The 144,179-nt window shown below is 40.2% G+C and overlaps 3 protein-coding genes across 6 annotated transcripts in view; all 3 read left to right on the top strand.

The window, feature by feature from the left end:
* CD59 (CD59 molecule (CD59 blood group)) overlaps nucleotides 1-3,981 on the top strand; it is a 7,765-nt gene extending 3,784 nt beyond the window's left edge. The window contains exons 2-4 of the mRNA XM_077818516.1: nucleotides 1,575-1,658; nucleotides 2,086-2,187; nucleotides 3,166-3,981. Coding sequence (XP_077674642.1) covers nucleotides 1,577-1,658; nucleotides 2,086-2,187; nucleotides 3,166-3,362 — 381 coding nt within the window. The 5' untranslated portion in view covers nucleotides 1,575-1,576 and the 3' untranslated portion in view covers nucleotides 3,363-3,981. The remainder of the gene's footprint in view (nucleotides 1-1,574; nucleotides 1,659-2,085; nucleotides 2,188-3,165) is intronic.
* Nucleotides 3,982-58,381: 54,400 nt separating this feature from the next.
* LOC144265677 (uncharacterized) lies at nucleotides 58,382-117,294 on the top strand. The gene is made up of 28 exons (XM_077818515.1): nucleotides 58,382-58,439; nucleotides 59,873-60,016; nucleotides 61,298-61,447; nucleotides 64,620-64,742; nucleotides 65,364-65,531; nucleotides 65,963-66,148; nucleotides 67,778-67,900; nucleotides 68,124-68,237; nucleotides 71,272-71,593; nucleotides 71,979-72,088; nucleotides 72,488-72,605; nucleotides 73,387-73,478; nucleotides 74,537-74,687; nucleotides 79,274-79,383; nucleotides 80,101-80,191; nucleotides 83,745-83,875; nucleotides 86,857-86,966; nucleotides 88,368-88,536; nucleotides 90,114-90,218; nucleotides 90,534-101,363; nucleotides 101,778-101,929; nucleotides 104,603-104,762; nucleotides 107,603-107,755; nucleotides 108,493-108,660; nucleotides 112,190-112,287; nucleotides 114,530-114,664; nucleotides 115,521-115,632; nucleotides 116,636-117,294. The coding sequence occupies exons 1-28, from the start codon at nucleotides 58,395-58,397 to the stop codon at nucleotides 116,792-116,794; spliced, it is 14,529 nt and encodes a 4,842-aa protein (XP_077674641.1). The 5' UTR covers nucleotides 58,382-58,394; the 3' UTR covers nucleotides 116,795-117,294.
* Nucleotides 117,295-127,991: 10,697 nt separating this feature from the next.
* Nucleotides 127,992-143,729, top strand: LOC144266696 (actin, aortic smooth muscle-like). 4 transcript variants are annotated; one of them, XM_077820174.1, is made up of 8 exons: nucleotides 127,992-128,120; nucleotides 130,132-130,260; nucleotides 131,793-131,903; nucleotides 135,917-136,001; nucleotides 137,947-138,108; nucleotides 138,798-138,989; nucleotides 140,511-140,692; nucleotides 143,586-143,729. In XM_077820174.1, the coding sequence occupies exons 1-8, from the start codon at nucleotides 127,992-127,994 to the stop codon at nucleotides 143,727-143,729; spliced, it is 1,134 nt and encodes a 377-aa protein (XP_077676300.1). The 4 variants fall into 4 exon arrangements, with proteins under 4 accessions (XP_077676300.1, XP_077676301.1, XP_077676302.1 ...); XM_077820175.1 differs by lacking the exon at nucleotides 130,132-130,260; XM_077820176.1 differs by lacking the exon at nucleotides 131,793-131,903.
* The last annotated feature ends 450 nt before the right edge of the window (nucleotides 143,730-144,179 follow it).

The following is a 144,179-nucleotide window of genomic DNA, read 5'->3' as shown; positions in this document are numbered from 1 at the left end:
AGGTTAGGAAGAATAATTATCTCCACTACACTAATTACTGAGTAAAATTCTGTAGCTTGTGTTATGCACTAGATGATCAAAATGGCCCATTCTGTCCTTAGAGGATCCATCATCTTTTCATAGACTTTAATGTGACATTACGAAGGCTAAAGTGATAGAAGTCCAAAGGTTACTGCTGTATAAATGCTGCTGTTCTTAGTGTATAAGAACTTGGAGGTCTGCTGGCAGGCAGGAATGTGCTGCAAGTCTTTTATTTTTGATTTCAGTGCCTCACAAAGGACAGAGAAGTCAGTAAAATGTGGCCTGTCCCATAGCAACAGACTGATCTGTGTTCATTTCCTAGTTACCTGCTGTATGCCAGTTGTCAAATAAAATAATATATAGGAAGTAAAGCTCCTTAGTAACTGTTTGTTAGCCCCAAAAACATCCCTCCCCTGAGTGGTAGAGATTGTCCCCATTTTACAGTTGGTGAAGCTGAGACACAGAGTAGTTAAGTGATGTCCAATACAAAAGTAAAGGGAATCAATGTTGAAGGTTAAGTTAATAAAGCAGAACCCAAGAAGGGATGGAAATGGATAAAGTGTGTTTGAGTATATTAAAGGGAAAAAGAAAAAACAAAAGCAGAGCGCCGCAGACTGACTCTAAGGCCACCAGAGGATGCTCAGGGAAGCAGCTAGGCCTACTACAGTAGGATATGGCTCTTGTGTAGTAGCTAACTTTCTAGTTACTATATTTTACTGTTTAAGTGCCTTATTGCTGCCTCACAACTGAGCGATGGCAAACATGCTGCCCTTGAGGACCACTGCTGTTTCTATCTTTACATTATTTTTATTCCTTCTCCATCTTCTCCTTTCTTCAGCCTCCTTTCCCTTCTGCAACTTCCAGTCTTCCCCTGTGAGCTTTGCGCCTATCCACTTGCACTTCTGCTAAAATGATCAGCAGTGAAATACTTTAAGTATCAATGTTAACTATCATCATTAGGCTTTAGAATTCAGTGAAATGAATGGAGATGGAAAACTTGCCATGACAGGCTGCCTGCAGTCCTTAGTAGACTTAATTGCTTTGGTTTGCACTTGGTTCACATTTTGAATGTTTTCTTCACAGCCTGATAGCAAGTGTAAAAAATCAGGAATGGAGGGGGGGGAGGAATAGGGTCCTATGTAAGATACCCCTAATATCAGGACAGTCCCTATAAAATCAGGACATCTGGTCATCCTAGGATAAACTAACTTTTTATTAGTGAGAGCTGGGATTCTGTAGAATCTGTATCTGTCATGGGGGGCCACATAATTAGAACAAACATTCAGGACCCTTGACAATACTATCATAGGTATTTTGTATAGCCCACATCACTGTAATATCCAATGCCTCGCACACATTATTGAATTTATTTCCCCAACATCTCAGTGAGGTATGGGAGCATCACTGTCTCCACTTTGGCACCTTGGTCCCCATCTCGAATCTCCAAGTCCTATTGCCGTTATAACGGATGGTTTTGTAGATTTTTTTCCTGACATTAAATATTTCGAGCTAAGGAGTGTAGTCCTAACTCATGATTGTTCTCTTGCTTCCAGATATGGGAAGAAACATGAATCGGAACAAAACAAACTGTGTCCTGCTCACTGTCTTCATTATTATGGCTGTGTTTTGCAGTTCTGGTAGGTATCCTGGAGTGCCTACATTAAAGGGAAAATTATGAGCCTAGCATCAGACCCAAGTAGCTATGCTGCTGCTGTGCAAATATGCAGGTATAGATGGTCCTGAGGAAAGTCCCTGCCAACTGGTGCAACTCAGGCTGTTTGGAGCAGGAAGCAGTACAGTTATGTAAATCTATCTCCCTGGACTCTTGTGGATGCATTAGGAGCTGAGTTTGACTTCCCCTGTGGGGATCAGAATCAGAATACTAAAGCATTAGGTGGTTTGACCTAAAAGTTGCAGTACTTAAACCAGATTATCATGGATATATGGTTCAGGGATTTATAACTGTTTTGACCTAACAATAATCTTGAAAAGTTACTTATTTCAGAACATCAGATGTACAAGAAGAAAGTTTATTACTTAGTAACTGGCTTCTCTCTCTCTCAGGATATATGCTGAAGTGTTATGACTGTCCACTTACTGCTGTGCCATGTAAGACCAATATTACCTGCAGAAATGGCTTAGATTCTTGCCTATGGCTTAAAACTGGTATGTTTACGATCCCAAATGTTGTAGACTTAAAATAAATATAGTAAATCTATATTCATTCAATTTTAATTATTCCAGTGTAATCAAATAGGTTTTATTTCCACAGTCTGTATGAATGTCCATCTGAAGTACTCTTACTGAAGTCCTTGTTGGCGCCTTCAGCTTTATGTAGGATTGTGTGCATTAATACAGTTTGAACTGTTACAACTATGGATGTTCCAACACAACTGTGGGGACATAGTTTTATAGTTTAAAAAGAGATCCTATTGTGCAGTTAGGCAGCCAACAAACTGCTCTGTTGCCTGACTGGTGGGTGTGTGGGGAAACTTGTAAAAGGAGGAAATCGCACTGCCAGCTGGGAGGCCAACAGTCTCCAGTTCACTGACTTAGGGTTGGGGTATACGTTGCTTCTTTATGCCATGACTGAGAAGTACGCAGCACTTTCATTTTCAGTACAGTCCAATTTGGAAACTGAATTTAGGCTTCTACTCTATGCCTGCCAGCATTGTCCCCTGCTTTGCATTCCAGGTAGAGATGAGTGCAAACCAGCATTCCAGGAACTAGGACCTAAATTTCATAGCTGATCCCATTTGGCCAGGTTGGGCACTGGTGCTGGTTTTATATTGTAATATATAAGAGCCGTTTGCCTGCAGATTGCAGTGCTTGGGATGAGAAATGAGCCAGAGCTACAAAACTCAGGGAAGTGTGTGTGTGTGTGTGTGTGTGTGTGTTAGTTAGTTATGGCCATCTATTGAAATGAGTCCAGCTGTGAAATTCAGATTCTTATATAAGTTCTGATTTGGATTCAGCTCTACCTGCTATGTCCCAAACAGCTCACAAGAGCATTCTATTATAACAAAAACCAAGGTGGGGAAATCCCTGTGAATATCTAATGTATCTTTGAATACCCTTGTGAAACGGTTTTCTCTACAGGGAAGCTAGTAATTTTGCATAACTTTTTTAATTTTTTTTTTTAAGGTGAAAAGACACTGTCTCATTGCTATACATATTCCAACTGCAACATGAACCAAATTAAAGAGGATTACAAGATTGACAGCTTTAATTTCAGATGTTGCCAAAAAGACCTGTGTAACAGGAGTCCAACCACAATGATTAGTACAGCAGGCTTCAGCATCGCTACCATAATGACCATGATCTGGATACTCGGCGCTTAAGATGGAGGGGAAAAAGGACAATTTTGTTTTCCTAAATACCTACTGATTTAGAAATCATTCATATAAACATGCTGTCTATTGTAGACAATTTTTGCGCCTAGCACAGTTGTGTTGTTTGAGAAAGCAGACTTAGAAAAAAAACCTGTTTTTTTTTGGAAAAGCTATATGTTAAAATGTAGGGAAAGTACATCTACAGTGGTAGATAACTGCAGGTTCTTAACAGAAGTTATACTTCTCTGTGTTATCTGGAGTAAATTCTTTCTCTTGCTTAGTGAGTTTCACATCTCTGATCTGATTTGAGTTTGTCCTTTACGCTCCAGTTGTGGCAATGTTACCTAGCCCTTCAAAGGTGTAAGCCACTTTTTTAAGTCAGTAAGACTATTGTTGGTATTGATCAGCAGCTTTTCCTTTATTTTCTTATGTAATTGTTTCTGCTTGAAAATATGTTTAACAAATAGACCTAACTCACCATATTAGAAGTTATGGTTGCTTTTTTGTATTACACTTATAACTGCCAAAATTGTATTTGTACTGCTTTGTCGCTAATGCACTGTATGCTTATACATGCAATGACTCTTGACGGTCTGTTTTGTTGTAAAGCGTAGTGACTCAGACTGGGGTGATATTTGCAGTCCCTCTCTTATTCCTGCAGAACTTCTGTAGTGTCTACTCTTCTCCTTTCTTAGAAGTACTGTAAATACACTTAGAGAAGGGGTGAAGTGAACTACCAATGTCCTTTTTTTGGATCCTTGAGATCTTTAATATGTGCCATCTAGAGTTTCCTATGCTGCCCACTACCCTTCATCTTGGCTACTGTGTCTTTGAACAGATTGTAAAGGCACCATGATTTTCCTTATTGATCACAAGTTTTTTTTTTTCCCTTCCAAATGATTTCTACACTTAAACCATTCTGTAACTTCTGTCATCATTCAGATTCAGCAGTAATGTGTGGTGATAAAATATGAGCTGTGGCTGGTTTATTTACCAAATGGGAGAATTGTAGTGCCCTACAGAAATGTCAAGACTTGTGCAGGGGGCTTATATAAAGGAAGGGATCTTTCTCAACCCAAGGTAATACACGGGCCACCTGCACAATTTTCCTTATCACTACCACAGTCCCTGTTACAACTTGCATACCAGTCCACAATGCTAGGTTTTTAGCCTGTAGATAAGATGATTCATAGACTTAATGACTGCAGCTATACTACATTTCCCCTCCCTAGCCCACTGTCCTGAGTAGCTAGCCAGCAGAAGGTGGGTGTTTTCCTTGTGTGGTAGGCCTCCTGCATCATTTCATTCATAAAGAGCTCTTGCTACAATGAAATGCATCATCTTGTAATACTGTTGCAAAAAAACCGAAACCAATTTTGAGTTGCATTAACAGAGGCCTAGGGTGATAGTACTGCTCTACTCCTGTTCAAGCCAGCAGGGCTTCATGTATTCACCCCAGGCTGCTGGAGGAATTAGCTGAAGAAATGTTGGCACCATGGGCAATATTTGCAAATTCATGGATGACAGGAGGGGTCCTGGAGGACTGGGGAAGGGCTAACGTGCCCATCTTTAAAGATAGGAAAAAGGAGGAGTTGGTGAACGACAGCTCCCTCAGCCTGACCTCAATACCTGGGAAGCTACCGGAGCAGTGTAGCAGATCCGTGGAGGATGAAGGGGTGATCACGAGGCGCCAGCATGCATTTACTAAGAACAAATCTCGCCAAACCAGTTTGATTTCCTTCTTTGACATAAGAAGAAAAGGAGTACTTGTGGCACCTTAGAGATGAACAAATTCACTTCACTGGATGCATTCCGATGAAGTGAGCTGTAGCTCACGAAAGCTTATGCTCAAATAAATTTGTTCGTCTCTAAGGTGCCACAAGTACTCCTTTTTGCAAATACAGACTAACACGGCTGCTACACTGAAACCATTCTTTGACATAGTAACTGGTTTAGTGGATAGGGGGAATATGACAGACATAATATACCTTGAATTTAGCAAGGCTTTTACCATAGTCCTATGTGACATTCTGATAAGTAAGCTGGAGAAATACAGTCTCAGTGGAGCTACTATTAAATGGATACATAATTGGTTAAACAACCACAAACAATGAGTCACTATGAATGGAAGGATGTCAGATTGGTCAGAGGTCTCAAGTGGGGTTCCACAGGGATCTGTTCTGGGTCTGGTATTATTTTCACATCTTTATTAATTACCTGGATGTAGGAATAGAGAGCATCCTGATCAAATTTGCAGATGACACAAAGCTGCGGGAGGGGGGAAGACAGGTTTGCAAACACTTTGGAGGATAGAACTCAAATTCAAAGGAATCTTGATAAACTGGGGAACTGGACTATAGACAACCAAATGAAATTCAGTGAAGACAAATGTAAGGTGCAACATGGAGGGAAGAAAAACCAAATGCTCTTTAATGTTTTTAATGAAATAAATACTACTGGGAATTATGTGATTTTTGTGAGACTTTTAACTTCACAGATGTAGATTGGTGGACAAATGCTACTCATAAAGGGCCATTTTAGATTTGGTATTGGTGAGTAATGAGGACCTCAGAGAAGAACTGGCTGTAGAGAACAACTTTGGTTTGAGTGATCATGAGTTAATTCAGTTTAAATGGAAGGATAAACAAAAATAGATCTGCAACAAGGGTCCTTGATTTCAAAAGAGCTAACTTTTTAATAAATGAAGGGAATTAGGGAAGTGGACTGGACCAAAGAACTCAAGATCTAAATGTGGAGGAGGCTTGGAATTACTTAGTCAAAGTTGCAGAAGCTATCTGAAGCCTTCATCCCAAGCAAGGGGAAAAAATTCATAGGGAAGGGTAGCAGACCAAGCTGGATGAGCAAAGCATCTCAAACAGGTGATTAAGCAAAAGCAGAAACCCTACAAGGAATGGGAGATGGAAGGGATCAGCAGGGAGGTCAGAAAGTGTAGGGATAAAGTGAGAACTGCCAAAAGCCAAGCAGAGTTGGACATTGCAAAGGGAATTAAACCCATAGTAAAGGTTCTATATCTGTATAAATAAGAAGAAAATAAGTGGGACCACTAAGCTCTGATGATGGGGTGGAGATTAAAAATTATGTAGGCATGGCCCAACACCTAAACAAATAATTTGCCTCCGTTTTTAATGAGGCTAATCAAGAGCTTATAGGTAGTGGCAGGGTGGCTAATAGTAGCAAGGGTACGGAGGTAGAAATTCCCACATCTGAGGTAGAAGTCAAATTCAAACAGTTTAATGGGATTAAATGGGGGGTGGGGGGGCTGGATAATCCTCATCCAAGAATATTAAAGGAACTGGCACATGGAATTGCAAGAACATAAGAATGGCCAAACTGGGTCAGACCAAAGGTTTATCTAGCCCAGTATCCTGTCTTCCGACAGTGGCCGCTGCCAGGTACCCCAGAAGGACTGAACAAAACAGGTAAGTGATCTATCACCCATTCCCAGCTTCTGACAAACAGAGGCTAGGGACACCATCCCTGTTCATTCTGGCTAATAGCCATTGATGGACCTATCCTCCATGAATTTATCTAGTTCCTTTTTGAACCCTACTTGTCTTGGCCTTCACAACATCCTCTGGCAAAGAGTTCCACAGCTTGACTGTGCATAGGGTGAAGAAATACTGTCTTTTTGTTTGTTTTAAATTGTACTGGAAGAATACAAATAGCAAGAATTTTTAATGAATCTGTAAACTTGGGAGGTCATACCCTATGACTGGAGAATTGCTAATATAGTTTTTATTTTTAAGAAAGGGAACAAAAAGTGATCTAGGAAACTACAGGCCTGTTAGTTTGACCTCAAGTCTATGCAAGGTCTTGGAACAAATTTTGAAGAGAAAGTAGTTAAGGACACAGAGGTGAATGGTAATTGGGATAAAATACAACAAGATTTTACAAAAGGTAGATTTTGCCAGACCAACCTGATCTCCTTTGAGACGATAACTGATTTTTTAGACAAAGGAAATGCAATAGATGTAATCTACCTGGATTTCAGTAAGGCATTCAATACAGTTCCATATGGGAAATTATTAGTTAAATTGGTGAAGATGGAGATTAATATAAGAATTGAAAGGTGGATAAAGAACTGGTTACTGACTACAATGGATCATACTGAAAGCTGAACTATCAGGCTGGAGGGAGCTTATTAGTGGAATTCCTCAGGGATCGGTCTTGGGACCAATGTTATTTAACTGACCTTGGCACAAAAAGTGAGAGTGTGCTAATAAAATTTGCGGATGACACAACATTGGGAGGTATAGCCAGTATGGACGAGGACTGGAATCTCATAAAAGAAGATCTGGATGACCTTGTAAACTGGAGTAATAGAAAGGGGATTGTGACATTATCTGATTAAAATATTACCATGTAGATCATTGTTGTTCCCACAGTTATATAATTGCAACAAATCTTGTACAAAGTATATCAAGTAAGGTGTCTATGGAAAAGTTATAATTTGCTGAATATGATTATGCTATTTGAATGCATGCATCATTTTTGTATCTGAAGTTATGAATATTAACTCTGTACCTGTATTTCAAATGATTGCTCCTGTGGTAGCACCCACAAGGTATTTAGCCAGGACATTGTGAAGGAACTATTCAAGTTGAATGGCCCATCAAAGAACACTTAAGTCACAATGGAGCATGGGAGACACCTATCTACACTTAATGGTCTTTCCTGTGAATATGGAATATGGCCTCTGCTACAACTAAGCATGCATGGACATGTGACTTGCCCATGTGACTCCAAACACCATCTTGTTACTTGTAATTTTCCACAGTGAGAACAATGGGTTTCCCTTCACTTGGCAGAAGCTATAAAAAGGCCTTGGAAACATCTCCATTTTGCCTCTTTCCTGCTCAATCCTCTGGACTATGAACTTATAATAATGGGAGCATTCTAACCAAAGGACTGGGGACTTACCAATGATTTGGAAGCAACCAGAGAATTAACAAGCCAGCAGTTTATTCCATCACTGCTACAAGCCTGATCCAAGAACTTTGCAATTGTTTTATGTATTTGATTCCTTTAACCAGTTTTAACCCTCACCTACCTACCTTTCTTTCTTTCTTTTTCTTTTTTCTTTTTCTTTTAATAAATAAACCTTTAGATATTAGATACTGAAGGATTGGCAACAGTGTGATTATTGGGTAAGATCTGAGTTATATATTGATGTGGGTATGTGGCTGGTCCTTTGGGATCAGAAGAACCCTTTTATTTGATGAAATTGGTTTTAAATAACCACTTATCTTTAAGTCTAGTGTCTGGGTGTTGAATCCAGGACTGGAATGCCTAAGGAGACTGCTTTTCTGACTTCTTGTTAGCCAGTGTGGTGAAAGAGAAGTTTACTTTTGTTGCTGGTCTGGTGTATCTTATGGGAGAATAACCAGTTTTGGGGTGTGTCCTATTTCTCTGCCCTATTTCTCAGGAGTTTGCCCTGAATTTGGTATTCTCAGTTGTGACCCATGGAGGCACGGTGACAGGGATGAAATTTAATAGTGCAAAGTGCAGGGTCATGCATTTAGGCTCTAACAATAGGAATTTTTGCTATCAGCTGGGGACTTACCAATTGGAAGTGACAAGAGAAGGAGAAAGACCTGGGTGTATTGGTTGATCACAGGATGACTATGAGCCATCAGTGTGATGCGGCCATGAAAAAGGCTAATGCAGTCCTAGGCAGCATCAGGTGAGGTATTTCTAGTAGAGACAAGAAAGTGTTAGTACCATTATACAAGGCACTGGTGAGACCTCACCTGGAATACTGTGTGGAATTCTGGTCTCCTATGTTTAAGAAAGATGAATTCAAACTGGAACAGGTGCAGAGAAGAGCTACTAGGATGATCCGAGGAATGGAAAACTTACCTTATGAGAGGAGACTTAATGATTTTAGCTTGTTTAGCCTAACCAAAAGAAGGATGAGGGGAGATATGATTGCTCTCTATAAATACTTCAGCGGGATAAATACCAGGGAGGGAGAGGAGTTATTTAAGTGCCAATGCAGACACAAGAAAAAATGGCTATAAACTAGCCATCAACAAGTTTAGGTTCAAAATTAGGCAAAGGTTTCTAGCCATCACAGGAATGAAGTTCCACAGGAAGCAGTAGGGGCAAAAAACGTAACTGGCTTCAAGACTGAGATTGATAAGTTTATGGACTAGATAGTATGACAGGAGTGCCTACAATGGTATGGGGCCCATCAGCAACCGCCAGTAGCAAAAATCCCCAGCTACTGAAGACGGGACACTAGATGGGGAGGGCTCTGAGTTACTACAGAGAATTATTTCCCAGGAGATCCCTGGTGAGTCATGCGCACATGTTCAGGGTCTAAGTAATCACCATATCTGAGGTTGGGAAGGAATTTCTCCCTCGGTCAGATTGGCTGAGACCCTGGGAGTGGCGTTCGCCTTCCTCTGCAGCATCACACATATAATTCTCACAGGAAATAAGTTAATAACTTAGTGCAAGTTGATAACTTAATTGGTTAGTAACATAGTAAAAGCTTCTTGATTGGTTAATAACTTAGATTGGTTAATAATTAAATCACACAGTGTTTTAATATCATGTGCTTCAAAGAGCCCAGGAGACTCATTAAAGAGCCCCATGTGGATCACGAGCTTTAGTCTGAGTATCACTGGTCTAAATCACAGCTCATGTAATAGGAATCTTTGCTTAGTCAGATTGGTCTGATATAAATTCCTTTCCTGTGAGGAGTCCCTGTAACTAAGTGTCTAGCCCACACATTCTCACATTAACATTTCATTACTTCATTATTTGGTCTAACTCCATTGAAACCCTTGTGAAGAAAATGATTCCATTGATATTATTTATCAAAGCAGAAAAGTGGTGGTTAAGCTCCACAACTCAACCAGTCAGGTTACATCGGGTTTTTTGTTACACTTTGCTTTACTTTGGCTGTTGCTTTCTCGTACAGTATCTTTGCTCTTGACACACCATTAGGAATATGAGGAAATCATCTGGACACAGCTGAGCACCAAATGATAGCATTTACTACCTCATATGATCATACAGACTGTCCTACCTGCCTGTATGCACAGCTACTCAGCTAGGATTCTGTTGGTTTTAGCAATAGATAGTGGGGATGCCTACAAGAAGGCACCCAAACTATTTAATGGGATATTACTTAATTTCTATTCATTACCATGTACAAAGTCTAGTTCTTCCTCAGTACTTTTCCATCTGGGTGGCAATTTAACACTGGGTCATATCTTACCGTAGAGCAGCAGATGGAATTCCCTTCTATTTTTCCGTAGAAAACAATGGTAGAATATGGTCTTCTTGTTCATGCTTTGCAGAGGCACAGTTTCCTGCCTATGATCCTGCACAATCTTGGCAACAGCAAGAGAAAATGGAAATAGATGACTAAATACATTGCTGCTATGCTGCAAAATAGCTGCAGTGGGACTGTCCATGTAAGCATTGCTTACTCTGTGCTGAATTAAAAAAAAAAAAAAAGAGCAATTTCTGAGAAATCAGGTCAAATGCTGTTCTCAGTTATGCCTTTGCTACCCCATTAATAGGGTAAAACTGGAATAACAGAGAAAAATGTCTCACTGATACTAATGAATACAGAGCCAGATGTTCATGTGACTTTTTTTTAATTATAGACATTGCAGGTACTGCCATCTATAGTTAAAGCTGCCCAATACTTCCCATTATAAAAACCTATTTTCACGTGCATGCATCTTTGCCAAACTTTAAGCATTTGGGCTGAAATTTTCCATGCGGGGGTATCTGCCTCAGGCTGAAAGTTTCTTTTGAATATTTCAGCAAAAAATGGTTCAGCCATTTCCCAGAATGAGATTAGGGAAAAGATGGTGTTTTGTCCATGTACATTTTTTTTTTTTACAACTGTTTGATTGAGAAGCTGTAGTTCCTCCATGCTTTGGAGTAAGGACTTCAAATTTGAATGGGGCAGTTGCCCTATTGCCAGGGTGTGACGTTCCCCTCTGGTGTTATCTGGACTGGTGATCTGCTAGGTCACTCCAATCCTTCACGCTGGGAGCCAGCCTTACCCTGCTCTGCTGTGAGAACCCTCACTCTTGGGCTGTTCACCCCCCTTGAGAGTCAGGTGAGCATTACCTCATCGCAGTCCCAAACTGACCAAAGCAAGGGGGGCGACTCACTCGACAGTCCAACAGATCCTTTGTTGCTGCCTGTGCCTGTGTCCTTTGTTCCTGTGAGGCTGGGCTAGGTTTGTCCCATACATGCCCTGATCAGGTGTGAATTGCCCCTCTGCTCTTGGAGAGTTTTTGTCTGGACTTCTCTTAAGCCGTGAGGACACATTTTCAGCCTCATAACTATATACATGAAATTACAACCTATAACATTTCTATAACAATAATACTCAGTGCATTGTGAGCTTTCTGAAGACACCTGACATAACAAACTTTGCATTGGATACCACACAATCATATTATAAGGCTGAATATGGGGGTGCAGGGTATTCCGCTGAGGTACAGAACATCACATAGGGATGTGCCCTTTGCTAGCCCTCTGAAAATTTTATCCAAATTTGGCCATTATGGGTCTCTGAAAAATCTCCATTTGCACATGCTCACTAAAGGTTTGCAAGACTTTTACAAATAAAAGTTTCCAAAGATTCTGCCTGTACTGGAGCATGCACCATCACCCCCATCATAGCTTCTATTTTCCAACTCAACCACACATGTGCCACTTCCACAGAATGATTGAACATGCTCCAGTTCCCACCTGCTGGAAGGAGCCACACTGGAATGCACTGGGTTGAGGAGCCGAGACGTGAGTATAAAGAATGGGATGTGGAACTGAGGGATGGGGTAGGGGCAGACGGTCCTGTAATCACTAGTGTAGACTGCCCTCAGACATGGAATACAACCCAAGACTATCATTCCTCTGCTGTCACAAAAGAGTTGAGAAACCCAATGGCAAACTATCATAGAATCATCGAAGATTCGGGTTGGAAGAGACCTCAGGAGGTCATCTAGTCAACCCCCCTGCTCAAAGCAGGATCAACCCCAAGTAAATCATCCCAGCCAGAGCTTTGTCAAGCTGGGCCTTAAAAACCTCTAAGGATAGAGATTCCACCACCTCCTAGGTAACCCATTCCAGTGCATCACCACCTTCCTAGTGAAATAGTTTTTTGTAATATTCAACGTAGACCTCCGCCACTGCAACTTGAGATCATCACTCCTTGTTCTGTCATCTGCCACCACTGAAAACATCCTCTTTGGAACTCCCCTTCAGGCAGTTGAAGACTGCTATCAAATTCCCCCTCACTCTTCTCTTCTGCAGACTAAATAAGCCCAGTTCCCTCAGCCTCTCCTCATAAGTCATGTGCCCTAGCACCCTAATCATTTTCTTTGCCCTCCGCTGGACTCTTTCCAATTTTTCCACATCCTTCTGCAGTGGGGGGCCCAAAACTGGACACAATACTCCAGATGTGGCCTCACTAGTACCAAATAGAGGGGAATAATCACTTCCCTCTATCTGTGGCAATGCTCCTACTAATTCATCCCAATATGTTGTTAGCCTTCTTGGCAACAAGGGCACACTGTTGACTCATATCCAGCTTTTTGTCCACTGTAATCCCCAAGTACTTTTCTGAAGAATTGCCGCTTAGCCAGTAGGTCCTCAGCCTGTAGCAGTGCATAGGATTCTTCTGTCCTAACTACAGGACTCTGCATTTGTCCTTGTTGAAGCTCCTCAGATTTCTTTTGGCCCAATCCTCCAATTTGTCTAGGTCACTCTGGACCCTATCCCTACCCTCCAGCATATCTACTTCTCCCTCCAGTTTAGTGTAATCTGCAAACATGCTGAGGGTGCAATCCATCCCATCATCCAGCTCATTAATGAAGATGTTGAACAAAACCAGCCGCAGGACAGACCCCTGGGGCACTCCGCTTGATACTGGCTGCCAACTAGACATCGAGCTGTTGATCACTACCCGTTGAGCCCGACGATCTAGCCAGCTTTCTATCCACCTTATAGTCCATTCATCCAATCTATACTTCTTTAACTTGCTGGCAAGAATACTGTGGGAGACCATATCAAAAGCTTTGCTAAAGTCAAGGTATGTCATGTCCACCCCTTTCCCCTCAACCACAGAGCCAGTTATTTCATCATAGAAGGGAATCAGGTTGGTCAGGCATGACTTGCCCTTGGTGAATCCATGTTGACTGTTCCTGATCACCTTTCTCTCCTCCAAGTGCTTCAAAATGGATTCCTTGAGGACCTGCTCCATGATTTTGCGGGGGACTGAAGTGAGGCTGACTGGTCTGTAGTTCCCCAGATTATTCTTCTTCCCTTTTTAAAAGATGGGCACTATATTTGCCTTTTTCCAATCGTGCGGGACCTCCCCTGATCACCACGAGTTTTCAAAGATAATAGCCAATGGCTCTGCAATCACATCAGCCAACTCCCTCAGCACCCTCGGATGCATTGCATCCTGCCCCATGGACTTGTGCATGTCCAAGTTTTCTAAATAGTCCTTAACCTGTTCTTTCACCACTGTGGGCTGCTCACCTCCTCCCCATACTGTGCAGCCCAGTGCAGCAGTCTGGGAGCTGACCTTGTCTGTGAAGACCAAGGCAAAAAAAGCATTGAGTACTTCAGCTTTTTCCACATCATCTGTCACTAGGTTTCCTCCCCCATTCAGTAAGGGTCCCACACTTTCCATGACCTTCTTCTTATTACTAACACACCTGTAGAAACCTTTCTTGTTACCCTTCACATCCCTTGCTAGCTGCAACTCCAATTGTGCTTTGGCCTTCCTGATTACACGCTTGCATGCTTGAGCAATATTTTTATACTCCTCCCTAGTCATCTGTCCAAGTTTCCACTTCTTGTAAGCTTCCTTTTTGTGTTTAAGCTCACCGAAGATTTCTCTGTTAAGCCAAGATGATTGCCTGCCATTTTTGCTATTCTTTCTGCACATCGGGATGGTTTGTTCCTGTGCCCTCAATAAGGCTTCTTTAAAACACAGCCAGCTCTCCTGGACTCCTTTCCCCCTATGTGCCTTGGTTCCCTCTGGTGGTTAGCCCATGTAAAGCATAACAATCTTCTACTGCTGCCTGTAGTACCAGAAGTCTGTCTGGTAGATATAAAGGTTCTCAACCTGCTGATGAACCATATAGGAATCAATATGATTCCACATGATGGAATTTCTGGGGTGTTTTTTTTAGTTTGCTTTTTAATAATCTAGGGAATTGCACACAAAAAGCTACATTAAAACAATGCTAAGGGTACAAAGTCAAGTATTTAAAAGCTAGGAAATGACAGAATTAAGGTTGTCCATGTAACAGTTAAAATTTGGCAAAGTTATGCACAACTGAAAACAGACTTTTTGAATGGACAGTGTCAGGGGACTGTAACTATAGGCAATATTACGTGCTCTGCCTATAACAATCTATGCAGTTGGTGGGTATAAAATACACTTGGTTTGTTGTAGAAAAAAATAATGTAGGCAAATATGATAAACATTTTCCTTGTACTGTACTGCAATTACAGTTGGTGGAATGAGCAGCACCTTTCACTCAAGGGGTAAGCAAATCTAGGTTTCTTGGATAACAAAGTTCTGCCCAGTTCTGAGCCATTGGCTTTGCTGAGCATAGTAAGTAATAGGAGTTTGTTGCCATGGTAAGTCTATTCAGAAATGCAGAGAGCTATAAAGTATAATTTGGGTTTGCAACCCACACATATTCCAAGAATAGGATGAACTTTAAATCTGAAATCAGCTGTGTGTTTGTGGATGTTTTTTGGCTAAAACTCTAGAGACTAGCAAATTGGCCTGCCATTCAAGTACACTAAATTGCTAGCATCAGCCCAGAGTGTGTGGGATTTAACTAAGGGGATTTGACTGGATTTTTTTTTCTTCTTTAAAAAGATTCTTCAGAGTAAATGTGCAGTCCCAAATGTTGTAACTCATTGTCTTGCTCTGCATAACAAAACTGCATATACAAGGCAATACACATTCCAAAAATTACTTAAGCAATTGATGGGATATGACAATAAGGGTCCAGACACCCCAACAGGAGAGGACAGGGGCTGAACCCCAAAGAGTAAGCAGTTGAATCAACTTGTTGTATACACTGTTATTGTGTATAAAAATACTGAATAAGGTCTTTTATGAAAGCATGTAATGTTCGGAACTTGAAGGTCATTATGAGATATGTATACAGATTGTGGTAATGAATCTGTGTATTTATGAATACAGATTGTTATGCTCATGTGCTGTACTACAATTTCAAATACACCTCACAGCAGGGAGTGGCTCCTCCCAAGCCTCGTGTTTACACAAACAAGATGCAAGTAATGATTTATGGCAGTGGTTCTCAAACTTTTTTTTTCACGGACCACTTGAAAATTCCTGAGGAACTCGGCAGACCACTTAATGATCTTTCCAAATGTTGTTTGTACCATTAGCTAACTATTGTAAAGTGCTTGGATAAAAGCGCTGTATACAACAACCTTAATAATAATTAATGTTTTTTGGTTCTACAAATAAAAGCACACAACTCATATTTTAATATCAGTAGTCTTACCTTTCTAATGCAATGGATGTGCCCTCTCTCCCCTGCCACGGCAGCCCCCAAACTGGGGCTGGGAAGGAGAGGAGTTTCTCCCCCGCTACAGCAGCCCCCAAGCTAGGGCTGGGAAGGAGGGCCATCTCTCCCCGGCAGCCGCAGCCCTGGAGCTGGGGAAAGTCTCCTCTTTCTCTGGCTGCCACAGCCCTGCTCATCCCAAATTCCCCCCACCCCCTCTTCTCACCCCACAGCCCCCTCTCACCTACACCCTATTCCTCCCAAGGCCACCACCTCACCTTACATATGCGTCTTCTCCAGGGTCCAGGCACCTAATTAGTGGAGCCACGCCTGCGTGGCTCCACTAATTAGGTGGGTGGCCTTTCGTGCTCTTGTGTGAGGCCGCCCAGGCGCGCACTTGAGAGGGAACTATCCACGGACCACCTGAATGGAGCTTGTGGACCACTGGTGGTCCACAGATCACAGTTTGAGAACCTCTGATCTATGGTGCAACCTGGGAAAAGATAAATGATGGACAATTACAGTTTATAGGAAGAGATTGAGATATCCCAGCTGCCAAGTCAAGAGGGAATTTTGTCCTCTCTGAGTAGTGATGAATCACCATAGTATAAGAGTAAGAAAAAGACCTGCAAACCCCTAAAAGAGAAGGGATTTGAAATGAAGTGAACTAGACACTGAGGGGCAGCCTCTAAGTGGGAAGCTGTCAGTAAAATGCTGGATCCCCTCTATGACACGGGGCACACTGGGAAACTGTTTAAGGGCAATAGATAACTTGTTTTAGAAAAGGGAATTTATATAATATAGAATTGTAAAGCTTGAAGTTGCATCTTTACTTTTATTTTCTGCATAACTTGTATGTGTTTGCATTCCCTTATTATTTAATCTTTAAATCTGTTATGTTTCTATTAAATAAACTTCTTGTTTCTTTTCATCCACAAGCAGGTTTCTGTTGTGCACACTATGTGGAGTATTTGTGCCAAAGTGAACTGATAACTTGGGGCTGGTTTCACACCTTTGAGGGGTGATGAACCAGAGGGGAAAAGTCTGAGTGCTTCAGAATTAAGAGCTTGGGAAGGTCGGATTTGGGGAGATACAGGACCGGATGTGGTGTCACCCTATAAGGAATGTAGCAAGGCAGTGTGGCCTTCCTCAGAGGTAGATGGGGCGGGATGGTCACAGCACACCACCTGGTGCGTGGAACCAGGTAGCCCTTGCCCCACCTGCTGGAAGCAGAGGAGTGGGACCTGAAGGGGAAGTATAAAACCCAGACCCTGCAGCTCAGTTGGGAGGGAGCTGCTACTGGAGACAGATGCATCTTGCTGGCTGTTTGAGCCTGAAGCTGACCCCAGCCATTCTGAGGACACACCCAAGTGGTTGGTGCTGCTGGTTGACCATGATGCTGAGGAGCTGCTGCTGGCCATCTACCCTGGGGAGATACTGGACACCCACCACACTGAGGTACCTGCCGGGGAAGAGTAGGAAGTAGCCCACAGGAGGCAGATGATCATCTGGCTGTAGTGCTATCCCAAACACAGTTAGTGTGTTGTGGCTGGAATCCCTGCTAACTCAGTGGCAGACCACTCTGCCACTGTTAGAGCCTTGGGCTGGGACATAGTGGAGTTGGGTGGGCCTGTGTCCCCTGAGCCCTGCCACCTCACCACCTCCTTAGGGTGCTCACCCCCAGGGCTGGCTCTAGGTTTTTTGATACCCCAAGCAAAAAATTTGCTACCGCAAGTTCCAAGAGTGCAACTGCCCAAGCAAAAAAAAGAAAAAAAAAAAGGGGTGGCTGGAACGCTGCCCCTGGAATTGTGCCGCCCCAAGCACATGCTTGCTTTGCTGGTGCCTAGAGCCGGTCCTGCTCACCCCTGCCTGTGCCCCTAGACTGCTTTGGGATTAAAGACCACTACTGCTCTGCTTGACTACAGGCCAGAGCAATCCCTCCCTCGCTTGAGGATCTGATCTTATAGACTCCCACAGCTCTGTCTTGTTTACAGGCCAGAACCCTGTTTGCTGCCCTGCCCTGCTTGAGGGTTGAGACTGCCAAAAATTCCCTCTCCCCCCCACTTTTGAGATCACCCCGCAGATCAGACTGCAAGGAGGTGTGGCCTCCTCAGAGGCAGACGCAGAGGGATGGCCATGCCATTTTACAGGAATAACTAGGCTGGTGGATGCTCAGGTGAGATCTTTATGTTTGTGGGCTGGCTACTGGTGTCAAGGCTCTGAGCCATAGCAACATAGCATGAAGGCATCCACAGTTACAAGGCAGGCAGTGACAGAACCCCTTATCAGCCTGGGTGATCCCTGAAACATCAGTGGTGTAGTTACAGGAGTTGCACCCCAGCATCAGTAAACCGAGGGTCACACTCCAATCACTTATAAAACAGACCTTAATGGATTCAAAAAGGTGGAAGCAAAGTACAAAATTACAGTTTATTATTTTCTGTTTGTTTAGTTTGGGTAAAGGAAATAGAACAAAAGAGAGTATCAGATGAAGAAAGCAGCAGAAAAGGCAGTTGAGCAAAGAAACGTAAGCTCACCAAGAAGCAGTTAGAGTTGTGTGCTCACTGAGATCTATAAGCAGCTGAGCAGAAGAAATTGGAGCCGGTGGCCATGCTGCACTCAACCGTGGCACTTGCCCTAAACCAGGAGCCAGAAGGAGGCCAAGCGGACGGTTCCCCAGACCATCTCACAGAGGTAGTGGCAATGGTGAGAGGCCCAGAGCTATGGTGGCTTGAGTGGAAAAGGGTGCTAGGAATGGAGAGAAGGATTGAGCTGGAGGCCAGGTGGCAGAGTGAGGTGGCAGAGCAGGAGCAAGAGAAGCATGCTGACCAAGATAAACACAGGCAGCTTGAACAGGCAAAGAGAGTCAAGTAAATCATGCCTATGGGACCCAGGAGGAAAGACATAAGGGTGTGCCCACGCAGTGGGCTAGCAAGCAAACCAATGTGGGTGTGAGGGACCCCAACACTCTGCCAGTAGCCTGAGTCATTATGCACATTAGTGGGATTCTGACTGCATGAAGTTATTTTTCTTTATGTGTTATTTTCTATAATGATGTAACAGGATAAAAGCCTGAGGGCTCAGGTACAATCGCACTATGGTCAGACTCAGCTGTACCACTGATACACACAGTACTGACTCAGTTTCCCTGGTGAGGGTATACAGAGAGCTCATCCTTAAACCACTAAGAGGTGCTGTGGCCCAGAATCTGCTGGGAGAAGGGAAGACTGGTGGTACAGCTAGGAAATGCTGGGGGCTAGAAAGCCATTGAAAGCAGGGAAACTGAGGCACAAATAAAAGCTCTGTAGCCCAGGATCTGCTAGGAGTGGTGAGTCTCTGGTACAGCTAGGAAATAGCTGTGGTATAGGACTCCACTGGGAAGAGAGGAAAACTGCTGGATACAGTGAGACACTGGCACTTCTAGTACTTGTCAGTTAGAAGGGAGAGCAGACACCCCAAATGATCTCTCCCTTCCTCTCTGCCCATGGCATCAATAACACATGAAGAACAAAGGAAGCAGGATTGGACTGGGGGAGGGTTCCTGACTGAAAGAGGTTCAGCCAGTAACATTGCTGAAACATGTGGTGAGAGAGATATTTGTTTTGAATTAACTTACCTTGTTAACTTAGGCATTAGTTGCATTTTACTTTTGTTACTTGTAACCAGTTCTGACTTTTATGCCTCGTTACTTATAATCACTTAAAATCTATCTTTCTGGAACTCATAATTTTTGTTTTTGTTTTTATTTAATCCAGTGTGTTGGACTGAAGTATTTTGGAAACACCATCTGAGATAACAGGATTTGTGCATGTCGTTTTCGATTAATAAAATGATAGACTTTATATGAGCTTGTATTGTCCAGGAGAGAGCTGGGCAGTACAATATGTACATTTCTGGGAAAATCTGGGACTGGGAATTACCTGGTGTTACTCTGCAGTGTAATTCAAGAGTGGCTGGCTGCAGCACTCATATAACTGGGAGTAATTTACATGCCGGAGGCTGTGTGAGAGCAGACCAGGAGTGGTTGCTCTCACAGCGAAGCACTGTAAAAGGAACCCCAGGTTAGAGAACTGAGGGGACACGGCTGTTCAACTGTCCTGATTGTACCGTGGGTAGTGTCACAGCCACTCCTACTGACTTTTACAAAATTAGGCCTATTTCTGAAGTTGATGATAAGTCTTGTTGAATTTCTTTGATGCACTTTGTTTGCTGAAAAGTTGACATTGTCGACGATAATTTGCTTGATATTTTTAAAACTATATTTTAGCTACTTGTATTCAGAAATGGGTGGGGGAGGGGGGCTCCCAGACAGGGGCCCAGGCCAGGACCCTCTTGCAGGCTACTACTTTGGACTAGTCCAGACCTCCCAGGCTAGCTTCCTCTTCCTGGCTGAGTCTATGTAACAGAAAAGAGTTGAGGAGTGGGGGCAGGTGGGCAGTGCAGGTCCATAGCTCAAGCCCAGGGAAGATTGCTTGGAAAAGGAAAGGATCCATACACAGTATCCCTCTGCACATGGGGAGACTAGATTATCTTTTCAGGATAATATAAACTACTTTTTGGAGTAGGTAGAAGTCTTAAATATAAATATGTCTGTCACCCCTCCCCCCACGGGGTTCCCTGGGAAGGCAGATCAGCACTGCATGTTGCTAACGCTGTTGCAAGCATGGCAAAGCATGTTGGGGTGGGTCAAAGGTGTGAGTGAGGAATGGAAGATTCCTTTGCCAGCTGCGAGAGGCCAAAGTGAGAGGGAGGAAGAGAGCAAAGAACGGGTTAACTCAATACTTCAGCTAGCTCAGTCCGAAGATAAGATGCTGGCCCCAGTCCAAGGTCACGGAGCCCGACGAGAAGGCTGAAGCTGTATTCATATCTTAGCCAACCCCAGCCAGACATAAGAAAAGGAGAACTAAGCTGAGCAGGACTGCAGAGATTGCAAAAACGAACAAGACGGCGAAGACCAGCAGAAGGGGGGAAACAAAGTTTCATGTCCCTGGAGCCGATGTGTTTTGGGAAAGCTGAGGAGGCCACAGAGACCCGGTTTGGACTGGTACAAAGAGCACAGGGAACAGAGGTCGCTGAATGAAATGCCTCCAAAAGAACCCAGGACTTAAAAACCCTTCTGAGAGCCGAGGCAAATCGGAAATCAACAGCGGACCCTGGACAATCTGTGCACACAGGACAGAACTCCCATCCACACCTTCCACTCTTCTTCTTACGTTACACCCAGGCCTGGTCAGACCTGGGTAGTGTGTGTGTAAGTATGAAAGTGGGTTAGGGCTTGGGGCACCAATGCTTTCTTCCTTCCTCTGAGTGACGTGGGGAATCCCCCCCCGCCCAGCACTCTCCGTTGTTATTTTATTATTTTATCAATAAAGCTTTAAAACTCAGTTAGGTGGTATGCTCCGTCATCTCCTCCCTAAAGATCCTGCTGCCTCAGTCTGATCACCTGATGCCCCAGGCAGCTTGGTAACATAAATCTGTCACAGTTGTGGTGGAGAATTGAGAAAGGGGGGAGCCCTGAGGAATTCACCAATCAACTGTTTTGCCCTTGGCATTTCATGTTTGCTCTGTCCGGCACTGTTGTTATTTCATATTGAGAATTTTATAATTAAAGGTAAGCCTCACCCTCAGTCGTAGCATGACAGAGAACTGGAGGGAGGTTTAGCATTCCTCTTTCTACCCTGGTCGGCGGGGAAAGGGTGCAGGTGGGTCTAACCCTGGTTGTAAAAGTACCGGGGAATAGAAGAAGGGCTTAAAGCCCCTCGCTCCGCACGACAGGTATCCTCGGTGCATACACCCTCAGTCGTAGTATAACTAAGTTAAAAAGAAAAACATAGGGTGTCTCACTCTGCCCGGGAAGGGCTTTGGTGTATGAACCCTCGGTAGGATTGGACCAAGTAATACAGAGGGAGGCTTAGCATCTCTCCCTCCAGCCCCGAAGATGGGGTGAGCATTGTCAGCCCCAGTGCCAATGTGGGCTACTTAAACTCAAGTAATTAAAAGATCTTAAGAGTTGTACTAAGGGATTGTAACAACATGTTCAGGAAACAGAAGGGTACAGCTGCAGACTCGGGAGTCCTGCAGTCGTGGGCAATGGCATCAACGATGGGTTCAAGGCTGGACGTATGGGCATTAGGAAGAGTGGACATGGTAGTCTGGCTGCCTGGACAGCTGGTGTAGAAGAGGTACATGGACTGATGCCCGAGCCACGGAGGAGGCAGGAAAGAGGGACAGGACCCTGCTGCCTTTTTCAAAGTGGGGTGAGGACCTCTCCCGGCTGGAAAGGGCTCTCACCAAAGTAAACTACTATCCCTGGGGTTCCATGGTGGAGCTTCAAAGGGGCGTGCATACTTGGCAGGATTTACTAGACTTGTATGCTAAATATAAAAAGCAAAAGGAAAAAAACCTAGGGGCAGCTGTGGGATTAATTTGAATTGCAGCAGCCATGTGGTATCAAACGTTTTTGGGACAGAAAGAGGAGTTGGGGAAAAAGGAAGAGGTGTGTACCTGACAGCTGGTGGAAATTGAGCAACTAAAGGTGAAAATCACTAATCAGGCAGCAACCCAAGCCTACATCCAAGAAAAGTTGCAAGCCTTAAAACTGGACTTCCAGGCAAAAAAAGTGGAACATACCTGCCTGAAAGCACTGGCTAAGCAAATACTGGTCCTTCAGGAGCTCATCAAAAATTTGACCATTCGTGCTTAGCATACGCTGCAACGGCAGTGTGCCCACCATAAAAACGAGATTGAACAGGTAAAATGTCAGTTAGCTGTATGTTCAGTCCAGGTAGTGAGCCTTATGGGGGATAAATCGGGTAACCCTTGTAAGGGCTTTGATCTCTCCCTTTGTGAGGATCCTCAATTTTGGGTGGAACCTTGTTGCACCCCTATAGTGGCCCTCATTAAGACCGAGAAAAAGTCCAGCGGGTGAAAGGGGAGAAGGCACCCCCAACTATGAGAAGAGCACCCTGTGGGGTGATTATAAAGGAAAAAGGGATCAGGAGGGGTGGGGGCTAGTTAAGAAGACCACGCCCCTTGCTAAATTGGTAGTAAAACAAAGCCTGTGCCCATGGAAAGGGACAGTGCAGCAAGAAAAAAAGGATTGGGCCCAGACAAGCAGGCAGACAACAAATAAAAAAGTTGAAAAACAGGTTAAAAACCCTAAGGGCATAGTGGAAGGAGTAAGGAAAGAAGTAAGTGCCAACATGGCAAATTCAAACCCCTAAAATAGTATTTAAAATGGTAAAATCTAAGTTAATTAAGGTGTCATTTAAAAAAATAAGCAAGTAATTAAAAAAAAAAAGTAAAAAGTTAACTCTGCAGAGGCTGGAGGGAATTAAGCAGTTAAACGTTGTAACAAATGCATCCGATGAAGTGAGCTGTAGCTCACGAAAGCTTATGCTCAAATAAATTAGTTAGTCTCCAAGGTGCCACAAGTCCTCCTTTTCTTTTTCTTAAAAGAAAAAGTGTTATAAAAAAAATTCTTGGTTTCTTTGCAGCCATTCTGAAGGAAAAATGGGACCTTTCCAAAAAAAAGTCTGTAAATAACCCAGGCAAAAAAACTATCTAATTAAAATCATTTGACTATAAACAATTTAGTCAAATTTGCTAAAAAAATATAAGGGGGTTCTATTAAAACTTAACTTCCCCAAATGTATAAAGGAAATGTAATTTATATACAGCTATGTAAAAACAGAGCAGTGTATATTGTGAAAGGGGTAAAAAAAATGCAAACATACCATGCTACTTAATTAAAATCCTATTAGGGCTCCAAAGGGAGCCACAATAGGTTGTGTTTTCTTTTTCAAATTTTTGTATGTTTTAAAAGCAGAAGTTAAAAGTAAACAGTAATCAAAACTCTGGTAAAAGTTAATTGTATCCCTTGTAAAACAAAGTCTCTAAGCTGCTAATGGCTTTGAATCCAAAAGCAAGCCAGAAAGTGTCTGTGTTAATGCAAATTAGCTAACTAAAAAAGGGAAAAGCCATTAAAACCTGGCCTGCCTATAAAACAAACACAGAAAAATATGGGGATAATTCCTCTGTTTTGCTTGCAACCAGCAAGGGTATGTGTAAAAAAAAAAAAAAATTTTTTTTAAGCAATAAACTTCCACCCCCAATGGGGTAGAAATATGGGGGTTTTTTTGTCTTTCAAAACAACAGCAAAAGCTAATACCAGCTAAAAAGCAACCCAAAATATCATAAATCTACTGTCACAATAAAAATTGTGTTTTGTGTTCTATGCTTTGTCTTGTGTTGTTTGTCTTGTTGCTAGCACTGTTTGTCTTGTTGCTAGCAGCAAATGCTGCAGAAAAACCTCCTCAGGTAGCAAACATCATATTAAAAAAAATTGGTTTTAAAGCAGAAATTATAAATATTGTAAACCTGAAGGTAATTAAAAATAAATTAAGCTCTCTGTCCCAGCTACAGAACAGCCTAATACAAAAACAAATAAAAAATCATACTGTTATTGCACATGGGGTGTACTGAAATGCAAATACTTGCTTTGTCCACCTTAAAACACAAAATATTTTAGGTAATATAAAAAAACACTAAGGTGTTAATACACTTGCTAAAGCAAAGCAAAAAATCACTATTTAATACTTATCAGTACGAATAAATGCAGTATGTTTCTGGCATAGTAAGGCCAAACCTTTTAATTGGGAAAATTAAAAACGCACACCAAGAAGTTCTGGAAGCAAAAATATAAAAAGTTAGCCTACTCCTCATATGGCACATGGAATCATTCTGGCTACCCCAGACCTTGAGCCAGTGGGCTGAGGAAGGAGAAAAGCTATTGCACACCAGGGGCTGAACCGAGAGGACTCCTCAAAAGTGGGTGTGCTTGTCCTTGCCTGTTGCTCCAAAGCCCTGTAGTAAAAACATATTACTAGAATCCTGTATGTAAAATAAATTAAATAATAAAACCAAAGTACTGTTAATAGGCAACGTGTACGTGCTAATTCCTAAAAAAAGGTGTTTTTAAAAAAATAAAAGTGTTAGCAACCTGTTAGTAAACAAATGTAAATGTAATGTAAGTACGGTGTTTACCAAGTGTGGCGAAAGGCGGGAGGGGAGGCACCTTAAAGACAGTGCATAGTCCAAACAGACACAGCAGGGCCACAGCAAAATATCTGGTGGGTGGCCCCGAACCTCCCCTGGTCCCATGGGAACAAACCCTGTTCCTCCTGCGGTGGCCTAAAGTAAAAGTAAAATAAAAAGCCCTTTGGCAAGCAATAGCAATTACTAATCTCAAAATGTAATATTGTTGTTGTAACCTCCTAAACCAGGCAAACAACATCCATAACGAAATCCAGGGAGGGCTGTAGCAGAACAACTAATAATTTAGAAAGTTTTTCATCCGTGCCTCATCAGTTTCCCCAATAGGCGCATTTGTGTTGTTCTCTTTCTTTCCCTCTTGCTTTGTTAAGAGGACAAGGCAGTAATAGCAAAAGCCCAGGGACACCCCAAACAGAAGTGGTGGAACTCTATGGCAGATATCTATAAAAATCCTGGGGTGTCCAATGCTTTTGTCTTCCTTTGTTAATTTTACCATTGTTCAAAATTGACCGTGGTTAAAAAAAAAGTCAATTATTCATTGGCAGGGGTGGGCGTAATTGTGACTTAGCATCCTAAAAATGTGCTATCACGTATTATTGGGGATTGGGTGGTCCATCGCGATGTGTGGGAAGTGCTCCCCGCAATAACATGGCTAAGCGGTATGTGCTGATTACATCTTCCGACTATCAGCATATATGAATTGTAAAGGGCAACACTTGGCAGCTGTGGCCTATGAAGTCCCCTCAAATAATGTGTAAAAAAAAAAAAAAAGGTAATGCTAGGCCACTTTTATGAGGTGGGTCTGTTGGATCATATTAAAGAAGTTCTGTATTAAAATCACAAATGGGTTTGATTCCCCATAGTTTAAATTCCAGGGTATTACTAATTAAGAGGTCTCTTGGTTTTTGGTACTGTTTCTCTCCCTCTATGTGTGAAACTTGCAAGCTGCTAATTGTGTTAGTACATTCTAAGACAGAGTCTGTTCTCAAAGCAATTCACACAGAGAGAGACTCAAAGCAATACTCTAACAACAGAAACAGCACCCAGAGACTCCCCACCCTTTTGTTGTATTAACAATTGTGATTAAAATAGAGATAGAGGATGTATGTGGATGGATGCTTGGTGTGGATAATAACTGAATGATCAGGGAGGTGCCAGCCTAAGAATCCAGTGTCCATCGGCTGAAGAAGGCGTCAAGTGGAAATAACCAGAGGACCCCCCGGAGAGCAGACTGGAATCCACCCAACAGCCTCAAGAATGGGAGAACCAAAGAACAAGATAACATCTTGGAGCCGTCAGGAATGTGCTATCTGCTGATTGATTCAGCAACAGCATGAAGCAGCAATTCCCATAGACTGGCATAGGAAGAAATTCCTATAAAAATAGACTCTAAAAAATGAGAACTTTGGGGGGTCTGATTCTGCAAACCAACTTCCAGAAGCATCAGATGAGCATCTGACAAGGCCCTGCTCCCTCCTCATGTCCAGGCCACCTTGCCAGTGGCTTGGCATGAGCAACTCTAAGGCTGGTAACTATGATAACAACCTTGCAGAACCTGTGTGTGTGTGTGTGTGTATGTGTGTATGAATGAATGAATGTGTGAATAAATATGAGATTGAATGGAATGTTATAACTATAACTAACTGCTTACTAGGATTCTTTCTGTATTCACAATAAATGTGGTATTTTGCCTTTTTCCCTTTAATAAGATCCTGCTGGTTTTTATTTTATTGGTACAACAGGTCAACACATCTGCTGGGAAGGGGAGGCATTGGAATATGCCTCCACTAAGGTCCATGTGTTTACCAATTCCTCTGCGTGTGTTTGAAGAACCACCTATCTCAGGGTGCCTCTTAATTTGCTGTTACACTCTCAGGCACAAAATTTTTCGGGGCATTGGCCCGCAGTTATGCAAAGCATGGTCAATATCTCTAAATATGTTGTGTTTAATTTTTCATGGATTACACCTAATGTTTTCTTGCCCCCTTGACGGACACCCGGGAACAACTAACCATATTCCAGACAGATCCCTCATCCTTTACCATGTTGCAGCTCACGTTTAATCTGAAAAAAGCTGCCTTTGCCACAGCCATCCAGATGGGGCATCTATGCCAACAGGGGAATGTGTTATGCTATGTTACTAATAAAGCCAAAAGCCACTACTGGCTAGTGTATGCAATTGTTGCTGCCCTAACCATTTTGTCTGTGCTATATTGCCGTTTATATAGAAGATCAACAGTAACCACAGCCACCATGTCAGAGGGAGGGTGGACACCTAAGTGGTGACCCCTCACAACAAAATGTTGATACGGGGACAAGGGGGGGAATGTCACATCCCCACGGCCCCCACCTCAGGGCGTTCCCTGGGAAGGCAGATCAGCACTTGATATTGCTAATGCTATTGCAAGCCTCGCAAAGCATGTTGGGGAGGGTCAAAGGTGTGAGTAAGGAGTGGAAGATTCCTTTGCAGACTGTGAGAGGCCAAAGGGGGAAGGAGGAAGAGAGAAGAGAACTGGGTTAACTCAATACTTCAGCTAGCTCAGTCTGAAGATAAGACACTGGCCCCAGTCCAAGGTCACGGAGCCCGATGAGAAGTCTGCAGCTGTATTCATATCTTAGCCAACCCCAGCCAGCCGTAAGAAAAGAAGAACTAAGCTGAGCAGGACTGCAGAGATTGCAAAAACAAACAAGATGGTGAAGACCAGCAGAAGTGGTGTGGGAAAACAAAGTTTTGTGTCCCTGGAGCCGATGTGTTTTGGAAAAGCTGAGAAGGCCACGGAGACCCGGTTTGGACTGGTACAAAGAACATGGGGAACAGAGGTCACTGAACGAAATGCCCCCAAAAGAACCCAGGACTTAAAAACCCTTCTGAGAGCCGAGGCAAATCAGAAATCAACAGTGGACCCTGGACAACCTGTGCACACAGGACAGAACTCCCGTCCACCCTTCCCCATCTTCTTCTTACATTTCACCCAGGCCTGGCCCGCCTCGGGTAGTGCGTGTGTAAGTATGAAAGTAGTTTAGGGCTTGGGGCACTAATGCTTTCTTTCTTCCTCTCAGTGACATGGGGACCCCCCAGCACTCTCCACTGTTACTTTATTATTGTATCAATAAAGCTTTAAAACTCAGGTATGTGGTGTGCGCTGTCATTTCCCCCTTAAAAATCCTGTGGCCTCAGCTGGATCACCTGACCCCCCCAGGCAGATTGTAACATAAATCTGTCACATGTCCCTGGCCAGGCAGCTTGGGGATCTGGCCTGGCTGGGAGCCACCTCCCTCTCACATACCTTCTCTGGCTCCTGCTTGGTGGGGGGGATGTAGGGGAGAGGGGCTGTGAGAGTGCAGGAAAGTGAGAGAGAGTGTGTGTGACTGTCTGTGAATTGCAACCACATAGCCTTCAGGAATATTTCCCAAGCAAGCAGGGACACAGGATGGTCATTGGTATGAATCACACTTCCATTGGTGTGTGTCCTGTAGGGAGTGCATTTCAGCAGCAATCTCCCTGCTCTTTGAGGTAAGGAACTACCTGCTTGTATTTACTAATCACTCCTATACCACAATAGGGGAAGAAACCATCTCTGCTGGTATTCTTCTCTGGTCAGGTGGGGTAGTGGATGGGATAGCAGGATATATTTTGAGGAGGCACCCGCTACCCCCTCCCACCGTTTGGTGTCATCCCTGGTAGCTAGACTAGCTCTCCCCACCCTTGCATCTCTTTAGATATCACAGGCGATATTACTGTGCCAGGGAGAAGGGCCAGATTGCTGATGATATTTATATTGACCTTTCCAAGGTATTTGATAGCTTATTAGTAGTATAAGGCCCTACCGTCAATCAAACCCTAACCCCGCCCCTTGACCCCTTAAACCATGCCCCTTGACCCCTTAAACCCTGTCCACCTGTCACCAGAAGTCCCACCCCATGGGGGTATTACTTTCGAGGTCAAAGCGGACACATGACTGGAAGCAAGGTGTGTTATGTGACCCCTCTAAGAACTCCTCCCACTGCCCTCTACCAATCAGGACTGGTTTTGCACCTGTAGGACTGCCCCAAGAGGAGATTTGACCCATCCGGAAGTGGTTCATGTGACCCCTCTAACAATTCCTCCCACCCCCCTGTACAAATCACTATGGGTTTCGGCCGCATAGGACCATCCCGAGGGAAGATTTGACCAAAATAGGGCAAGTTCTGGGATGGGGTGAACTGCGCAGAAGAGGATTGTGTGACCCCCTCTAAGAACTCCTCCCAGCGCCCTCTGTCAATCACAGCGCAGCACCGTCACCCAATAAGTCCCAGCGCCAGGCAGAAGAGGCCATTTTTTACCAAGAACATGTGTTTTAGAAATCGTGGAAACATGGACTCCTTCACCACCCCTGTGAGAACTTCGGACTTTGTTTTAGCCCCGAGGGTCTTTGACCATACGTGGAGAAAGCACTACATCAGCGATGGTTCCGAGGAGGAGGAGGGAACGACTGACGGCAGCCCTTTGGCCAAGCCGTTGATGGATACACCAGAACCTGAACCCAAAACCCAACTACTTGTGAGACACTCCAATAGCATGGTGGCCTCTTGTCGTCCACCCCCCAAGAGGAGGAAGGCGAATGCAGCTAGGGGGAGTCACCGGTGGACAAGGTCAATGGAAAAGACATCGCTCAGGTAAATTAATTATTAAGAAGTGACAGACGATGATGGGGTGTAATGGGGTTAGGAGCCGGGGGCTGTGTAAATCTAAAAACAAGAGTTGGGAACTTACACTTGTTTCTTGTCTGAAAATCTCTCGACAGCTCGACAATGCCTTTCTAGAGGACCCGGATGCCCTAGACAGCATTGCATCAAGCAGCGAAGATGACCCGGGCCCACCTTGTTTTTGCTCAACACCATTACAAATTGTTGAAGAGGACTCTGAGGATGACAGCTATGAGGAGTTTAGGAGGAGGCTTGGCATGGAACTAACTGAGCCAGTGCCACATCATAAACGTAAAAAAGTCATGCGGACTATTGTATGTGTTGCTGTTTATGCTGTCCTTAATCTCTGCCTTAGGGAAAAGCTTTTTGAAGATTGTGAGGGCTGCGTCATAGATGTGCCAGCCCAATGGCACCATGACTGTGTGGCTTGCACTTCAGTGGTTATAAACTGCAAGCTCCGGGGCCTGTGTGCAATGTCTGTGCCTAACCCAAGAACATTTAGCGAAAGGGATGACCTTGATAAATGCTGTGCAATTCAGTGGAGACCCTGACTGTGTTTTAAAGAAAATGACCAAACTGGAAGATGCCTGCTTACAGCGTTATATTGACCATCTAGTCCGCACAAAAAGTTACAGAACCCTGCTTAAGAAAAAGACTATTTGTAAGAAATCTAAAAGGATTAAGTTAGAGAATGCTGAGGGGACAAACATGCAATATAAAACTTGGTAGCTGTAAATAAATAAAAAAAAACTATTGAAAAGGGCTTTGTGACTATCTGTGTTTCTGTTAGAAGGTCTCTGGTCCTTAAGTGAGCTAAAAGTTTTAATGACAGGTTTCAGAGTAACAGCCGTGTTAGTCTGTATTCGCAAAAAGAAAAGGAGTCCTTGTGGCACCTTAGAGACTAACCAATTTATTTGAGCATGAGCTCATGCTCAAATAAATTGGTTAGTCTCTAAGGTGCCACAAGGACTCCTTTTCTTTTTGCAAAAGTTTTAATGAAGCATCTTGGTTTGTTTTCAAGGAGCTGTATGTCTTTTAAATAAAAAATAAATCGTTTGTGAGAACGTAGCTCTTGTGTTTTTGTGTAAAAGAGACCCAATTACAGCAAAAAGCTGAAATGTATGTTGTGGGAGGGAAAAAAATTCTAAAAATGTATTTACAATAAAACATAAACAAACAAGGTTCAGACATGTGTTTGAGTACAATAGAGCTGACTTATCCAGTTGTACTGAATGGTTTTAACCACACCCCCACTGAATAGCCAGGGCGACTGTGATTACTCACCCTTGTTGCCATAGGGTTAAATTCGATGGTCGTGCATCAACAGTAAGGGAGGTGGTTGGGTGAGGATGGTGAATTCTGATTAATATGAAATGAAATAAAACCTCAGGAATTCACAGATGCTATTGGACAGTTTAAATATGACCCCAGGAGTTGGTTGAATGCTATGGGTCACTCTTTCTAGAAAACACCCCACCCCAAACTTTAAGCATGAAAGAAACATGTTTAAAAAAAACAAGCCTCAAGACAGTCATTGATATCTGCAAAGGGCCCCCACCCCCACCCCCACCCCCTGGAAATGGGTACTGTTTAATACTGTAAGAAGGCCCTACAGAAAAATATATTTTAACTAAAAGAAAAAAAGCAAAAAAAAAAAAAAAAAAAGAAAAGAAAAAGCAGCCCAGTTGTGCAGACAATGTGATTCCCCCACCCCAGATCACAAAAGGGAATGCTAGGGGAGGGGTGCCTAAAGTCCTTAAGTAACTATTATTTCCGAGCTGTGGTGATCGAATCAACCTGCTAACTACTATTTTGAAGTCTGTTTGAAACAAAGAGTTAGGATGGTATAAAAACCTCAGATATTTTGGTGACTGTCTTTTTCAACAGAAACTCTCTTGAATTGCTGCTGGACTGCAAGAAGAAGTATGCTCCCTGTTTTTAACTCTGAAAATATATATTATATAATGCCACTCTTTGGCCATGCTGTCTTAGTTAATAATGGTGCCTATCTTTATTGTAGTGTGATCTGTTTAGCATGGAACCAGTAACTTTAAGCTGCATTTCACCACCAGGCCAAGGTAAAAACCATTTTTAACTATAGTTGTGCTTAATATTGTTAAATTTAAAAACAAAAACAAACAACCAAAAAAACCTTTAGGTATTATACAGATTGTATAGGGATTTGGGATAACTAGCATTTTTGCTTGTTGTTTAACCTGAAGGGCCAAACACACATGGTGGGGCGGGGGGAGGGGGGGAGAGAACAGAACAACATGTGCCTTTTAAATGCATGTGGGTTTATTGAAAAGTATTTGGTTGAAAACTGTTGGTGCTTTAAACTGCTGGTATGTATGTGTGTGTGTGTCTGAGTTTGTGTAAAACATAGGTGGGTTTTTTAAAAGTATTTGGTTGCAAACTTGGTTTGGTGTGTTTTTAAAGCTGCTGTTTGTGTGTGTGTGACTTTGTGTGTGTGTGTGTGAGAGAGAGAGAGAGATAGATAGGGGTCTGTGCAAGACATAGGTGTGGGTTTTTAAAAAGTATTTGGTTGCAAACTGTTTGTTTTAAACTAATAGGATTTTTTACTGTGCAAATGTGCTGTGTTTTTAAAATGGGTTGTTTGTTTATAGGGGTTTGATGCATTTGGGGGTAATACTAACTAACATTTTTGCTTGTTCCTTAACCTGAAGGCCCAAACACACGGTGGGGGGAGGGAACAGAACAACCATGTGTCTTTTAAATACATGTGGGTTTATTGAAAAGTATTTGGTTGCAAACTGTTGGTGTTTTAAACTGCTGGTACGTGTGTTTTAAAGTACATTGCTGGGTTGTTGTTTTTTTAAAGTATATGGTTGAAAACTGATGGTAATGGTGTGGTTCAAACTAACAAGGGTTTCTGTGCAAAATGTGTTTTAAAATGGATTTTCAAAGCAGTTTGGTTTTTATTCTGCAAAATGAGATGTATTTTTAAAAAATGTTTGTGGGTTTTTTTGTTTTGTTTTGTTTTTCTAAGTGGTAGAAATAAATTCAAAATCTATGTTTGTTGTACAGTCTGAAATGGATTATTTTGTTTTAAAGCTGTGACTTTTTAAATAGAAAAACACCCTAATGAATATTTTATTTTTTAAGTTTACAAGACAGTTTCATGTGTTTTATAATAATGTTGTTTGCTCCACAGTACAGTCAAAACATGAGAGATCCTTAGACCAGAGGGTAAACAAGCTCAAAAGAAAAAGAAAAGAGATAGCTGAAAAGGAAAATTCACCAGCATCAGTGACTGATGGATGGATGAAGCCAAGTAAATATATTTTGCTTATTGGTTTGGTTGTTTTATGAGGTTTTGTATTTTATGTAAATACATAGGTGTGGGTGAGAAAGATGGTAAAGTTCAGTTTTGTAAAATGTTTCCCCCCCCCCCCCATAGGTATGGGCAGCTTTCCTGACAATGCTGTAGTCAGAGCTACAAGGACACCTCCACCAGAACCACCAAAGAACCAGGAATCTGCTTTGAGACCTTTAACAACGCTAACGCAAAGCAGCACAAGAGTGCAGATGAAGCATCAGGGCAGTCCAAACCTCATATACGTCAAACCCAGGGACAAAACAAAAGACTCCGGTAAAAACCAACCAGACAAACACAACTCCAGTTCCTCAGCAGCCACCACTGCCCCAAGCCCTGAGAAAACTCTGAGCAAAAATGCCCACATTCACAAACCCGGAGCACGCGCTCTAGGGTTGTGAATAAAAAACCAAGGACTGACAAACTATTCTCCCAACACAATAAGCTCGTCACAGCTCCCCCATATTCTAGTATTTAGGAAAAGTATGATGCTTAATTCAGAAAACTGATGGACGCTGTATCCTCGGGGGTTCTAAAAGAATGGTATTCTAAAAAGATTTTGGGAAAATATGACGCTTCCTTCAGAATACTGGTGGCTGCTGTATCCTCAGGGGTCTAAAAGAAAGGAGGGCTGGAAACCACATCAAAGATGCAAAAGCTCTGGCGGGTGACTTTTTTTGAAAAATACTTAAATTTTTCCAAAAGGTGGCTCTGAGCAGGTATGACTAGCTGTGGAAAGGGGCCTGGGTAAAAAGGGCACCCTCAAGGGTACACATCAGCTCAGGTGTAAACAAAAGTGGGGACAGCACTTGGGGGATAAACAGATGGCTGCCAAAAAGTTCCAGGCCAGGGTCACTGTAAAAATTTTAAAAAAGGCTAAAGAGGTAATGAGGAAAAACAAAACAAAAAGAGATGCCCCCTCCTGGAGGTTCTCAAACTGGCTTGTCTGAAAATGGGGAGGCGGAACCCGACTCTCATGCAGAGTCTGTTTTAGAAAATTCCCCAGAGGGCTTTCTGGACAGGTCCCCGTCTACTCCTGATGACTCTCACGGAGGCCCCTCGGAATCTGACTCTCGAAGATGCCGCTGATGGTCCTGCAGAGGAATCCCCAAGTAACCCTGAAAATGCAGAGGTCTATATGGAGAAAGTGAGAAGTTGGCAACGGGAATTACCTAGATTTGGGGGGTCAGCGTATTGTGAGGAATTTCATTTTGTCAATCTTGAGCAAATAAATTCAGCTCAGCAGGTTGTTGAAGCCATACATAGGGGGATACAGTTAGTTCTCAATGTTGATGGTAGGGTAGGCCCTAATGATTATGTTCAGTTATGTTTAGAGAGCTGAAATTTAAGTAACCCTTTGTTTTCGGTCAGAAGAACTAGGGATGAACTGTCTGCTCAGGCTTTCTTAAATCAGACCTCAAAGCTGCAATAGAGCAATAGAGAGTTGCATGTCGATGGGATGTTGTGCCTCGTTGTGACATTTGTAAAAAACAGGGGTGGGAGTGCTCGTAGAGTTTTAAATTCTATCCTCAGTAGTCAAATAATCCATAAAAAGAGACGGTGTTTAGTAGACCTGATTTACACCGGTACCAATCTGTGTTTTGCAGGGGGCTCTTGGCTGCCACGTCCAACCGTAAACCTATGGACGCGGAATTGTTAGCAGGGGTGAGAAAGTTGCATAAGAAATGGGGGTGGTCAGATCAAAAAAAGGTTCTGTTCAGTGTCGTAGCAACGTTTGAACAGCATTTAGGAGTCAACATACAGGTGGTGCTGTATGTGGCAAAAGGTGGATGGGGCTTTTTTAAAACAGGGGGCCCAGTTTACCCCAAGACTTTTTTCATCCTGTTGCACAATGAGCATTGCTATGGGGTTCTGGATGTGAAAAAGTTGTTTGGTGCAAAAGGTTATTGTGAATTTTGCCACACAATGTACAGTCACGACCACTCTTGCAGATATCGTTGCCGCCTCTGTTTGAGCATAACGTGCTCAGACAGTGTGGGCGTGCAGCTGAGGTGTCCTAGCTGTAGACTGTATTGTTGGTCCAAAGAGTGTTTAGACAGGCACATCAACTGTTGTCAAGGTTCCTTCCCCACTCTGAACTCTAGAGTACAGATGTGGGGACCCGCATGAAAACCTCCTAAGCTTACTTTTACCAGCTAAGGTTAAAACTTCCCCAAGGTACAAACTATTTTACCTTTTGCCCTTGGACTTTATCGCTGCCACCACCAAATGTCTAACAAGTATATAATTGGGAAAGAGCCCGTTTGGAAACGTCTTTCCCCCCAAAATCCTCCCAACCCTTACACCCCCTTTCCTGGGGAAGGCTTGATAAAAATCCTCACCAATTTGCATAGGTGAACACAGACCCAAACCCTTGGATCTTAAGAACAATGAAAAAGCAATCAGATTCTTAAAAGAAGAATTTTAATAGAAGAAAAAAGTAAAAAGAATCACCTCGGTAAAATCAGGATGGTAAATACCTTACAGGGTAATTAGATTCAAAACACAGAGAATCCCTCTAGCCAAACCCTTAAGTTACAAAAAGACACAAAAACAGGAATCTATATTCCATTCAGCACAGCTTATTTTCTCAGCCGTTTAAAGGAATCAGAATCTAACGCATATCTAGCTAGATTACTTACTAAGTTCTAAGACTCCATTCCTGTTCTGTCCCCAGCAAAAGCATCACACAGACAGAGAGAGAGGCTTTGTTTCTCCCTCCCCCCAGCTTTTGAAAGTATCTTGTCTCCTCATTGGTCATTTTGGACAGGTGCCAGCCAGCGAGGTTATCCTAGCTTCTTAACGCTTTACAGGTGAAAGGGTTTTTCCTCTGGCCAGGAGGGATTTTAAAGGTATTTACCCTTCCCTTTACATTTATGACAACTGTGCATCGAAAAAACAAGTCGAATGCCTGTCTAAAACTTTGTGTGATAAGTGTCAGTCTTATGTGGACAAGCGGCACAAGTGTAAAGGGAGGCGCTGTAAGCAGTGTCAGGGTTTGATCACTGGTGATGTAGACAGCCACCTCTGTTTTATGGACAGCATTAGAAAGCTCGAATCATCAGAAAAGTGTATATATATATATTTATGATTTTGAATGCATGCAGGAGACTGGGTGGCACAAGCCCACTTACATTTTTGCTATGTCCCTAAAACCGGAAAAATCCTGGGAATTTAAGGGCAATGAGTGTCTTTCTATGTTTGTTAAGACCTTTACTGGCAAAAAGTTCTGGGACTACAAGTTCCTAGCTCGCAATTCCAAAGGTTATGATGCGTACTTCATAGTTAGTTACTGAAGGAAAAGATGTGCATAGAACTGATCACTCAGGGTAGTAAACTAATGTGTGTTGAAGTTAAGGCCTTGGGCATTCGTTTTATAGACTCTTTTTAAACTTCTTGCCCATGAAGCTTAGCAAGCTTCCGCAGACAATGGGGTTTGAAGGGTGCAAAGGATACTTTCCACATTTTTTTAAACACTTTAGAAAATCAAAATTACGTGGGGCCTATGCCCGGTGTGGAGCACTATGGTGTAGAAATCATGATGCCCAGGGAGAAAACAGAGTTTCTTAACTGGTATCGGGACCACAGATATGAGATGTTTGACTTGCAGAAAGAGCTCATGTATTACTGCCAGCAGGATGTCAACATTTTGAGACAGGCTTGTATCCTATACAGAAAAGAGATTAAGAAAATGATGGAGATGGGGGATATAGTAGAGAAAACCTGGTAAATTCACTGAGATAAAACTGTGTATAGATCCATTCCAGTACATAACGACGGCATCTGTCTGCATGGCTATGAACAGGTTTATGTTTTTGGAGCCTAACACGGTAGCTCTTCTCCCTCCAGACAACTATCACAGGCAGAAAAAGAGATATTCGACCCCATCTATTCAGTGGCTGTTGTATACCTCTCACAAAGAAAATATACAGATACGGCATGCTTTACAGGGTGGGGAACTACAGGTAGGCCCCTATTTTTTAGACGGTTATGCCATTGTTAACGGGGTATGCTTGGCCTTTGAGTTTAACAGGAGTTTTTTCCATGGCTGTGTCACCTGTTACTATGAAAAAGCAGAAAATCCTATGACAGGGACAACTTTTGGGTTTCTTTATTACAAGACGCAGCTCAAGACCGACTATCTGAAAAGACTTGGTTTTGTAGTGAGGACTCTCTGGGAGCACGAGTGGGAGGTGACGACAGAAACAGACAGGGAGCTCGCAGATTTTTTTAAATCACGAGCCCAGTTGCCCCAGCCTCTCATGCCTAGGGATGCTCTTTTTGGGGGGAAGACAAATGCTATCCACCTGTATTACAAACCTAACCCTGGGGAAGAAATCCACTATTATGATTTTACCAGCCTGTACCCTTTCATAAACAAAACCAAAGAATACCCTATCGGACACCCCGATATAGTTTATGACAAATTTGGACCCCTTGCAAATTATTTTGGAATTGCAAAAGTTAAAGTGTACCCCCCGTGAGGCCTCTTTTTTTCCCCATGGTTACCTGTCAGAGTGAGTGCCAAGCTTATGTTTCCACTGTGCTAAACCTGTGCAGAAACCAAGCAGCGGGAGACATGCACCCATATTGATGAAGAGAGGGCCATCCTGGGGACTTGGTGCACAGTGGAATTGAATGCTGCCATAACGAAGGGGTACACGGTGGCTAAAATCTATGAAATCTGGCATTTTAATGAAAAATCTTATGAACTCTTTTCAGAGTACATAAAATTACACCTCCACCAGAAACAAGAGGCTTCAGGGTATGCCAGCTGGTGCATGGATGAAGAAAAACAGAATAAGTACGTTAACAATTTCTACCAGAAAGAAGGCGCGCATTTACACCAACATGAGATCAGGTCGAACCCCACTAAACGCCAAATCACTGAACTGTTTTAAAGTTCTCTGTGGGGTAAATTCGGCCAAAGAACAAATCTACCCAACACCAGCATTGTGAGAGACCCTGATGAACTCTTTCAGTACCTGTTTTCCCCCAATTACAAGGTTTCATCCTGAGAGTTTATCGATAAAGAAACAGCGTGCGTGTCTTTGAAGCATGCAAAAGACCGGTACTTTGTCTCTGGCAATACCAAAGTCTTCATAGCCTGTTTCACCACCGCTTATTCCTGCTTAGAATTATACAGCCTCCTAGAGAGGTTGCAAGAGCGGTGCCTGTACCATGACACTGACTCGGTGATATTTGTGAAAAGGGAGGGTGACTGGAATCCCCCTCTGGGGGATTATTTAGGGGACTGCACGAGCGAGATCCCGCCAGATCAACACATAACCGAGTTTGTGTTGGCAGGCCCGAAAACATATGGGTATAAGCTGTCTGGAGGAAAGGCCTGTATGAAAGTCAAGGGTATTACCCTGAATGTAGCAAACTGTGAAAAGATCCAGTTTAAGAGTTTGAAAGATCTAGTTCTGGACTATTGCATGGGAAACACCTCAAAAAAGTTAGAGGTGCAGCAGCCCTCTATCGTAAGGAACAAAAATCAGTGGAAAATAGAGATAAAAACCCTTAAGAAAACGCAGAAAGTCATTTACAACAAGAGGGTCCTAGGAGAAGAGTTTAAAACCCTGCCCTTCGGCTTTTAAAAATGGATACGAGGTGGAAACACCCCTTTTCTGCAATTCTCGTGGGGCCTAGCAACTGTGGGAAAAGTTACTTTATAAAAAATGTGTTGGATAATGCCAAACAAACATTGTCTGTTATGCCTGAGAATATTGTGTGGTGTTACAGTTGTTGGCAACCTTTGTATAAGAAACTGCTCTGTAAATATCCCTTTATCAATTTTGTGGAGGGGATGCCTGATGCTTTTGACGATAACCGGTTGTTTCCTACCAATAAAGTAAATATGATTATCATAGACGATCTGATGAACTCTGCTTGTGAAAGCGATGAAATGGAGAAAGCCTTTACTAAGTATGTGCATCACTGAAACCTGAGCATTGTGTATATAGTTCAAAACGTATTTTGTCAGGGAAAAAAGAGTCGCACGATTAACCTAAACACAAAGTACATGGTTCTGTCCAAAACCCCCAGGGATAAATTACAAATCATACGCTTGCTCAGCAAATGTACCCCGGCAAAGCTCAATTCTTCCTAGAAGCTTTTGAGGATGCTACCAAAAGACCTTATGGCTACCTGGTGGTGGATTTAAATGCTTCCACACCAGAAGCTTACAGACTAAGAACTGGTCTTTTCCCTCCAGATTGGCCGGCAGTTTATACTTTGAAAAGAATAACAGCTGGGTATAAAAAGAGATGAATTATTGGCAGGCCCCTTTTTAACCCGCGGGGTTGCTGACTGAAAACATGTCTAGCTGTGTGAAGAGAAACCTGGTCCTTTTAAAATTACTTAGCAAATCATCCCTGCAGCAGAGGAGGGCTATACTGTGTCCGGCCTCTGACGATTTAGTAGAGGCCATCTCAGAAATAGCGCTCAATACCTTAAAAGGAAATGTACCTTTGATACAGAATCAAGTGCGCATGCTGAAAAAGAGATGCACACTTATAAAAACTTTGTGTAATAAAAGGGTTTCACTTAAAAGAAAGAAGCATCTGGTGAAGCAGTCTGGGGGGTTTGTAGGACCTCTGTTTAGTTTTGCTATCCCTCTGATAATGGGTCTTTTGACTTATCGATAATGGAGTATGCAGAAAAAAATGTACCTGGTGCCCAGCCGCCAATTGGAGCAATTAAGGGCTTCCTCTCTGGCAGAGGAAAATATCAGAACGACCGCAACTCGCTTACTGGATGCTGAAGTGAAGTCCTGTGCTTTGGATGATTATGTTAGTTGTTTAAAAAAAGCCTCATCCACCTCTTCTTCCTGGTTTGGTGGTCTGTAGTAGACCCCCATCATGACATCACCTTTGTTTTTATTATCCCTTTTATCCTTACCAAGAGATTTTCAACGAGTCTGTTTCCTATTTCCACCTCAACATCAGTCCAAGTGTACACATTTTTAATATATAGGTAAACACCTCCTCCCTTTTTTATCTGCCTGTTCTTCCTGAGCAAGCTGTACCCTTCTATACCAATATTCCAGTCATGTGTATTATCCCACCAAGTCTCTGTGAGGACAACAATGTCACAGTTGTGTTTATTTACTAGCATTTTGAGTTCTTCCTTCTTATTCCCCATACTTCTCGCTTTAGTATACAGACATCTAAGATACTGATTTGATTCCCCATCCCTGCTATAATAGCCCATGCTCCCACACCCCCATATTCCGACCCTTCTCCGAGGTCTCCATATTTTTGACTTACCTGTGGGCTTTGGTCACCTGCCCTCTTCAAACCTAATTTAAAGCCCTCTTCACTAGGTTAGCCAGTCTGTATCCAAATATGCTGTTCCCAGTCCCCTATAGGTGGACCCCATCTCTGCTTAGCAGTCCTTCTTCCTGGAACAGCATCCTGTGGTCAAGGAAGCCAAGGCCCTCCTAGTGACACCATCTTCGCAGCCAGGCATTCACCTCCAGGATGCATCTGTCTCTGCCTGGGCCCCTCTCCTTGACTGGAAGGATCAAGGAGAACACCACCTGCACTCCCAACTCCTTCACCCTTACTCTCAGAGCCCTGTAGTCACTTCTGATCTGCTGAGGGTCATACCTTGCAGTATCATTAGTGCCCACATGGATGAGTAGCATGGAGTAGTAGTCGGAGGGCCGAATGATCCTTGACAATCCCTCCATAACATCTCTGATATGGGCCCCTGGCAGGCAGCATACTGCTCAGGATGCCATATCAGGGCCACAGATGGGTGCCTCTGTTCCCATCAGAAGAGTCACCAAACACCACTACCCTATGTTTCCTCCTGGGAGTGGTGGCTGCAATCCTCCCAGCCTTGTGGGTACATGGCTTCTCCTCCTCCATCTTTGGGGGTTATTCCTCATCACTTGTTGCCAGGGCAACATATTGGGTTTACAATCACCATGGTGGGTGCGTTGGGAGCACGAGTAGAACACTGCCTGCTGCCAGAAATAACCATCAGCCAGTGTCCTCCCTGTGACAGAGCCATATACTCCTCCCCTGGTGGTGTGACAACAATCCTCTGTAGCTGGATAGTTTCCTCAGCCTTGGATGTCTCCATGTGAATTTTCTTGAGGAATTCCGTGTGGGCACGAATGCTCCTCAGCCTAGCCACCTCCTCCTGTAGCTCTCCCACCTGCTTCCTGAGAGATTCCACCAGCATGCACCTTTCACATTGGATGGTCACTCCAGCCTAGCTTTCTGAGAGTGGGAAATTCAGGCTACAGTCTCTGCAAATTCACACCAGGATCTGGGTAGAGGCAGCCAGGGTTAGGTTATCTGTCTGGATACAGGCGCAGGTGGAGGAGACAGGAGCAGTGTAGGCACTGGCAATATGCCCCTTCCTAACCATAGCAATTATGTTATCGTCTTCCTCCCACAAACTCCCCTCAAACTCCCCTGTTTGTGGTCTCTTGATTGCTTAGCCTCTGGCTTTTAAGGCCTTCTCTCCTAGGTCAGCCCTACACCCCCATTAATCACACGGGGGAGGGTGATCACAAGGCTGATTGAGGCTGATCAAGGATGATCCAGAAAACAAAGGCTCAGACAGTCCCCAGACACACAATCCCAACCGACCCTGTTACTGAAATAACTAAAATAACCTGAAAGAGAGAGAAAAATACAAACAGCCAAACAAACTCACTCACCCCAAGGTTAGTATTCACACCTTGTTCATTCAGCAGGGGGATCTCCTTCTCCCCCTCTCAAACTTCCCTGTTTGGGATCGCCTATTCGCTAGCTCATACTGAGTGTAATTCTTAGACTTCAATAAAACACATTTTCATAATGCAATCTATTCAGGAAAAAGGTTCTTACTCAGTTGTACACAACAAGAAAACTGTTATGATTGGATTAGAAAACTGACAGTGAAATGCATAGTCTCTAATAGTGCAGGTATAAAGCTGCTGCAATTCACTAAGAAAAATCCTGGCTGGCTTGTTGAATTATTTTTACTATAAGCATCTTCCTATTTTTCCAGGTAAAAGCAAAGGAACACAATTCATCATGGCAAAGAAGAATATCAATTTCTCCAATCCTTCCAAGTAATGGCAGTATTAAAGTTTCAAAGTAACAGCCGTGTTAGTCTGTATTCGCAAAAAGAAAAGAAGTACTTGTGGCACCTTAAAGACTAACCAAATTATTTGAGCATAAGCTTTCGTGAGCTACAGCTCACTTCATCGGATACCAGCTGCAAGACCCTGTTGTGGGGTGACTGTGTCTCTTTGGGACAGGATCCAGATCCTGCTCCGGTAACTGCCAAGGGTTTGAATTTGAATCCAGGGAACCAATCAGTGGAGAGGAAAATGGTCAGTGAAAATGCAGATGACCTGTCTGGCAGCAGGGAGGAGCGGCTAGGCTCAGGCTACCTGCCTGCCTGTAACCAGACCCCTGGGGCTGGATGGGACAGAGAGATGCTCCCCGCCCCCTTGCACACCGGAGAGGGGGGCTCAGGGGGCTCAGGCTGGTTCTGATGCAGTGAGGAAAGCAGCGAGCTCGCTGCCTACCCCCACTGGGACAGCAACGGCAGCGCTGAGCACAGTGGGAGCTGAGACCCCAGCTGAGCGGGGGGACCCACAGGCAGGGCAGGGGATCTGTTGGGAGTGGCAAGGTGCTTGGTAATGAAAGTTTGGATGAGCGTAGGCAGCCTTGTGAGCTGATGGCTATGTCTAGTCAGCAGTGGGGGAAGGCGAGGAGAGTGGAAGATGAGTGTCCCTGGACCTTACCTGTTAGCTGGGTGGAGAACTGTGACAGTGAAGGAAATGTGCCTGCGTCTGTCAGGGGTATTGACTTGCCTATGGAGGGAGCTACCCTGATCTCCAAGCAGCTGTCTGTGACCAGCCTTGTGTGCTGGGACAAGGGGAAAGAGATCCCAAGCTGTGTGTCTGGGAAAGGAGAAAGTGTGTCCGGCTCTTCTTTGTGGAGCAGACAGAAGGGGCCTTGCAGCCTGTGATGGTTGAGGGTAGTGCAGTTGTCTCAGAGTTGGTTCTGGATTCAGCTAAAGCCCAGGAAGGGAATGGTCCTAAGTCTGTGTCTGCTCGGGAGAATGGCCCTGTAACTAGGTTTCATCCAGTTAGTGTCTATGTAAAATCCCAGAGACCAGACAATTCTGGTGCTTGTATTTTGCCTGTTGCTAGTGTGTGGCAAAGGGAAGGAGAATGCTTCTGACCTTTTATCTAGGAAGTCTGTCAGTTTGCCTGAAAGGGGATTGTGTAGAAATCCGCCTGATGGGCCAGAGGTAATTCTGGATGTAAGTGAGACCCAGAAAGAGTCTGTTGTTGCTCTGGAGAGTGTTCCTCTAGAGCAAGCCCTAGGTAAAGAGGGTAAGAGCAGAATTTCTGTGAGGGGTGCATTGTTGCATAGAAAAGCCCTAGGGAAAGGAATCCTCATGGAGTCTTTGCAAGCAGTTTACTGCCACTGAAGGGTGTGAAAGTTGTAACATGAAAGGAATTGATGTGGTAAAGTTGAAGGAAATGCACAGGAAACTTGTTTTGAAATGTCCCAGCAAGGGTCTCTGTTTACCTAAATTCAAACAATTCTTTGGAAACCCTGGCCAAAATGAAGCAGCTGAATATGCAGATAGTACTTGCAGACATGTATTTCAGTATTTTGACAGAAATGGGATGAATTTCTCTTACAATGAACATTCTGTTTGGAATTATGTATGGAGTTTAAATACCATAACAACAGGTGTCTTAGAAATACCTAGAAAGACAAGGTGGGTGATGTAATATCTTTTATTGGAACAGTATCTTTTGGTGAAAGAGACAAGCTTTCAAGATGAAGAAGAACTTTGTCTCTTAGTCTTTCACCAACAGAAGTTGGTCCAATAAAAGATTTTACATCACCCACCTTGTCTCTCTGATATCCTGGGATTGACATGGCTACAGCAAAACTGCATATATAAAATTCATAGATTAGATTACATGGATATGAAAGAACCTTGCTGCATTACCTGAAAGCTGTTCTCCTAAATATTTTAAAAGGTTTCACAACAGGAATAGCAGAAATATGGTTTTCTTTCTTTGTTTTCAGGATAATATAATCAACTTTTTGGAGTAGGTAGCAGTCTTAACTATACCATTAAGGGACAAGTTTGAGCACAGACTGAAGTGGTCATTCAAAGTATATGACACAGTGGAATGGCTATCTTCATAAGGAAGAAATAAGGAAAACTATAGAAGTAAGAATCAGTCAGACACAGAAGAATCACTGTAAACATTTTTGTTGTAAAGTGAATAAGTAATTTCCATTAAAAAAAATCCAATCCTAAAGACCAGGTTGTAGTTTATTGCTGTATAATGCTCTCAAGCCTTCTTTCCAAAACGTTTAGCCTCCATTTTTATATATTAAGCAACCATAGTTAGAGCCATGTCTTGTACTCCTTTACAGTTAAGACTGGTTGAATTTTTTTTAACTGAAAATGGGGTTTCATCACAAACGTTTTTAGTAATAAATTAATGGTTTTTGAAAAAAAAATCTTATTGATAATTAGGAGGACTTTTGTTTTGAAATAGTGGGAAGATGCCTACCTTTCTCAATTTTAACTTGTTTACCCTTTTTTCAAAGGAAACCAAGATTAAAATAAAGTTAGAGAAAATGAGGAAAAAAAACCCATACTCATCTTTCTACTTTTTCCTACTTGAAAAAGTTGGTGGTGAAAGGGAAAAAAGAAGTGAGAGAAAATGGAGGAAAAAACCCATTTCCTTAAAAAAAAAAACAAAAAAACCCCACACAACCAAAAACTCACCCTTTTCCACTGGCAGTGTGAAAAGTTAAAATAAACCTTAAAAATATGAAAGAATTGGAACACTTTCTCTACTTTTTTCACTTTTCCAATGTGAAAGTTTAAAAAGAGAGAGAAATGGAAAAAAGAGCAGTTTTGAAAAAATGAAATGTTAGGTTTTTAATTTTTTTTTTCAATGATAAACAAACTGACCAGCTCTGCTTAAGGAAGCTCTGTTGCATGGATGCAAATGAAAGCAGAATTGGCCCATGCTTCTTAAATTGGAAGAACAGAGAACCAGTTCTGAATTTGTGCCATGTTTCTCATGAGCTGTCTGGCCTTCTTCAAAGCTAATTGACGTACAAGCAAAGGCATGATCCTGAAAGGACCTGCGTCTCCAGCTGTTCCTTTGTAATTGTAGGCCCAATCCTACAGTTGTTGTGTGTCCAAAACTCCACTGAAGTTAATAGAGCTTTTTGGGAGTGGAGTATTAGTCCCTTAATTATTTCCCATTTCAGTGCTCTTCAACGTTTTAACTGCTTGCTACATTACCACTATTTGGGGTACAGGTATAGCCCCCATCCCTGTGATATATGAGCGTTTCAGAATCTTTTAATGCATTTATCCTCACAAAACTGTTGTGAGGTATGTACACAAGTGCTTTTACTCCCCTTTTATGGAGAGAGAACTGAGGCACAGTATGCATCATAAGACGCTGTACGAAGTTATTTCTTTTGCTAATTTATGGAGGTTAATTATATAAACCAAGGTCAGGTAATACACTCTTCACAAAACTGCATGGAAGTAAATGTTTGTTTCCTGAAACACACCCTGATGTGCGTTGTATTCATCCTGTACTGGACCTCAGGGAATACACTGAGCTCCTTTAAAAAGAGCGAGTTGTTTGAGTTCTAGCAGGTGTAGCTCAAATATATTGTCCTTCCCACACACACTCTAAAGGCACTAATCACTGTCATAAATACTTTAAAAAAATAGCAGACCTGTCTTCTTCTCAAAGTATTTACAGTGTCAGACAAAGATGGACAAGGAATATGGATATCCAGCTTTTAACCCCAATGAAGTGTATTTCAACTAATGGATGAAAATGGAGATGGTAAATATATTTTTTTCCCCTGGGGATCTCCCAAGGTGTAGTAACACAGCTTCATGCACGTACAGACACACACACATGCGTGTTGTGTTGTCCCTGGAGTAATATACTCTATTGATAATATACAGTAATGTGGGATTTTAGACAGTCAACTGATATTTTGGGGCAGCTTGACCAGTCTTGTTTGGTCTGAAAAGACGGTACAACTTGCATGCTGGCCTCAGAAGCTACTAAATCAGCATTGAACAGGGCAACTAGCGATTATAGATCACAACATTTCAGATAAATTATTTTAGTAGTTAAGAGGACAATGCAGACAAATATTTGTCATGGTTATTCCTTATACATTTGTAACAACAACAAAAAGTTCATATAACCAGTGTTTGTTAAATGTATAACACTGGCATAACTTGATTGCATGGGATTTTTTTTTTAAACATAGTAACAATATCTGCTTCTCACTTGCAACATAGAAAAGTATTAAATGGCTAAAATACAGGTTGTGGAGCCAGCCCTAATTCTATTTTACTACATGTCTCAGACAGTTGCTCTTTCCACTGCAGTCTCTTTTCACTTTGCCTTTACACTCATTTTATGCATCAGTTAAGACCCCCTCCCTGAAACACTTATGTATGTCTTAACTTTACTACCATGAATAGTCCCATTGACTTCAGTGGGACTAGTCACAGTAGTAAAATTAAGTATTTGCAAAAGCATGTGAAGGATGAGGGCTAAGATACCAAACTGCTCCAAACTGCACTACTTTACCACTTACATCTGTTTCCCAGTCTACTTATACTTGGAGCCAAATTCTGCTCTCTGTTATGCTGGCATCAGTCCAAAGTGACTCCACTGGCCAGTGTAAATGGAAGTAGAATTTAGACTCAATGTGCAATTTCACTATCATTTTCACCATTTCAGCATTTGGCCTAAAAGTTTCCATGGGGATTGTATCGGCTTATGCTTGGTCTGAATTTGCATTCAAAATGCAGAACATTGAACAACAACCTGAAAATCATGGGACCAACAAGATTGTTGTGCCTAAGAAGTGGAAAATATTTCTTCTCCCCACACAGTGGATGGTTTTCACACCACCATGGGGAAAGTGATTTATTAGCTGTAAGATCCTAACTCAACACAGACTGTGACCGTGCAACCACTTTTCAATTTACTCAGTGCTTTTGAAAATCAAACATTAATTATTTAGTGCCGTTTAGGTAAGGATGGCTTGTCCGTAGGAAACTTCACCAATAATGCTGCTGCTTTCAGCAATACGAAAGACATGGTGGCCTTGTTGCTTGCAGTAGACTTTTATAGAAAAATTGCCAATTGTTTTACTACCACTCAGAAGTAGCAATAGCAGGAGTGCTTGTGTAGTCAGGGCACAGGTGTCTATTGCCAGTTTTTACCACTATGCTGTCTAAATTCACTCTGAGCTTAGGGGGCAAATAAAAAGCAAAAGATTTTAACTGTGTTGCATAATATTCAATACAATTTTAGGATCTCATTCTGCAACCTTGGCACACAGGAGTAGTCCTATGGATTTGCTAGAACGACATCCTCTGGGAATTATTTTGGAGAAAGTATATAAAATTTTGACAATCAATAAAAACCCAGGGCTTGATCTGATCTTATGCCAGTTTTACACTGATGTAAGTAACTCCATTGGTTTTGATGGAGTTACTCCTGCTTTACACTGATGTAAGAGCCCCGTTAGTCCCCAGACTCCAAGAAAAACATGTCTGCATGTAAACATAATGTTTTAATATAAGGTGTAATTTAGATCTCTGCATAGAAGCTTAAATCAATTTGATCAAACTATCAATACGTCAATTTTCTTTATTTGTACAAGAAAGCTTTCACTGAATGAGTTTATTGAAGGAGCACAAAAAGATAACTTGGTGCTGAAAATACTGTAACTAGACAACAGAAGAAAAGCGAGGTGATCTGTGATGCAATTGCAAAAGAACAAAAATAAAAACAAAAGAGATATCAGAACATCAACTCCAGTGTACATATTATATGTGATTTACCTTGTCAAGCCAGAGAGGAAGCCTGTTATAATTTTACACATTAGGGAACAAATAGTCCTTGCACTGCAAATCTTTTATTCACTCAGAAACAAAGGATGAAACCATTTTCATGTCATGTTGCAGTGTTTGGAACAGTATATAATTTATCAATATGTGGGATTGAAAAAATGGGAGGGAGGCACTTTTGGACACCATATTTTAAGAAAGCTGTGGACAAATTGGAGAGAGTCCAGAGAAGTGCAATAAAAATGATAAAAGGTTTAGAAAACCTGACGTAGGAGAAAAGGTTCAAAATACTGGGTAAATTTAGTTTTGAGAAAAGAAAACTGAGGGGGGACCTGATAACAGTCTTCAAATATGTTAAGGGCTGTTATAAAGAGGAATGTGTTCAATTGTTCTCCCTCCTACTGGAGGTAGCACAAGAAGTAAACAGCTTAAATCTGAAGCAGTGAAGATTTAAGTTAGATATTAGGAAAAAATCTCTAACTATAAGAATATTTAGTACTGGAACAGGTTACCAAGGGAGGTTGTGGAATCTTCATCATTTGAGGCTTTTAAGAACAGGCTAGACAAACGTGTGTCAGGGATGGTCTTCGTATACTTGGTCCTGTCTTATTACAGGGGGATGGATTAGATAACCTCGTGAAGTCTGCCAGCCCTACATTTCTTTTAGTTCTGTAGTGAAGTGGAATGAAAAATCCCAAATTGTTTGTATGGATAGCATTGTACAAATTGCACTTCAGGTTAATGGAAAATTGTGTATACAGTAAAGAAAACTACTTCACCATAGGTTTCAGAGTAACAGCCATGTTAGTCTGTATTCGCAAAAAGAAAAGGAGTACTTGTGGCACCTTAGAGACTAACCAATTTATTTGAGCATAAGATTTCGTGAGCTACAGCTCACTTCATCGGATGCATACTGTGGAAAATACAGAAGATGTTTTTATACATACAAACCATGAAAAAATGGGTGTTTATCACTACAAAAGGTTTTCTCTCCCCCCACCCCACTCTCCTGCTGGTAATAGCTTATCTAAAGTGATCACTCTCCTTACAATATGTATTCACCATAAGCAGTACCCACTCTATAGGATATTCAGCAAGTATTTTAGCAGTAAGGAAGAGTTTTGCTATCTAACATACTTTTTTACATAAAAAAAAAACGAGGAGTACTTGTGGCACTTTAGAGACTAAGAAATTTATTTGGGCATAAGCTTTCGTGGGTTAAAAGCCACTTCATCGGATGCATGCAGAGGATTAAATACATTTATATGCCAGAAGATGGCGCTTTCGCCTTGTTTAAACTGTTAAATCTGCATAAATCATCTTTACCTCTCTTGTGACCATTTCTCCTAACGTTGCTTTTTTTGTGTTTTTTCCTTTTTGAGAGGAAATTTTTCACTTTGATTGTGCAACAGCTCCTTCCTTTAGGTGTTTGTTTGTTTGTTTTGCCTGAGGGTTTAATTTAAAAGATCTAAGCATCATATCTGCAGTAAACTAATCTCCCTGGAAGCATAGGCCCAAATCCAGCCAGGTGCTTTGCCTACAGTTAAAATATACAGGGTTCATTCTTCAGAAGTGCTGACCACTCCTGTTAAAGTCAGTGGGAATGAAGTCAGCACCAGGCCCATATGGCTACATATCTGTGAAAAGGTGTTTGGGTGGCTGAACTAAGTGATCAGGAATCCTGTCAGCTTTGTACTGATTGCACATGGGGCATATATAAGTGCTGTTATATAAATAATGAGATGGGTCCAGATACACAGGCCCACAAGGCGCTGAGACACAGCCAGCCTTGCTGGTGAGGAGGGCCTCCAGGATCTTGTAAAGGGATTGTTATCCCTGTTTGATTGATGGGGAAACTGAGGCACAGAAGGTGGAACAGGCACTTATGGTGACACAGTGCTGGGACTAGAGTCTGTGTGAGGAACATCTGCTCAGCAAGGGCAAGGGCGACCCCTGCTAGCCCCACGACATGCCCTGGATCTGGGGTCAGGGATGCCGAGCCCTGAGCCCCCGAGAGGAAACGACACTTGACTTTCCCCTCCCTTCACACAAGGGTGGGAACACCCCCACCTCCCTCCCTTCGCCCCTGGACAGCTCCCCCGGCCCTTTGTACAAGCCCCGCCCGCCTGGCGGAGGCTCCACCCCCGGCAGCTCCCCTCCCCCACGCGTTCTCCGGGGGCGATGACGCGACTGCGAGCAGGACCGTCTCGCCATTGGCTGCGCTCTGGGAGGCGACGACGCGCTGACGTATGCCCGGCCGTGGTGCTGCTGACGCCGGGATGGTGGCGAGTTGTTGTCCCTGCAGCACCTGGGCCGGGCCGAAGAGGAGGAGCCGGAGCCCTCGCTGCTGCAGCCGGCACCGCCGCCCCTAGGGCGCGCTCCCCCTCCCCGGATACCCTCGTGGCCCGGCCCGGCCCCGCCCCCTCCCGGTGCGGCTCGCAGGTGAGCGGGGCCCGGATTCTCCCCCCTCCCCCACCCCCGGTGCGGCTCGCAGGTGAGCGGGGCCCGGATTCTCCCCCCTCCCCCACCCCCGGTGCGGCTCGCAGGTGAGCGGGGCCCGGATTCTCCCCCCTCCCCCACCCCCGGTGCGGCTCGCAGGTGAGCAGCATCGGGTCCCGGACCGGCCTGGGCGCAGCTGGGGAGGGGGGGTGACTCCTCCTCAGCCGGGTTTGGCCCAGCCTGCGGGGAGGGACGGAGATTGGGCTCCTATTGTCTGCAGCCAGGCCCCGTCCGCCCCCAAGGACGTAGTGGCTGGGCCGGCGGCAGCACTCGGCGGTGCCCTCTAGCTGGATCCTGATGGTAACTCGGGACGCTCTTGTTGCGTTGCTCCGTGGCGCCCTGGCAGCGCAAGAGACTGGCCAGTGCTGGGACACGCGACTTCAGTACCCCCGGGGTTGACACCGCCATTGGGGAATACCCCTTTCTCCCCCAAACATGGCATGTGCCCTGGAAACCCGGTTGGGAAAGGAGGGCCACTGTAGTGTAGCTGTTGCCTTGGTTATAGGCTCAGGCTAGAGCTGCAGTGGGCTCCCAGGACTGTGGTGTAGTCATGATTGAACAGGAAATATTCAGGAGATGTGTAATCCATTGCATCTGAATTCCTGGGGCATCTCACAAAAAAGGGCATGCCCAGTGTAGCATGGGGGAAGGAAGCTCAGTAAATCAGGAGGAAAAGGTGAATTAGGTGTTTCTAGCACAAATAATAGACATATCCAAAACACAAGACCTGGTAGTAATGAGGGACTTTAAATACCCAGATATCTGCTGGAAAAGTAATACAGCAAAACACAAAATCTCCCATAAGTTCTTGGAATGTGTTGGGGACAACTTCTTGTTTCAGCTGGTGGAGGAAATAACCAGGAGGAGCCATTTTAGACTTGATTCTGCCTAAAGGGAGGAATTTGTTGTAAATCTGAACGTTGAAGGCAAGTTGGGTGAAAGCATTCATAAAATAATAGGCTCCATGGTTCTAAGGAAAGGAAAGAATGAGAGCAGCAAATTAAGGACAATGGACTTTTAAAAAGCCGACTTTACCAGACTCAGACAACTAATAGATAAGGTCCCATGGGAGGAAAATCGAAGAAGAAAAGGAGTTCAGGGGAGCCAGCAATTTTTCTTGTTAATATTAAATAATTTTATATAATAATTTTTAGATAATATTAAAGGCACAACAGCAAACTATCCCAATTAAAGGAAAGAAAGGAAGAATAATAAGAAGCCAATATGGCTCCTTCAGGACACAATGACTTGAAAATCAGAAAGACAAGAAAGTAAAAGTTACATATAATTCCAGGCACTTCACACCCACCTGAATTCCACTGTAGCTTTACAGTTATATTTTCTTATTTTTTGAAAAAGGTCTTTCTTCCCTGCTGCTTTGTGAAAATCCTGTGTGAACAATGAAAGTGAAGTTACTATAGAGGAGAAGTAATGAAACTAACTACCAAGTGCTTTAAACTTCATACTGCGAATAAAGTGTTTTCTAATTTTTCAGTTATATTAATTTAGGGTGTACTTGCAACTTGGAGTAGGCTTGAAGTCAGATAAACGTGTGTAGGCCAAAAGGACCAGTTTGAATAATTATCTCCCCTATTTACAAATAGTCAGCCTACTTGTCATTCCTAGCTTATGACCCTTCTTTCAGAATAGTAAATTTTATGCAAAACAGTCAAAAATAACTTGAGATTAAAACATCACTGTTTCTCTTCATAAGCTTGTGTTCTGGGACTGAAAACTTAAAGACCCTTAGGTTGACTGCTTTTGTTTGTTCTTAGCCTAAGGTTGAAATGTTCAGTCTGACACCCTATTAGTTTTCATATTTGGTATTAGTTTTAATACATTAAAGACAATTTTGTAGTGTTTTTAATATAGTGTCCAGTTTTTTTTGAGCGTCCGATTTTCCATGACCATTCTCAATGAGGACAAAAGCCATTTGGCATTTGTGGAGAAATCTTGACTTACAGATAACATTTGTTTGATAACAAACATACAGCACAGCTTTCCATTAACTGAGCATATTTAAGGATGGAGCTCCAGATGTATGGAAACGTGCTGTGTTTCTGGTGCCCTACACGCTCAAATACATGTGTTTAATTACTCCATGTGTGTTAATGTAAGAAATAAAAGAAGGTACTCAGTAATATAGAATGCACCATACACACAAATATCTGAGTTACCTTTTGCTGTAGGTTTCATAACCTTGAGTTTGCTGACTTCATTTTTATTCTCAACCACAATGTTGTCTTTTAACATAGTTTTTTTGGCATCAGACACAAAGTGGAGGAATAACTGCCCAAGCAGGCAACATCAAATTCAGGATTTATGGAATGTAGAGAGGATGGAAGCAAGATAATGCTATGGCAATGAACAAACTATTGAAAGTGTATATTTCCCCCTAAATTTACACATATCAAGTACAAAATAAAGGATATTTTACATTAAAAACACTTAGTAGGGTCTTACTTACAAATTCCACCAATGTACATAGTGTGCCCCTTTGCCCTCACTGGTGAATGGGGAGAACTACCATTCACATCTAGGGTGGCGGTAGAAAGGAGTACCTTTTAGGGCATCCTTCTTTGCCATCCCCATATTTATGGAAGAGGGTCAGAGAGAAGCACATAATTCCCTGACAGCCCCTTGAGGACAATTAAATGACTACTCATGCATATAAAGCTATTTCTGTAAGTAATATTTAGGGTTGGGGCAATTTTACAAATACATAAGTGACACTATCCACATGTGTACAGCACGTGTGAGTGTAGGAGTGGGACCCTCGTTAGCAATCATTTCTGCTCCTCCCTCTCATGGTGTATTACAGTAACCACTCAGTTCGGGCCGTACTGCTTCCGTGGCTCAGTGGAGACCAACATGATGTCCCAGAGGCTGTACGGAGGCACAGGGCCTCTGTAGTTTCTCCCAAGATCTGTTAAGGTTTTGTGGGCTTTCCCCAATTTTCCATGGTGGAGAAGAGGTTTTCCTAGCATAGTGGAAAGTGGTACATAGTGCAGTTAAAACAAAGATGTTGTCAAAGCAGAGTGCATGAAGTGAGGCAATAAGGACTGAGATGGATGCTGTACTGGGGCTGTGCAGAGATTTGAAAATGAGTGTGAGGAGTTTGGAATTGATATGGAAAGAGAGAGGAAATCAGAACTTCTATAACTTCAGGAATGGTCACTAAGAACATTGGGGCCTATAGATAATTAATGCTCTACGTAGCAGATAGGCATTTGCTGGTTAAGTTCACATCTGAAAAATGAACACATGGTAAATGAAGTGGAGCTCCATTTAACTTCTTTGGAAGAGAAAGAATTGAGTTGTGTTTGCCAGGATTTGATTCCTAAGGGTTCAGTTCTTATAAACTTGATGCTTATACTCCTAAAAACCATTTCTTCTGGCTGATTTAAGAAAAACAACTCCCATCAGTATCTCCCAGTTGACTTGATAGGTAAAGAGAGTCCAGTGCAGGTGTGCTGCCCAACTTGTTTTTGGTTCTTGCCCTTCCTGAAAGCTCCTTAATTAACATCCGTCATGTAAATAACATGTCAAAAGTATTGGTCAGGGTATCCAAGGGGATGTGGTATGTAGTGAACTAAACTTGCTGCATCAGCTAATGCTTGTTGGGTTTTAAAGCATTTACAAGTACAAAAAATTTACACACAGCCCCAAGCTACACTGAGCCAGATTCTGCCTTCATTATACCCTTTCATTTTACTAGGAATGCATAGGTATTATTGAAGGCAAAATTGGGTCTTGTGACTCAAGAGGGATGCAGGAAGGAGAGTTTAAAAACAAAAAAAAGAAAAAAGTAATGATATCCACATCCAGGTCCCTCTGTGATTCATAGGTTTTTAAAGCCAGAAGAGATTGTTATGTTTCCTGCATAACACTCTGATCTTTGCTTCTAGCTTAGCAGTGGTAAATGCTCAGCTTTAATAACAGTCTGTGCTCTCATTCTTCATTTCCTTTCAGATAAAGTATGTGCCAGCATTTTTAATAAACTGATCTGCTGAATTCAGAAGCACAGCTGTTCTGCTGTGCTTTTACTGAAACCTATACATGCAGATTTGAAAAGGCAAATTACATTCCATTGAAAAGTGTTGCTTGTGGGACAGGTGACTGAACAGATGCTGTTTGGCTTCTCATTTGTTGTTGCAACTTGAAGACTGGCCAAAGTCAGAAGTACAGCAAGATGTGTGTAGTATTCTTAATGCAGGCCATCAAACCAAATGTGATAAATTATAGCACAGGCCTCTCTTGAAGAGTTAACTAAATTCTGTCAGATGAGCCAGATGTTCTTAGTGCTGCGGTACATATAAGTTTACATTTGAGCTGCCTGTACTGTGGGATTAGCTTTCATGCACATGCTGACAAAATGGATCTGATAGGAAACTTGCTTTAGAAAGGTTTCAGAGTAACAGCCGTGTTAGTCTGTATTCGCAAAAAGAAAAGGAGTACTTGTGGCACCTTAGAGACTAACCAATTTATTTGAGCATGAGCTTTCGTGAGCTACAGCTCACTTCATCAGATGCATACCGTGGAAACTGCAGCAGACTATATATACACAGAGAATATGAAACAATACCTCCTCCCACCCCACTGTCCTGCTGGTAATAGCTTATCTAAAGTAATCGTCAGGTTAGGCCATTTCCAGCACAAATCCAGGTTTTCTCACCCTCCACCCCCCCACACAAATTCACTCTCCTGCTGGTGATAGCCCATCCAAAGTGACAACTCTTTACACAATGTGCATGATAATGAAGTTAGGCCATTTCCTGCACAAATCCAGGTTCTCTCACTCCCTCACCCCCCTCCAAAAACCACCCCCATACACACACAGGCTCACTCTCCTGCTGGTAACACCAACATTCCACACAAAGATGGACTACAAGCCGTCAGGAACACTATCCCCGATAATGTCACGGCTAACCTGGTGGCTGAACTTTGTGACTTTGTCCTTACCCATAACTATTTCACATTTGGGGACAATGTATACCTTCAGATCAGCGGCACTGCTATGGGTACCCGCATGGCCCCACAGTATGCCAACATTTTTATGGCTGATTTAGAACAACGCTTCCTCAGCTCTCATCCCCTAAAGCCCCTACTCTACTTGCGCTATATTGATGACATCTTCATCATCTGGACCCATGGAAAAGAAGCCCTTGAGGAATTCCACCATGATTTCAACAATTTCCATCCCACCATCAACCTCAGCCTGGTCCAGTCTACACAAGAGATCCACTTCCTGGACACTACAGTGCTAAAAAACAATGGTCACATAAACACCACCCTATACCGGAAACCTACTGACCGCTATTCCTACCTGCATGCCTCCAGCTTTCACCCTGACCACACCACACGATCCATCGTCTACAGCCAAGCTCTGCGATACAACCGCATTTGCTCCAACCCCTCAGACAGAGACAAACACCTACAAGATCTCTATCAAGCTTTCTTACAACTACAATACCCACCTGCGGAAGTAAAGAAACAGATTGATAGAGCCAGAAGAGTTCCCAGAAGTTACCTACTACAGGACAGGCCTAACAAAGAAAATAACAGAACGCCACTAGCCGTCACCTTCAGCCCGCAACTAAAACCCCTCCAACGCATTATTAAGGATCTACAACCTATCCTAAAGGATGACCCAACACTCTCACAAATCTTGGGAGACAGGCCAGTCCTTGCCTACAGACAGCCCCGCAACCTGAAGCAAATACTCACCAACAACCACATACCACACAACAGAACCACTAACCCAGGAACTTATCCTTGCAACAAAGCCCGTTGCCAATTGTGCCCACATATCTATTCAGGGGACACCATCACAGGGCCTAATAACATCAGCCACACTATCAGAGGCTCGTTCACCTGCACATCCACCAATGTGATTTATGCCATCATGTGCCAGCAATGCCCCTCTGCCATGTACATTGGTCAAACTGGACAGTCTCTACGTAAAAGAATAAATGGACACAAATCAGATGTCAAGAATTATAACATTCATAAACCAGTCGGAGAACACTTCAATCTCTCTGGTCACGCAATCACAGACATGAAGGTCGCTATCTTAAAACAAAAAAACTTCAAATCCAGACTCCAGCGAGAAACTGCTGAATTGGAATTCATTTGCAAATTGGATACTATTAATTTAGGCTTAAATAGAGACTGGGAGTGGCTAAGTCATTATGCAAGGTAGCCTATTTCCTCTTGTTTTTTCCTCCCTCTCCCCCCCCCCCCCCCAGATGTTCTGGTTTAACTTGGATTTAAACTTGGAGAGTGGTCAGTTTGGACGAGCTATTACCAGCAGGAGAGTGAGTCTGTGTGTGTATGGGGGTGGTTTTTGGAGGGGGGTGAGGGAGTGAGAGAACCTGGATTTGTGCAGGAAATGGCCTAACTTCATTATCATGCACATTGTGTAAAGAGTTGTCACTTTGGATGAGCTATCACCAGCAGGAGAGTGAATTTGTGTGGGGGGGTGGAGGGTGAGAAAACCTGGATTTGTGCTGGAAATGGCCTAACCTGACGATTACTTTAGATAAGCTATTACCAGCAGGACAGTGGGGTGGGAGGAGGTATTGTTTCATATTCTCTGTGTATATATAGTCTGCTGCAGTTTCCACGGTATGCATCTGATGAAGTGAGCTGTAGCTCACGAAAGCTCATGCTCAAATAAATTGGTTAGTCTCTAAGGTGCCACAAGTACTCCTTTTCTTTTTGCTTTAGAAAGATGTGATTAAATTCAGGAAGGCCTGTTCTTGCAATGTGTGGCAGAGCCATTAGTGTGAGTAACTCCTGCATCAAGGGGAGAAACATTTCAAAGGCCTTGAAATGCTTGAAATAGAGGAGCCCCAAAGCTGCATCGTATCAAGTTGGCTACTAAATTTAAAAATTACTTATAATTTAGGTATCAGGCTCTTTGAAAGCTTGTGTTTAGGTCTGAACCAGAGAGGTGCTGAGCACCTGCAATTCCTAGTTAGTGCCCTTCTCAAGATTTAGGCCCTTAGGCATATGAGTGGGAGATGCTCAGTTGTTGTACAGTGTGATATGCCATAGTCAAGGCTACGATTTAGTTAGTCATGGGTATTTTTAGTAAAAGTCATGGACAGGTCATGGGCAAAAAACAAAAATTCACGGACCGTGACCTGTCCATGATAGGAGGGTACAGGGGGCCAGCGGCACCAGCTGCTGAGGGCTGCAGACTGTGGTTGTGCCGGCTGGCTAGCCGTGGACTGCAGCTGTTCTGGCCAGCCGGGGACCGCTGCCTGGGGCTGTGGTTTTTCCGGCCGGCTGGAGCAGCGGCTGCTGTGGCTGTCCCCAGGGTCCACCTGAACAGCTGGCCCCTGAGCCAGCTGTGTGGCCAGCCCTGGGGTCAGCCACACTGGCCCCTGCAGAAGTCATGGAGGTTGCAGAAAGTCTCAGAAAGCCACAATGTCTTTATTTTTTGTGCACAGCAATCTGTTCATTCTGTAGAAATATGAATTGGAATAATATTTGTCATACTGCAGAGGCAAATACAGCATGAGTCTAAGGTCAGGTTATATGATAGCAAACTGAGTACAGTCTGTACCTTTTATTTGTAGGTGGAAATAGCACTAGTGCCAAAAAGTACTTTAAGGCACTTACATTTTTAAGATTGTCTTTTTCAGTTTAATTTCCAAAAATATTTGGGATGATAATGTTGGTACTTTACGGAGGCTTCCCTGTCTGCAGAAGTAACATAATGTACAAAAGAATTAAACAGCGCTTTCTTCATAATCAATAGCAACTCGTGATGTGACTTGGGTGTCAAAGTTCCTATCAGGTTTCAGCAAATGGGTTGTTTTTTTGTTTTTTTTTAAAACAATATTAAATTAGCTTGAATTATCTTGAACTGAAAGGTCTGGAGAAAAAATACCAGAAAACAAGTCTGTTATGTATATAGTTTTCTAAGTGGTACTGATATTCATTGCAGTATAATTGTATTTCCTTATTCCTTCTCACAGCCATCTTGAAACTATGTGGAAATGGGGCACTGGAGATGATTCATCCCCTAAAGCAGTAGTAAGTATTTTAAAAAACAAAACAAAGCAAAAACTTTGTAAGTGCTGACTTTTTAAAAAACTTGTTAATTTTAAAAATTTCAATTCAAGATGTGGTAATAAGTATTTGCTTTTTTGCAAGGGCTGTTGTTTAACTTGCTTAACCTGTTCTTCTAAGATAGTCACTAAAGGTAATGGTGGCTTCAATGCTTCCAGTCCAATTAGCTTTAATCTTCAGAGTCTAGCCACAACTACACTGCTCACTTTCGACATGTTTATCTTGAGTTAAGAAAAGATCAGCAGAAGCCATGTAAACATTAAATTAATCCCTTTTTGCAGGCTAGCACTTGGCTGTACATATCATTAGTTGCATTAACACCAGCAGCGAACCTCAAGAATTAAAATCATGCTGACTATTTAACCGTCAGTATTAGATTTAAAATGCATGACTCTTGAGGCTTTGGATTATTTTTGCCATTTTCAAGATTATTATATTTAATAGTACGAATCTTATAGCTTGTAATGGGAAGAGTTTTTCTCTCTTCTGCTGAAAGTACTGCCAGGTATCTAAAATTAGGCAACATTCAGTGAAACTATTAATTTTTTCTAGTAATGGGTAAAAATCTCTGTGTATCACTTCTCATCCCTCTATACAAGAAAAGTTTCTAAAAACAACACAAATGGATTTGTAAAGTAACTAGTGCTGTAATTTTGTGCCAACTCCTTTTTTTTTTTTTTAAACAATTTTTTGTGGTGAGAGGGAGGAGAAATGCCTCTTTTCTCCCCTTACTTTTTTAAAGTTTTTCAGCTGGTTCTGTTGTTTTAAAAGGGTAGGGTGCTGTGGATTCCTTGGATATTTTCAAGAATTCTCCCTTGAGCCTTGTCCTGACAGGTGCATTCGTTCCACCCACAGCCTAGATTTCTGCCGTCAAGCCTTCTTTTGGCAAGTGATCACACTTCAGTTGAGGTGGCTTCTAATTTTGCAGTGGAATTGACTGGAAATGAGAGATTTTATTGTTTATGGTGGCACCTACAATGTGCTAGCTGCTTTCCAGGCAGACAAAAAGGGGCAGTCTCTGCTCCAAGGAGTTCAGAATGTAAAGACAGCCACGCATAGAGTAATGGAAGGGGAAAAACAACCAGGGATTTCTTTATCATGTCAGGTTGTAACAGCATAGTGTCTCCACTGTATTGTAGTACAGTTTAGTTTGCACTGAAGGGAACAATGTGTGTTACAGAGATTTCAGTTACCAAGGTTTCATTTCAGTGCTGCTTCTGTAACTCATATTTGACAAATGATCCTGAAGCTGTCTAGACGGTATGTTTAAGTTTTAAAAATACTACCCTCTGCCTAAATTTGATTGGGTTGGCTGAAAAGCTGACGACTGTGATTTGTGCACAGCCAGCGCTGTCTGCACCATTTTGTCTGATCAAAAGTATACTTAATGTCTGTAGGCTCATGGCTCGCAAGATGCAGCAAACATGTCGGTGGCTGATTTGACTGAACAGCTGACACGTACTGAACAGCTGGTAACACAGCTCAAAGAACTTATCAGAGAGAAGGATAATGAACTTCGGAATAGAGATCATCGGTTAAAGGTACTGTGTGTACACATCAATGTGACTGACTGTTCAGCTGCAGAAGAAAATGAACTGCAGTCATGTTTTCTTGGGTGAATAAGCTGTTTTCCTAAAAACAGGCTTAAGAGTCAGTTATATCAATATTAGGGACTAAGGAAGCAGTGATCACAGTTTGCAGGTCCATGGGGATACATTACAGCTTCCTACCAATTTACCTCCTGTTTCCAGAATTGTAACCAGCTTTGGGTATTACATAGGCAATCCCCAAGAGAGAACAGATGCTCTTGATAAATGTGGGGGACTATTATCAGTTGCAAACTGAAGGTTGTGCAAAGCTGGACAGGGACTTTTTCCTCCTTTTAGGTTAATATTGTCCAAAATATTGTTTTGCATTTGGTTAGGATGCAGACTTATCCCAGACTGAGCTGCTTTAGATAAAAAAAATTACTTTTCCCTCCAAATTTCTTTCAATCATAATTTCTGTATTCCTTATGGTACTGCATGTCACCCTTGATTTTTGGCCACAGTAAATGGAAGGAATTTATACTAGATGCGCTATAGATTGTTGAGGGATTTTCATCATTAACTTCTTTGATTAGAGCTCATATTTGTCGTGAGTTCTTGAAAGATATGTTTTCACCCTTCTGTTTTAATGGGACATTTTCATGTTAGTCTAAAAATAAGTTTCAAAAGATGGCCTTTTACAAAACCTAATATTGAACAAATATTTTTTTGTTAAAACAAATCAAACTAAACTATTTTTAATGAAACATTCCACTGCAGTGTTGTGAATCTAAATGTAGCTGACCAGAGGCACAAATGATCAAGTGACCAGCATTCATAATATCGGTGTAGTATTTAGTTTGTCATCAAGGAAGTGGAGCACCTCATCCCAGTTACATTGTCCCAGCTGAGTAAAAAGCTGAGATAGTGTAAGCTGAGCCACCTGCCTTACAAAAATAGGGCCATTTAGGTGTCTGCAGTCAGGCATCTGAAAATTAAGGCACTCCAAATCACTATGTACTTTTGAAGGTTTAGGCCTTGAAGTAGTATTACAGGAAAGGAAAGGAAAATTTCTTTAATATATAATCTTTAGTGTGATGCTGCCCCTTAAGTTTCAATACCTGTGAGTATCATAGTAGCCCAGTGCAGACCCTTCGCTGTAATGAAAGGAATTTTATCCAATTGCTTTATAGTTGCAGGGCTTCTGGTCAGGAAGTTAAATGTCCTTGTGGAGGTAGAAGTTCTTGGTAACTGTTTTAGATTTATGATATTATATATATACTCTGATGTTGGTAGGAAGAAAAAGAAGCTTCTGAAGCCAAGCTTTCAAAGATAAAGCTGCAGAACAAAGCCAAGGTAACATCACTAACCTCACAACTGGAAGAACTTAAGAAGCAATTATCAGGATCAGAAGGACAAGAGAAAAAAGCAGAGCAAAAAAAGAGAGTGAGTTTGTCCTTCCACTTTTAAAGTTAGACTTCAGTTTACCACGATCCTGTAATCAGATCTGCATGGGTGGACCTGATTTTAAAATCCAGGATCTGAGATGAACTAGTTGGGTCAAATTAAGGCTTTGCGTGTGTGTGTGTTTTCCATCCATCTTGTATATTCATCCACCCATCCACTTTTTTATAGCTTTTTACAAAAGTTAAGAAGTGTTTCCATGGACATTCCATTCAAAATGTAATGGAAACTATTTTTAAAGGAATAATGATTCCCTTTGGATGTTTGCACCTCACGTTTTCCTCCATCTTGCTAACACATGAGAACTAGAAGAGGAAACTGGTTAGAAAGTAACTAGAGCTGTCAAGCGTTTAAAAAAATTAATTGTGATTAATCATGCAATTAAAACATTAATTGTGATCGCGCTATTAATAATAGAATACCATTTATTTCAATATTATTCACATTTTCAAATATATTGATTTCAGTTACAACATAGAATACAAAGTGTACAGTGCTCACTTTACATTTATTTTTTATTAGAAATATTTGTACCGTAAAAAAACAAAAGAAATAGTATTTTTCAATTCACCTAATACAAGTACTGTAATGCAATCTCTCTATCATGAAAGTTGAACTTAAAAATATGTACAGAAAACCCCCTGCATTCAAAAACAAAACAATGTAAAATTTTAGAGCCTATAAGTCCATTCAGCCCAATTGCTTAGACAAACAAGTTTGGTTACAATTTGCAGGAGATGATGTTGCCTGCGTCTTGTTTACAGTGTCACCTGAAAGTGAGAACAGGCATTCACAAGGCACTGTTGTAGCTGGCATCGCACGATATTTATGTGCCAGATGCGCTAAAGATTCATATGTCCCTTCATGCTTCAACCACCATTCCAGAGGACATGTGGCCATGCTGATGATGGGTTCTGCTCAATAAAGATTCAAAACAGAGGGGACTAACATGTTCGTTTTTATCATCTGAGTCAGATGCCACCAGCAGAAGATTGATTTTCTTTTTTGGTAGTTCGGGTTCTGTAGTTTTCGCATTGGAGTGTTGCTCTTTTAAAACTTCTGAAAGCGTGCTCCGCACCTCGTCCCTCTCAGATATTGGAAGGCACTTCAGATTCTTAAATCTTGGGTCGAGTGCTGTAGCTATTTTTAGAAATCTCACATTAGTACCTTCTTTGCGTTTTGTCAAATCTGCTGTGAAAGTGTTCTTAAAACAAACATGTGGAGGGTCAGCATCCGAGACTGCTATAACAGGAAATGTATGGCAGAATGCGGATAAAACAGAGCAGGAGACATACTATTCTCCCCCAAGGAGTTCAGTCACAAATTTAATTAACACACTATTTTTTTAACGAACATCATCAGCATGGAAACATGGTGGTCGAAGCATGAAGGGACATACAAATGTTTAGCATATCTGGCACTTAAATACATTACAACACTGGCTACAAAAACGCCATGCGAATGCCTGTTCTCACTTTCAGGTGGCATTGTAAATAAGAAGCAGGCAGCAATATCTCCTATAAATGTAAACTAACTTGTTTGTCTTAGCGATTGGCTGTACAGGAAGTAGAGCTGAGTGGACTTGTTAGGCTATAAAGCCACGGTTCTTAAACTGTGGTTTGGGATCCCAGAGATGATGATGACCCCATTTTAATGGGGTTGCCAGGGCTGGCATTACACTTGCTGGGGCTTTGGGCCCCCCAGACTGGGGCGGTGGGGCTTGGGCTTTGGCCCTCCCACCCGGATTGGCAGGGCTCAGGCAGGTTCAGGCTTTGGTCCCCCCTCCTGGGGTTGTGTAGTAATTTTTGTTGTCAGAAGGGGGTCACGGTGCAACGAAGTTTGAGAACTGCTGCTCTAAAGTTTTACATTGTTTTGTTTTTGAGTGCAGTTACATAGCAAAAAAAAAAAAATCTACATTTGTAAGTTACACTTTCAGGATAAACAGATTGCACTACAGTACTTATATGAGGTGAATTGAAAAATACTATTTATTTTGTTTATCATTTTTACAGTGCAAATATTTGTAATAAAAAATAATATAAAGTGAGCGCTGCACACTCTGTATTCTATGTTTTAGAAACTAATATATGTGAAAATGTAGAAAACATCCAAAATATTTAATAAATTTAAATTGGTATTTTATTGTTTAACAGTGCAATTAATTGTGATTCATTTTTTGAGTTAATCGTGTGAGTTAACTGTAATTAATTGACAGCCCTAAAAATAACTACTTGCAAAAGTGAAGGGGCCTAGTCAGTTTTTATTATCCAAGGCCAAACGTGAAAAATACACAAATGGCAAATTAAATTAGATAAGAATCTTTCATTTCAGTAATTGAAGTATTATCATAAACGGGTTTAAAAATGTCTTTAAAAATATCAGTATTTCTTTAAAACAGCATGATGTTTGACACATTGGTACAATTGTACATGCAGCTGGTAAAAGAATTGATTAATGCTTCAATCTTTATAGTTTTTTTGTTTTAGAAAACTGTGCTGCTATTGGACATAACTTTAAAGGGCTAATAGATTTTATGCATGTCTTCCAAAGCATATGGTGGTTGGTAATTTAACAGTTAACTTACTAATACAATTGTGATCTGTGATGAAGATCACTGGTCCTTGCTTGGAAAGCATGTAATTAGGTTGTCAGATTTGTAGATGCACGTTTTGTGATTGTAAATTGTAAATAATTTATACAAATTAGTTATTTAGTACATTTTTTTTTAACAGAATTCCAGGTAGTAATGTTTCACTTCAGGATAGTTTGATATATACTCTATAAAAATAACCCCTTACCCCTTCTCTCCATCCCTTTCATTTTCTGGCTATGTGGGTTGTGCTTGCCAGGAGAAATGTGTGGACTTTTTTTTTTTTTTTTACAGGATAATGCATGTCCATCCAGCATATGTGGTCAGCATGATATACTTAAATTTTGAAGGTTTTGCACAGACTTGACATAAATTCTGTGGCTTCTTTGTTTAGTATTTTGTTGGGACATTAAAAATACGGGGGTCCTGAGAGGAACTCTGAAATGTGCAGTAGTATTTCATAAGTAGAATGACAATTTGCCTTGCAGTATTGTCTGAATTAGTGGAGTTGTGGAAATCTTTTATTTTGCCTTTAGAGGCTAAAATCTCTCTCTCTCCATATAGGTATCTAGAGATGGTGACCAGGAAAATGCTGCAGCTAACCGTGGGAAATTATTAGTACTTAGAAGGAGGGTTGAAGAACTAGAATTCCAGAACACACACACAAATGAAGAACTACAAAAAAAGGTAGGATATTATGTGATGTTAACGAGGGGTTTTCATCTACTCAGTGTAGAATTACTTTTAATTTAATTACTTTTAAGACTGAACAGATGCGTTGTGAAAATAGCCTGTAGAGATATCAGTAGAGGCTAAATGCCAGATCCTGCCCCATTGAAGGAAATGGAAGTCTTGCCATTCCTTTTATTGGTGAGGAGTCAGGCCTTAAATTTGTTGTTGCTGTAGTTTACAAATAGTTGGAATTGGGAGCACTGTGAATAGGGATAATGGTAGCTTGCTAACTCTCTGATTTTGTCTCAAAATGCCACCTGACTTCTGTTTTCTTTGTGGCCTATTTTTTTTGGCAACAATGGGAGTAAATGTAAACAAGTGATGGCTTTCCCCAGACTGTAGCTGTGCTGTACAGAGGCCTTGTCTGTGAACATTTCTGTTGGCTATGGAGAGCTGCAGGAATGCTGATTGTGCAGAAATTGCATGGCTGAGAGGGCCAATACCAGGCTAAATATCTATACCATTGCAGTCAAAATTTGATCATGTCAGAAACTTGACTTTCATGGTCTCAGTAACCTGGAAGAGGGTGGGTGATAGACATGTAAGTTATAAGTATAGCTATCTTTTCATTCCCAGATTGCCGAATTGGAGGCCCAGCATCAGCGAGGGGCTGAAATGGATGCCATGCTTGCAGAGAAGGAAAAGAAACTAGCTGAAAAAGAAGCCTATATCATTGATTTGCAGCTAGCATGTGACTCAAGCAATGTTGCCAAAGAAACATTTACCCCTAGTGAAGAATTAAAGGTATACCATTAGTATATGTTTATGTTCATGGCATCTGAAGTGGCGAATCTGCATAGACCTATATGGGTTTTCCTCCACTCCCCAGATGCGAGAGTCAAAGGATCCTGCTCCATTATACTAGGGGGCATACCCCTATGTCTTGCACCATTGCTTAGATGAATAAAAGTCCTATTCTGATGAGTTCCAGTTAAGCTGATGAATTTTTATTTGTACATAACTTTTTTCCAGTCCAACTTGCAAAAACATCTTGAAATAATTCTTAGTAGTATTTTGGAATGAGCTAGCAAATTTCACTGACAACATAAAACAAAAGTTGAAATCTAAATCTAAGCTAGCTTTAGCTTTGTAGAGGCTAACGAATTCACGATGCTGTCATTTATTTTTAGTCCAGGTTACATTTCTCTAATTGTCTTATATCTTGCACTCCAAAGAATCAGCTGTCTGTGAAAGAGTCTTCACTGCAGAGCATGCAGATTCTAGTTCAGAGCCTTACCAAGAAGGTTGGAGATAGCGAAGAAAGATGTAGCCTACTCCAGGAACAGATTGAGAGTCTTAAAAACCTTCAGAGCAAAGAGAGAGATCATTTCCAGGAAAGAGAAGCCATGTATATAGAAAATGTAGGTGAACAAATTGTAAATTCTTTGGTGTTTAGAGTTGATACAGTGGATGTGCCAGTTACCACTATATCTCAACAATTAATTTACATCTGCAGTTCTTGATTTTTTTGAAAATCCCTTCAACAGTGATCTAGATGGTAATTAGACCTTATGTAACAGTGAATTAGGAAACAGTTTTTAGTGTTCTGTGGGTGGCTTGTGTCACTGAAATGAATGGGGATTTAAACATGGTGGGAAGAGAAAATCTAATGGATAACGGTGGTGATGATATGAGTTGAACTGAGCTAAAATCGAAAAGCTACTTGTCCCTCTTTGCCTGCCCTCCCAAAATTTACCACCAAAATGTGTACATGTCATGACAAATAGTGTCATCCTATTACTGTAACCCCTTGTCCTCTTTGTCATCCCTTCTTCTAGTTGTTTAGACCCTAGCCTAAAAGCATGTCTAAAACTAACTATTCAGACCTTTTTATTTGTTCTGTGAAGTACCTTGGTACACTTTTGAGCACAATTAAATAAAACTAGTGCTTTTTTTCCTGCTTCATTTGATCAAAGCAGCTTTCTAGTTCAGCTGCTAAAGGAGCTGTATAGAGTTATAAAAGAACTTAGCTAGAACTGAGACAGCTGATTAACTAAGGGGAGAATGGGCAAGAGAGTCTTGAAGTGCCTTAAAGATGTGGAAGTGAAAGAGCAAATCAGTATACAAGTAGTAGTAACAATTGTGTCCATTCCTGTATGGTGCTGAATACCTTCAACTCCCACTGAGATCAGCTCGCTGATTTCAGTGGGAGATGAGTTTGCTGAGCACCTCCAAGATTAAGCCCTTATATTGGTAAAGTATTTTCCATCTCAATACTCCCAAAGTGCTTTACGGACTATATTTATATATTAAGTTACACACATCAGAAATGCTGATTTTCACCACAGAGGTCACTGCAGCCGTTTAATGGCCTGCAGCACCGCTAATCATTTTGGGACAGGAAATAAGGAATAATATATCCAGGTGAAATTACAGAAGCTATTCTGAAGATGCAGAATGTAATTATTCAAATAAAAATCTAGCTGGGACACTGGAGGTAACGTGACTGTTCATCTTAAAAAGAAAATTTTTTTTTTATAATATTAATTAACGGTTAGGCCGCTGTGGTTTTGTATCTATTCCTGACAAAACTTGTGAGGTAACCAGGAAAGACAAGTTTGGAAATGTAAAACAAGTAGTTAAGGGGGAGGTAGCTGTCCTACATGGCTTCAATTTGGGAAGGGTTGGGAGAGCCAGGATAGAAGTGGCTAAAGGTCAGGCATGTGTATATGTGGTCAGGCATGTGTAGAGGTGAAAGATTAAACAATCGTAAGGGAAACAACCAAGGCAAGAGGGTCAAGATGTGTGAGGCCAAACAAAAGCAGATACTTTCATTATATTTGTAATTCCATTCACTACACTGTGATATACCCTCGGGGAAAAATTCTACCCTTACTAATGCTAGATTTACACTGGTGTAACTGAGAATGGAATCTGGTCCTTGGAATGGTCAATACTAGTACTGGTGGTATTTTTTTTAATGATGCTGTCATGCATGTATGTGTACTTTAGACGTTGTTTCAAACTTAGTTTTTATCATTTGTTTTCAGATACGCATGTTTCAGAATATTATCCAGGAAAAGGAAAAGGAACTGGTTGGACAAGCCCAGAAACATGAGCAAGAGCTCTTTAAATTAATTGCTAAATCTGATGCCAGTGCTGATCTAGAACAGGTATGTTGGCAATGGGAACTAACTGACTTGCTTTGATTTGGGCAGCTCTGCAGGAGTATAGGCAAGGAAGAAAATGCAGGTTATAGGTAATGCACTTCTGTGAGGAACAGCTCAGGTGATATTTTGGGAAGATGGAAGAAATGCCTCTCTTTATATATATATATATAAACATTTCTTTTTTTTTCTTTCCTGTAAAATGTAATTCCTTTATTTCCCTGGCTAGTTACTAAAGGCGTTGAAGCAGAAACTACATGAAAAGGAGGAAGTCATGCTGGGTAGGACACAGGTGATAGTCATGCTGCAGAAAGAACTGGATGGCAAGGACCAGCTGCTGAAAGTAAGGAACTGTACATGGAGTGTTCATAGTCTAGTCAATTAATGAATTAAAAACCAAGTTCTTTGATTTTATTTATTCTGATTTATACATACAGCACTGGGCAGACACACTTTATGTGGGTTCCATTTGTTAAAAACACAGTAATCATTTGTACCAACAAGTTATAAATACAAACCAGAAAATAACAAGCTGAAAATACAACAAAAAATCAGCCCGTCCTTCACCCTCCCCCAAATACTCCATCCCACTCACAAACACCAGCCCTTAGCTTGCCCCTATCCCCTCTGAAACCTGGAATAAGAGGAGGGTTTTACAGTATGCCCTTAAAGTCAACAGATTGGGGTTATTTCAGGTCAAAGAGGGAGGAGTGAATTGCAAAACTGAGGGCCTCTCCATCAGAATGCCCAGTTAGCAGCCCTCTTTTAAAGGGAAAGGATTCCAGCTTGAGCGTTTCTCTTGTTTGCAACTATAATAGCAAACTAGACTGTATAATAGCAAACTAGACTGTAGGCTTTCCAAGGAAAAGATACTTTGTCTTCCTTTGTGTATATACAGTGCCTCCTCCTAGAAAGGAACCCAGACCCTGATTGGGGCTGTTGAGTGCTACTGCAATAGAAACAAACATCATGGGGTGGGGACAGGGAAGTTAGGTAAGATTATCGCAGGCCAAAACCAACACCTTAAATTCTATCCAGAAACCAATAGGAGCAGCTAGTCCAAGTCCTGGAGCACTGGGCTAAGTGCTTTTTCCAGGAAATTTCACTTAATTAGGTGGGCTGCCACACTTTCCATCAGTTTCAATGGTTTTGAGGATATAGAATGTGCTGCAGTAGATTGATCCTGAGGTGACACAAATATGGATCATCATAGCAAGGTCAGAATTGGCCAGATGTAGATTGAAAAAACGTGGCTTGATTACTGCTGCTATACAATTAATCAAATAAAATTTCTCCCTATTGCAATTTCAAGGTTTGTGGAACAGGAACGGAAACTGACTAACCCTTTGTCATTGTTTCTGTTTTGAAGTTTTCACCTTATGGAATACTTCATGGAGTATTTTTTAGTTTTAACATAATTTTTTAAAAAAAGGCTTATACTTGATAATATTTTATGGAGTCAGTGTGCAGCAGTTCTGTTTAACAAATCACCGTAAAGCTTGTTGAATACCAATATAATCTCATGGCATTTAAAGAAACCTGGGGAAAATATTTGCATACACAAGAAGAGAGCTAGGAAAACACCACTTACCTACTTACATCTGAAAATTTTCCAGATTAAAATACTTGTTGGGGACTGCAGAACATTTATTTAAAGTGTTCTTTAACAGACTAAAGTGAATGCTGTTGATACAGGCAGAAAGCTGTCAATCTTTCGCATGCTTTATACTTTTGTTACCAACTGCATAATTATTAGAACAGCATCTTCTAAGGACTTTCCAGAGTCATGAATATAGATACACATCCTTCATTGAATCTGCATGCGCCGAGAATACTTGATAGACTATTATTATCCAAGAAAGATATTTTTTGTAGCAGTTTCTACTCTGGTAATCAAAATTGTCATTGGGTATGTATGCCAGGATCTCCCTTGTGATTTTGATACACACTGACTGAGTTGTCTGCTGTATCTCTGATGGAAAATTTCAGCAGTTTAAGATGGAATAATCACTGGGGGGGCCAAGAGATGGGCGCGTGTGAAGGTTTCCACCAGTGATTATTTCATCTTAAGCAAGTTAACTTTTCCATCTTGCTCTCCATTCGTGCTATCCTATTCGCTTTCCTAATTCTCAGATATACACAATGGGCTGTTAGTTTCCTGTCCCAAACATTCTAGATCAAGGTTTACCAGATGGTGCATAGTCTAGAGCTCATTACGAAAGTACTTGTTTTTATATAGGTGTCTAATTTGTGCTGGCTGTTCATTTATAAATATATTCTGCAGTCTTGCTCTGCCTCAAGCAGCTAATGTGAAACTACTGAAAACAAAATTAGAAAGGACTAGATCAGCAGTTCTCAAACTGGGGGTTGGGACTTCAAAGTGGGTTGCAACTCTGTTTTAATGGGGTTGCCAGGGCTGGCTTTAGACTTGCTGGAGCCCAGGGCCCAAGGCCCACCACCCTGGGCGGCGGTGCTTGGGTTACAAGTGCCCCCCTCACTCTCTGGGGCGGCATTGTTCCCCTTCCCGCCCCCCCCGTCTTCCCGGACTTGGGTGGGCTTAGGCTTCGGTCCCCCCCTCCTGGGGTCATGTAGTAATTTTTGTTATCAGAAGGGGGTCGCGGTGCAATGAAGTTTGATAACCCCTGGACTAGATAATGTAGGGGAAAGACCAGACGGGTGGGTTATAAATGACTTAGGCCTGGGCTACACTGGGGGTGGTTCGAACTAAGATACGCAAGTTCCGCTACGCTATTCGCATAGCTGAAGTCAAAGCATCTTAGTTCAAGTTACCTGGCTGTCCTTACGGTGGCGAGTCGACCACGGTGGCTCCTCCGTCGACTCCACTTACTCCTCCTGCTGAGGTGGAGTACTGGCATCGATTCAGGGATCGATTTATCACGTCTAGATGAGATACGATAAATCGATCCCTGATAGATCGATCGCTACCTGCGGATCCAGCGGGTAGTGAAGACGTACCCTTAGACTTTTTCTATCTCTATTTTCCTGAGTAAGAACTTTAGAAGGGGACTGTAGCCAGGTATTGTCAACTTCTTTTATTTTTGGTCTTCAGAACTCAGCAGCGTATGATATGTGGTTTTTCCAGGGGACCTTTTCCCTTTTTTTTCCCTTTCTTATTTATAAAGGGACGTTTCCTCCTACAGAACCAGTCAGGATGTAGTTAGCACTAGAGCAGTGCAGACCCTCCAGTGTATCTTCAGGCTATTGCTAGGGAGTTCAGACCTTAGAGATATGTGACAGAGCCTTATGCTGCCAGTTGACCAGCCCTGAGAGTGATCTTTTTAAAGTGTGTTGCATGTGCAGAGGAGCAGATAGGGGTATAGCTAAAAAATCTGAAACAATTTTCTTTTTTAATACAGGAAATTAATGAAAACTTGAAACGTCTTCAATCAGAGAAGGAGAACCTCCAATCTAAACTGGATGCTGAGAAACATGTAATGAGAGCCCAGCTAAGAGACATGATGGAGAAACATGAACTTGAAATGATGAAGGTCCAGGAGAAACATAATGCTGAAGTGCATGAGATCCAAGAGAAGCATGAAACTGAGCTGCAGGAGAAAGACCAAGCCCTGCTGCAGCTTCAGAAACAAGTGGCAGAATTAAGAAATAATGGACAGAGTAACTCAGAACAAGCTATAGATGTAGATACTGTAACTAAACAAAAGATGGAACAGCTAGAAGGTATTGCATGAAAGCGTAGCTTTTATATTTGAAAAGCTTCCTTGTCACTCCGCTGTATACTGTGTGCCAAATTCAGACCAAATATAAACTGGGTACAGCTTCACTGACTTTAGTGGAGGAGTTGTTGGTTTAATTACTTGGGAGATGCTTAGATGCTATGGAGAAGAGGACCCTAGAAATAAACTTGATGCATTCATTACATTACATCTAAATTTGGCCTAGCATTTTTAAGCAATCTCTTTTCCCTACTAGATAGACTACAGCATAGACATTTTTGCAGGCGTAGCCGAGTAAATAGAACATGCCAAATCCTGAAATATGTTTTGTAATTACATTGATCCTTTTACTAGAATTCTAAATGATGATTGTTGTCTTTGTTTGCTAGCTCAAGTGAAGTTGAAAACAGAAGAGGCCAGCAAATCTGAAGCTAAATTCCTTAAAATGAAGGCTTGGTCTAAATCAAAAATCAAACAGCTGGAGGATGAACTGAAAAGTGTACATGTAACATTTTTAGTTTAACATTATATACCTACTTTACAATGGGTTGTGATTGTAGATTTGATTAAAAAACTAAAATGCAGTGTAAAAGGTCCACTAAGTGGGGTTCTAGAAAATACCTAAAATATGAATAGAAAAGGATTGATGTTCCTGAATTCAAAACGTTTATACAAGGGAATGTTCTAATAAGTAGTGTAATAGTCTGTAACTTAAACACAAAGGAAAAGGTCTACCAGTTTACAGTAACCTATTGCACTTGACTATTTTAGAAACATTGTTACTCAAAATCTTATTTAAAAAAAAAAGTTAAAGAAATTATTGTATTAGCTTTGTTTTTTATCTTGATTTTGGCATTTCAGTACATTTCACGGAAATTAACAATGTTTATCTTTATAGTTATCATCAAAGAATGATGACATATCTGCCTTAAACAACTGTATCTCAGAATTAGAAATTGAAAAGAAAGAACTACAATCAAAACTGAAAGCGTTTTCTGAACTCAGAACTCAAAATGGTAAATAATCAATGAAGCGATAGTGCTGTTTTTTTTTGTTTTACTCTATCATCTTGGATTTTGAACTGATGACTTGTCATAAAATAAAGACAAAGGAGTTTTCTTGTCTTTGTTATGGTAACGTTTCAAAGGAAGACAACTTGGCAGCTTTAAAATTGAAATACACTGCATAATGGCAGTTTATTTATTTATTCTGCTTTATTCTACAGAGATTACAAAATTAAATTTTCTTAATAAAATTCAGAATAGCCGCAAGGGATACAGCGACATATATTTCAGATACTTACTGTGTAAGCTTCCCCCCTAAGTACTGCCTGTGTATTATACCTGAGTCCTTGACACACACACACTTTTGGAGTTGGCCTCTCTGAGCAGAAAGTATCACTGAAGTGAACCGTTCTGTGGTTTTCTGTGATGTAGACAAGGCACTGCACATGGATTCAGGAGATCTGAGTTTAGATTCCAGCTCTGCTCCAGTTTGACATTGGGCAATTCTCTTTATATCTCTGTGCCTCAGTTCCCCAGCTATAAAATGGGGATAATAGTGCTTCCCTTTGTAGTTTTGAGTGTCACTGATGTAGATTTAAAACATTGACAGTATTAATAATAATCTGAGTTAATTTTGTAGGGAGATAGACTGCAAAGCCCATCATCATTGATATCTTCTAAGCCAAATGATTCTATGGTCTCAGTTTGGGCTTCTACTCTTTCTTTAGGTATTTGCTGGTTTACCATGTTATTTTGGCATCAAATAATGAAGCCAATTCATTTGTTTTTGCAGAAGAACTGCTGGCCAAGCTGGAAGTCTATGAAGAGCAGCAGCGAAAATTGCAGGCTGATCTTGAACAAGTTACAAAGAGGGCAGCTTCACAGGTTTTCTATTCAAAGTTGATTCATGTGAATTGTTGATTAGCTTCACAGTGCTAACTGTAGCCTTCGTAACAGTATTATTGGAAACTTGAATTTGAGTTAAAATTAAATTTACTAGCATACAGAATTGAGACCCCAGTTATGATTCATTCAGCTAAAAAGCCTCTAGGTTTTAAATTGTTTTGAAAGTGCTATTGAGTTCCTGCATATGTAGGAAATCCATGTAATTTTCAACAGTTTAGTGTTCATCTAATTACAGATAACTCGAGATGTCAGCACAGTGCTATTTAATGTAAAAACCAAATTGATATAATCAACTAATATATCTTCTTTCCATCACAGATGTATAGATTGAGACATAAAAGTGAGAGGGAAGAGGTACTTTAGACATGTCTGCTAAATAGCCTCTGAGAATGATGGATATTGTTTGTTAATCCTGGTATCTGTACAACCAGTTGAGCAGGCTGAAAAACATAACTGTATTTTGCAAAAAATTCAGAGGAAATTAATTTTTTTGTTCCAAAATTTTAATGGCAAAATTTTGAAACTATTTTTAAATTTTTTCCCCATAAACTTTATTTTGGTGGGGGAACAAAAAACCTTCACTTTTTTACTGTGTGTGATTTAGGGGGGGAAAAGGTGTGAGTGTATTTTTCCTGTTAAAAAAAAAAAAAAGAAAAGAAAATGTTTAATTTCAAAAAGTGAGCAATTTTGACCACAATGAAGTTTTTAAATGGAAATGTTTGTTCTGGTCAATAAGCCATTTTTGTTGAAAAAGCTTTTCAGTAAAACAAAAAAAACAACCTTTGACCACCACTGACAAGCAGCTTTGGCTTTTTTTTTTTTTTTTTTAAGCGATCAACTTGCAAGGTCTTCTGTTCACATGGTCTTTAATGTTAAAGAAAATTATCTACTTTATTTGTTGGTCTTAGTTGTATTTATTATTTATGTAAAGCTGTATGTGAAGCGCAGAGGTAAAACCTCTGTTCCTGAATAGTTTACAATCTAACTCTTACGTTTATTTTGGTAAATGTTACTTTCGTGTCCACCTTTTCTTGTAGGCCAGTGAATCGGGCAGTGTGGATGAGTTTCAGAGTCAGCTTTTGGAGTGGCAGGAGATTGTACCAGAATCAGAGGAGGTGCATGACCAAGTCAGAGAGGAGAAATCTGCCATAGCCCTGAGGATGGCACAGATTGAAGAAGAGAGAGAAGGTGAATTGAAGTATTTAAGATGAAACTAGATCATTATGCCAGCATAGCAGGTATTACAAATCTGCTGTGTTTGTGCAGTTCAGACAAAATTGAGATCTTTCCTCCATGTCTCACTTCTGTAGTCAAGTGAGATCTATGCAGCTAGTGAAGTTAGCAGAATTTTTTGGTTACTGTAATTCAGTTTGTATGTTGGATTGTTTCCTTGACACTATCTGTTTCATACATTCATCGCTTTGCATCATGTTTATTGGTGGATGTTTTATTCTGTTAGCTTTTGCAATCTGAGCTTCTTATCTGTGGGGTCATTTATTGGATTTGTTTCAGAAGCTTAATGTCTGCATTTGAGTTATCGATGAAAATGGCGGCTGCTTGCCTCAAATTAGAGGAGAAGATGTGAGGAGTTGTAGCATTGTTTAAAATTTGGTGATGGGATCAAAGGTTATGCTTTGGCAAAATATACATGAAATTCGGAGCTTCTCTGTAAATGTCAATAACCAGCAAGATTTTAAAAAGATTTTGAGATGTACTAACAAATATGCCATTGATACTGACCAGACAGAGAGAACTGGCAACAGATTGCTAGTTTAAAATGTTAAATATATCAAAACCAACATTACAGGTGATCTGAGATTTTTATGGTCACCAATGATGGTAAAAAATTTTTAAAGTCTTTTCTGTTTGAAAAATCAGACTTATGAAAAAGTCTGCGTATTAGATTTCAGACTAATTTTTATTCCCCTCCTTCCCCCATGGCAGTTTACCTTAACTTCTTTCCTCTTTGGTATCAGAATGCGGATTGAAGGCACAAAGGTTAATGTGCACCATCTATAAATAAAATAAATCCAGTTAATTAATTTGCATAGGCTTTTGTTAATCTGTAGCTTGAATGTTTTTGAGGCTCAGCTGATGGATATCAAAAAAAGTTGATTCTGTAAGTCCCAAAATCTTTAAGAGCCATTTCTCTTCTCTGTGAGAGATTTATACACGTAACTCGTTGGGCATTGAGAAGATAATAAACCCTCTTAATTTTAAGTACTACTTATCTTATGAGTGTTGTCAACAGGTCCTTATGCAATAATATTAACAGTTGTAAAACTTCATCCGTGTCCAGTCAGTGTTTAATTTTGCAGTTTTTCCCCCTTGGGATATGCATGACCTTTCTGTTTCTTTTTTTCTGCCGTTACACCTGATGAGCCCTCAACGTCCCTTCCCCCTCCACTCCTACCCTACACTGCGATTTGGTCAGCCACTGAGAACTTAGTTTCCCATCAGTTTTGTGCATGCAGGTTCCAGCCGTGACAACCTGTGATGTACTGTTGCTGTTTTCCTCTGTAGACCTTTCTTTGGAGGAAATCGCCAACAGTACCTTATAACAGCTGCTGTTGGTGGTATGTGGTTTTTAATAATACATGTAACAAATGCTGGTTTTTAAACTTGTTTTCCTCTTGCAATGCCTATTTCTTTGTTTATATTAACAGAATCATCTTTCTTCATTCTCCTTTGTATTAATAGCTGACTCCATATTTACCTCATAACCTAGTTTTAAGAAAAACTGTACAACTTGCAGTGATTAATTTTCATAAATAGCTAAGAATCAAATTCTGACCTCTCTTTTTTTAGAGATTACATAAAAAAATTCTAGTGGGAATAAGTTGGTGGGTTTTTTTGTTTTGTTTTATGTAAAACAAAAAAACACCCCACACTTTGAATATTCCCTCCACCAAAGGACAAAACTTGGAATAAATGTTTACTAAATATGACTATATATTTGAATAGTATCTTTCAAAGCCCTTTGCAGAGATCCTTGTCACTGCATTGGTAACTCCAGAGAGTGGGACTATGGTGGCTTTCACTGGAGGTTGCCATTTTAGGCCCCTATCTTGTAATAGGGTGTACTAGCATGAACCCCTGTTTTAGGTGCAGTGGGGAGCTGCATGAGTATAGAGCTCCATGCTGTTGGATCCAGTTGCAGATTTGAGATCATTATGATACTTAGTATTAGAATACTGGTGCAGGTTGAACACTTATGCAAGTAACTATACTCATATTATTCATAGTTCTGTTAATGACAGTGTCTCTGTGCGAGGAAAATTGTATATAAATGTTTGCAAGATCAAATCATGAGGCTGAAACGATCAGCTTTTCTATTAGAAGTAATTGCAGATCAGATTTTCGATGTTGTGACATGATCTGACTTTAGAAAACTATTAACAACAATTGTTAATATAGGTGTTAAATTAACCAGAAATGTTGTAATAAAATTATACAATTTACCTGATAGATCGAAAATCCTCCAATTTCTGGTGCTTTGTAATGGGGAAAGTCATTAGTAATTTTGCTATTGATATAATTTCTTAAGTGATAAGTAGGGCTGTCTATTAATCGCAGTTAACTTACGTGGTTAACTAAAAAAAATTAATTGTGATAAAAAATTAAGCGTGATTAATTGCTATTTTAATAGCAGTGTTAAACAATAGTATACCAACTGAAATGTATTACATATTTTTGGATGATTTTCTATGTTTTCAAATGTATTGAATTCAATTACAACACAGAATACAAAGTGTACAGTGCTCACTTTATATTATTTTTGATTACAAATATTTTCACTCTAAAAATGATAAAAAAATAAATAGTATTTTTCAATTAACCTCATACAAGTACTTTAGTGCAATCTCTTTATCCTGAAAGTGCAACTTACAAATGTAGATTTTTTTGTTACATAACTGCTCTCAAAAACAAAACAGTGCAAAACTTAATTGACAGCCCTAATGATTATTTTTTTCCTTCCTTCTTTGCATTGCCAAATTATTGGGACACTGTCAAGTTTACGTAAAAAAACATTTGTTCGTTTTTTTACAAAAGTAAAGAGCAAATTCTGATACTCACTTTGAATAGCATCTTGCTTCACAAATGGTACCATTGACTTCAATGGGACTATTTGTAAAGAAAGGTACAACTCAATGTGAGTATGGGTATGAGAATTTTTCACTTTTACAAAACCTAAGAAAAGCCTGCATATTTTTTTTTTATTTTTTTTTTTAATTCTAGTGGAAACATGTTTAAATAAAATCAAATGAAGATTCCCAAGCAGTGTTTGCAACTCAACCCTGAATTATTGTTGTAATGCATAAAACCAAAACATGATTAAAAGCAAAAGTGAAAATGACTAGTTTATTTTTGCTCTCCAAATTAAGTAAAATGCAAGAAGTAAAAAACCAAAATAAATGGCAAAACATACAAAAACAAGCTCCCACACTAAACTAGGTGTCTAACAGATCTTTTTAGTTTTATTAAAGTGGTGGTTGTAATGTAGGTAAGGAAATATTGTAAAAATATGAGAATTTTAACTCAGTAGTTTCCCATACAAAATACTTTTTTTAAAAAAGTAATTTAATTCTTCCTAGTATTGTAGAGTTGCAATAATTGGATCTCTTATTATCTTGTAGTTTTTCCATTAATTCTGTCATTGGGGGGAAAAAGCAAAAAGAATTCCTAACAACATGCAACAGATAAATGTGACAAAAATAAATTTTATGGGTATTGGGTACTGTAACTTGGGTTAAGTCAGGGGCGTTCTAGTGGGAATCCTCCTGGCCCAGTGTTACACTAGGAATGAATTTGATCCATTTCTTACTTCATTTATGCATGGATGTAAGTTTTTCTATGAACATCATGGACTGTGGGGAGAGTTTACTTTGAATTGGATTAATTTGTTGAGTGTTGAATTTGAGAGTAGATATGGCCTCTGCAGTGATTAAAGTATGGAGCCACCTTTATCTTTATTTCTTCATGCTGTTTCGTCTGCTTTGCATGAAACATCTATTCCCCAACCTATCACACGTTTTGTCATATCACAAAACAGATGGGAATGTACTTAAAATGGAAAAATCATTTCTAACACTGGACAGGATGCATATTTAAGCTTTCATATTCTGAATTTATTCAGGTGTGTTATTTACAAGTGATTCTGTATTTGTTTTACCAAGAATCATATTATTAATGTCTGATAAGATGATTTGATGCCAGTTTGCAGTGTAACACATGCTTGTGACTTCCTCAAATTATCTGGCATTGTAGCTCACACTAAAATTAAAGATATAAGCAAGAAGCATTTCATTTCCATAAAAATGCATGTGATTGTTCAGCTGTACAAATACAGCAATTTCAGCTGATGTCTTTATCGTACAAATTAGTTGTATTTTAACCTGGCAGATTGAACTGAATTGTAATTTGGCAATTTAATTGGCTGCATTTTTGTTGTAGTGTCAAAATATAAATCCCTCTTTTTTATTTTTCAGTCTTTCTAAAATGCTTCTGAAGAAGTAAAATCATACTTCAATAGACTTCTGAAAGAATTACATGAAAATTATTCTTATATTCTGTGTAACATTGTTGAGGGAAATCACAAGGTGAATGCTATGGATTGCTCCGATAATCTTATTCCTGTCAGTCATTCATAGGGACTTCAGTCTGTCACTGATCTCTTTGTATCTAGTATGTGTGTCATGTGTAAATGTAATTGCTTTCCTGTGGCACAAAACTGATTGAGGATGACTGGTTCTTTCCTGGCTGCTCTGATCCAGCCATAGTCTCAGGGCAGCAGGAACTGGAGGAGGAACTGACTACAGTTCAAAGAACTGGCAGGCTGCAGCAGGCAAGAAGGAAGAGCAACCAGGCCAGCGGGAAACATCAGGTAGGTTGGTAGAAATAAGAAACACATTTTACCTATATGTTAATCAGGGACATTAGTAATTCTGTTATTTATATGGCACTATAAATATGCATGGTGCTTTACAGCTGAAAGAAAGATACAGTTACAAAAATATAACTGAAGGACAGGATGCAAAGAAGGGTTTACAGAGGTAAACAAAACAAAGGTGTATATAGCCATAAAGGATACAGGTAAATTCTAGTAGCATCATAGGTTTCTTTCAGTTATGAAATTTACATGTGTGTCATTCTAAAGTCATTAAGAAACTTCCCATGGAACAACACACATGCTGCAAGTTAAGCCAGCATTTAAATACCTTAGTGAATCAGGGCTGTTTTCAGCTTAAGAACAACTTTTACTTATTTTTCTTGTCAGTGGGATGATCTCTAAAGAGCATCAATTAATTCTGGTGTCCCTTGGGGTAATCATTTATGTTGTTTCTTATAGATGTTTGTGATCTTTATCTATTAATGTGTATGTAGGGTTAGGAGAAATCAATATCATGCTCATATTTTACAGGAAAAAAAATTCTATATTTAATTACCTCTGATATCTCAAACTTAGATTCGTTAGCAAAGTTCGGCCTTAATACAGAAGTCAGTCATATAATTTTAATTGCAACTGTCCCTTTTGACAACTGTGTGTGTACCTTAAGTACGTCTTTTTTTATTGATCTCTGCTTTCACGTCCTGTGTGTAGGAGGAATACAGCTTTGATAGAAAACAATGCTTTCAAGAGCTGAATGTCACCTTGGATAGCACTGATTCAGCTGAAGGAGAGAACATGGGAGGTTGGTGGCCAGAGTATGCTTCTCCTAATGCAGGTGTGATAACCGCTAGACCGTTTATTAAAGCATGCACAGCATCTGTATTTTGTGTTTGTTTTTGTTTTTCAAATTTAACTAACAACCCATTTTGTGGTGTATTCTAATCTTTGTTGAATTTTTTTTTGGCTTGCATTTTTTTCCATTTCATTTTGAAGCATGTGCGTGCTGGATGAACTGTCTAGTTTTGGTTCAGAACTAGAGCACAGTCATGGTTTAACACCTGGAACTCTCCCAGTCCTTGTCCCCATCAAAATGTATTGTCCTGTATGGTAAGATTATATATATATATTTTTAAGTTATTAGTCTTGTTCTTGTTGAAGTGGCTCCACTTTATATAATCTTGTTTTCCAACCAAACCATTATATTCCACTTTTGTGTCATTTTAGTTTTAAGATTAAATGCTGATGTGTATATGTATGTCCATTATTTCTTCCTCTATTTTTATATCTGTGAAAGATAGTAGTTGTATTTTATTGGCAGTTTATCAGTCAAGTCCATGTGTTCCAAGTGTTTCTTTAGTTATGATAAAAAATCAAGAACTGTTACTGGCGTTTCTTAGTGCTGTTTTGCAAGGGTCTACTACAAAGTAAATGTATAGTCCCAGGACACGTTTGTTAGAAACATTACGTTCACCCTTTCATCTACATCTTTCTCAAAATAATAATTTAGATTAGGTGAAAAGTAACCTTGTATCAAAATAAATTTACAGCTATCATAAGTAATGGAATCTTCAGTTTAGAAGAATAGTTTTCAAACATTTACACACACAGAGTATCTTGGTTTTGAAATTTTTTGAAATATAGGATTTTTTTTTAATTCGACAGATAAAGTTTTAATTGAAAATCTCAACTATTGAAGAAAATTGCAGCCATTTTTGTGTGGTGTTCTCACAAGTCAGCTGATTTTTGCTTTGGCATTCCGAGTAGAAGCTTGCAAGGTTGCTGGGTAGGGAACTGGAAACATGGTACGAAAATGAAGGCGTTTTTAGTGTTTGGGACAGATACTTACAGTTTTAAATAGCCCTGATTTAAAATCAACAGCTTTTTACAGCAGGTACTGGTTTAGACCAGAAGTTGTGAGTACAAATGTGTGTATTAACTACTGCAACACACAAATGTTGAGCAGATAATTCAGTTGTACTGTGAAATGTCCATTGTCATCATCCTAGCTGGTGGCTTTGGAGCCATATATGCCCTCTTTATCATTTAAAAATATTATGTAGATACAGTGTAATAGTGAAAGATCCATCTTTATTTGCCTAATACCTCTTAATTACATGATTATTATCTTTAATTCTGAATCCTGACCTGTTTGTAGTGAACCATCAATCCAGAGTTTTGTTTTGTTAGCTTATTGATCCATTTAAAAAGCATCTATTTTTTCATATGGCACTCTTAGGTAAAACTTTTTTGAAGAAGCTAATAATCTGTGCCATCAGAACTGGCTGCTTTGTGTTTATCGAGGAGATTATTGAACAAGAATAGCATAAGGAATATGTAGATGTGAAACCCTGATGCTTCTCAACTAGAATGAAACTTGACCTGAAGAAATATGATAGAAATGGAAGGAAATGTAGTTTGATTGACAGTTTTACTTAATTGGTGTAAGACTGGAAACGATTTTGTCTCAGTGTCTTAGTTTGGCTGCAGAATGCATTGATTTAAATCAGTGATTTAATCACCAATTTAATGGTTATTAAAATCAGCAAGCAGGAAACCTTGATTTAAATAATTGATTTAATTGTGCTTTGCATGTGTACTTTATTTTCCTATAGAAAGGTTGAATCTCGTTAGTTGATAACCATTAAAAATAGTGATTTGCAGCTAAATATAGCCTGTACATTAAATTCGGTGTTTTTGCGAATCAGGAGGATATACTATATTTATACATATTTATTTAAGTGGTTATATAGCTTACCCTACATTTATACAAATTCTTAATATTTACATTTTTATGTTAGAAGATGATTAATTTTTTACTTGTGATGTGAATTGATCTATTTGAATGGAAATTCAAATTTGATTTAAAATGCACAAAAACAGCATTTAAAACTTTTTAATTAAATAGGACTACCTTAAGTGCTAGATACATAAACTTATTGATCAGTAAAAAGTTTATCAGAACATGTTTCACATTTTAACACTAACTGATTTAGTAAACAAAGGAAGTCTTATCTGTAGTTAGTGAATTTAACTGATTCTTAACTCTGAATGAACTAGTCATTGAACTGAACCGGTTGAATAAATTGAAATGAAGAGTGGCTGCTGTAAAAGCTGGTTTAACACTTCCGCAAATTCTGATTCCAGATGCTTATTCAATGACTTCCAGCAGTTCAGTGATTTGACTTTTAACGGTCGGCAGCAAACCATGTACTGCTTAATATTATTTTTGTATTTAATTTGAATTACTTTAATAGATTGTCAATTTCACATTTAATTTTAAATAGGTTTACTTTACTTGTTTCAATTTTTTTATTTAAATTAAGTCAGATTTTTTTAAAAATATTTTAATTATTTTTTTTTATTATTACAGCATGTTAGTCTGTAAAATTGACCTATGCTGATGACAGTCCTATCTGGAAGGTGTTGCCTTCTGAACTCCCAAAGCATTTCTTAAACCATCATATGGCTTTGTCTGGCTAATAATATACCGGTGCACAAGGGCTGCAGTCTCACTCCTCCTAGAGCACTGTGCAATGGTTTGAAGATGCCACATGTCAGTTATCATTTACTGTGTTTTCCTGTCTAGCATGGATTCGCTCAGCCACTCATCATTCCTACCCCACTCTCCATAAGGCAAAACTTCCAAATGTGAGAATTCCAGAGGCAAGGTGGGTGAGGTGATATCTTTTACTGGGCTGAAAATAAAAGGTATTGCCTCACCCACCTCGTCTCTCTAACATCCTGGGACTGACACAGCTGCAGCTACACTACATCTAACAAATATGAGCATAGTCCTTGTACAGGATAGCTAATTTTAGTCTTTGCAAAGTCAGCGTACCCAGTGAATATTCCTTTGTCAGGTCTGCTTTAAAATAGAATTGCTATATTCTGTTGAACAGATGAGCTCCCAGCTTTTGATAGTCCACTTCAATTGGTATAGGTTAATGGTGCTTAGAGCTGGAAGCTGCAAACAAACAACTTTACTCATTTGAGTAAAATTATTCAGTTCACAAACATTCACAGGATTTGGCCCTTTGTTTGTCCAAAGCAAGATAACTTTGCTAATTTTTATAGGGGATCTTGAACTGTGAACTTAATCCCATTACTTGAAAAGTTCAGGGAGTATTTGATCGTTAAATCCTTTATAAATATGATGACCTGTTTTTCAGAGGTGCTGAGCATCCATAAAATTCCCACTGAAATCCAGGACCTGCAGGTGCTCCACACCTGTGAAAGTTAAGCCAATAATGGTGTGGGTAGTTGCTAGACTTCCGTTATCTGACAATTATATACATGTGAAACACGTTGTTTGGAACCGTTCTTGAAATAGATATTTTTCCTTTGAAACTGTGTAGGTTTGCGGACAGTAGTTGAAGAGTTGGAATTGGAAAGAAATCAACTACAGGAACAAATTCTATTCCTGGAGGAACGTTGTCAGGACTTGGAAGACAGATTACAGCTGCAGGGCAGAATGGAATCCCTTCAGGTGATCTTTTATATTTGTGTTAGGAGCCAGAGCTGATGTAGGGAGAATCATTTAGTGTTCTCTTCATATTTGGATGAAAATAGTCTCTAGTAAAGCAAAAATGAAGATTAACAAAAGATTCTACAGTATATTTTTGTACTTCAAAAATATTGTGTAGGTAATATTACAGTACGATGTACTCCTACTATATTGTGTGGTATTGAACAGTGGAAAACTGCACCCATTTTGCTCACTGCAAGGAAAAGTCACACACATTTCTTACCCTGCAAAAACTGAAAAATATCTTTGAAAATAATTATTCAGTAAAAAAAATAATGTTTAGACGCCTGTAGCTAGTGGCAGCAACATGTTGAAATTCAATATCATTTTTGTCATCAACAGTATAGGGCCTGTTTCAGAGGTCAAGAACTTGATTCTTTTGTCACGGACACAAATGTATTTTCACTTACTCTACATCTGCATTTTAGTAGTTACTTCTGGCTTATTCTGGTGTGAGTGAGGAATCAAGGCCTAATAACTGCTTATCTTTAATATCACTTCTAATATCAACACTATATCATTTTCTCATAGTCTAAAGGAGGTTGCATAATACTTCATAGTCAGAGAAGTTAAAGGCTAATAACAAAATGAAATTATTGAAGTCAGGGAAGGGCCTGTAGGTGAAGGGAGGAGAGAGTTTTTCTAGATGGAAGCTGCAAAAGTGGTAGAGCAACCCCCATATTTATGAGAGTTGCAAGCAGAAGACACGTGTAAACCAAGATGATATAGCAGATGGCAGGCAAATAGGGTGTGAAGTAAATACACATGGAAATCTAAAAAGTAGGAGGACACTATGGAGAATAATTTGAACATTCACTTTTGACACTTGAGTAACTTACTGTGTCCTAAAAAAGAAAGGGAGTACTTGTGGCACCTTAGAGACTAACAAATTTATTTATTATTTATAAAATAAATTGGTTAGTCTCTAAGGTGCCACAAGTACTCCTTTTCCTTTTGCGAATACAGACTAACACGGCTGCTACTCTGAAACCTGTTACTATGTCCTGTACAGAGTAGTTGATCTGTATTATTCCCTGCCTTGGTAAAATGGTTGGTAGTATCTATTAAATTTTTAAAAACCCATAACTTTGCTGTGTAAGGATTTTAATTTTAATTTATCTACTCCACAAAAGGGTGTAGTTATCCCTTCATGTTTAAAACCTGGGTGTGAGTATGCTTCTGATGTTTAGCTACCAGCCTACAGAGAGATACTGGCCCATTTAATTCACTGGCAAAAGTTGCATGGACTTCAGTGATGTCAGGATTTCACCCCAAAAAGATTGAAGATTGAAATCACAATAAATTACACCTTCAAAGTATAAAGGGAGTTTCTTGGCAGCTAATGTCTCTATTACCCTTTTTTAATATGGTATGGTATTTGGGTTGTTACGGTAACTGCTTACTATTTTTTTTTTAAAATCACAATCATTGTTTCACTTATTAATGACTGTTTCTAGAAACCTCCCAAAATCAATCCGTGAAGACACCAAATGAAATAATAAATTAAAAACTTTCAGTCCAAACAGATGTTTTAAAAGTTTCTTGGTCCATAAATTATTTTGTTTCACAATTTCTGAAGCTTTCAAAATGACATGACTAACTTCTCCCTAAAACTCCACAGTTGTAGTATATATCTAATTGTTCCTTTACCTAGTAAAAAGCATATATTAAATTACTGTTTTGTTTTTTTTCACAATTAAGTTGTTTATATTAAGAGGCAGACAACCTTATGTTAATATTTCAGAATCTTGTAACAAAGCCTTTCAATACAGGTAACATTTGGTGTAGAGGAAGAAGGGCAGCCATTGAGGGCTGTACAGGTGTGTTCTGCCCACTCCAAAGTGATAGCATATTTTCCCTAGAGTTGACAGGTTTGCTATATTGTTTGTCCTGCCAACTCTTGTTGGTGATTTGGATTTGTGTGTGTTGCTTTTGGTTGTGGTTGCTGGGTTGTTTTTTTTCCTGTTTGTTTTTTGTTTTGCAGTTTTACTCATGAACTGGTGCAGTGAAGTTGGCTAGAATAACGGAGTATTACTGTGTTATAAACTGTGTCAATGGAGCTTGCTTTATTTTTCTTTTCACCTCCTTCCACAGATTATTTTGCAGTCTACTGCATATTGCTGGTTGCCTTTGATCAGAGCAACAACAAAAGTGTAAAAAGATCTGCAGAGAAACAGTTGGAATTCATTACTGTGTTCAAACCAAAATGGAAAATGTTTTCAATCAATGAGCTGTCTCTGGTGTTCTCCTTTTAGAACTTGTCTTCACTGCAACAGTTAGCTTGAGTAAATGCATTAGAGTTACTCCATTCAAGTTAGTCAGCTTTGAGTGAGAAAGGAATGAGAGCAGCCACTCTGAAACAACACTCCAGCTACCCAGAGTGACTTGACTGGCACCACAAAATCGTTAATTAGCAGCTGATGAGTAGTAACTCCAGCTGCTGAATTCCCATTTTATTACTAGCATCATCAGCATTCAAGCTTCAACCAACCAACTCCCTTATGGGTCAACTAACTCACCACTTAAAGCACCACTTTACTCGATCTAGAGATTTTGGGTGTGGACAGGAATCGGGTTAGGGGCAAAATGTGAGTTATACCTCAAGCTAACAATGCAGTGAAGGCAAGCACAGAAAAATAAGCTGCTTTCACACAGTACAAGTATGTGTGTTTATTCTTTTTTTTTTGTGTAAAGTGTTTAGAGTCTCTTGAGTTTCATGTTATGATGGAATAACTAATGGAGAAACCTCTCAAAGGTGAGTAACATCTACTGTTTGAACCAGTAATATTTCAGACCCTAATTGGTAATCACTAATATGCTAGAACAGTAGTCTTTACAGTGTGTAGAATGTGAAATGCTATGGGGCAGATTTTCAAGATGTCTATTTTATTGCCATTCTGGATTTGTGAGCTGTAATCATGTTCACCATTGGTTTGTTGCAGAGTGAAAATGAACGTTTGCAGACCCAACTCAGTCAACTGCGTACCCAACAAATGCGAGATGCAGAAAAGCACCAAGTGCTTGTTTCCAGTTTGAATGAGCAGCTTAAAGGGTAAAACAATTTTTTAAAAACATTCAGTACAGGACCAGTTGCAATTATACACGTCTCTTTGCAGCTTTACATTTACATTTGCAGTGAAACATAAAGAATATAATACTTTCAGAAAGCTGGAAAATAAGTCTTGATTTCCACTACAATAGTAAAATCAGATTATTTCTGGATTTGGTTATTTTTATTGAAGTGTACATATAGTGAATTCATAATAATATAAATTGTAGTTAGAAAATTTTTAGGGCTGTTGATTAATCACAGTTAACTCACGTGATTAACCCAAAAAAATTAACTGTGATTAAAAAATGAATCACGATTAATTGCACTGTTAAACAATAGACTACCAATTTATTAAATATTGTTGATGTTTTTCTATATGCAGATATATCAAATATATCAATTTCAGTTACAACACAGAATACAAACTGTAAAGTGCTCACTTTATATTTTTGGTTACAAATATTCACACTGTAAAAATGATAAAAGAAATAGTATATTTCAGTTCACCTCATACAAGTACTATTGTGCAATTTCTTTATCATGAAAGTGCAGCTTAAAAATGTAGGGTTTTTTTGTTACATAACTGCACTCAAAAACAAAACAATGTAAAACTTTAGCGCTTACAAGTCCACTCAGTCCTACTTCTTGTTCAGCCAATCACTAAGATAAACAAGTTTGTTTACATTTATGGGAGATAATGCTGCACACTTCTTAATAACAATGTCGTCTGAAATGAGAACAGGTGTTCGCATGGCACTGTTGTAGCTGGCGTTGCAAGATATTTACGTGCCAGATGCACTAAAGATTCATATGCCTCTTCATGCTTTGGCCACTGTTCCAGGCGACATGCTTCCATGGTGATGACACTCGTTAAAAAAATAATGTGTTAATTAAATTTGTGACTGAACTCCTTGGGGGAGAATTGTATGTCTCCTGCTTTATTTTACCCACATTCTGCCATGTATTTCATGTTATAGCAGTGTTTTATTTTTGAATGCAGTTTTTTTGTACATAATTCTACATTTGTACGTTCAACTTTCATGATAAAGAGATTACACTACAATACTTGTATTAGGTGAATTGAAAAATACGATTTCTTTTGTTTTTTACAATGCAAATATTTTTAATAAAAATAAATATAAAGTGATTACTGTACACTTTGTATTGTGTTGTAATTGAAATAAATATACTTGACAATGTAGAAAACATCCAAAAATATTTAAATAAATGGTATTCTATTGTTTAACAGCTCGATTAATTTTTTTAATCTCTTGATAGCCCTAAAAATTATACATTGGCTTTAGAAAGTTAAGACTGGAAAATAACGTGCTCTGTTTTCAAATACTACTTAATTAAATGAACATTGAGTATTAGAGTTCTAAATAAATATTTTCTTGCTAGATTAAGTGATAGAAAAAGCTTCCTTGAAACTTCACTTGTGGAGAAGGAACAAAAGCTGTTGAGTACAACAGAAAAACTGGAACAGATTGAAAATTTGAGGAAGTTACTTCAAGAAAAAGATCTTCTGAACAAGGAACTTGGTGAAAAGCTTGTGCAAACTGAACAGAAGGTAAGTTGAACACATGATGAGGCACTGAACATAATTACTTTTGGAACAATGTTGAATTTAAATTCAGGCAGCCTTCTTTTGCTTTGGAATCTAATGTTTTTTGTAAAAGTCTTGCAAAGAATTAATAGATATAATGAAAGAAAATATAATCCTGTTATATTGGGTAACAATTTCCTAACTGAATGCAAGTTTTAAGCCTTTTTTTAAAATGTGTCTTACAATTTGAAGTAAACGTCAATATCTGGAAAAGGTACAGGAGTGACAACACTAGCAACCTGAACCCTTTTATTAATGATATATTGGATGCATACATTCTGGGAAGTGATATGGCAGTCTTCCCAAGATTGCCATCTCAATACACTCCACCTCTTCCGAAGCTCCTCCTTCATATGGGGGAAGTAAAATAGTTAAATCTCCCTGCCTATTCAACTTTGGTTTCTTAGTTGAGGCTGCTAACATGGATGCTAGTTGTGATTTTGGCTCACTTGGAGCAGTTCATTTCAGAAAGGCCACTGAATATCTGTTGGATGGTATAGGGGCAGGGTTCCCCTCCAGACTCCTCTTCAGGTCCTTGGACTGTTTTTCTTTCCCCCCATGGCAAATGCCCAAAGTGTTCCTGAAGCAAACAGAAAAGAAAAGTCCTTTGCCCTCTTTCTTCCCATATGGGAGAGGGGAGGCCATGGGAAATTGAAAAGAAGCAAGGATGAACTAGAACTCAGGCAGTCTTCCTGGGTCAGCCCCTTGAGCTTAGTCTATCCAGGGTCCCCCTCTTCGTGGTGCGTGCTGCTCTGAGTCTGTGTCCTGTAGCTTTGGGAGCAGTGAGGCTTGTTGCTGTCTCCCTTTCAGTGGGCCTGAACAACAACTCGGTTGTTGAGTTGGGGTAGCCTTCTCCCTGTTCGCTGCCCCTTCCTGTGGCAGGTTTTCCCTTTTAAGCTACCCACCCTCCCCAACCCACCCGGCAGAAGAAGCATTGCAGGTGCTCTTTGTTGGTGTTGAACAGGCCAAGTGAAGCTTTTTCGTCCCCTATCTGTGTGAGGGTGTGCCCTTTCACAGATGGTAGTAACTTCAAATTACCTCAGCCATCTTGAAACTGGTGACTTGGAGGTGATGGGCTCAATATCTCGTTACTGATTCCCTGACCCATCTAATCCTATCCCATTTTACATTCCTTTTGAATAATAATTTGTGTTCTTGTGAATAAATTTTGTTTTGATGTTTTTTGAATGAGATGTAAATGACCAAAATTTTGACTTCCTGGTCGTATTCCAATAATACTATTGTCATTTTTCCTATTTAGAAACTTCTGCACTTTCAATTGAATGTGGTATTACTTACTTACTTGTGCTGAACTGTTGTCTGATGTTGCTGTGACTCATTATACAGTTGCTGTGCTTTATCCGTACAAATCTGTGTTTCATTGGTCAATTATAAAAGGTCCCTGTGTGTAGACTGTGTATCAGTTTCTTTGTAAATCAGAATTATGTAAACTTAAATTCAGGATTGTAACTTACAGACATGCAGGCATTATTTCTTTTGTGTAATTACATATCTCAGTGAAAATTTTCTTTTATGCTCAGTTGGAGGAAGTCTTGAAGAAGTACAATGCATACGAAGTGGAGTGCACAGAACAGAAAATAGCTGTCAGTGATCTAACAGGAAAAGTTGCCACATTTAAAGAAAAGGTAACTCGTTAAAGTGATGTGGAAATTGTTTTACATGTGCTTAGTTTGGCTTGATCTATTATAATTGTCTAGCAGAATATGTAAGAGTTAAAAGTGCTCACCATTTAAACTTTTTGGAATATGAAAGTCATCCTAAAATAACTCGTAGTTAATTTGTTACTCTATCATTATACAGGTTTTTAGTTCAAGCATTGTTAAATGAGACTGATTACTTAGCTTTGGGTACTGGTCTCATAAGCGGGAGAGCAGTTTCCTCTAAAATGCTTTAAGTGAAAGTTATAGCATATTTTGTAACATTGTTTTCTTGATGTTTAGACCTTGAAACAAGATGCCATGGTAGAATTGATGCAACTTGAACTTGCCCAGACAAATGAAGAACTTGACAGATTGAACACAAACCATTTAGAGGAGAGATCTCAACTAATTCAAGACCTCCAGCGACGTGAAAGAGAAATTGACAACCTTAAGGAAGTACTAGTGGAAAAAGATAAAGAAGTGTCTGCCTTCTCTTCCAATATGACTGAGTATTCTGAACAGATTGTCGTTCTAAAACACCAGATCCAGTGTAAAGAAGAAGAAATACGAGAGATGGAAGAAGCATTGACGAAGGCTGAAAGGGAAACCCACTTACTCAAAGAAGTTCAAACAGCTGACATGAGAGATACAAGCATGAAGATTTCTGTACTTTCTGAGCAGACTAATATAATGGGGTTGGAACTGGAGAAATCTAAAAGCCAGACTGAAGCTAAAACAAAAGAAAACGAGGAGTTGATAAGGCAAATCAGTGAGAACAGCATAACAATTAAGGAGCTACGTTCTGAAATCAAGTCCAACAGGATTACATACCATAACAAGCTCATGGAGTGTGAGTCACAGATTACTTTGTTGAAAGAACAAATTAATAAAACTTCGGAAAAACTACAAGAAACTGAGGCAAAACACAGGGAAGAAACTAAATATTTGAAATCTCAGCTTGATGAAAACAGCTCTATAAAGGAGAAACTTAAGAGTTTGCTTAAAGAGAAGGAAAACAAAGAACAGAGTTTTGAGAAGGAGTTAAAATCAGTTAAAGATTTATACAACAAACTAGTTTTGGAAGCTGCAACTAAAGATGAAGAATTGGCTAAGTTATCCACACAGCTTGCAGAACATACTGAACATCAAGAAACAGTTTTACAAGAGAAACTAGAGACGATTACATCGTTAGAGCAAAAACTTCAGATTGTTGAGCAGCAAAGTGAAGAGACTAAACATAAATTAATTGGAGATCTGAAAGCCAAAGAGATGCAATTTGAAGAACTTAAGAACCACGTAACTGAAAGACAAGAAATAGTTAGTAAGATGGAAGCAGAGACACAAACAATTATTTTAATTAATAAGCAGTTGCAAGCAGCTCTTGAGGGGAAAGAAAAAGATTTGTCAGAGCAAATAAAAGGAAATGAGGGTCTGAGAAATATCATAGATGCTGTGGAAAAAGAAAAGCAACAATTAGTCAGTGAAAATGAGAGTTTGTCCAAACTATTGGACATGAAGGAGTGTGAGCTGTTGAAGAGAAACAAGGCTGTAGCAGAGATGGAGAATAAGATATCTGTCAGTCAAACAGAGTACCAAAAAACACTTTCAGAGCTAAATTATGATAAAGAAGTGTTAATGAAAAAGGTTGAGCAACTTTCAACACTTGTAGAGCAAAAAGAAAATTCAGTTACAGAGCAGCTGCTAGAGAAAACAAAGGAATGCAATGTGCTAACCAATCAGCTATCTGAAAGCAGGGAGCTGACACAACAGTTACATGAACAAATACAATCATTTGTCATTCAGTTGAAGGATGCTGAAGACAGAGAAGTAGAAAAAGAAGAAATGCTAAATAATAAGCTGACTGAATGTAACACGCTACTCCAACAGCTCAGCCAGAGTGAGGAAAAAATATTATTATTACAGAAACAAATTCAAGACATAACTGTAGATTTTGAAGCTAAAGAAGAACAAATCCTTAATAATGTTTCCTTACGTAAGCAAGTAGAGGAAAATAAAGTTGATATGGAAAAGTTAGAGAATGAAGTTCGAAAGCTTAAGGAGGCAAATATAAAGTTATCTCAGTTGCTGGAAGAGAGAGCTCTTACTATAAAAAATCAAGATGTAGAGCTTGAGAATCTACATAAGCAGGTTGCTGAGAGAACTGAAAAAAGTGCAATGTTAAATAACCAAGTAGAACTACTAAGGAAAGAAGGGGATGTGCTAAAACATGAAAAGGAAGACATTTCAGTTATATGCAGCAAAAAGTCAAGTGAATGTGCTGATCTTCAGTCTCAGTTGACGCAGCACCAGTCAGAAATTGTGTCAGTTAAGCACCAAGCACACATACTAAACCTAGAAAATGAAAAATTGAAAGTAGATGTTGAAACAGTTAATGCTGCAGTAATGAAAAAGTCAGATGAAATAACTGCCTTGACTTCACACGTGTCTCAGCAAGATTATAATATTTTAGCTTTGAAGCACCAAATTGATAGCCTAACCATTGAAAATAAAAAATTAAAAATTGGTGTTGAGGAAAAAGAAGCTCTCCTTTCTGAGAAGGAAGCTTTGATTCAGCAAGTGAAAGAAAAGAAAGTGGCAGGAGAAGGGCAGCATTTGAAAATAATTTCAGATTTGCAAAACCAGGTACAAGCTTTGAGCTCTGAAACCAGTCAGCTTAGACAGGCAGCACAAGAAAAAGAGAATGAATTTAAGAAGCAAGCCCAAGATTTAAAGTTGTTTAAAGATAAATCTGAGGAATCTGATTTGCTTAGATTTCAACTGTCTGAGAATATGGAGATAATTTCTGACCTTCAGTGTCAGCTTAAAAATATGATGGAAAAAACAGCAGAATTGAATCAGTCAGTTATACAGAAAGATGAGTCTTTAAAGCAAAAGATAGATGAATATGTTAATTTGAAAGCACACATTTCTGAAATACAGGAGTCTTCCTGTATGCAGCAAAAACAGTTTGAGTCTTTGACCTCTGAAGCAGAACAGTTAAAAACAATTGTTCTAGAGAAGGAATTGGCTGTCAATAATGCCATATTAGTCAATGATAAATTGAAGACAGATCTTCATGACAAAGAGAGAGAATGTGAGGTCTTAAAGAACCAGGCTACAGATCTGGAAGAAGTCACACTAAAACTAGAAAAAGAGATAAATGATCAGAAGAAAGTAATAAATGATATTAGCCAGTCCATGCTAGAAAAAGAATCTTCTCTTGTAGAAAAAACAAGCCTCCTCAAAAAGCTAAGTGACAAATCTAGTGAAGATGAAAAGAAGATACAGTTAGTTTCTCAGCTTCAGAGTCAGATGCATGAACTGACACAAGAAATACAAAAGTCCAAAGAACTGGCACAGGAAAAAGAAAATGCTTTCTTATCTCTGCAGGAAAAAATTGCAGCTCAGTACGAGCAAAGAAACACACTTAATGTATCACTTAGTAAGAAGGAGGAAGTTATAGCTGGGCTACTTAATTCGTTAAACAAAAAAGATGTCAGTATACAGCTGGCAGAGAGCAACATTTGTGCTCTTACTAATGAGATAGAGATGCTTAGAGAGGAACTAGAGAAAAGTGCTGCAGCTGTGAAAAGCCTTACTAGTGTTTTGCAGGAAAAAGATGACAGTTTTGCTATTAACCAGAAGAAAATTGATTCTCTGACAGTTGACCTGGACTCTGTAAAACGTGAACATCAGAAAGCACAGGACCAAATAAATATATGGAAACAAGATACACAGCAAAAAGAATTAACTTTACAGACTCTCTATATGCAATGCACTGAACAGGCTAAAAATATTGAACTTTTAAAGTCTGAGCTGAACAATGTACGTTCCAAATCCTCTCAAGACTGCCGTGACAGCGCTCTTTTAATAGAGAGATTGCAGCAACAGGTGGATTCTTTAGCAAAGGAGAAAATTCTCTTACAAGAGACTATTGATAAGTTTACTGTAGAAAACAAAGAACTTATTACATACCAAAATCAGTTACAGCAAAAAACAGAAGAACTACAAGAAATTCATGAAAAACTAGAAGTCACTGAGAATTACTCAAGAATGCAGATAGATGCTGTCAAACTGAAGATGAAGAATGAAAAAGAGCAGTTACAGCTGCAGGTTAGTGTGAAGGGTGAAGAAGTCTCTGAATTAAAGCTTAAAATTGAAAAGTTAGAACAAAGTCTAATTGAGTCAGAAAACAAGTGGGTAACAGAATTTGATAGGGCAACTCAGCAAAATTCCATTCTTAAAGAGCAGCTGAGCAGTTTAGAAAGTGAAATGAAACCAAAGGATGGTAAAATCCAGTCTTTACAACAAGAACTGGATGTTATAAAAGAGGAGCTAACTGAAAGCCTATCTGCATTACTTAGTAGTAGACACTTCTTCAAAGAAAAGGATGTAGAGACTTCAGATGTTGGTCAGCAGGTTAGTAGTAGTAAAACTAAACTGGAAAAATTCTCTGCCATGGTATCCACTATTCTGAGCAAAGAAACGGAAGGACAGGAATTTCAACTGCTTCTTTTAGAAAAGGAGAAAGAAATGGATATTATAAAAGATAAGTTAAAAAGTATGCATTCGATAGAGAAAGAAAAGGAGCTGTTGCAGAATGATCTTGAAAAGGTGAAGAATACCTGTCATTCTGAAATTGAATGTCTATCAAAAGAAATGGCCACTGTCAAAGACACGTTGTATAAACAACAGTCTTTTGTGGAAGAAAGAGAAAAATTATTAGCAGAAATGAACAAGGAAGTTAAATTGCTTCAAGAGAAGCTACATAAATCAGAAAAAGAACTCCAAATCAGTCATGAGAAGTTGAACATCGAAGGTAAAAAAATAGTGTGTCTCCTAGAAGAAATGGAGAAAAAAGACCTGAGTGTAGAAAATTTAACTTCACAGACTGACCAGCAGAACGACATAATTTCTGCTCTAAATCAGCAGCTGAAAGAAAAGGATTGTTTTGTTGCTCAAATCGTGGAATCCATGTCTAATGAAATGAAGAAGTTTTCTGAAGAGCGAAGTATATTAGACACCAAACTACAGCATCTGGAAGCTTTTCAGAGTAATTCAGTAGAAAATATTAATAGATTATCCCAGCAACTTGAAGATTGTAAGACAGAACTGCAACATAATCAGGTTAAATTAAGCAACAAAGAAACTGCATTTAAAGACTTAATGAGTGAAAAAGAGCAGCTGCAGTTTAATCTTGAGAAACTAGTTAAGGAAAAAGAGATCCTGAAAAAGAAGCTTCAAGCTGCATTGATAATAAGAAAAGACCTAATGCAAAAAATTGGAAAACTTGAAAGGATTGGACAGGAAGAAATAGAAAAAGAGCATAAAAAAACAGAGGAATTATTGAAGAGGCTTGATGAGTTAACACATCAGTTGAAACTTGTTGAAACACAAAATAAAGATCTTGAGTCCCATCTTGAAACTCTGAAGCAACAGCTGTTTGAGAAAGATTCCAAGATAAATAACGTGAATGAAAGTTTTTCTGCCAAAGTAACCAGTTTGGAGCAGCTTGAGGTTATAGTTGCAAAGTTAAAAGATATCCTTGCTGAAAAAGAAAAAGTATCTGAGCAAAATCTAAAGTCCATGCAGGAAAAGGACTCAATGCTTGCCCACATGCAGTCTGTACTTAGTGAGAAAGAGAGAGAATATGGAGAGGAACGTTCTCAACTTCTTGAGACTCTTGAAAATCTCAAGGCTGAAATTGTAGACGAGGAGGAATTATTGAAAGATACTGATTTGGTAGAATCTTACGCTGGGGACATTGGTAATAATTCTGTGGATTTCAATAATGAAGTTAGTCAGCCAGGTCTATTAGAAGGAGATAAAGAAATCCTTCAAAAAAAACTTCAGGCATCACTTTTAACCTGGAAAGAAAATATTAAGAAATTACAGAGAGAAAAGAGAGAATATGCTAAACTTGTAGCAGAATTTGATGAACAAACTAAAGACTTTGAACTCCTCAAAAACGAACACAGAGCACTCCAGGAAGTTCATCAAAGAAAGTGTAAAGAATTTGATTGTAATCAGTTGCTAATATACTCTCTACAGAAAGAGTTGGAGTCTCATGTAGCAGCACTTCAAGAACAAGAAACTATTGTCCAAAACAAGTTGGAATCAGATGAACAAAAATATGAGATTCAAGATGTGTTAGGAGAATCAGAACAGGCAGTGTTTGAAATGACAATGAAAGACAGTGAGTTAGAGAAACTAAGTAATGACTATGTAAAACTTTGTGAAGAAACAAAAACATTAAAGGATGAGTTGAGAGAGACCTCAGTTGAACTTGGTGAGAAAACAGAAGAAATGGTAGACTTGAAGAATTGTATGAGTCAGCTGGAACAGCACTATGAGCAACACAAAGACAGCCTGTACGTAGAGATAGGTCAACTGCGAGAAAAGTTGGAAAAATCTGAGACTGAGGTAATGGACCTTAAAACTATGATTGAATGCATGAATAATGAGAAGGAAACTGTAATTAAAAAGAGTGTAGAGGATTGCAAGACTATCCAGAAGGAATCTGAAAAATTGAAGGTTGATCTTCAACAAGCCAATATGCAAGTTGCAGAAAAGAATGAGGAAATTAAGGAACTGCATTGTACTCTAATGGATTTCAAAGATAAGTTTGATCAGGAAAAGGAAATACAGAAAGAAGCTGTGCAGTTACAGCTCAGTTTACAGGAAAGCCAGGAAGAAGCCAAACATTTTAAAATGGCCTTTGAAGACATGAAGATAGAGAGAGAGGAGTTCATCAACAGTTTGGAGAAATCCAATGAAGAATTACTCAATATGAAAAAGGAATTAAAACATTTCAGCAAAGAAAACAAAGAACTGTTGATGGAGTTAAGTATGCTACGTGAGAAGGCTGTAGAAGCTTCTGAAGTTAGTAATACTATGGTATTATACAAGAAAGTTAAAGATGAAAATGCCACTGACAAGGAACTGCTACAGTCACATTCAGAAATTAATTTGCTCCAAGGGAGATTACAAGACAGAGACATCTGTACTCAGTCATTGGAACATGATCATTCTGGGAGAGCTAAGCTAATAGAAAGAACAAATTATCAAATTCAGAAACAAACAGAAACAACTCCAGAGCAGATGGAGAAAAATATAAATGTGGATGAGTTTCAACCACAAGAGCAAAAGAATGCTGTCGATGAAAAGTCCAGAGAACGTCTCCAGAGAAAGCTCCAAGCAGCCTTAATATCACGCAAGGAAGCCCTGAAAGAAAACAAATTTTTGAAAGATCAGATTGACAGAATAATGTTAGAAAAAGAAGAACTGACCAATAAAGCATATACCCTGGAATGCTTGTTGTCTGAACTTGGCAGAGAAAAACAAAACTCAGATACTATTTCTTCATTGTGTGATGAGACCCTTGTTTCTGAAAATGCTAGACTGTTAACTGAAAATGAAAACCTAACTGCTGCATGTGAAAGTCTTAAATCTACCATGGAGACTATAGTTCAGGAGAAAGAGGCTTTTTCTTTCCAACTCAATACCTTAAAAGATTCTCAGACAGTTGAATTAACAGGATGGAAAGCTAAACATAATGAATTAAAGCAAGAATATGAGTCACTTCTGCAAGCCTATGAGAATATCAGTAGCAAAGTAGCAGAAATGAGGCAGGTTATTGATGTCACTAGAAAAGAAAAACAAGAAGCTATTCACAGATTCAGTGAAAGGGAATCTGAAAAATATGAGCTTGAGAAACAGCTTCAAGAAGTCATTAATGAAAACAAAGATATAAAGGACCAATTGAAACGATTTGCTGAATCCAAACAATTGGAAATTGATGAACTACAGAGTGAAGCAGAAAGGCAAACACGTAAACATGCGTCAAGGATGGAAGAACACCAGCATCGTTTTCATGAAGCTGCTCTGCAGAGCAAGCAGCTAATGGAGGAAAATGAGCAATTGAAACACACTTCTGAAAACTTAAAGCAGGCTTTAGAGAAAACTGAGAATGAAAATGAGGTCCTTCATAATGACATGAATGTAACTAAATTAGCTTTGGAAAACCTGCAAGTTCAAATGGAAGTGTCCCAGACTGATATGCAGTCTAAAATCAGCGATGTATTAAATGAAAGAGAATCATTATTAAAGCAGATTGCTTTGTTAAATGATGATATTTCAGTAAAAGAGAGAAATATGCGCATCCTAGAGCAGGAGAGAGAATTGATTTCAGAAAGAGTTAAAGAAACTGAAGAATTTTTGGACCAGAAAAACAACTGTCTGTCAAAGTTAGAAAATGAATCTAGAAGTCTTAAACAAGAAATTGTTAGTTTAAATGAGAGAGTTAAGATTTTAGAAGATGACAGGTGTCTTCTACAGGAAGAACTTGAAAATGTGCAAGAAACTTCTTACAAAGTAAAAAATGAGAGAGAATTTCTGGAGACAGAGTTGCTCAACCATATAAAAAACGTGGATCAGCTGACAGACAGGCTGAAATCTGCACAGTTACAAAACAGTTTGCTGATTCAACAGTTGGAAGACTTAAAGGCAGAGAAATGCAGTGTGATTAGGGAAAAAGAGGAACAACAGTTGCATCTTGTAAAAGCATTTGAGGAGAAAGTGAAATGTGCCCAGAGGAACAATAGTGGTACAAAAAACAAAACCAAAGAATTGCAAGAACTCTTAAAGGAAAAGCAGCAAGAAATTAACCAGTTGCAAAAAGATTCTATTAAATTCCAGGAACTGATTCTGGACTTGCAAAGATCTGTGAAATTATCACAGTCAAGGAGTGAAAAATTTGAAAAAGATTTAAATAATACCACAGAAAAGCTTGCCAAGTCAAATGAAGAAATACACAATCTGAATGAAAAGCTTTCTTCCCAAAAAGCTTTGCTGGATGATTCAAAGAGTGAACTGGAGAGGCTTACAGCTGAGAATTTAAGTGGGAAAAGAGAACTTAAGAAGAAAGAAGACCAACTACAAATTCAAAGGAGAGAATGTGAGAAAGAATTAGAGCTTGGCCTGGAGCAACTGAAAACAGTTCACAAAAGAGAATGGTTGAACCTTGAGGAAAGACATCATGTTCTTCAGAGGGAGAAAGACAGGGCTGTTAGTGAGCTTCATCAGTTGCAAGAGGAAATCAACATTAAGGACTCTCAAAACAAGAAACTTCAAGCTGATTTGAATGCAACTTTGGCCAGATTAGCAGCTTTTACAAAATGTATGTCCTCTCTTCAAAATGACCGGGACAGGGTAATTGGTGAAATGAAAACCTGGGAAATACAGTTCAAAGAGGTTATTCAAAATAAAGAGAAACAGATGGATGACAGTAGTAAGAAAATAATGTCCTTACAAGAAGAAATGAAGGACAAAGTGGTTCAGATACAGGAACTGAAGATTAAGTATTCCATGTTAGAAGAATCCAAGAATGAAATGCACTTGTGGCAAAAATCTGTAGATACACAACACTACAGTGAGCTGTGTAGAATAAAGGAAGAAAATGTGACTCTTATCAACAGACAACAAGAATTGGAGTTTGCTCTTCAGTCAAAAGAAGAAACTTTGCAAGCACTGCTTGAAGAAAATAATTCTCTTAATCATCTTATAGAGAATAGTAGTGATGCAGGAAGAGAGATAAAAGCATTGGAAAGTAATTTTGCTAGAAAAGAACAGGAATTACAACAACTTCTATTTGAAAAGGAGAAGACCCATGCAGAGTTGGAAAAACAGATTGCCATTTCTCAGCAAATGAAGGTAATGCTGAACAACAAAGATACAGAAATTTCTCTACTGATTTCTTCTAAGGGTGGGGAGATTTCTGGATATCTAACTCAGATACAGACTCAGCACAGAAAACAGATTCATGAGTATGAACAGCAGATAAGGTCTCTGCAAAAGGAGAGAGAACAATCTAATGAAGCCTGTCAGAGGATGGAAAATGAATTGAAAAATCTCCAGATGAAAGCAGACAAAGCAATTCAAGATAAGGCTGAGATTGCCAGTGAAATTGATTCCTTTAAAAAATCAATGTCATCTCTCCAGTATGACAGAGATGATCTCTTTTCTAAATACAAAGATCTGGAGCATCGTCACCAAAATGTTTTAAGTCAGAAAGACAGTCTATTAGTGAATGGTGCTAGTGAGAACGGTGCCCTGAAACAACAATTAAGAAAACTTTTGAATCGGATAGATGATCTTCATTCTGAAAATGCAATGCAAAGTGCACAACTAATAAAGTACAGGGAAGATCTTAACCAAGTTTTGTCACTGAAAGATCATCAGTTGAAAGAGTTGCTTAAACAGCAACTGGATAGCATTAAGAACCTTGAACAGGGAAAAATGGATCTTCAAAAACAAATCAAAGAAATGCAGCTGACTAATAAATTGCAAAAGGAGAGTACAGAATCTTTAGAACATGAAAATCAAAAATTAACTTCCAAAGTTAAAGACTTAGAGTTTCTAATTGCATCAATAAACAAAGAGAAGCTAGTTTCTGAATCTGGAGAGAAACCACAAACAAGGGGGAGCGGGCAACATAATCAGAATAAAGATTTCAAGGCTCGTGTACAACCTTGTGAAAAACTTCAGGATAAGTTTCAAGAAGTCCAGAATGTAGTAGGCAAAAATACAAAAGATGTAGAAGATAAATACAGTATGACAGCATTTGAACACGATGCTAACTTCCTGTGGAAGGAAACTGATGCATCTTCAGAGAAGAGGCTATTAGAAGCACAATTTCAGAATAAAAAATTGAGATCCCAAAATGAGTCCTTTGGAAAAGCTATGACTGCTTTGCAAGATGATAGAGACAGATTAATAGAGGATTTCAAGGTACTTCAGAGTAAATACACATCTGAACTCAAGTCTGAAAAAAAAAGAGCAGATGAACTTGAAGCTGACCTGAATTATTTTAAATCAAATCTCTTCACTGTACTCAAAGAACACGCTTTTTTGAACCCAGTGCTTATTGATGCTGAAAATAAGATCACTCTTGATCAGTTCACTGATGAAATAGAAAATTTGTGCAAGACATTAACCACCCAAGAATTTGAGATTACCAGGCTCTCTTCAGAGTGTGGGAATTATGTTCAGCAGATCGATGCCTTTTCCAAGTCCATGGCTAGTCTTCAGGATGACAGAGACAGATTGCTGCAGGAGCTCAGCAAGTCAAAGGTAGTTCATGAAGCTAAACAGGGCATGGCTTCATTTCCCATTGCCTCTGACAGCATCAATGAGATAAATTATCTTAAGAGCAATTTGGAAATACTTCAGATGGATAGGGAGTGACTAGTAAACTTTGATTAGATGTGTGATGTAAAGTTCAAAGAAAAATGCAAGGAGTTAGTCTGTCTCTTTTGGAGACTTGTGAAGTTTTAATTTACTAATTTAGCAAAATATTAAGAAAAATGCAGGTTGAACAAGGAAAGTACAATTAGAATCAGACTGGTATCTTAGACAACAGGGACGAGTACAAACAAGAGGGGAATGAGAGGAAGCCATGCTTTTACAAATACAGTTTTGGTACTAACAGGGATTTTTCTATCATTAAGATTTTATTCTTGTTTACCAAACCTGTTTTTCATGTAGGCTAAAGAAGGAGCTAGCCTTGCATCTGTTGAGATAGCGAAACTAAAGACCAAGGTAGATGATCTCGAGAGAGCCTTGCATCAGACGAAAGCCTTCCAAGAGGAAACTGAGATACAGATATCATCATACCAGAATGAACTATCTGGATTAAGGTACAAATATTGGATTGAACAAAAAGTATACAGTGCTTACATGAAATAATCTTTAGTGGGATACAGTAGACAAAATGAAACAGCGTTATACAATTACCTGACAAAGAAACAAAAAAGGTTTACAGTTCACCAAAAATTGCTATAGAATGGTTTCCATTACGTGTAACATTCTATTTCTGCGCCGTTTTCTTTTGTTACTCATCAACTTCGTTCCTTTATATCGTGAAATCTTGCTCAACATAAAGGACTCTAATGGGCCTACTTGGGAGCTGAATCTTCTGTCTTGTTTGGTGGCTTTGATATGTAAAATTTTACTTTGGGTCTCTGTAATTAATGTCTTTACTAGGTATATTTCTCCCTAGAAGGTTAACCATTAATCATTTCTATGCAAAAGATGCATTTCCCACAAACAGTAGCTGCTCTAATAAGATGGCTTGAGGTATTGGAAGGTTTGTAAGCTGTGCAAACTGCTCAGCTCAAGTCATGGTAATACTGAATGTCAGCCCAGGTTCAGATTTGAGCTGAATTAATGCTCCAGCAGGGGTTCCCTTGAATTTTGTTCACATCTCAAACTTTTGGAAAACTTTTTGGCGCTACATGGGTATATGTAAACTTTGGACCTGATCCTTTGGGAACTGAGTGCCCTTCACCTCGATAGAAACCAGAGGGAATTTTTTAAATGGTTAGCACCCCTCAGGAGGCACCCCACTAGATCTGAATGTTTGTTAGGATGCCGGTCAGGGTGTATTTCTAGTTCAAGCCTGTGGGAAAGGACACGTTGAAATTCACAGGGTTTTTTTTCTGTCTCTAACTGGCTAAGACTCGTCCATACAATTGGATGTGAGAAATGGATTGGGATGGTTCATTTCAGCAGAAGCCATTTGGACTCTGTGTATCTGAGACTGGTATGCAGTGACCTAGTGCATTTCCCAGCGGTTATTGGAAGCCATCTCATCTTAATGATATTTTGGTTCAAATAAAGGATCTCAGTGTTTTTATAAGAAATAGTTTCTTTCCTTGAGATTGGAGTTCTCCTGTTGCTGACAAGCTGAGGCCCAGCCCCACTTTGGTACTAGTAAATACTTGCCAACAGACATGAATCTATCAAACCTAATTCTAGCAATGAGATTTAATCACTGGGCGATGTGAACGAAGAGTAAAGTAACCTGCCCACCAGTTCCCTTACATAGCTCACAAATGACTTTCAATCTTAAGTGGGGAGGGTTTGCACTCCCCTGATGTCGTCCATGACACTGTTGCCCAGAGATACAATTTGTTTCCTTAGTAAAGTGATTTGAGCCTGCATGAAAGTTATCCAGGTCATCAGGATTTCAGTACATTTAAAGTTTAGTAGACGCCTTCATTATGTCTGTCGTGCTGTATGGAGAGGTTCATGACCAAAAGTGCCAATCTTAGGGAAGACTGTCAAAAAAGCAGGGCAGATGCCCCAAACTGGTTGTGTGTTCGATAATTAGATATCACCAACCCAGTAATAAACATGAACTCCCAAAGTACAACAATAGTCTCATAATGGAGTCATAAACAATCCCTTTGGACACTCCAGTCCATCTTGCCACCCAGGCAGGCTGGACAGTGTGATAAATGGTCATTTACACCAAAGATCACAAAATGCTTAGTTTGTTCCCAGTCCCAAGAGACCAGTCACTTACTCCCGGTAAATCTGTACCTGAGATCTCACACCAAAGACTATGCTTGTAGCCAGTCTTGTGATAAACTAACTAAAGGTTTATTAACTAGGAAAAAGAAATGAAAGAGTTAGTTACAGGTGCAAGCAAGCATCTATACAGAAATGAGTTTGTCTATGATTCAAAACGTGGTAAAGTTGTAGTAATTTGTCAATTCAAAATGTCTTTCAGGGCTAACCCATGCCAAGCAGCATGGGACTCTTTGCTTATTTTTAGAAATCTTTACCCCAGACAGCATAAAAGATTCAGTTTCTCCTTGTCAAAGATTTTTATTCCCTCCACTCCAGAGTCTAAACTGATGGGATGAGTTCATGTGTAAGTCTCTCATTCCTGGAGGTAATTAGGAATGCAACCAACAGGGCTTTTCTCTCCTTTGATGCTACACAATACCTCATTTGGCTTTATTGGGTCATGTAGTATGCAAGATGAGCCCTTTACCTTAATTATTCTTTTCCTGTTTAGTACATTATACAATTACAGAGGATTACAGTGCAAATACTCAATATAACTACACCATGGGCTAGAGAGGTTATAAGTGAGATCAATATATGCAGCATCCTGCAATCATTTTATAAAGTCTAAACATCTGCTTATCAACTTAGCATTTAATATCTATTTTGATAGTGCTAACTCACAGGTAAGCAAGACTGGTTTCCAGCTGTGCATTTCTAAGTGTTCAGAGAGGCCTGGGGCCATGGCTTGAGCTGACACCTGATCTGCCAGCATCACTATCTCTCACCTTGTCAGCAAAGTATGTGCAGTATGTTTTTCCTTGCCTTGTTCTCTAGGCTTTCTAACAGCAGAAGTCTTTGAAGAGATGGAGCATGGATGTGTATTTTCAGCTACTGATCTGTGAGTGTGTGCACAACATGGAGTTTTTCAAAATCAGTGAGGCCAGCTTCATTCTTCACATTAACTTTTATTCAGTATGTAATAATTAACAGCTCGTTTAATATTTTGTGTTCAGAATGGAAAAAAACCTCCTGCTGACAGAGTCCCAAGCGCTACGAAATCAGTACCAGATGGCTGTTGCAGACAAGGACCGGCAGATTGCAGAGTTACAGAAATTACAGCATGAAGTGATTGTTAAGGAATCTGTGTCCATTGGTAGCAATTACCCAATCAAGGTAAACCAAACCAAATTTTTAAAAAAAATCAAACAAACAAAAGCACTTGGTCAATTAATATTTTTAATCTTGAAACCTGTTTCTAGAAAGAGAACTGACAAACTATGAAGTCAGAGCATTGGAGGATAGCAAATATTGTATGTATATTTAAATAAAGCTCAAGGGGTGATCCAGGGATTTACAGATCAATAAGGCTAACATCTGTACCTGGTTGAATCAGTCATTAAAAATAGAATAGTAAAATGTCTGGAGATCATGATGTATTGGGTTTAATGGTTTAAGCAAAGGAAAATCATATCTTGTTAATTTGTAAGAGTTCTTTGAATGTCTCAGTAAAGCAGTGGATAAAGGAAAACTAATTGACAAAATTAGACTGTAAAAAAGTCTTTGACAGGGTACCTCACAAAAGTCTACTAAAAAAACGAAGTGTTTATACACACCTAGCACAATGGGGTCTTGGTCCATGACTAGGCTCCTAAGTGCTACAATAATATAAATAATAAATAGTCATGTGGTAAGAAGCAAAGTATTGTCATGGGTCAAAAACTGGCGAAGAAACCGAAAACAAAGAGTTAGTAATAAATGGTTAATTTTTATCTTGGCCAAACATTAACAGTGGAGTGGTTCAAAGTTCTGTGTGAGGTCCAGTGTTACTTAATGTCTTTATTAACGATCTAGAAAGGGGAGTGAGGCGGGAAGGCAGCAAAATTTGCAGATTATACGAAGGTTATTTAGACCAGTCCAGAGAGAAACTTCAGAGGGAGCTAACCAAATTAGGTGAATGGGTGACACAATGGCAGATGAAGTTCTGTGCTGATAAATGCAAAATAATGCACATTGGAGAGAAAATATGAAACTAGTTTTCCACCTTACAGGATTCTGAATTAACTGTATCAAATCAAGAATGACCTGGTTGTCATTGTGAACAGCTCAATTAAGAGCTCTGTTCATTGGGCTGTTGAGGACAGAGAAACTAACAAGATGCCAGGCTGCATAAGGAAGGAGATGGAGAATGATAGTGAAAATATTACCATATCTTTATATAAATCAGTGGTGTGTGGCCTCATCTGGAATATCATGTGCAGTACTGGTCACCCCATCTCATAAAGGATGTTGCAGAACTAAAGAGGGTGATAGTAATGATCAAAGGCGTTGCTCTTAGGAAGAGAGATTGAGAAGAATGAGATTGTTTGCATAAGAAAAGAAACAAATAGGAGGGAACATGATAAAAGTATATAAAATAATGAATGGTATACAAAAGTAAATCAGGGGCTTCTGTTCTCCCTTCTCATGCCCCAAGAACAAGGTGAAATTAAAAGGTGGCAAATTCTGTTTCACACAAAATTTAGTTAAGTTGAGAAACTCATTGCTACACTCTGTTATTGAGGACAAAATACTTAGCAAAATTCCAAAAGGGATTGGTCATTTATATAGTTTACAAAAACATCAAGAGCTATAAATATTAACAAATGTTGGAAGGGATATTAAACCTCATGTTTCATGGTGTAAGCCAATCTCTAATTGTTGGAAATCAGGCAGAGACCAGATGTGAGGGGAAAATTATCCCACATGTGTCCAATGCAAAGTTTCTTACACCTTCCTCTGAAGTATCTGGTAGTGACTGCTGTTGCAGACAGAATACAGAACTAGATGGACCACGGATCTCATCTAGTCTGGTAATTCTTCTGTTCCTTAGATCTTGTGTATGAACAATAACGATCTAAGGAAAAGTGTGATTTTAACCTAATGTCATCTTTGATGTTTCTGACCCAAAGGAAAGTTGGAGTAGGTTAACCTTCTAATTTGGCTAATGACAATAAGAGTTAGTAGCCAAGATTAAGACTATTGTATGCTAACCATTTCCGATCATCAAATCATGAGTAATATGAAAAACATTCTAACAGTGATGATTGCTGGAGTCTGGAACAGTATCCTGAAGGAAGTGGTAGAAGGCCTATTGCATGATTATATATATGTAAAACTGGTACTAGAAATGATAGGTAGGACACTGCCCTACATTGTTGGAGTTGGATAGGATTGTAGAATAGCAGGCCAAATAGAGGTGGACACGGCTCAACTTCTATGATACAGTGTAATGAGTGATGGTATATTTTTGTAAAGGGATACTGTCTGCTTTAAATGCATACTTCCAAAATAACCACCTTTCTTTATCAGTGTTACTAAAAACGGATAGAACTTTAAAAATGCTTTCGTTCATATTCTGCGTCTTGCTTCACTTAAACACTTAAAATCAGTGAAGTTAGTCTCATTTGTTTAGAGTCATTTTCTCTTCATGTTCTCAGTGTCGCAGTGGGTGGATTGGAAACACCAGTGGGATGTTAGTTTGTCAGTGTTCCCTAAACATTTTTGTGTTGAACCCCTCCTTACACATAATAGAACCTGTCTGTGCCACACCCGAGAGCAGAGCCATGGTCAGGGCTGGGGCTGTGGTCAGGAGTCGGGGCTGAAGGCCACAGCTTCGGCTGTGGTTGGAGCTGTGGCTGGGGCCAGGAGCAGAGCTGTCACTGGGGGTGGGGCCAGAATGGAGTTGGGGGCAGAGCGGGGCTGGGTGGCACTCCCTCCATGCCCACTCCTCCCAACCCCCTGTGGGGTTGGCCTGGGCCCCCTTGCGGGGGTAGGGGGGAGTGCCCCACAGTTTGGGGACCACTGGTTTATGTAAATAAAAACAGTTTTCATTGGAAACTTGGGACAAGCTTGTGAAAGGGAAATAATAATGGGACTGTAGACATCACTGATTTAAAATGTGTGTTAAAACAATGGATTATATATCATTATCAATTTCTGTAGATTTAACCTTGATTTTTTGGGTGGTGTTTAAGCCATTAGAAACAGCCACTCTGGTCAGAAGTACGAACAGTCCTGAGCAAGTGAAACATCTTTTAGCTGAAAGGAGCCAGCTTCAGAATGAACTGCAACGCTGTCTTCAGGAGATGCACCAGAGGGAGCTGCGTTTCCAGCAGATGAACTCAAAGGTAGGGAAGAAGATAGCTGTGACTCCTCTGGATAAATGTGGAGCATAGCTAATGTTAATATAGAAATATTTTCATCTACCTGAATCTGGGAAGAGGACATATTTAATTTGTGTACTGTGTGTTTATATTACTACAACATTAGATCACACAACATAATTGGCTCAGAGTGGAACTGATAAGCTAAAAATCTAGAATATCTTTGAACTATAGCTGTTGTTTGACTGAGACAGGTCCACTTGACCCCACAGTTTGCAATGCAGAAGTTGCAGCAAAAAAACTATATCACATTCAAAGCAAAAAAGACTACAGTTAAGACGGGATCAGTGGAAATTCCTCCACACTTAGTACAGTATTTGAGCCATATTGTGTCAAATTTTCAAAGTACCTTAAAAATGCATCCATAAAATCAGCAGGTAAATCCAGTTGCAATTATAAATCAGGCAAACATGTATTCACAAGCAGTTGTGTGTGAAGTTTTCTATCTTGCACCATTTTGTGAGCAAAACTCTATTTGTACATGTATGTTTATAGATGATCTTTGGAAAAGGATCCCTTTAAAATCTTTCCTTTGTTTTCTTTTGAAAATTGTCAACCTGTGTCTTTGCCATCACACTGTCTGTTGATGCACGTTTTTCAGCCTGTATACAATTGCTCTTAACTATAAATCTCATCTCTACAGTATATCTCTTTAGAGAGAGAATTCTTAGCTCTTGTTTTGAAAGGCTGAATTGTTTCAGGTAATCCATTCAGTAGAAGAGAATGCTGTATTGTCTGCCCAATTGAAGACAGTATCCCAGACTCTAAGAGAGAATCAACTGCGTTACACTGATCTGCAAAATCGTTATTTCAGACTTGAAAGGGAATACCAGACAGTGCAAGTTAGTTCCTTCCAAGATACTGCTCAGGTAAAGTGAACATAGTAAGGTTTTTTTCTCTCTGCTATCTTTTTAGTCTCATGACCCAACTCCTGATTTTAAAGGGTTGTGATCTTTCCTAGTTCTCCTCTAGTGCAGAGGTGGGCAAACTACTGCCCACGGGCCACATGGCCTGCAGGACCCTCCTGCCTGGCCCCTGAGCTCCTGCCCCAGGAGGCTGTCCCCGGCCCCTCCCCGCTGTTCTCCCTCCCGCACAGCCTCACCTCGCTCCACCACCAGAGCAACGCTCTGGGTGGCAGGGCTGTGAGCTCCTGGGGCAGTGCAGCTGCAGAGCCCGGCCTGCCCCAGTGCTCTGTGCTGCGGGGTGGTGGCAGCGGAGTGGCCCCGCTCCAGCTGGGCGGTGTGGCTGTAGTGCTCCAGGCAGCACGGTAGGGGGGAAGGGAGCGGGGTGTGGAGGGGTTTGGGCTGGTGGTCAGAGGGCAGGGGTGTGGATATGGATCGGGGCGGGAACAGGGGGTTGAATGGGGGCAGAGGTCCCAGGGGGGCAGTCAGGAAGGAGTGGGGGTTGGATGGGGCAGCAGAGGGCAGTCAAAGGACAGGGAGAAGGGGTGGTTGGATGGGGCAGGGGTCCCGGGGGGGGGGCAGTAAGGAATGAGAGGACGGGTTGGATGGGGCGGTCAGGGGACAGGGAGAAGGGGTGGTTGGATGGGGCAGGGGTCCCCGGGGGGGGCAGTAAGGAATGAGAGGACGGGTTGGATGGGGCGGTCAGGGGACAGGGAGAAGGGGTGGTTGGATGGGGCAGGGGTCCCAGGGGGGCAGTCAGAAATGAGAGGAGGGGTTGGAGGGGGTGGGGGTCCGGGTGCGGTCGGGGGGGTTGGATGGGGCAGGAGTCTTGGGGGGGTGGTGGCAGATAGGAGGTGGGGGCTGGGCCACGACCCCCTCCCCTAACCAGCCTTCCATACAATTTCCAAAACCCGATGCGGCTCTCGGGCCAAAAAGTTTGCCCGCGCCTGCTGTAGTCTTAATATGATGTAAACAGCTCATATGGTATTGGTATTTTTGCTGATTCATGTTTCAGTTATGAGGTAAGGAAAATAGCGCTCTTGTTTTTGTAGCGATATGCAGCTTTACTTACGGTCACTGGAACTTGATTTCTCTTGTTAGGGTGCACAGATTTACTTGTCTTTGTAATTGGAAACTGTTTCCATGCTACAGACAGTTTTTTGTTTTTTTTTTTAAAACGAATGCAAGTTCTGTCTCTGGAGTGTTTAAAGGAATGGATCCTATGATTTTTATCTCATTTAAAGAGCAGGCTGCAGCAAGTCCCCTGAAAAGCTAGCTGCCAAATAGGTGACCTGTGTGGGAAAGTGGTGGAGATGATGTTGATAAAAGCAATGTTGAAGGAATCGTACACTTAGCCTCTATTGCACTTGTATCATATCATGGATCATCTAAGATCGATCTTAGAATGAGCACTATCATAGCCAACTTCGGCTAAACTTACCTATGAACGTGCTAATGTGTTTTTGAGCAGTGTGACATGCCATTTCTGATCAGTCCCTTTGGCATTCTGAAGAGGCCTTCATTTTGCATTGGGATGTGACAAAAGTAGATAATTGGATAATGATGTCTGGGGCTCTAGCTTTGTCACAGTAAATTTTGTAAGATGTTAAGGGTAATGCTTAGGGAAATTATGAAAAGTCAGATCTGTTTTGTGCTAACTGAACGACATTTGCAGAGCCAGCCTTTTAAATTTCTTTTTTGATCAACATGTTGGTACCCTTTGTCATCTTTTGCATACATATATATATATTGGGACATTCAAGGTACCCACGGTTGTGAGGCAACTCCCCACTACCAGCCTTTAGCATGAAGTGGTCTTGTCTGTGCCTTCTGTAGCTCAGCTCCTTGAAACTAACATTCTTTGGCAACGCAAGCACCTTGCTGTCTCTGTGCTGGCTAGGGATAGGCACCCGCCAACCTCTGGTGCTCAGAGCATTCCCTGCAGTATCCAGCCCTGAACCCTGGACACTCACAGAAATTACCAGGTTGCTATCTCAAGGGGCTAGAGTACACAGTGGCTTGTTTGTCAACTGAGGATCAGCTCGTGAACATCACAGCGGTGAGATATATTTATAATGAAAACAATCATAAGTTTATTATCAAAAGCTAAGATTTTAGAGAGCGCGAGTAAGGATAATAACGGAAACAGGTTACATATAAAACAAATCAATATATGCTTTCTAGAGACTAAACTTAACTTTAACAGGTTAACCGTCTGTCTAAAGAAGTCTGTTCTCACCTAAAGCAGTCTCCCAGTGTTTCCAACCAATATGGCTGGGAACCTTCTTTCATGAATGCAAAAAAGCTCTGTTCGTTTTTGTTTCCTTGGTGAAGGAGCAAATGGTATCTTTTTTCCTTCTCCTTATATCCCCCAAAGTCCATTACTTTTGTTCCCAGAGTAAGGATGATCCCCTGTGGTTCATTCTCTAGTTTGCTGACTCCATGTTGGTTTCATGTCCTCATGTTGACATTGTATGCAAATGGGGCTTCCTCTGTATTGACCTACAATGCTTAATTTACTTGTGAACTGAGGCAGGCAGGCGAATATACATGTTTTGTGTGGAAGAAACCTGTTTGTAAACTTTTCCTTGATTCACACATTTTTACAAAACCTATTTTGTGTGTGTGTGTGATTTAGAAGTATATTTTCTCTTGTGTGTGTCTGTAGATGTCCATGTGCACATATAACTTCTTACATGTATTTGTACATGAATCTCACACCAATATTAATGACCATTGTGATCTTGGCTTTATTTAAGATCTCAAATGATATTCTTAATAGACAACTGCTACGAAAGCAGTGTGCTAGGTGTAGTTAGATTGTCAGACCTGGTAGGAGTTGCTGTTATAGAACAGTGAACACTTTGCCAGCTGTACCCGTAGGCCTCTTTCGCACTTATGACGTTTCAGTTCTTCTGCTTTCCTGTTCTTAACAAACATTGCCTTAAAGCTTTGAAGGGTGCCTTACCACGATCTCTCTTTTTTTTTTTTTGAACTAGTCATCCTGCACTACCTTGCTGGTTTATTGGTAGGGATCCCTTAGTGTAAACCCACCATGTCTGTCCTTTTGTGTGTCTACGGTGTGCTGCTGATCCCCTGCTCACTGAAGGCCTTTCTTTGGGGGTTGTTTTAAGACTTTCTCTCTCAGTTTTGTAGAAGTGTTCAGACTGCTCACTCACCCCATTTATTTATTCACATGCAGAAATCCCCGGAGGCTAAACAATAAATGTGCAAATGGAGGTCATGGAATCTTTGAGTCTTGTGGCTTGCATAGGAAATGTCCTCCTGGCAGCAAAAAAAAAGACTCGGTTTGTGTGTACATTTGGGACGTTGTAACCCCAGAATTTGAGGATTAAATGGCACAATATCAGATACAAACACCACTAAGTTGTGGAACTAATTTTTTTCAACTGGCAGAACAGATTTTGTAACTGGAAACATGGTCATCAGGTTCTTATTTTTTAAAAGTATTATTTTAATATTTTATATTTTCTAGGCTGAAACTAGAGCAGAAGTTCCCCCAGGAGCTCCGCAAGAGAGAGCTGCGGTTATTGTTGAAATAGACAATATGGAACTAAATGAACTCAGAAAAAGGTCAGGATTGATGACATCAATTTATGATGGTTTTTTTTTTCTTGTTTATGCCAATGCTACTTCTGGTCTACTGCTTCACACTCCTGTTTTTGTGCAAGGCTGTTTTTGGAAGATAAAATTGATGTTTAAGAAAGGGAATGTTTACAGTGAATTTATCAGAGAGGAAGGATGGTCCAGTGGTTAGGGTGCTGACCTAGGATATGAGAGACCCAGGTTCAATTTGCTTCTCCGCCACGGACTTCCTGTGTGACCTTGCCACCTCTGTGCCTTGTTCTCCATTTGCAAAATGAGGATAATAATGATTCCCTATGTCTCAGGGATGTTTAGGATAATTACATTAAAAAGATTGTGAATCATAGGACTAGAGGGACCTTGAGAGGTCATCTAGTCCAGTCCCCAGGTCTCATTATTATCTAGACCATCCCAAACAGGTGTTTGTCTAACCTGCTCTTATAAACCTTCAATGATGGAGATTCCACAATCTCTGTAGGCAATTTATTCCAGTGCTTAACCAGCAGATTTTTCCTAATGTCCAACCTAAATCTCCCTTGCTGCAATTTAAGCCCATTGCTTCTTGTCCTATCCTCAGAGGTTAAGAAGAACAATTTTTTCTCCCTCCTCCTTGTAATAACCTTTATGTACTTGAAAACTGTTATCATGTCCCTTATCAGTCTACTCTTTTCCAGACGAAACAAACCCAATTTTTTCAATCTTCCCTCATAGGTCATGTTTTCTAGATCTTTAATAATTTTTGTTGCTCTTCTCTGGACTTTCTCCAGTTTGTCCATATCTTTCCTGAAATGTGGTGCCCAAAACTGGACACACTACTCTAATTGAGGCCTAATCAGCGTGGAATAGAGTGGAAGAATTACTTTGCGTGTCTTGCTTACAATACTCATACAGAATGATTGCTTTTTTTGCAACAGAGTTACACTGTTAACTCATATTTAGCTTGTGGTCCGCTGTGACCCACAGATCCCTTTCCTCAGTACTCCTTCCTAGGCAGTCATTTCTCATTTTGTATGTGTGCAACTGATTGTTCCTTCCTAAGTGGAGTACTTTGCATTTGTCCTTATTGAATTTTATCCTGTTTATTCAGACCATTTCTCCAGTTTGTCTAGATCATTTTGAGTTATAATTATAAGCACTTTGAGATTTATTGATAAGCGTATATAAGAAATAGGAATTATTAAGAGTGTAATTGAATTAGCGGTCTTAAATGTGAAAAAAAATTGAGGTATATTTGGTGATATTTTATTTTTAAAACCAGACCTGTCGTACTCATGTTATGAGTGACTTGACTTTGACTCCGATTCAGTATTACAGCTGGGCAATAATGGATTTTTCAGTTAGTTGGTAATTCCAAAAAATGTACAAAATGTTTTGGTTTTTTTTTGTTTTGTTTTGTTTTTTCCCCCAGGTCAAACTGAAAAGGAAATTTTTGAAACTTCTGGGAAATCAAAACAATTTTTTTTTTTTTTTGAATCAGGTCAAAACTGAGCATTTTGCTTCAATTTTGGGGATTCTGACGAGCTAAGGAGAACTAGATTCACAGAAAGGCTAGGGAAATGAGGAGGAGGAGGAGTCCTCCCTTGTAATCTTTAGGCCAGTGGTTAGGAATCTTTCTTGGGATGTAAGAGAAACCCAGGCTTGATTCTTCCCTTTGCCTGATGTGGACAAGGGATTTGCAGTTGGGTCACAGGAGAGTGCCTAGCCACTGGACTATGGGATATTCTGGTGTGAGTCTTTCTCAGTCTCTCCTGTGGAAGTTGTTCCACTGTTCATAAATAATTAGTCACTGGAGCAGGGACATGAACCTGGCTCTCCCACTTCTTTAGAGAGTGCCCTAACCACTGTGCTATAGAGTCATTCCCACTCTTTTTCCCTGGCCCAGTGACCTAATTGCCTTATGCCTTTGTGACTCTAGTCCTCCTTTGCTTTTGTCAAAATACGTGAAATCAGAAAGAGAAATTTTGAGTCTGGTCAGAACAAAATATTTTAACATTACAGAAACATTTTGAGTGTTTTGGTTTGCTTGAAACTATTTAGCAAACTCCACATGAATTTGTGATTAGTTTTGGGTAAGCCGAGACTGGTGAAATATTTTTACTGAAAAATGCAATCTCTAGTTAGCATACCTGAACTGCTGTAATAGATGCAAGTAAATTACATAAAAAGATGATCAGGAAATTTAATCTTCCTTTCTGTACCTAAATTGATTTAGTATTTGCATTTGCCATAGGCTTGCAGAGACACAGCAGCAGTATGATTCAGTGCAACAGGCCCTGTTGCAACTGACAGAAACGCTGTCAGAAGAAAGGAGTAGGAGAGAAGCTGCAGAAGATGCCTTAAGACTCACTGAGGAACAATGTAAAAGGTTGGAGATACTTGCACAATATTTTTCCCTTTTCAGACCATATGAGCCAACCATACAGTTGGAGCCATGCAGCAAACCCTTATGTTCACAGGGAATGTCTTTGAAATGAGCAGGCGGGGGAGCTCCACATGGGCACAGTGATTCATTCCTATGGATCTAATTGTAGCATCAGGGCCTAAATGACCAATTGCAGGTTTTTTCCTCTTGGAAGAAAGTAAGAATTTTCCTTTTGAGTTACTGTGGCTGATGTTAATACTAAGTGTCTAGTGTGTCTAAAAATTTTAGCTTGAAGTTTTTATTTGTTGCTTGCCACTGTTCTTTAGTGATGTTAGTGATGAAAAATGTTGGATTTTCGTGGCTAGGCACAGAACCAGTTTGACAGCAATGAAAACTTCTACCGCAAATTGCTGGGTCTTTGTGCTGATCTAAATTAAAAAATGTCTACCGATTTCCTAGCTGAACTCACTAGTCAGTACTGTTTTCTCCCCTTGAATTAGCAGAGTATTCCACGTATAACAGATTTTATACATACACTCAGAGAGATAAAGTCATATATTAATTACATCCAAATAAATAAAATCACCATCCTAATTTGAGAAGTACTAAACAATCAGCTAGAGAGAGGAAAAGAAAGTTAGGGTTAGTATGAATAAGTAAAACATCCAGAATCAAAAAGAGGAAACTGAAAAAGACATGACAAATAGTTTCCTTTTGTTTTCTTTACCAAAAGCAGTAAGCACTAGTTGAGCTGTACAAAAGAATGTTTCCGTAGGTAGATGATAATTGATAATGGTATTTCTAAAGAGTAGATAACTCAGTAATGTTTCCCCCTGCCTTTTCAATTTCTTTTCTCTAGACTTGAAATGAGTAGTTACAGCTCTGTACCTAGAGAATACACTGTTCAGATGGAGTCTGAGGAAAGAGAGGCTTTGATCATCAATCCTAGCGAACACATTGTTGTACGTAAGGTAAGGAAATGTGTAACCTTGAAGAAATTCTGAGTCGTAAGTTGCCTAAAAATGGGTGCTCACACTGTACACCTCCAGTCGCAAATGGCTGAGAGAACGGGGAAGTCTTTTCTCTTCAAATTCTTTTAATTAAATCATATTTTTAATAAATAACCCAAAAGAATGGAGCAGTAAACTACAAGTGCGCTGAAATGAATAATAAAAGAGTAAAACTGCGAACAACTAAACACATTGGGCCAGATCCTGAGCTGGTACAAATCATCATAGCTCCTTTGGCTTCATTTATTCTAGCTGAGGATCTGCCCATTGTATGTGTAAACATTCCCAGGTGAGTGGTTGCTGTTGTAAATATGTGTATCTGGAGGTAGCCTTTTCAAGGGATGAACTAGAAGAGAAATATTACAGGTTTGTGGGAATGTAATGAATTTACTGAATACATTTTTGAATCAAACACCTGAAATCGGCCAGCATCTCCCTCTGTACTAAAAATCAGACATCTAAGATACATCTTTTATAGTGCCAGAGATCATGGTGATGGGCATACCCTGGAGAGATGCATATGTGTACGTTCAAAATGTCAGTAAAATATTGAAAATAAAACAGTATGTTTGACTTTACCTTTCAGTGTTATGCGGTGTTATGGATGGTAACCTGTACTTTCATGCAAATGTCAATTAAATAAAATGTATACCGTTTATGTATATTTTGGGTGTATATTGGATATTTACATGTATTATATAAATTGTGTGTGTGCATATAATTTTGTCTGTATCTCTGCTCTGTGTATGTAATTAAATATTACACTCACCCTGTAGCCTCTTTCCCCTCCCCCCCATATCTTTTGTAACTGCTCCATTCTTTTCCCCACGAATCCCTTATTTTAATGCCATGTGTGCAGACCCAGTTGGAAGGATTACAGTACTTCACAAATCTAGAGTATAATGAGAGCTTCTCTTGCATCTTTTCTGATGATTATTTATTTGAAGTTGTTTGTTTCCTGCAGATGAAAGGAGGAGCCCTTTCTTTCAAAAGATGGCTTCGAGGGCGAAGCCTTTACTGCTCCAAGCTGCTGACCTCCAGAGCAAAATCCCGCTATTTATTCCTCACATACTTGGTGACACTACATGTTGTTGTTTTTCTGTGCCTCACTGGCATTCTCTAAATGCATCGCAATTGCTGGGTAAATTATTTTCTTCTAGATAATGGTGTGCCAACTCAAGATAATGGACTTTTCACATGCTGTTGTTAAACTATGCACTGGACACAGTTGTATATATCCTCATTACAATATGTGCATTTTGAGCTTCTTGTAAGAAGTTTTTGTATATCACGGTTACTCCAAAGTTGACTTGAATTGCTCCTTAACAATGGAATATTATATTTGCTAAAGAGAAGATATTCCCCTTCAGTGCAACCTATAAAAAAACTGCTGCATTATATTGTTTGGGAATATATAATAATTGAATACTATTGAATTGGGTTGTAAATGGTATCTTTTCTATATACATTTTATTTTAAGAAAATTACAATATAAATTTTAAAGGAATATCAACTATTACTGTTTATTAGCTTCTTGTAAAGAAGCTTTACAGAGTGCAATAAAAGAAAAAAGCTGGATTCATTGTGGGTTTCTCTACTGGAAATAAAACTTTAAGAACTGAACTCTGCTCTGTGGGTGTGTGAAGAGTAAATACCTGTAATTGTCTGTGTTATTGCTAACAGGATGCACAATTTTGTAATTATATTAACGAGAAAAGGCTGACAGCTAACAACAAGGAGAACTTTGACATTAGGAGTTTGAATATAGAATCAAAATTAAGACATTCCTCCTTTTGCTTTTAGCCAGATCACATCACTTCAAATGGCAGTTGCTCTAACCTATCTCAGTTAGCTGAATTACTGTTATTTTTTTCTTGTTATACTAGCTTCTGGCACCCCCAGTCAGGATCAGGCTCCACTGCACACTTAGGAGTCGCATCCCTGTAGGGCTCTGGATTCCTGGCTTTTGAAGTTTTCTTATGTTCTCTTAAACCTTTCGATAAATAGGTTGTGTTCATGCACACATTTCAGAACATTTCTTCTGATTCAGTTAAGTGAGAAGCACATAAGACATTTTCAAGTGAGTGGTGCGGAGACATACTTTCAGCTGTTTTCTGTATGAGCATAATGAAGCATCTTGTATAAAAATATGCATGCTTTGTTATAATGTACACTGAAGTTGAGTGAAATTTTCTGAGTCCAAAAATATATTTATTTTTTTGTGAAGAAGAGAGACTGCTGTTAATGCTGTGACCTGATGATTACTATGTAATGGAGTTTTGCATTATTTTACCAGTGATTTAAGCTGTAACACATTATCTGTAGCAGAGTAGTTCACTTTCTGAACCTGTTTTTAGCAAAAAACAGGTTCCTGTGTATGAGAAATGTAAATGGGACATGAATATCAGTTGAGGCTTTAGCTAGGATCACAAAAGTCCTTTAATGTAGTATTCCATGCTGATGTTAAAGTTTTGGAGATGTAGTTTTTTAGACACTGGGTGACCCATCAAAATCAGATTAATTTCTTTTTTGACAAATATGATTCTTTTTCTTCAAGTTTTACCACCAAAGGCTGCTGTCCTGCTACCTTTTTGGCCGTTTTTCTTCAGTTCATTAAACGTTCTTATCTTTTCATCAGATACATTATGCTGCTTGCTCCATACGTTATTTATAGAATCATTTTTAATTAGAGCCAGAATAGGATATTGGTGCACTTTCAATCAGCTTGATAGTGATAGCAATTGTATTTGTGTTTGTATACACTCTAATTACATATGACACACAATACAGGTTTCAGAGTAGCAATACAGGTTAAAGTTTCAGTGAAAGCCAGAAAACTAATTAGCTGAGGCCATGCTTTTTGCCATACAGAAATATTTATCTGATCCAGAAGAGCTATGTTAAAGACGTGATTCCCATTAAAAGAGCCACATTAGAAAAAGGTTAGCTGATCAAATGACGTTGTTGAAAAGGAGTAAATTGTGGTCACCTTAACTTTCCTCATAAGGATCACAGAGGAGTGCTTGCAGTTGGGGAAGGCTGTCTAAGTGAACTCTAACTGTGATTTGTCAAATTCTGGGGTGCATTTCAGACCAGTGAGAGATTGTCACTGTATTACAACCATGAGTGCCCCAAAATGCTTCTGCTCCCTGCCTGTGCGGGGGGGACACAACCAGCATGCACTTCATGTTCTGTATACTGTACACCTGACTCAACACTTTGAATCCAACAGCCTGTCAGCAGTTATCACAAACACGCTCATGTCTTACCAGACTCGGTTAATATTAGCAGTGACCCCAACACACTCCCAGTCCCCAGTGTTCCCAAAACCATGGGCTCTGCAGTGTGCAGCCCTCTCCTGGACAGCTCAGAGAAATAATAGTTTGCTTATTCCTTTAAAGAGACAAAAGAACATTGTAGCTTTCTAACTTACAACTGGGTCAGATGCACCCTTCCTTGTAAACACTCCACTGCATAGTAAAAATAAAACAAATTTATTAACACTAGGACATAGGTTAAGTGATGCCAAGAAATAGAAGTAGGGAAGGTTACAAGCAAGTAAAAGTGAAAAAGCACGTCTAAAGCTTAATCCAGCAAGGTACAGGGTTTGTTTAAGATGGTTTCTCTCTCTCTCTCTCTCACCAATCTTCCTTCTTCCCACCCCTGGCTTTCCCTCAGTTAGTATCTTCCTCAGAAATACAAGGTGCTGGCTTCCCTTGTCTTACTAAATGAAATATCTGTATAGGTTTCTTACCTATATTCCATTTCCAGAGATTTAAAACTCCTCCCACCCCCATTAAAGGACCCATCTTCCTCAGCTTGCAAGAGCTGTGTTGCCTTATGTTGGTGTAATGATAGATAACTTGGGGGTTCTCTGCCCGTCCCTGTATAGTTCAGTAAACCTTTGAAAAGCATATCTCTCAAAGTTCATTGACCTTGCTTCAAGAGGGAGGATAACCTCATGCTCCTCTTCCCTTGTGGTCTTTCCATACCCCTGCTAATTTATATGTAAATTGGGCTTCCACTGTTTAATTTCTTTGGAGTCAGATGACGTGACAGGTTTCAGGGTGGTAGCTGTGTTAGTCTGTATCAGCAAAAACAACGAGGAGTCCTTGTGGCACTTTAGAGACTAGCAAATTTATTTGGGCATAAGCTTTCGTGGGCTAAACCCACTCCATGCATCAGAAGATGTGACATTCCCTCCTGTCTCCGAGAGACCAGTTTCTCCCTTTGGGTAAAAGACTGTAAAGCATAATATTAATAAGCATTCATTATCCCTTACGTAGAGTTAGTACATACAGTTCACATTGTTAATCAGTAGTGTGTCATAAGGTTTCATAAAGGATCAGTGAATTTTTATAATACAATAATATTGTATAAGTCAGTTGATTCTATTGTTTATCACTTTGAGGTTCAGCCCTCTGTCTTTATAGGCCGATGTATATTTTGAAAAGTAAAATGGAGACCAGGCTTCTCTCTCCTGCTGAGTGTAGATGCCAAGCTGTCTCCTCCCATGCTTGCTAACCTGATAGCTTTATTTACCTAATATGTAAATAGACCTTCATTGTCTCTGCCCGATGTCCGGACTGCTCAGAGAAGCAGACTTACTCCTTTGTCTAGGGCAGACTTGTTTACTAGCTGCCCCTGATATGTCTGGTTTAAACACAGTTTAGTCATAGTTCTACCATATATCCATAACTCATAATACCCATTGCGTACATACATCATGCAAGAATATTAATGATCAGTGAATTTTCCAATGACATGACATCTTTTAGATACCTATAATGAGTGTGTCAGGCCTGACGAGTTACTGACCAGAGTAGTGAGCTACAAATGAGCCTCTGTGACACAGTGATACTTAAATGGTCAAAAGAAAAGGAGTACTTGTGGCACCTTAGAGACTAACAAATTTATTTGAGCATAAGCTTTCGTGAGCTACAGCTCACTTGAAGTACTCCTTTTCTTTTTGCGAATACAGACTAACACAGCTGCTTCTCTGAAACCTGTTAAATGGTCAAGTTGACTGAGATACATTTAGGACTTACTTGATCCTCCTTTCCAAGTTTGGCACTGCCATGCATATGTGGGTTTAGAAATCCTAGGAAAAAGGCCAGGTTATACTTAATTGTGTGTTGTTGTTTTAACTTTGTCATTAAATGGCTAACCCATCTTTGTAGGTGCCAACACAAGAAAATGTATCATCTAGTTGATAAAAGATCTGCATGCATGCAAGATTTCATAAAAATCTCTCAACTAGTGTGGACTTTGCAATACCCAGGATTCACAGTCAAATTTGGCCTGTGTAGCTGTAATGCTCTTGTCTTCAACTTGCTTTCAGCTTTTTGCTGTGGGAATCCTCATTTAAAACCACTTGTCTAAATTACTTTTGATTTAGCAATACTTTATAGACAAGCAGAACTGTCAGGTTTCTGGTGACATAAGTGAACTGAGCAGCTTTCCTAATCGTCTTCAGAAATGCAGTATGCTGTGAGTGCAGAGCATTCATGAGATTATTGTTGGACCTGAGGCTATTCCACACCACACTCCTTGATAGCACTTGGGCACTGTTCAGTTTAGGCTTTCACCATATAAAAGGCCATAGCTCCACTACTCTTAATGGAGCTTTGCTGAATTATAACAACTGAGAATTTGACCGATTATCTATTCAGAAGTGTTTGTAAAATGTGGTGTTAGGCTTCAAATGGCGTCAAATAGTGGGCCTGATTCTGATTCATTTTATCAGTTTTTACACTGCTGTACCTTTGCTGCGTTCGATGGAATGGCTCCTGATTTATACCAGTGTAAATGGTTACAGAATTGTGCCCATTGTTTTGAAGACAAGGAAGGAAGGAGGAGATGGATGGGTATTGTGTCGTTCACTATATGGCTGATTTGAAATGGTTTCCTATTTCGTATGTTAAAACAAATAGGGACCTTGTTTGGAACTTGAGACTGAGATTCAGGACACATGAATTCACTTCTTCACTCTACCACTTCCTCTGTGACCTTGCATAACAATTGCTTGTACTGTCTTTTTCAGTTTTCTCTATTTGTAAAACGGGGATATACTTAATGACTGACACAAAATTAGAGGGAGGACATAAAACTAGATGTTTGCAAAATGCTGTGATCCTTTTGTAGAAAAGGATCCGTGTAAGTGGCGGAATGTCATCTGGAAGTTTGAAAATGACTGCTGTTCCTCTGTCCGTGAAAGAAAAAGGGAATGATGGATGAACAGTTTAGAAGTCAGTCTGACTGCAACAGTGACAGCTGTTCAGAGATCAGGAAAGGTTACATAATCAGGCAAAGGGATACATACGAACACATGTGAATAGCCTTTCTTCCTCTTCTAGAGAGGCACTTCTAGACAGAGAAGAAAATTGAACACCTGGTGAGTTTTGAAATGGAAAGAGTTTAATGGCTACAGGGATGTGGCAGATACAAAGCTGATTGTTAGAACATATGTCACATGAACTGAAGTGAATCATCGACTGTGGGCTGAAGGAATCTTGTACTTGAATTCTGCTACATTATCACAGGCTACATTCAGGGTGGAGTAGGACAGTTGTTCAGATCTTGATATTTACAAAGTCAACATTCATCCCCAGTAGTGTCTGAGATGCTGCTTTAGTTATTTCCTTTTTGGAGAATAGGGAAATAATGCAGAATTACTACTGTAGGTAAGTGTTGGCTCCTTAATAGCAACTATTGTAAGTGCGTTAGCCAACAAAGCTATTGCTTATTCCCTTTAATGAGTCTTTATTTCTTGGATTTTGACCAAGACTGTTTTTGTTTATTTTCTATTTGGATTCACCATTTCGTGATCTTATAAAAGTTCAAGAACGTCACAGCCCTTTTTTGATAGACACACTGTATATAATAACCCTCTTTAGATGTAAAATAGTTATCACTCAGTTGGGTGACTTGTTGCTGATTCAACCCTCATTTTCAGGTACAGAGTCATCCAAGCACCAAGATAAGCTGGCTATTTTCTGTCTCTGTACTACAAAAACAGATAACGTGTACAGTTGAAACACCAGTACTGTACATGGTAAGAACTTTTCCTTTAACCAGTGGCAGCTTCTAGGTGGCTGGTAAGAGAATGATAGTAGGCTATTTTTAGTTATTTGTGGTGTAATGAAGCAAAAAGCTTTTCAATGACAGCAATGGATGTACGGATTATTTCAGCCTTATTCAACCCTTGTGTGAGAGGTTCTTTTTTGTATTTTAGTGGGGGGAAAGTTTACTATTAACCATAACGTAGTGAACAACTTAGTGGGAAAGAATCCAGGGTTGTCAGAAATTCTGCCCTAATTTATCCTGTCCTTTAAGCTGACACTTTGATAAGCACAAGCTGAAAACAAATGTTTCCAAAAATGGCTTGACAGATGTAGGTATTCTGCGAACTCCATTCCTCAAGCTGATATAAATGTAATAGAAGGTGAGATCATTTCACTTTTACAAAGGAGCTTTTACGAATCCTCACCATCTCCTGTTCTCTCGAGTAAGTATTGCCCTGAGATAATTTCACATTGTATTTGATGATTTAATGCTACAGGTCTAGGATCTCAAAAGTACCTGAAGCTCTTGCTCCTTTGTAAACTATGGGCTAGATCTTGCTTGTCTCAGTCATGCAAGTAATCCCAAAGGGGCTATTCCTTAAGTGATCAAGATGTAACCCCATAGTTATTATGTGCTGAGCCTCAGAATTATTCAAAAGTAGTGTGCCATAGAACTTCACTTCCTTTGTGACTTGGAAGAACTGGTGCATATAAACTGAACTGCCAGTTAGTGAGCAACCAAAATAAAAAAAGGAAGGATAACAGAGCACAAAATGAACTTTGTGTTCTGTTGCTTGCAGTTATTTGACATTTCATAGTACAACTGTAAATGTGCTGCATCTTTTGTAAAAGTAATAATGTCTTAGTAATACAAGACCTTTTCAATACTTAATTTAATTTTGCAAGTTTGAGAGAGATGAGTGGGTTTTTGTGTGTATATACTAACAAGACTTTAATGTCATATACATTTTTAATATTAAAGATTTGAATTAGATATGAATGGAATGATGTACTCCTAATGCATATGGGAGTCCATTTGTATGGATGGTGAAACTGCACACACCTTCCAGAAAGATTTATTTAGGACTGAACTGCAGTAGATTTAGAAACTTACTAGTGTTTTCTGGCTGGATAAGGACCACATTGGAATCCAAGGAATGAATGCAAAGTTTTCCATTGTGTTTTAATGGGATTTGGTTCAGGAATAAAGGCACTTAATGCTCTGTCTCTTAATGCTCATATACATTGAGCAAACATTACAAAATAGTGCTGAAACTGTTAACTAACCTGCAGTGGATTTTTCAGTATCACATTGTGGGAAGAGAGCAAAAACTCCATCCTTCACCTGCTAAGTTAACTTTAAGGCAGTCATAAAACCCCCGTCCCTTTCTTATGTTACTGTGCAGGTACAAAATACCAGTCATATAACTGGTTAAAAATGTTGGTCAGAATTTGTTATTTAGTTTCAAATTATATTAAGTAAGGTATTGAAATACTTAAGTGTCCTAGAAGACTTACACCCTGTTTTATGAATAAAGAGTAAAGAATAGCAAGTGAAATACTCAATGCAGAACAAAACAAAACAAAAATAAAAGTGAGATGCAAGAGCCAGAAAATTCATGTTTAAGCCAAGGCAAATCTTCCTGTTTTTGTTGCTTTGTTGGTTTTATTAAAAAAGAAAAAAAACCCACACAACCTCTCAAAGCTCAAATATATCTTGCAACATTTCAGCCCTGAGCTGAATTATTTTTATGGTCTAAATATAAAACTCCTGAAGCAAATATTTACAGCCATGTTTAAAAGCTTAAGCAGCAGCCATGTTTAAAATCTTTTTTTTTTTTCATTGGATGAAAAAGGTAAAAACGATAAGAATAAAAGTATACCTTGGGATCCCTAAGTTGTAATCAGCACACTCTCTTTTCATAACTTTCTCAGAAGACCATTAAACCAATTTCCTCCTAAATTATCCCAGTATTTTAGTGGACATCGTTAGTAGCATTTTTTGTAAGTGAGCTAAGATTGGAAATAAAATTGCAATCCAGCTAATTTCTGGAAATTCTCCTTCCTGTTCTGAATACCTACAGCAGATATCCAAAAAGCTGCTTTTGAGGAAAGGAGATAATTGTTAATGCTTCTGTAGGTTCAGCAAAAAGAAAGATGCAGGCATGACTCCATCTTGGAAGTATTCTGAAAGTGACGCACTGTAAGCCTACGGAAGTACGGGATGGGGGGTGTTTCAGAACCTGAGCTGTAGCTTCAAAGCATGGTTTGTGCAGCTATTTTTTGGAGGGCTAGCTCAAGCCACGCTAGCCCAAGTCTGGTGTTAACTCAGGCTGAGAGGCTCTCCACTGCAGGCTGGACAAATGTGCCCTAAGTGCTGAATGCTTTAGCATTTGGGGCCTTATAATCCTGAAATAATAAGCAAAGCATAGCTTTCTGACTGAAGATAAAGGGCCAAATTCTGCCATCGGTTATATTTACACAGTAACCCAATTACTTGGGAGCTGAGCATTAGTAACTGAGGACATAATTTGATCCACAGTCGGTATTTACAAGAGTAACTCAGAGTTGTCTTGAGATTTTTCTGTGATGCTATTTGAACACACTGGTTTATCTAGTTTTTAAATATTAATGCACTTAATCTGACAGTGTTATGGACAAAAGATACATAGCATATGTATGAATAGGAGCCATGTATGTTTCACGACTAAGATATTGCACAGCAAATCCAGCAGTATGTCCTCTGCATCTCTGCCTAAAGCAGCATGGGCTAGCAGAGACTTTTGGCAGAGCTGGACTTGTGAAAGGGTTTCCCCAGTTTTAGGCTTTGAGAATCACAACTTATCACATATCCACCAGTGCAAACCTAAGGTAATTCCATTGGTGTGTGCTTTAAAATGTCACTTGTTCTGACTCCAGATTTACATCCATGTAGGAAAAATCAAAATCTGGACTAATCTTTATATTGTTGGAGTCATGTCAATGAATGAGTTTTTCAATACATACTATCAAATACCGTCCTCCTAGTTTCAGAAGACAGTAAACAGCAATCAAAGTCAGTGTAACTGGCTGTTCAGAAAGAGAAGACAATACTAGGAGTAGTAATTAAATACATTCCTAAGTGAATGTATTTAGTACAGTTAACAATCAAGTGATCAAATGATCCCATTCACTAATGAACAGAGGAAAGGAATTTTTGGATACAGATAAGTCCATAAAAGTTAAAACGATTTTCCTTTTATGACATTTTAAAATTCATATCTTTGCATCATGATCCCATTTCTTGCAAATGTTTTTTTGACCAGTCTTATATTTAGTTTTATCAATATCACCCTTTCAAAATTTTATTTGCTAACAGGGGTGTATTTTGGGGTGGGGAAGAGGGAGGAAGGAAACAGGCAAGTAAAATCTTTACATTCTTGTCAGGCCTCACAGAAAAGGTTGGGTAGTGACTTTTGTGCTGGTGCTGCTATGTTGTCGTCCTGACGACTTGTGAAGAAAAGAATCAAGAAATTTAATGTACTGATCCTGTTCTGTGTCAGCTGCAGGGAAACCCTGTTAAACTTTCATGGCTTGAGTAATTTATTCAATTTTAGCATCCCCATTTCTCAGAAATCTAACTCTTTTCTGATTGGCCTCCAATTTATTAATTAATGTATTGATTGCATCCCTGCTTCATAAAACACAGCAGGAAGGGATGGAGAGCCCAGGAAACTTATGGAGTTCAAACTTTAAAACAAACGTTCCCTTCTGGTGGACAGGTTTGAGGGCCATGGAAAGGGCCTGGTGCATGGCCAGCCAACCCCTGGGACTGCAGAAATCTTGGGGAAAGGATGCTTCTGCTCCATAGAGGGGCTGCTCCATGGCACCGTGGTTCCCCGAGAGGTCATGCTGGCATTGGCTTCGCTGTCCATGCCTGCCAAAGATCCACCATGTCAGCGAGGGTGCAGATGTAGCTTGGGAGTTAGTCATTCTAAGCAGCATTTATTTTGGCCCGACTGTTAGTAGAGAGCCAGGGTAGTGTTATTCCTTGAATCTCACTACTCTAACCTGAGTGGAGGTATAGGGCTTCTGTGAGTTGCCATGGAGGGAGAAGCATGTTCTTTCTATTCTATTTCTGCCTGTGGTAAATGAAGGGGAATGCCCGGTCTGAAAAGTAAACTTGAGAGATTCCCAAACAGAAGTCTATAGATGAAATCGAGGCTCCAGTGAAATCAGTGGGGTTGTGCCATCGATTTTAATGGGGCCAGGATTTCACCCGATGTGTTGGCGAGCTGCTGGAGTCAAGTTGTTTTTGGCTAGTTGAGCCAGTTATGTCCCACGCCACTTCTTAGAATAGCCCCGTTGATAAGGAATTCACCATTTACAAATATAGAATAGTTCCTGTAGCAAGCACTTAACATAACAGAGCAGCTGCCATTTAAAAACACACAGCAAACGCTTTCCTGCGACTTTGTGGGAGGATTATTTTTAGTCATTCATTTCTCAAATTGGCTCTTACACGCTGGGGGAGAAGGGGAATTTGCGAAATGTTTGTAGACCACATAAATGGTGTTTAGTACAATTGATCATGTTACTTTGACACTGTCACTTGCAATTTAGTGCTAAAAAATCTCCCAAAACAGCATCTCAGAGTAATCTGTTTGAATGCAGTCATTACCTGTTACAAACAACCCCCCTCTATGGTTTCCATAGAGCCATGCTGATCTGAAGTACTAAAATTTGAAAAAGATTTTTCCTCTCTGTTGGTTTATATATATATATATATATATATATAACTATGAAAAAAATGAATTCAGTCTTAACTGTCCAAGTACCAGGAAAAGTGGATCATCTAGAATAGCTAATTCAGCCCTGGCATAGCCGGGGAGAGATGAACATTTCTGCCTTGACTGAATGTGGCTAATGGTCATTCAATAACACCAGGATGTCTCTGGATTCTTGCTTTAGAGGTCATGTGAAATAAAGGTTTGCCTTTTGGATGTGGGGAAAAAGGTCTAGCAAACCTCTTCAATATATGTTTAACTTTACGCATGAGTAGTTCCATTAGCTTCAATGGGACCTACTCTTGCTGAAAATTAAGCGTATGCTTAAGTGCTTTGCTAGATTGGGATCTTAGGGTAGTCTTCACTGTTTAGGATTATTTTTCAAGACTCTCTTTTACAGCAATGTAATTTCTAAATGATCAAGAGCTGCTTCTGCCCCCAGCCGCCTGCAGTAAGTTGCTGTTGCTACAGCCTAGAACTGTGAGATACAATGTGTGATGAAGATGAAACCACTGCTCTTGTATGTGATAATGGCTCTGGGCTTTGCAAAGCTGGATTTGCAGGGGATGATGCGCCAAGGGCTGTTTTTCCATCGATCGTTGGACGTCCTCGACACCAGGTTAGTTGTTCCAAAAGGACAAAGGTTTTATTTCTCTTATACCGCCCTTGAAAACTGTGTTAGATATGATATAAGCATAATGTAGGTCTGAGCCTGTAGTTCTTTTGTAAAAAAAATTATTGTATTCATGTTTTTTCCCCTCAAAATCAGGGAGAACAGAAAAAAAAAAGACAAGAATTTACGGAATGGGAAATGAAAGGAAGGCAAGGGGGCAGGGAAGGAAAAGGAAAGACATATCTTGGTTTTCATCCACTAGGAATTAATCAAAGTTTTCTAAAAAGTTAGACCAAAGTTTTTCAGACTTGTCTGAGATCCCTCCTCTCCAATGATCCAGTTCTAAGGGAGGCCAAACTTTCACATGTTTCCATGGGACACTGGTGCGTTTAGAAACTGGAGATTTGAGTTGTATGGTTTTATGGGACTAAACTATCTTGCCCTTGTTGGAATGTTTTTGCCAGTTCTCTGGAAAAGGTATTGCTGGGCTGTAAAGTCAATTATTGATCTGCAGGAGAATTCTGATGGCCCTTTCAATGGTATTCATGTGCACAAGTGAAACTGAACTGGTGCTTCAATATCATGAAGAGTGGGTGTAGCAGTGATCTCTTCAAAATTTCATTGTAAATATTTTCAGCTTTATAAAACTGCCTGCCGGTCAGTAAACGAAAGATCCATCTAGTCTCACGATTTACCATTGTTATTTAACATGACATTGATAGTCCTTTTTTTGCCTCCCATTATAAAACTGTCTGAACCCTGGGACCTTAAATCCTAGATTAGGTGAGTAGTGAACCTTCTATGAGGGTAAATGACTAATGATCCTTAGCTGATAGAGGACTATTAGCATAAAAAAAATATATTGCTGGGAGACCATAAATACTACTAGCAACCAAATTTATAGTAGAGATAAGGTCCATTTATCATTACATTAAGCACTGGTAGAGACAATTAAGTTTCCAGTTAAAGTCCTTAATAACATCCCTTTATCAATCCGAGCAGGGCTGATAAGTGTAATTTTGTGGCTAGCAGCTTCTTTTAACTGCTTAAATGTCCTCTCTATATATTTTAAAAGAAAATATCATAGAATCATAGAATATCAGGGTTGGAAGGGACCTCAGGAGGTCATCTAGTCCAACCCCCTGCTCAAAGCAGGACCAATCCCTAATTAAATATCTGTATTTTCAACAATTTAATAATTTTCAAAATTGAGTGCTTGCTACAAAATGTAGACTATATTCTTCTACTTGTCAAAAGTGGTTTACTTATTTCAGTAAAAGAATGCATGGAATTCAAGGTCAGGATGTTAGATTCCTGAAAACTAAAATGTGTCTTGGTAGCTATAAGTAAAACATGATGACTGAAAACCTGCAATACTGTATGCACAAAACATGGTATATTATTTAGCTATTTGTCTTGCACATTGAGTTTTATTAATCATTAGAGTTAGCATGTAGTTTTAAGTTACACAAATGCATGCAGCTCAATGACTACATCTCCTAAATCATGAAATTAATGAATATCCAGCTACACATGGAATAGATTTTGATGGCAGTTGAATAATATTGTCCCAAATATGCTGTTCACATTACCTTAGGCAAACAAGATACAGTGGCTATTACAATCAAGACAAATGTAAAAAGACTATCCAGGGTTGGATACAGCCCCATGTAAATAATATGTCTGAAAGTATTTTTAAAAACTTCCTTTTAAATATGTTGTATAAATGTTTTTCATCTCTCTTGGTGTGTGGATAAGGGCCTTTTCAACAAGAGAGAAAAAGGGGTAATGATGAAACTGACTTTACACAAAGCACTGCCAAATGCACACAGAAAAAGTGGAAAATAGAGAAATATTCTTTCCTCTCTAACTTTTCAGTTATAGCTTTTCGCAATAACTAAGGATGATAACTAGAGTAGGTACAACATTTTCAGACAAAAATGTGATTTTTTTCTCAAGATGTGTCCCTTTAAAATACACAATACAACACTAATTTTTTGACAACTACATGTTCCAGGGTGTTATGGTAGGAATGGGTCAAAAAGACAGTTACGTTGGGGATGAAGCCCAGAGTAAAAGAGGTATCCTGACACTGAAGTACCCCATTGAGCATGGGATCATCACTAACTGGGATGACATGGAAAAGGTGAGTGTTTTTCTTCATTTCATTTTGTCTGAGTCATTATTAATTTGTTTGGGTAGCACCCACAATGTGTGGCAGAAAGAAGGCACAATCCCTGCCTCCATAAAAGAACAGACACAAAGAACTTATGGGGAAGGTTGTACAATACATTAGTGGAACAGTCAAGGTGGTGATTGGTCTTGTCTTGGCAATAATAAGGCGGTCATAGGTTGCTGAGGCTTTTTAATTTTTCCAAATTATTATGCATATAAAATTATTCCTCAGCTTTGATAGTGTGATCTAGAAATACACTGACTTTATCTGCTGCATTTACAGAGTGCTGGGACCAGTTTTGAAGTCCTAACTTAGGCAAAGCTGCTTTTTTACATCTATTGGAATTTGGTCAAAGTAAAAGTTTTAGATTGGGATCCCCAGAATCCCAATGAAGAAACCTTAAAACATTCTTCCTTAACCTAGAAACACAAAAATAGAAGACAGAAAGGACCAATCCTTTCTCCTGGCCTCACAGGCAAGAAAACATGAAAGGATGTCTTTGCCTTTTATTTATATGTTGCTCTCTCAGTGCTGCGGATGATGTAGGCAAAATGTATTGGGGAATTCCAAATATTAGAGCAGAAAAGATGGAAATTGTTCTTAAATCCCACTCTGGCCTCTGAGCACAGGTTTATTCCCTATAGAACGTTTTTCTGTTGAGGACTCCAGTTTAGCCATAAATATCCCGAGGTGATAATGCTTCTTTATTTCCTATCAAGTAAGATTTTCCTGGCATTTATCTAATGGGCTTTATAACTCTTCCATGGAGTATTCATTAAAGGAAGGTCCTAAAGTGGGCACAGATATTGAGCTGTGCTGCTGGAGAACACATTGGAGAGACAAGGGTCACCAAAGCCTTGAAGGACTGTCAAAGCTTGCATTGCTAAATATAGATAGCACTGTCCACCATGAGGGATCTCAAAGTGCTTTACGGATTATGTGGCAAATAAACTCCAGTTACTGTAGAATTAATGACAATTCAATTCTGAGTTCAGGTCCAGGTTTAGTCGTCTGATTTTCAAAGATGGTGGAAATCATTGGACTTCATTTATAAAGCCTACATGAGCTAGGACTCTTGATCCCCATGGATGGGGACACTTAGGCTACCATAGAAGCCATGGAGCAGCTTTGCAGTTTGGAATGAAGAATTCCTTCCCTCATATACCTGTCCAATTCTTAGGTCAGCTACTGCATCTGGATTTTAATGGGCACAGCCACTTAATAAGGATGATAGGCTGCCTATCTGTGGTATCCCAAGTAAAAAGATTCTATGGTATAGAATTTGGCCCCAAATCTACTCTGTTATACTCCTGCAAACCCATTGATTTCAGCTAAAAACAACAGCAAAATTTGTCCTGTCCTGCATATGTTTTTGTGCAAGTATATTTAAAATTCATTGAAACTGTATTTGAAATGAGAAATGCCTCTTTCAACACAACTTTGACCCACCAAGAAAGGAAGCAGTCAGCAAAATGTTGCCCTAAACTGTCTTTTCATTTTAGATTTGGCATCATTCTTTCTATAATGAACTTCGTGTTGCCCCAGAAGAGCATCCTGTGCTGCTGACTGAGGCCCCCTTAAATCCTAAGGCTAACAGGGAAAAAATGACTCAGGTAACAATTTGGATATTGTTGTGTTAATGCTGTGCTGCACAGGTTGTTTCAGCATAGGAGCCAAAAGTTAAACGGTCCTAGATACGCTACTCCCCCCTTCTTCCTGTAGGGAGTGCCTCCATGGTAGGATCAATGGCCATTGGTTGGGACGTGTGGAAAAGCTTGTTTTTCTGCTGCCTATGCTGTTCCTCTTCTGTGGATAAGAAGAAAATGTTTAGTTATTACGTTTGGAAGTGATTCATATTTCTCAAGTGCCTTACAAACCCTAAGTAATCTTCCCTCACAAGGGTGGTTTGTTGCATTGTCCCATTTTTCTCCTGGGGAATGTGAGGTAAGGAGGTTAGGCCCCACATTCTCACAATAGTCTCTCATTTTAGATGCCTGGCTCTGGACAACTGTGGTCTGATATTCAGTAGGGCTGGGATGTCGAACCTCTCGTTGCCTTCAGCAGGAGTTGTGAGTGCTCAGCACTTCTGAAACTCAGGCCTTTAAGTGTCTGGTTTTGGGCACGTAGAAACTGAAGCATGTACTTATTAAGGATGTAGGACTGGACATCTGGAGAATTTGTGTAATCAGCTGGTTGGTGTGTTATGTGTCATTCTGCGTCCAAATCACAGAGGATGTGAGTTTGTTATTGATCCCTCTATAGAGTTTGGCTCTTTAGCTCCAGCTGTAGAGACTCATTGCTTTCTCCTCTGCGGGTTGTCAGGTCAAACCCCAATGTATCAGAGAAGATGCAGCTGTCATGTAAGTGGGGACTTGCCTAGGATTCAAATTGCTTTAGGCCTTATACACTCAGGTTGAGCTTTCTCCATCCAGAGGAAATATGTAATTCACTGCTTAGTGCATGATTTGTGTTTCCCCATATCCACCGATGATGTGAGTCTGCTACAACTGGAGTTAAAGAGCCAGACTCTGTAGCTGGGGCTGTAGGGACTTAAACCTTTAACTCTGCTGGAGGTCTCCAGTTCAATCCCCGGTGTTGGCCAAGACGGCAGTCATCACACACACATCCACATGATGTAATGAGTTAATATTCATATTTGAATATGCAATATGTCATTTGCAATTAATTCCCTTCCAACCAAATCCATTCCTTGGCTCCACATCAAACCATGATTTTCTCTACTTTTTCTCTAGCTCTCGCTTCAAATTCTCCCTCTACTCCCTCTACTCCAGCCCCCTGCATGATTCCCAACCTGTCTGCCCACTGCCATGTGGCTGGAGCGATACCCTACATATTGGGTGAGGCATTACTCCAGCCATATGGTAAATGTGGGTGTTGGGGACTAGGCTCTAAGCATTGACACACAGCCTAGGGTATCTTGCCCGCAACTCTGCAGTGGTATCAGCTGAAACAGCGTTTCAGGAACCAGGGACAGAGTGTTCAAAAATGGGACTCTCCCTGCCAGTTTGGGGATTTAATAGGTCTAAAGGCATCCAAACTTAGATAGCACTTCTGAAAATTTTTCTGTTGTACGACATGCCCCCAGGCCATCTAGCAGATTGGCATCAGAGCCTGATCTAGAACTCAGGGGTCTGTGTCTTCTAGAGCACCACTCCATCCAGAAGGCCATACTGCTTCCCTCAAAAATTGGAGTGCGGAGTCACCAGTACTAAACACAAATATAGATATATACACGCTCAGTACCAAGAAAAAATTGACATGGATTTGCATTTCCCTTCATGCACATTTTTGGTATACATTTAATATGACCCTTATGTGTGTAATGACAATGTAAATGAGTTAATTAAGCAATAAGAACTGAGAGAGCCCCTTACTGGGAGGTAATACAAAGAAAGAGGTATTGCAAAGCACATGCTGAAGATAGCTGCTTTCAACAACCAGACAATTGTTGCTTTCACAGCAAGACATGCCTGGTAGTGTGTGTCTGCCATTATGCAATGATAATAAATTCAATTTTAAAATAAAAAAAAAAGATTATCACTTATTACATTAAGTCATTAATTGGAAATGAAATGCCAGTAATTAAAATATAGTTTGTCACTGAAAGGAACAAATCTTTTTCTTAAACCATAGTCTCTTTGCAGAGATGCTAACATATGAAATCAAGAGTCTAAATTTAACCCATCTGTCTTCATTGGCTCCCACTGGTGTAGGTGCAGGTTCGGGAGGGAAGTTGTAATGATGGAAAGTGGCCATATCATTCCCTCCACTAGGGGGGACAAATTGCTCTCAGGAGCATGGGAAGCACTGACTGGGAAAGGGATGCACCCATCTTATCAGTGCTTGCCCCAAACAGCCTTCACAAGCAGAGATCCTAGCGAGGCCAGTTGGAAACTAAAGCTGCTCCACCTGGTGCAAACCTGAGGGAGAACCTGTGGTATGTACATAGACGCATAGTTTCTAAGATGCAAATGGCACATTAGGTACCTAAGTGTCATTTATGCCTTTGAAGATCTGCCCTGGAACATAGAAGGTTCTCTGATACTATAGCAATGGGTATGTCTGCTATAGGTACTTATAGAAGAACTTCACCTGTGTTTCCCTCTAATCCTCCTCCAGGGCAAGGGGCTAGGTTACCACAGAGATGGAAGTGTAGTTTACATCTCCGTGTGCCTGCCACACTGAATATGGCCCAATATGGACCTAAGCCAAATCCTAGTGAGATCAGTTGGAAGACTCAGTTGATTTAATTGAACTTTGGATCAAACCCTAAGCAAGTACAGTGTGCTGCCCCCCCCCCCCCCCCCCCGGTAAAACTGGATCAGGAGAGAACTCAAGAACACTGCAAGTGTAGCTAATAAAGGAGGAGGTGCTCTCAGTTTGTAGGAAAGGGATGGTGAGTGCATTGCTTTAGGGACATTCTTTGCCAGTGTTTGAAGAAATGGTATCATTTGTCTTGGGGGCCTCGGGGTCTAATACCTCAGGGGAAGTGGTGGCAGCTGGGAAGGTTTTATCAGAGTGGGGAGGTAGACAGTGAGTCATTCTTGTTTAGTGATTAGAGCAGGGACTAGGAGTCAGGACTCCTGGGTTCCATTCCCATTATGCCCCTAACTTCTTTTGTCAGTTTGGAGAGAGAAGGTGGGTGAGGTAATATCTTTTAATGGACCAACGTCTGTTGGTGAGAAAGACAAGCTTTCGAGATCCACAGAGCTTGTCTCTCTCACCCACAGAAGTTGTCCACTAAAAGATATTACCTCACCCACCTTGTTTCTTTAATATCCTGGGACCAACATGGCTACAATTACATTTGTGAGTTTGGGAAAGTTAGTTCCCCATTCTTTGCCTTAGTTTCCCTATCTATAAATTGTATATAACAACCCCCACTTCACTGGAATGATGTGCAGCTTAATAGAGCTTTAAAATCATCAGAGGAAGTGGGCCATAGAAGTGTATATTGTTTATAACTCTTTGCTATTGCAAGTTCTTGAGAAACAAGTGTGGAAAGCAAAGGAAATTTGTGATATTTTTAATGGTGCTTTGACACCAGGATGAGGGCGGATGCATAGGGTTTAATGGTTTAAAAAAAAACAAAATCCCAAACCCAGACTTTTAAATACAAAAGTAACATTAAAATGCAAGAGAAACAATATAAAATGTATGTAATTTATTTTCCTTTTTGTTTTAGACTAGTGGGTGAACTTTACCAACAAGATGTATCTTATTTATGTGAAGAGTAATATTACTGGGAAAAGTACATCATTAAATAATATTTCTTTACAGCTGAAAATGCTTGACACAACAATAATTAACTTTTAAGTTCAAACACGTATTATTTACATTGTGTTCTAAATCCTATTTATAATCTGAATATATTTTAAAGGGATAAAATATACATGTTACGGTTATTTTTTTCCTTTGGGTTGACACAAAATTTTGTTTACACAGCAGTGAATGGATGAAATTAATTTTAGCAGGTTGTTGGGGAGATGAGTTATCTGGGTATAAATCTGCACTAGCAAGTGATCTATAAGTTAAGGGAAGACTTATTGTCTCTTCAAATGCTCCTGATTGTATAGCCTAAAGATTCCTAAACTCTTAATTGCAGATCATGTTTGAGACATTCAATGTACCTGCTATGTATGTAGCAATTCAGGCAGTTCTATCTCTATATGCATCTGGTCGAACCACTGGTGAGTTTCTGTGGGTGTCAGTCTTACTGTCTGTCTCTCTCATGTATGCTGATATAGACACACTATATATGTTCTGTCAAGAAGCTATAGCCATCTAGGAACTGCATGCTTGCCCTATACTGTACAAGCATATCATGGCCCTGGCCATTACAAGAATAGAACTCTCCTCTTTCTGTTCCAAAAGTACTAGCCCTCTACCTGTTCATGTATAGGAGAATTTCTCTGAGGGGCATATAACCTATGTTTATATTAGAGAAAGACGATATAGTTTGAGACTCCACTTAACTGCACATCAGATAAAAGAAGCAAACACTTAACCAACTCATGTTCCAAATCCCCACTTTATTTATTTCCATGTTATCTTTACCATTAAACATGTTCCTGACAAAAGAATACTATTGAATCATTATAAGAAAATATCCTGTTTAAACATTATACTTGTCAATTATCTAACTCAGAGTCTGCTGTGAAGAGATAATTAGCATTAGCAGAGAGATCCCTCATGACAACCATTTAATACCTGATCAAGTATTAAGGCCATAAATTATATTTCAGGAACACTGAGGCCTTGGTACATTTTGAAAAAAATTGAAAATACCATCTGGCTTTACAACCTGGTGCCTCAGTCTAGTACAGGGGTGTGTAAACTACAGCCTGTGGGCAGGATCCGGCCCACCAGCCACGTAAATCCGGCACTTGAGCTCCTATTGGGAAATGGGGTCTGGGGCTTGCCCTGCTCCCGCCCTCCAGCTGGGGAAGCAGCAGCCTGGCCCCCCTCCAGCTCCTATGCCTAGGGACAGCCAGGGGGCTCTGCTCTGCATGTTGTCCCCACCCCAAGCGCTGACCCCACAGCTCCCATTGGCTGGGAACTGCAGCCAATGGGAGCTGCAGGGGCAGTGCCTACAGACAGAGTGGAGTGCAGAGCCACCTGGCCATGCCTCCACATAGGAGCCGGGGAAGGGACATGCTGCTGCTTCTGGGAGCTGCTTGAGGTAAGCGCCGTCCAGAGCTTGCACTCCAAGACCCTCCCCACGCCCCCACCCCCTGTCCCAGCCCTGATCCCCCTCCCACCCTCTGAACCCCTCGATCCCAGACTGGAGCACCCTCCTGCACCCCAAACTACTCATCCCCAGCCCCATCCCAGAGCCCGCACCCCAATCCCCAGCCTGGAGCCCCCTCCCACACCCTGAACTCCTCATTTCTGGCTCTACCCCGAAGCCCGTACTCAAACCAGAGCCCTCACCCCTCCTGCACGCCAACCCCAATGTTGTGAGCATTTATGGCCCGCCATACAATTTCTATTCCCAGATGTGGCCCTTGGGCCAAAAAGTTTGCCCACCCCGTGTCTAGTTTGTGAAAAGAGATCACCCGTTTATGGGAATCAACCTTTGTGGCAAATTGTTGATTCCTTTAAAAGACTCCATTCTGTGTGTATTTAATATTGGAAACTTTCATCCACTTTTCAATGGAAAAGATGTTCTTCATTTCCTGCCCTAAAGTGCAGCAACACTACACAGTGCAGTGCAATGCACTGTTAAACAGTTGCTGTGTTCAGCCCTGAGGAGGCTGTAATTTAATTGTTGATGAGATGATCTCTGTGTGCAATTTTACATCATTTTTAGTCCATGTAGTGCTCTGAGTCTTTTGAGATGAAGAGCTCTGTATAAATGTAAGATCATTATCATTCGCATCAGTTGAGAGAGAACAATACAGTACAATTGCAGAATGCTTCATGCTTTTGCCAAAGGCAGTTGCTTCTTTGTGTATGTTAACAATTTCCACCACACACAAGCAGAGCTCCACTTATAATGAAGGCAAAAGGGGTTATCATATGAACATCTCCTAACAAGTCCTTTTATTATTGTTTCAGCTTTCTCTTAGAATGTGCAGAAGTTGTGGGTTCTATGTTGGCTGAGAATGCCAAGCTTTTCCTTTTCTTTCCCAGGAATCGTTCTGGACTCTGGGGATGGTGTCACACACAATGTACCCATCTATGAGGGTTATGCTTTGCCCCATGCCATCATGAGGCTGGACCTGGCAGGGAGAGACCTCACCGATTATCTCATGAAAATTCTCACAGAAAGAGGCTATTCTTTCGTCACCACTGGTAATAAGATGCCTTCCATATGCAACTTACATGGGCACACTAACTCTTTTTGGTGTCATATTGGACTGCAAGTGTGTATGTGATTTGCTACACCAAAGCTGCATTGCAAGGTACAACCCTCGATAGGCCAGAGACATAGACAGTGTGAGCTAGTGGGCTTCTTCCATCTCTAAGGTCCAGGATGCTGGTGCTTTGCAGGCTGAGCAGGAAATGTACAACATAAATAAGTTGTTTTGTTTTTTTTTGTCCATGTATTGTCACAGCCATTTTGCTCCCAAGGGGAACTAGTATATGGCAATATTTTTACTATTGTGTTCTGGCTAGTGATGTTTGTTGGAGGTTTGGTGGCACAAACATGAATTAATCTGCACAATACCCCTAGAAGGAAGTATGACACAATCAGCATGATTTTACAGATGGGGAAACTGGGGCATGGAAATGTTAAGCAATTTCCTGGAGGCCACACATTGGTCAATGTCAGAACTACAACTAGAGCCCAAGAGTCCCTATGTCACAAGTCTGTGATTAATCCACTGGACTATACTGCATCCCTGCGCACACACACGTGTGATGGAATCTGTCCCGAGAGTGTCTTCTGGCTGCCATATTGAATGCTGATAAAAGATATAATTAATGTGATCCTTTTTTTAAAATAACATTTCTTTCTTCTTTTTGTTGGGTGTTTGTAGCGGAGCGTGAGATTGTGCGGGACATAAAGGAGAAGCTTTGCTACGTGGCTTTGGATTTTGAAAATGAAATGGCAACAGCTGCTTCTTCCTCTTCTCTCGAGAAGAGTTATGAACTTCCTGATGGGCAAGTCATCACCATTGGGAATGAAAGATTCCGATGCCCAGAAACTCTCTTCCAACCTTCATTCATAGGTGGGCCTGGGCGGTGTTTGCAAAGGGGGTGGCTGAATTGGAAAATAATGTTGTGTTTAACTGTAAGGGAAACATTAAAATATAGATACTTTTATGTCCTGAGAACCTGTAGCTTCTATTGACTCCATCAGGAGTTGGGTTTGCTCAGCCCCTCTGATATATGGGGAAGTTACTCTTTGGAAAATGTAGACAGATCTGGTGGTTTTGCTATATATTAATTTGCCTATCAGGCTAGAAAGTACCAGGGTTCTAAGACAGTGATTTTTCATGTTTGTGTCAAACACCTGTACCAGTTCACCAGACTAAGACCAAAGCCTGCCAGCCAGTATTTTAGTACCATGAGAAGATACTGCTTCCAGTTCAGACGGATTGATATCAGTACAGCTGTACATTAGTGCTAGGTGAGATAAATATCTGAGAATGTAAGAAAAAATATTTCTCATCCAGATGCTGCCTCTGCTCCACAATCAGTTCCCTAGTCTTCAGCTCAGCAAGCTATAGAGTATAAAACCCATGTATTATTATTTTCCAGTAGTTTATCTACAATCCTTTGTAGAGTCAAAATCCACCTTCAGTGTACGGTAGTTCAAGCCTTCCTCCCATTGACTTCAGCAACGAGACCTGAGTAATGACAGCAGGACTGGCCCATAGTCAGTTCAGTCCTGCTTCCCTGGAAGTGGTAAAACTCTCACTGATTTCTATCAATAAGTCTGTCCATTGAAGCACCTGTATAGCCCCCATCTTGGTATCTGAGCCCCTGTCCTGGAGCAGGAGCAGGCCTCTGTGGAAACTGGGATGTGGAAAGGTTAAGGGATTTGAGGATACACAGTAGCAGAACCACCACTGATGCCCAGCAGTTCTTGGGCACACAAGTCCATGTCAGAATGAGAGTTCTGAATTATTTGAAAGCATGACTCTGTGTAAATTGTACTCTGTCACAGGGAAACTCCTTGTATCTCTTCTGGGGGAAAAATATCACCACCATAAGTGGGCTTTACTGTGTTTTCATGTTACCCAGTTATTCAAACTGGCTTATAAGAATCGTTTTATCCAGCTGGAGTTGGGAGTGGGTCTTCTTGCTAATACCAATATACTTGACCGCAGGAACAGCAGACTATTGTGGGAACAGCTCAAACTACTCTTTTTTTTGTTTGCTAAATGATGGCATCAATTTATACTTGAGGCAATCTAAATCCCAAGCATTAGAACACAGTAGGAGAGAATTTTTCTTCTTTTCAAGTCTATTTTATGTCTGCCATTTGTAATCCTGTTCCCACCTGGAGTTGACAGGGAAGGTAAAAAATTGCACTTATCTTTATCTCCCCCCCCCCCCCCCCCAGCATCTCATAGTTTGTTCCTGGAATTTTCTTAAGGGAGCTATGTCAGCAAATACAGTATGTTTAGGGACCATTGACCCTGATCTGTATGAGTCATCCTTCCATGTTGACAGTAGTAAAGAAATAGGTGAAATGGATTCCTAAACATATGCATGTAATGTATTGAAATATTATTTTCAAACAGGAATGGAATCTGCAGGTGTTCATGAAACCACTTATAACAGCATTATGAAATGTGATATTGACATCCGTAAGGATCTCTATGCTAATAATGTGCTCTCTGGGGGAACAACAATGTACCCTGGTATTGGTGATCGCATGCAGAAAGAGATCACAGCTTTGGCTCCAAGTACTATGAAGATTAAGGTAATCCTAGCACTTTATACAGATTTTTTTTAGAGTTTCTTTTGTTAAGAAATCAGACCACAAGAGAACAAGTGTTTAGTGCTTAGAACAGAAGACTGGAAGCTACTGCAGCTGATTCTGTTCCTGGCTGTGCCATGGATTTTTGTGACCTTGGGCAAGTCATCTAAACTTTCTTCCTTATTTTATCAATGTCACTCAGGATTCAGGGACAGATTTGTCAGATATTGGCATAAAAATGGTAATTGAAACTGTGTGAGTGAATGAGGTCTCCTAAAGACAGTGTAAAGAGGGAGCCAACAACAGAGCCCTCTGTGACTCTAATGGAAATTGAAATAGGAGAAGAGAGAACCCATCAAAAGAGAGACTGAATAAACAACCAAAGAGGTAGAAGGAGAACCAGGAGAGGATGGAGCTGTAAAAACCAAAGGAGGATTGGGGTCTAGGACCGTATCAGGTGGGAGGCTCCCAGAGCTCTGGCTGCAGCCCGAGCCTGAATGTCTGCACCACAATTAAACAGCCCCTTAGCACAAGCCCGATGAGACTAAGTCAGCTGACATGGGCCAGCTGTGGGTGTCTAATTGCTGCGTAGACATATGCTAAGAGACCAAAGAGAGTCTGCTAAGCCAGTGACTGTGCCTCCAACTGAGGAACTCCAGACTAGAAGGAAATGACCCAGGGGAAAACATAATTTGAGGTAGCTCAGTAACAGGGCTGGACGCTTTAATAAACCGCTAGGACTCTGGGTCAGGACTCGATGGCATAGGTAGGCCCAGGTTCCTCTATCTTGCACTGTTCCCCACCCCTCCACCCACTCCTTTGTAGTGACCCATCTCTGGAGGAGCAATTGGAGCATGAGGGGTGATTGAGGCTGCAGTCTGAGCTCCCTCTGGGATGACCAAATTGGTCATCAGACTTTTCCGCTACGTGCCCCACAGAATGTACAATCTAAATAGACAAGACAGATAACTGGTGGGAGGGGAAATAGGGGCACATAGAAGTGAAGAAACTTGCCCACGGTAACACAGCAGCTGAGGGCGGAGCTGTGAATTGAACCCAGGTCAAGCAGTAAGTCCAGGTCCTTGTCTACTAGATCACACTGAGAAGAGATGAGCAATTAACTTTGACTTGCGTGAGGGTGCCAAAAATTATTCTCAGATATTAAAGCTCTGGGGACCAACTCTGGGTTTGTTAAACAGCAACAAAACCCCCCACAAGATGCTGCCCAAATCAAACACTCATTAAATCAAACTTTTCTGGTAACTTTCTCATGAAATAGGAATAATTACAAGTAGCAGCACAACTCTTTAGCCTTAATCTAATTAAATAAGCATCTCATTTAAATCTTAATGAACAACTAGGGCCAAGATTTTCAAAAGTTACTAGTGATTTCATAGAATCATAGAATCATAGAATATCAGGGTTGGAAGGGACCCCTGAAGGTCATCTAGTCCAACCCCCTGCTCGAAGCAGGACCAATTCCCAGTTAAATCATCCCAGCCAGGGCTTTGTCAAGCCTGACCTTAAAAACTTCCAAGGAAGGAGATTCCACCACCTCCCTAGGCAACGCATTCCAGTGTTTCACCACCCTCTTAGTGAAAAAGTTTTTCCTAATATCCAATCTAAACCTCCCCCACTGCAACTTGAGACCATTACTCCTCGTTCTGTCATCTGCTACCATTGAGAACAGTCTAGAGCCATCCTCTTTGGAACCCCCTTTCAGGTAGTTGAAAGCAGCTATCAAATCCCCCCTCATTCTTCTCTTCTGCAGGCTAAACAATCCCAGCTCCCTCAGCCTCTCCTCATAAGTCATGTGTTCTAGACCCCTAATCATTTTTGTTGCCCTTCGCTGGACTCTCTCCAATTTATCCACATCCTTCTTGTAGTGTGGGGCCCAAAACTGGACACAGTACTCCAGATGAGGCCTCACCAATGTCGAATAGAGGGGGACGATCACGTCCCTCGATCTGCTCGCTATGCCCCTACTTATACATCCCAAAATGCCATTGGCCTTCTTGGCAACAAGGGCACACTGCTGACTCATATCCAGCTTCTCGTCCACTGTCACCCCTAGGTCCTTTTCCGCAGAACTGCTGCCTAGCCATTCGGTCCCTAGTCTGTAGCGGTGCATTGGATTCTTCCGTCCTAAGTTCCGTCCTAAGATTTGGGGGGGCCCGACTGGAGACACCTTATTAGGGCCTGATTTTCCAAAAGTGCTGAGCACCTGCCCTCTAGGACCCCTTTAAAGTCTCAAATTGGGCACCCAAACACAATCATTTTTGAAAATCTAAAAGTATATGGGGCCCAATCCTGTGAGGTTCCGTGCAATCTCAACTTACTTGAAAGTCAGTTAGTTAAGTATATTGGCCCACATGCATCCAAAGAACGTTAATGCATTACAACACACCTTAAAGAAAAGGCCATCTAGGGATTTTAGCTGGGACACCCAGGTACGTGCATAGCAAGTGGTTGTTTTTCATCTAGATAACATGTAATAAACAGCTGATGAGCACTTTCTTGGCTTCAATGTGGATCAAGTTACTAAAACCCCCTGGCAATCTGCAGATAGCTGACTGTTTTGGTCCTTGCCCGTTTTTCATTACCATCTTCAGGTCTGATTCAGAATAGTGCTGAGTATCTGCCACTCCATTGGCTTCCTCTCAGGATCTGGCCCATATAGTCAGGAGCCAAATTGTTACATTGAAATAATTCTGACTGCAGCTGCAAGGCTGAAGAGATGACTGGCTTTTTAGCTGTTGGATGTTTTATTTCAATGGTATTGCACTGCTGTAATGGAGAACTGGCTTTGACCTACTAAATTTGCACAGACGAGATGTTATTGTGTGAGCTACTCATTACTCTGCTCGTAAAATGTTACACTTCTCTCCCCTTCTAGATGATCGCACCACCAGAACGTAAGTACTCCGTCTGGATTGGGGGCTCGATCTTGGCTTCCCTGTCTACCTTCCAGCAAATGTGGATCAGCAAAGATGAATATGAGGAAGCTGGTCCTTCTATTGTCCATCGCAAATGCTTTTGAGTACACTCATGATATGCCATCAGTGATAAGTATCAGTGGTTCTCTACACCACATCCCCCCTTGTGGGCAGTACATGCTTTAGGCTTCCTTCCACCGCTTATTAAAACACAATAAATGGTTATCATGCTGATTAGTATATTGTTTGTCTTGTTTTTGAATGAGGAAAAGACACTGTAATTTAACATGCAATTGACGGATGCCTTCCAAGAGTAATTATAGAAATAAAACAATCAATTCTGTAGAAATTTTCCTTCATGAATCTCAGAGCATTTTACAGACATTCACAAGTTAAGCCTCACAAAGTTGCTGTGGTGCTGATCAGTAGTATTACCCTCTTTTACTGATGGAGAATCTGAACTGCACAAAAATTAAATGATTTCTCCAACCTCATATAAATTGAAATTCTCCCCTTGTGCAGAGACCCATCACAAAGTCTATGCACCCTATAAT

Source organism: Eretmochelys imbricata, chromosome 6 (genome assembly GCF_965152235.1).
Source record: "Eretmochelys imbricata isolate rEreImb1 chromosome 6, rEreImb1.hap1, whole genome shotgun sequence".
NCBI lineage: Eukaryota > Metazoa > Chordata > Testudines > Cheloniidae > Eretmochelys > Eretmochelys imbricata.
This window is presented reverse-complemented; position numbering and strand designations above follow the sequence as displayed.

Bases quoted from the DNA above. Each gene is read 5' to 3' on its own strand.
- LOC144265677 (XM_077818515.1), top strand. From the start codon at position 58,395: ATGTGGAAATGGGGCACTGGAGATGATTCATCCCCTAAAGCAGTA. The intron at 68,238-71,271 runs GTAAGGAACTGT...TTTTTAATACAG, and splicing joins GCAAGGACCAGCTGCTGAAA to GAAATTAATGAAAACTTGAA. The intron at 114,665-115,520 runs GTTGGAGATACT...TCTTTTCTCTAG, and splicing joins ACTGAGGAACAATGTAAAAG to ACTTGAAATGAGTAGTTACA.
- LOC144266696 (XM_077820174.1), top strand. From the start codon at position 127,992: ATGTGTGATGAAGATGAAACCACTGCTCTTGTATGTGATAATGGCTCT. The intron at 131,904-135,916 runs GTAACAATTTGG...TCTTAATTGCAG, and splicing joins ACAGGGAAAAAATGACTCAG to ATCATGTTTGAGACATTCAA. The intron at 138,109-138,797 runs GTAATAAGATGC...GGGTGTTTGTAG, and splicing joins CTATTCTTTCGTCACCACTG to CGGAGCGTGAGATTGTGCGG.